Source organism: Mixophyes fleayi, chromosome 4 (assembly GCF_038048845.1).
Source record: "Mixophyes fleayi isolate aMixFle1 chromosome 4, aMixFle1.hap1, whole genome shotgun sequence".
Taxonomy (NCBI): Eukaryota; Metazoa; Chordata; class Amphibia; order Anura; family Limnodynastidae; genus Mixophyes; species Mixophyes fleayi.
The window spans coordinates 199,824,769-199,965,886 of record NC_134405.1 but is presented as its reverse complement, the minus strand read 5'-3'; the positions used below and the strand labels follow the sequence as shown (position 1 = coordinate 199,965,886).

The following is a 141,118-nucleotide window of genomic DNA, read 5'->3' as shown; positions in this document are numbered from 1 at the left end:
TGAGTTGAAGTGCGAAAATAAATAAGTAAATAATTATATATATTTATATATATATATATATATATATATATATATATATATATATATATTTATCCAAAACACAAAAACAAGTGCACATCCAAAAAGAAGCAAAGTTAAAGTTTTGGAGAGGACTAGTAAAAGTCCAGACCTTCACTCAGTAGAGATACTGTGGCAGGCCCTGAAACAAACAGTTAATTCTGGAAAACCTACCAGAGTTTCTGAATGAATGTGGTTCTGTAAGGGATAGTGAACTATATAAAGCATTTTGGTTGCAGGACTAAGGTTTAAATCATATTCCACACAGAGCCATTTGGATTAATTAAGCAAAATAAGTTAAAGTATTATTTGTTCACTCAGGTTCCCTTTAGCCAATATTAGATTTTGTCAAATGATCTAAAAACATCCATCGTAGCACATATGTAACAATATAGAAAATCAAGAAGGGGTTGCATACCATGGCACGCATATACATTAACTACTGTAGGTTTATCATGTAAACTATTTGCAAACATATGAAAGTTATTTAGTAAATACTGTCATAAACTTAGCTCCTGCTTTAGTTGTAGAATACCAATTGTTTTTTTTTTTTTAAATGTCCTTTTTTCGCACAGTAAATGATGTAGATTTCTGTTAACAAATAAGACATGAAACAACATAACTGATAGGGTACATAATTGCATATTTGACCAGCAAACCCTTAATTTTATTATGTGATAAACGGCCAAAAAACATCAGAATCATCACTTTGAGGCCAAATGATGTCCCAGACTATTAAATATACACTGTACAAGTGGCTAACATTTGAGTCATAAGAGGGGCAAGTGATGTTGGGCATTAAATGTCTTTATATGGGCGTTTGTAAATGTATCTGTCCAATTCTATCCTAACCAAACCCATGGCCCTCCGATTTGATTTTAAGTATAGGGTGGGAGTATATATTATATCCTAAAGTATGTATAGTATATTATCTGCAGTGGCTAATCCCCCCATTACCCCCATGCAGAGTTGCCTGTTTTGGGTCTCTCTCTCTGGGCCACTTATTAGCATAAAAATTGTCAGCACCAAAAGTGTTGTGCCATTGCTACAGTATAAGACTGCAGCTGAGCTTAACAGATTGCTGCCACATTTCCCAGCAATATAGTGTTGCACCGGTCTGGACTCAGTCCACCATACTTAATGTTTGTGCTCAAAGGTTGCTCGGATATGGAGAACAGTTCAATGATTAGTTAATACTCTGGTTCTTACATGTTCTGCACTATCCTTAAACCCCTTTCAATTATGTGAATTTGCTGTGGGCTGGAGGTTTATAATGTTTTCAGCAGAAATAGCACAAATTAATTCTCTAAATCTTTTTCAATGTGGATGTGTGTATTATATTTTAAATTTGACACTTTAATAAAACAGACAATGTCAATGCAAGGACAGGACTTGTCTGGTTTCCTCATGTGCTTTTGTGAATACAAACCTGCGTTTCCATATGATTCAATTATACATTTTTCTCAACACATCTTATTTTGTTGTGTGCGTCATTCATGGAAAAACACTACAGAAATCATTTGGGTGTAGAAAGTATATTTGAATTATTCTTAAAGGAGAACTTTTAGGTAGAAACTTTTTTTTTTTATATTTAGAACCTTCTCTTGGGTGGCAATCTGGTGGGGTTGCTACTCCTTTATGACTGCCTATTTCCTGCAGAGGCTGGATGAGAGGAGGCAACAGATAAAATTCTAAGCATTGGTAATAGGGAGTAAGTTCCTATCTCTAATTGGACAGGGGTCTTGGAGAGCCAATCAAGTGCCACTTTCATTACACTCTGTACATTAATCTCAATTTCAGTATTATTCAGTGGCTCCAGTAATAAACATATAGGGGCATATTCAATTCTTGGCGGAAACACCTAAAATCTAGCGGTTATTACGGTAATCGTGCATGGAAAAACAGTTAGTACGGTAATTTACTAGCTGGATTTCAGCTCGCAGCTCCCTGAGCCGCGAGCTGAAATCCAGCTACATATTACCGTATTAACTGTACTAGTTTTTCCGTGGTACGTTAAACTAACAATTGAATATGCCCCATAATGTGATGGTAGGAAAGAATCTACAAGTGCGCTTGCTTTTTTAGAGTGAAGTAGTTGTTTTGCTTTGGGTTTTTTTTGTGGGGGGGGGGGGTCAGTTTATTACATTTTCTATAAATTTTTATGTCTCCATCGCTTTTGGGGTTTAGAAAAGGGCTGCATCTCTGGTGGACATTTATTTTGGTACACTATGCTTCTAATCCAGCTACATTATGCTTTTTCCTTCTGTGGTCTACGGCAAATGTATAGCCACGAACCTGATTGGTGACACATACAGGTGTTAAGAAAACAGAAGACACAAAGAAAGTACAAGAAAGTATAATAATACAATACAATACATAGTCAGACAGACAGATGTTACATACAATGCTTTTTTTTTATAAGGAAAAACATTTGTAGGTGCAGTTACATTCCATTTTACAGAACATAATTAAAACATTAATTTTTTTTATGGCAGCATCTGAAGTGAGAAAACAGATTAGATTTAAATACTTTACACTCTTCCCAATAATACTGTAATTTATTTTACAGGTAATACAATTTGGGCTTATTTAGGCAAGTTTTCCAAAAAAATATATAGGGATCTTGTGATTACACTACCATAAAAATGACTCTGCAGTGCCAAGAATGCAAGGACATTATACCTGCATCATTTCCTTGCTATTACCTCCATGCCACCTGAAATCACTGCTGTCCATGATTCTTCCAATTACATTGTTTGAAAAACTCTATTCTATTATTACTCTATGAGCTCTTAAAAGAACCTTAAATACATTTTAGTTGTTTACAAACTATTCTTATCTGTAAAATCGGCAAATTTTGGCTTATAGCCAACATCACTATCCTTCAATAAATTTACAAACAGGAAGTCTACTGTAAAATCTTTCCTCACAACCATCTCTAAAGTTTCTGTGGCTCGTTAATGTCACCTGCTGATATACTGCTTACAATGTATTTTATTTCATTCATGGATACAGAGGCGGAACTAGTGAGTTTGTGGGCCCCGGAGCAGGTAGGCGGGCAGGAGAGAACCGGGGCCCCTGACTTAGCATCTGCCATGCAGCGGGCTCAATTATCTCCATAGGCCCTGCTGCACCAATGCATACCTCCCAACTGTCCTGATTCCAGCAGGACAGTCCTGTTTTCGGTGGGACTGTCCCGCTGGAGTCAGGGACATTTGGAAGGTATGCACTCCAAAACTGACTTACTGTGACGTCCCAATCCCCGTCCAGACCCCATACAGCACATGCGCAGAACACAAGCTAGAACTCTTTTAACGTGCTCGTTTTTCCGGTGGCCGGAGGAACAATTGAATACACCCCTAAATGTTGGGAAGTATGCCAATGGTAATGAATATGTTCAAGGATCCTATATTTTGTGTACTGTTCTATTATCTCACTTACAATAAAAAACATGTAATTACTAAATGAGAGAGGATTTGTCTATTATTTCCTTTTACTTTCCTCATGACAGTCTATCAGGCAGTGAGCCTCATGCAACAAACACCTGTGCCCTGAGGATTACAGCTAACTTAATCACAAAAGCAACCCTATCAATTTTGTCTTAATTAAATTAGGTAAACAAGAGAGATAGAGACAAACAAACACACACACAGGGAGATAAGCAGAAGCTGTGGTCTGTATGCAGCCTCATATTTCACTTCTCTTATCAGTAGTAGTTATAGTAGCTGTGGGTATACACAGGCACATATCCAGTGCACAGCCCACCTGCCACAGCCTGTATGCACGTGACACTCAGCATTCACACAGTGCTTATTGTCAAATACGTACCTGGTAAACGGACCACTTGGATAATCTTCATGGCAAGTGTACATGACAGTTTAATGCAACAGAAATCATTGAATTTGAAAATGCAAACAAAATGTTGTGCGTTCCACTTGTCTTCTAACTGTCATTTTTTATGCATTTTTGCTATAAAAAACATGTTGGCAGATAAGGACACACATTTTTGCTTTACAGGTTCAGCTAATAACACAGGTGAGAACAATATTTGAAATGTACTTAAAAACATAAGAACACAGAAGTCGATAACAGATTTAATAGTAAAGCGTAGTCAGACTTGGGGAATTTTTTTTTTTTTTTTTTTGACATCTGAGTGGTCGGCAGAGGCTGCAGCACACCATGGCTTGCTGTACTGTAAACAGGGGATCCAAGAAGCGTGGGGCGATTACTAAGTATGGGGTCCTGGGCCAATACGCTGGAGCTTTCTTTTTTTATGTAATCTTTGTTTATTTTTCACATGTCTTGTGATTTCATGATTTTCATGGGGTGGGTAGCAGTTGTGTATTTGTGAGCGGAGTGATTGAGGACTAAAGGGCTTATTTAATAATTAACAGGTTTTTGCTTTGTAGCAATTCAATATACAAATCATGTTGGGACAGCACATCTAACAGGAGGCGATTACTTTCTTTTAATGAAGACTTCAGTTTCTGTCGCGGAGTCTTTACTGCATTAAGGGTCAAGCTCTGAAAAGTTAAGCTTTTCGGAGCTTGAGAAAATTGCCCAGACCGCAACCCCCATTGAGGACTATGGGAACTGCGGTTTAATGCGGTAATTTGCTTAATGCAGTAACATTTTACTTAATATAATGCCCCCTAGTGGCGTTTTAGTAAACCCTGCACCCCAGTGAATACAGGACGGGTCACCTAGAGGGCAAGTTAGGTGTTTGTGAAAAGTGACACAAGCCAGTTGCTATGGTGATAACCCAGCCCAGTCTGCTAAAGACAGAGGGGCATATTTAACAAGCACCGCAGAAAATGAAAAATAGTTTTCAATTCTTACAGCAGTTCCAAAAAACACCTGGGCATGCGCACAGAGAACCCTACTGTGCAGTGTGAAGAGCAAACAGTTGTCATGTGACAGGGAAAGATCACATGATCCCTCTGCACATGCACTGTCCAGCTCTGTTCTCCGGAGCAGAGCTGGACAGAAATGAAAAGTGAAGAAAAGACCAATTACGAAGAAGTACACCAGCTTCATTAACATAAGTTTCCGAAAATTAATAATTTTCGGAACTTGTTAGATTGCGCTAGCTATGGAGTAGTTACTATACTAATTTATGGTGACTGCTCAGAAAAACGAAATAGAATGCAAAGCAGCAGATATCCACAATATCTGCTAGGATGCAACAATCATAAATTTGAATAATCCTCCAAATTGCGTCTGAATCATGGTAGGTGTCCTTTGGGTAAATTACACTAGATAAATAGGCCCCAGAGTGAGAGGAAGTAGGGGCTCTCAAGAGTCACAGACAGAGGAGACAGGGAGAGAAGGGATGTAGCTGGTGACCTGGGAGTTTCCTCCCAGGATCTCCCGGCATTGCCTGAGAGTGTGAGCCCGGGGACTGCGCAAGTGCAAGTACTGTGTGCCTGAATAAGGGGATGTGTGCTGCATAGGTGTTGGAGATAAGCTACACTGTGATTCTGGCTGAACTGAGTAGCTGTGGAACTACTGTGACCAGGAGAACCTGGTATGTACTGTGCTAAAATCAGCAGTGTGGCTACATATACAGAGAAGGTAAGAACCCTATATCACTAAAGAGAACCCAAAGAGAGAATGATGGGGACATTTTGCATGGAAGAGACCCTGGTAGAGAGGGTTGCTACAAGAGGCATGGTGGCTGAAGTGTCAGAGTGGCTCTGTGCTAATTTGGGGGTGCTACCCCGGCTACCTCCCCGGAGTGTCCCCTTTCCTGTGGAGAAAGGTTCTCACCTGATACCGAGGGCCCACTATGAAAGGTATCTTTCTCGGTCGTAGAAATTCCCTTCCGAGCTGCGGAGTGTACGTCCCCCTGTAGGCGAGAGAACGAAGAGTCACGTATCCCACAAAGGAGAAGGGAAGGGACTGTCCGGAGCGACTTCTAGGAACAGAGTACTCACTCAGCTCCGCTTGATGACACCCATTTTGCTCTGGCCGGGAGAGTTCGGGACAAAGAACGTTCTCGCCCGAACCCTCAACTCACTATTAGTGAGGGCCACCCAATAGTCGCTATCAGGGCCCACTTGCTGGCTGAGCGCCGCCGGGTCTAACGGTCCTCTCCCGGAACAGTCAGTACGCTGCCGGAACGCAGGGGAACTCCGCCTTACCCCTCGAGACACCGCCTGTCCTGGAACCACCAGGCGAACCTGTCGAAACCCAGAGCAGACACTCCAATGGAACCACGGACAACCTTAGCCGACCGCGGAGCTCAAAGGAGCTGTGCCACACTACCGGCAAAGAGCCCCGCCGCTAACTCGGGCCTACGAGAGGGGGGGGAGGAGGGATAACAAGGACTGACCGGGCGGAAAGAAACTGCCGCAAACTTCCTCCCTGCCGTGGCGTCTCGTCCGTTCTATTTGACCCTCCCAGGCCTAGCGTATGGTCAAAGAACAGGCCAAATACCACCTCCGGTTCCCCATGTTACACCGCCTTCCAGACCCTGTGGAGGAAACCCGGTACAACCCTGCAATATCCCCCTCCTGTGCTCTCCAAACAACAGACAGCATACAGTATGCAATGCACCCCTAAGCCAGTAACCAAGGGCGACAATTCAATACATGGTAAACCCCACAATATAACACCACAAACCAGAGGGCAAATCAATATATACACTCCTACCCTGATCTGGTGCCTGCCGTGTGTACAAAGAGGGTGAAAGGGCTAGTCCCGGTCCTAACTGGGGCCTAGTGCCCTGCCTGGGGTCAAGCCCCGTACCTGAGCGTGGGTCTTACGCCCCAAGCACTACGGAGTGCACAGTGCTCTTTTGTGTAGTCAAGCTCCCTGCCTGGCTAGGCCTAAAGCCTGCATCTACCTAAGGGCATTGTGCTCTTTCCTGAGGCAAAGCCTCTTACCTAGTACACGAGGGTACCTACAGTGAGCCCATCTTGCTGCGGCACAGGCCTAGTGCCTGGAGTGGGGCCGGGCTGCCGGTGGCGCTGTCCTCCTTGCGCGGTGCTGCTCCAGGTTCTCGCTGCATCAACTCCGCCATCGACTCTTGACATGGGCGCCGCCGCAGGCGTCATATATAGACAGGGGCTCCTGATGAAGTCAGCATGCCCGCGAGCTGGGATTGGCTCGCAGCCGCGCTGTTTGTATGTCCGAGTGGGGAGTGCCGAATGGCACCTCTCCGACTGCACATTTCCCCCCACGTTTTCTATTGCAGTCCATGCAATGATGGATTGGGACCAATCGAAGTGCGGATCAGCAAACCGTGGGCCCAGGACGCCTCGATTGCTCCTTTGGGACTGCAAAGGCGCTGGGGTGAATTCCAGTGTGGTAAGGTTTCCGGGGGTGGTGTGGGCGCCTCAGCTTGTCTCTATGCAAAACTTTTGTCTGCCCGGGTACTGTAGTGGACTCAATCTCATAGGCTGGGCTTACCGGATTCAGCCGGCAGACTACATTGGGGGCTGTCTCCCATCTTTCTTGTAGTTTGTCTGTTGGCTTGGGTACATGGGCGATAACCCGCTGTCCTTTGGTAAACGGTGGTAAAGGGTGGGGGCGTCTTTCGATCAGCGCCATCATGGACCTTGTCCAAGATGTTCTGCTTGGCCATGTTATAGGCGATTTTCAGCCGACGCTGTTGCTCCACGATCCATTCTGGACCTGTTCAGCCAATGTTTGCAACCCTGGCCAGAAGACCTGCTGTTTTAGCCATTGCGCTGTTTCAGGGACGCGCTGTACTGCAACAGCAGTGGAGCCACAACGCTCCTCCTCATCCCGCGCGACTGCCGTGGTTTGAGCTTGATGGAATGACATACCCGGCATAATTTCCACCCAGTCCCACAGGTGGTTCTGGAAATGTCATTTCGTAGTCCGTGGATAAATTGGCCCCACAGGAGTGGGTCGGGATCTCCCAATCCCTTGGCATCCCTTTTCTTCAAATCCGCTAGCACTTCCTGGAGGGCGATAGCAAATTTGGGAATGGTCTCATCTTCCATCTGGAATCACGTGAAGAACAGTCTGCGCAGCATCATGATGGAGGACTTATCTCCATACAAGTCACACAAGGTCTTCAGGATGTCCGCCAATGTCTTCCACTGCTCGGGATCACAGAAAAGCACGGCAAGGCGGGCATCTCCCTCCAGCGCATTAGCCGCCAACATATCTCTGGCACGCCGTATAGCCGGGCGGTCCCTCATAGTCGCTTCTCCCAGTCGGCTAGCATTAAATTCCTGCCGTCAAACTTGGGTACGTGGGAAAGGGCCTCTGCTATCGCAACGAATCCTGTTCAGCCCACCAACCCCCGACCCTGCTTTATGCCACGTGGGCCATCACTGGGAGGTACCGAATGGTTCCCCCCGATCGCTGGGTTTTCTTGAAGGACCGACTGGGCGGCGTTGTCGCCTGAGTCCTCCATAGCTGCCTGTCAGGATCCTGCCGAATACGCCAAAATGTGGGGGTGCTACCCCGGGTTACCTCCCCGGAGGGTCCCCTATCCTGTGGAGAAAGGTTCTGACCTGATCTCGTGGGCACACTATGGAGTCTTCCTCTGTCGTAGGAATTCCCCTCCGAGCTGCGGAGTGTACGCCCCCCTGTAGGCGAGAGAACGAAGAGTCACGTATCCCACAAAGGGGAAGGGAAGGGACTGTCCGGAGCGACTTCTAGGAACAGAGGACTCACTCAGCTCCGCTTGACGCCACCCATTTTGCTCTGGCCGGGACTACCAGAGTTCGGGACAAAGAACATTCTCGCCCGAACCCTCAACTCACTATTAGTGAGGGCCACCCAATAGTCGCTAGCAGGGCCCCCCTTGCCGGCAGAGCGCCGCGGGGTCTAACAGTCCACCCCCGGAAGTCAGTACACTGCCGGAACGCGGGGGAACTCCGCCTTACCCCTCGAGACACCGCCTGTCCTGGGACCAAAAGGCGAACCTGTCAAAACCCAGGACAGACACTCCAATGGAACCACAGACAACCTTAGCCACCCGCGGAGCTCAAAGGGGCTGTGTTGCACTGCCCAAATGGAACCGCGGAAAGCTGTGGCTTTCCCCGGAACCCAAAGGAGCTGTGCCACACTACCGTCAAAGAGTCTCACCGCTAACTCGGTCCTATGAGAGAGGGGTAACAAGGACTCACTGGGCGGAAAGGAACTGCCACAAACGTCCTCCCTGCCGTGGCGTCTCGTCCGTTCTTTTGGTCCCTTCCAGGCCTAGCGTATGGCCAGAGAACAGGCCAAATACCACCTCCGGATCCCCACGTTACACCGCCTTCTGGACCCTGTGGAGAAAACACGGGACAACCCTGCGACTCTCCTTCTCCCGTGCTCTCCCAACAACAAACAGCATACAATATGCAACGCACCCCTAAGACGGTAACCAAGGGTGACAATTCAATACACGGTAAACCCCACAATATAACAACACAAACCAGAGGGCAAAACAATATATACACTCCCTACCCTGAGCTGGTGCTTCCCGTGTGTACAAAGAGGGTGAAAGGGCTAGTCCCGGTCCTGACTTGGGCCTAGTGCCCTGCCTGGGGTCAAGCTCCATACCTGGCTAGGCCTACTAAGGGCCTTGTGCCCTTTCCTGAGGCGAAGACTCTTACCTAGTACACGAGGGTACCTACAGTGAGGCCACCTAGCTGCGGCACAGGCCTAGTGCCTGGAGTGGGGCTGGGGTCTTGTGCCCTCTTAAAGGGAGGAAGCTAGAGTGTGGACATGGGCCCGGGAGAGGTGGTCCCCACTGGGGTCTTACCTGTTCCAGGGACTCCTCTGGCCTCGTCCGCGTAGCTTCTCTTCAGCCCTTCCAGAGATGGGTGATGGAACTCACAACCTCCCTCCCACGTGCCACGTCTTCACCAGACAGGTTAGCTCGTAGCCCTGACAAGGGCTCTTTGTCTGGATTGCTGGTGGCGCGGTCCTCCTCGCGCACTGCTGCTCCAGGTCCTCGCTGCATCAACTCCTCCGTCGACTCTTGACACGGGCGCCGGCGCCTGATGACTTCAGCGTGCCCGTGAGCAGTCGCACCGTATGTATGTCTGGGAAGTAAGCGACGAGGAGGGGTGAGATGCAGTTGAGAGTTACACAGCGTGTCAGAACTGCACTGAGAAGCTGCCTGCCTGTTAGTGTCCATGTGAGTGCCCCTGCAGAGAAGGGTGAACTGCAGTGAAGTATGGAGTAATGGAGTGTAAGAGACATGTGAACTAGGTTATATAACATCTAGATAACATTAAAAACTGTGCAGGAGAAGTAAGGTGACGTACCTGTTACCATTGGACAGCACGGTGGCTAAGTGGTTAGCACTTCTGCCTTACAACGCTGGGGTCATGAGTTCAATTCCCGACCATGGCCTTATTTGGAGTTTGTATGTTCTCCCCGTGTTTGCGTGGGTTTCCTCCGGGTGCTCCGGTTTCCTCCCACACTCCAAAAACATACTAGTAGGTTAATTGGCTGCTATCAAAAATTGACCCTAGTCTGTATGTGTCTGTGTATGTTAGGGAATTTAGACTGTAAGCTCCAATGGGGCAGGGACTGATGTGAATGAGTTCTCTGCACAGCGCTGCGGAATCAGTGGCGCTATATAAATAAATGATGATGATATTCATATTGCTCATTAAGAACTGTGCTGGAGAGTATAAGGAGCGGTATATATTTCTTTATTGCTGTAACCATTATGATTATCGTGTTGGAGTGTAAATAAAGAGTCCAAAAAAGGAAGGGGAGCAGAGAAAGTTGTAGCTCAAAGAGCAAGGACACTCTGGTTTCCAAAATTTAAATAGTCAGTATATCATATGTAACAGGGCAGATGCCTTTATTATAACACATGTAAATACTTGGCGAAATATAGAGATAAAAACACATAGAAGGATAGAAAAATAGATTTAAAATAAGTTAACCCTTCAGTAACCACCGCTGAATAGGTTAGTAGTACATCAAGATGTGGTGGGTAATGGGCAAAAATAGAGTTTATGAACTGTAGCCTAGATTATAAATAAGCTATATGATCATAAAGTGAGATATATATATTATTCTCCAATTTGTTATACATATGGAGATGCTCTAAATCGGTGCAGATTAATAGTGAGCACCTGTCCTAGCGTCCCTGATAATGGTCTGGTATAGATTCGCAAGCTGAAAGGAGAATAATAAGAGATTTAGACATGTGATAATCTCTCAATCCTTTATCAAGACTGCATGGAGCTCTGCTGCACAGTATACAATGTGGCGATAGACTAATGTCTCAACAGGTTAATATTCATGTTGTGTCATAGAGATCTAAGCAGTAACAGTAGCAGTTCGATAGTTCACCTAATATGTGGTGTCTGTGCGCTACTGCGAATAGATTCATACAGGATTTATGCGTAACACACTATAGAATAATCATATATAACAGCCTTTCAGGAGTATTGTGCTCTGCATAAGAATCTTATTTAAGTGTATCTGTTCTCAGAGCGCACACTCAGTGGGTTGTAATATACCCCCTGCTAGCAACATGCGCTGGGTTCATATGCATGAGATCTATATGTCCGTGGTGGTGGTTACTTCCGGGTGTGACATCAGAGATGATGTCACCTTCCCGACGTACGTTTCGCCTGTAAGCTTTGACATATAGTCCATTTTGGGTTTCCTAGCTCTCCCTGCTTCTGATATTACCGTTCTCATGATAGCAACGCTGTATCTATATCTCTAATACAGGTTTTAACTCATTCATGTAAAGTAATAATTAAGAGAGATCTCATGCATATGAACCCAGCGCATCTTACTGGCAGGGGGTATATTACAACCCACTGAGTGTGCGCTCTGAGATCAGATATATTTAAATAAGATTCTTATGCAGAGCATAAGATACTCCTGAAAGGCTGTTATATATGATTATTCTATAGTGTGTTACGCATAAATCCTGTATGAATCTATTCGCAGTAGCGCACAGACATCACATATTAGGTGAACTATCGAACTGCTACTGTTACTGCTTAGATCTCTATGACACAACATGAATATTAACCTGTTGAGACATTAGTCTATCGCCACATTGTATACTGTGCAGCAGAGCTCCATGCAGTCTTGATAAAGGATTGAGAGATTATCACATGTCTAAATCTCTTATTACTCTCCTTTCAGCTTGCGAATCTATACCAGACCATTATCAGGGACGCTAGGACAGGTGCTCACTATTAATCTGCACCGATTTAGAGCATCTCCATATGTATAACAAATTGGAGAATAATATATATATATATCTCACTTTATGATCATATAGCTTATTTATAATCTAGGCTACAGTTCATAAGCTCTATTTTTGCCCATTACCCACCACATCTTGATGTACTACTAACCTATTCAGCGGTGGTTACTGAAGGGTTAACTTATTTTAAATCTATTTTTCTATCCTTCTATGTGTTTTTATCTCTATATTTCGCCAAGTATTTACATGTGTTATAATAAAGGCATCTGCCCTGTTACATATGATATACTGACTTTTTAAATTTTGGAAACCAGAGTGTCCTTGCTCTTTGAGCTACAACTTTCTCTGCTCCCCTTCCTTTTTTGGACTCATTACTTGAGTTGTTGGTGCACCCCTCCCTACTCGTGATACCATATAATTATCATTTGATATATTATGGAGGCAGGCTTCCTCCCTATTGCGAACATTACTCTGTTTTCTGTGTAAATAAAGAGTTCAGTTTGTCATAGAGATGGTCTGGCGCTCAAATTATTCAGACTTTCATTGCCCTGTACCAAAGTGGCATCACCTGTGTCCCACTGCTTACAAAGAAACACCTGCATGTGCAGGGACCCCCTGGTCATTTACACCATGCCCATCAGCTAGCCAGGGCTTGAGAAAGAGGTGCACTGTGTAACCTTTGTACCCCACGCTACACACAGTAACAGGTGGTTACATTAAAAATGCCTAAACCATGAGGAAAAAGCAGTTTTGACATGGTTTAGTGCGAGCAGTTGGTAAAGGTAGGTGCCTGCACTGGGACCTTTACTCCCTATTGAGTACTTTTATTATCTCCGAGTCAACTTGTCAGTGCGGACACCACAGACTGTGTTATAGGGTACTCCTGTATACAGCTAGCTAGCTTTGTATGCAGGGACATGGTTAGTATTGTAAGAAGGGTGTATGCACAAAGTCAATGGGGTTAGATGGAAATCCATACACTGTAAATGTGTATCAGCAATGTTTTTCCTTTGGGGTGGCCTAGCACTTTAAGCGTGATAGGCATGCCCCCAACACACTGTGGCAACACCTCCTTTGGCGGAACATAGGCACAAATCGGTGGGGCACAGTGCTATCAGACAACTATGGATGGGGACCCTAAGAAGATGCTGTACTGGACCCAAAATTCCTCTTGGCAGCCCTGACTGTAAATATGAGAAGGGAGACTCGATTTTTGCTGACTCTGAAATTCAACTGCATTTCAGAGATTTTGCCTGTATCAAATTAATTCACAAATGGTTCACAATTTGTCAAAAAATTTACTAATAAACAACACTTAGTGCAGAACCTATCACTGAAAACACAGCTACTCTACCATTATTTCCTATGTGGGCTGGTCCTCCAGTGACAACAGGAACAGTCACCACCTAAATCTCAGATGAGGGCCTGGCTTCAGACAAACCGCACAGTACATAAAATTGTAAAACGATTCCCATAAACAGTGTGCTTGAAGGTTTATTTTTAATTATTACAAATGTTTGAAGACCTCAGAAATGAGCCCCCAGAGGCGGCAGAGAATTCAGGGCATTGGGAGCAGAAGAGAAGGTTGCACCCTCTCCACCCTCTAGCTCATTTAAATTACCCTGCCCTCAAAAGAAAATCTTGTGTCTGCCCTTCAGAGCAAAACTATGTGTATTTATGCACATAATCAGCTCTAAGCAAGGAACGCCCTGCAATTGCTCAAGTAGGTGTGACACATCACAAAAGAGCATTTGGACTGTGGTAAACGACCCTTAGTATGTCCCCCTGGGCTTTATTGTATACTGACCTCTCTCCACTGCTTTACATGGGTGTGTGGTTGATATAAAATTGATTTTTAGGAGGAAAAAAAGTAAAGTAGAGACTGTATACTGAAGTAAAGTAATGTGTTGTCAAACTCTATACAAAGATTGTAAATTGATTTGATATGACTTCCAAGAGGGGGGACAGCCTTTAGACAAAAGAAAAAGTAAAAAAAATAAAAACAATCTTGAGTGTAAAATGTGCATTTATGTCAAAGTGAGCAGGTGAAGCAAGAAGCCACATTTTTACGGCAGCCCTATCACTGTATGCAACCAGGTCTAGTATACAGTAAAGCCAAATTTGTCTATTAAGGAAACAAGTACAAGTGCTAGTTCCAGCACAGTCATTGCAAAATTAAGAATAATAAAGTTAGTAGGATACTTACCTGCTGAAAATGACCATCCATTTAAGAAAGGTGAAACTAGGCAACACTGTTCTTTATGTCCGATGTCCCCTAACTCTCATGAATAATTTAAGCCAGTGGTTCCCAAACTTTTGCAGATCGCGGCACCCTTAGAGTCTCCATAATTTTTTCAAGGCACCCCTCCAAAGTAATTACTGAGTAGCCCCATTTTATAAGTAGCTGGGTCACAAAACGTAACAAGTATTTAGGTCAGGACAGAAATACTTATTTAGTTGTATGCAAAGAGTACACATAAATCCAAGGGAAAATATTTTTATATATTTTTTTCAATTATATTTCAGTCCAAGAATAATTTGCAGCTAACTTGCCCTGTGCCCCTGCATCATCTCCACACACACTGTGCCCCCTCTGCATCCCGCCATGGCCAGGAAGAGAGAAAAAAAAAAAAAAGCTTACTTTTTTTCCCCCCTCTTCCTGTCCACGTCACCCCTGTGACAGCACCGCGGCACCCCTAGGAGCCGCGGCGCACAGTTTGGGAACCTAGGATTTAAGCCATAAATGAAATTAAGGTTAAATGGAGTATAAAAGCTGAAAAGTTTTATTAAATAATAGGCTTTAATAGCTTAAGGTCAATGCCTAATTGTAACACCCTTGTGTATGCAGCCGTAAAATGCGGTTTGTTAAATTAATTGTATGCGTATTATATCAAACGGAGAAACAGCAACACCACCAGTCAAGGTGTATTTATTTAAATAAAACATGGCTATGAAACCATATATACAGATGGAATGGCTGTGTGATACACCAAAATGGTATATTTATCTACTAGAAGCACATCACTGGCAAGAGAAAAGGGATAACATTTGCCTGAAATCCCCCTTTAGATCAGACATACTGATTAAACTATGAAGAGACACTTGGCACTGCAATTAATAGCACACACAAGCATGTGTACCAACTCCTATTTGCAAAGCAGTGTGATCAAAATCCCCAGTGAGAGACAAGAGAGTATATTTACTAAAGCTGGGTACACACTACACAGTTTTCATCCAATAATCGGCTAAATCAGCCGACATAGGACTGCTCGTTCAAAAGTCAGGTCAGTGTGTGCAGTGACACGATGGTCGAAAGCCTGCGCAAAACAAATGGCCGATTGTCGCCTCATTTGGTTGGTCGTACTGTTTAATATTTTCGTTCCAATCTCATTTCCTTTGTGTATAAACTTCCGACCGATCCACAACAGTGAGTATGAAATTACAGTAATTGCTCACAACATGGCTGTAAAAAGTCGCTAAAGGGACATCTGCTCTTCCCTTTATCGTCCTAAACAAGGCTAGTGTGTATGCAGGCCGTGGACCGAGCGATCGGAACATCGATCGAATGTAAAATCGCTCGGCATAAAAAGTTGGTTGAAATTTCTGTAGTGTGTACCCAGCTTAAGCTGCGGGTTTGGAAAAAGTGAAGAAGTTGCTTATAGCAATCAGATTCTAGCTGTCATTTTGTTGAATGTACTAAATAAATGAAATCTGATTGGTTTTGATAGGCAACATCTCCATTCTTTTCAAATGCGCAGTTTAATAAATATACCCCAAGGCGCCGAAAGTGCAACTCTTAACCCACACCGGACACAACTGTGGAAGCTTCTTACCTGTGTACCCCAGTCAATCTCTGTTGTATTTAGAACCATAGGTGCTCAAACCCAGTCGTTAAGAGATATCAACAGGTCATGTTTTCAGTATTTCCAACTCTGATTACTAACTGAGAAAAGTAGATTAACTTACCCGTGCATTACTAAAGAAATCCTGAAAACATGAACTGTTGGTAGCTTTTGAGGACTGAGCACCGCTGATTTACACACTGGGCATCAGGATACGATGTACAGGAGCGTCTTCTGGTAAATCAGCTTGATGGCTGCTGCAGAGAGAGATGCCGGGACCTGCCACCATACTGCAGATCCCAAAGATCTACCATCATCCAGGACCTGCCCATCCCGACATATTGGTCAATAATGCCGGTGCTCACCTCAAAGCCATTGTTAAACCTGGTCATCATCATCATCAAGGATTAACCCCACCTGCTTTCCCCTCACGGAGCACTGCCCTTCAGTCGACCCTCCCGATTATGGTAGGTCCATAAAACGCCTTCCATCTTCCCAGCAAATCGCTAGCTGTAAGTTTTAAACAAATTGGCAACCCTTTCAAATGACAAACAACTCCCTGAAGCTGCAGAGATCCCATACACTGATCACATAGTTGTCCAGCTCCCTTCCAGAAAGAAAATAGAATATAGAGATCACCAAATTCTCTCACATATTCTCTCACTAGGCTGTGTATTCAAGCCTTTGCTGCCACCTTGTGGATATTTATAATAGTGCAGCTGTGTAATCTGTTCAGCCCAAGGGTTACCCAACATAGCTTCTATATATTTGTACAGTCTCTTCTCTTGGAATTTGTCTTAAACTTGACAGGAGAAAAAAAACAAACCACTTAGACAGCCAAATCGTCACTGATTTCAATCTTAAGTTAAAATTTCATAAACCCCACAACTTGCAAGAAGAGATTTAATTCTTATAAAAACTTTCACACTAGCCACCTACTAGATCCTTAACCGCCTGGCGAGCACAAAGGAATAACATCTGTGGGCCTGCCTGACTCATATCTAAAGCCTCCATGAAATAACCATCTATTCTGCTGTGGGATGGCATCTTCCAACTTCCAACTCTGCAACGCTCAACTGTTATGATCTAGAACTCTAAGAGTAGTACATCTGTTTCTACTTTTTTAAAATGAGGACAGAAAGGGGTCAACTGAGAAAGTTTAAAAGGTATGCCCATTCGTATCATTGCATTACTGCAGTGAAATGCATCATGGGCCCGATTCAGATTGAGACATAGATCCATTTGTGTAGCGTATCTTTGCATTTATATACACTGCACATGCACAGAAAGTGAACACACACTAACTATTCAGACCTGTGACGGGAGAGGAACGCAGTGTTCTAACTGAGGCAATGTAAAGCAAGGACGTGTTCGAGCAAGTGCGGTTGAGATTCAGACTGGGACATAGTTGCAGCGGAAAAAGAGGGTTTTTGGGGGTGGTTAGAGATCGGTTAAGTAGCGGATAATGAAGATGATGACAGACTATCGAAACGGCTTGTAAACAGAGAAATGCAAATAATTTGTGGATGCTTATTAAGACTTTAATAGCTGTTCACCCATAGATTAGGATTTATACAAGATAAATGTTTGCTTCTTAGGTGTACTGGGAAGGGGGAAGGGGGCTGTTTTGTCAAGCAAACGCATCTACCAAACCAAAAAAATAAAATAAAAAAGTTTATTTGTTTTTTCACCATGTAATAAAATTATTACAGTGACGTTAATGTCTACTGAACATAAAATACATCTTTACAGTTGCTTCTGATTGCAAACACACGTTCTAGCATGCACACAAGACCATCATCACTAGTACTCAGGGCTTACACTAGCCCTGTAGCTGGAAAAAGAGGTAACTTTGGGACACCCAAAGCTTGATTCGAATGTGGCTGTGTGCGTTCGAGCTTTCCATGCCCTTACTGTAAATTGACTACAGCCGAACGCCCCTTTCCCTCTCTGTTCACTCCCAGAATTCGTAGGCTGTAGTCTCCTTTGCGTAAGTAAATGCAGTTAACATTGGTGTGTCTATTGGTGTATGTGCCAGTTCTGGGCATACGACGAGTGATTTAGAGTATGATATGCCCAACATCGGTGGATACATGCTTTGATTATTCAGGCCCAAAAGACTTTAAGGAGGCATTAATTTTTGGTGGCTGCAAATACACCATCAGAAATTATTTCAAAGTTTTAGATACAGTGCTTATTATTTTCTAACATCCAAAGGTAATTAACATATATATTAATAAACCGCATGGTAAGTAAGTTACCTTGTACTGAAAGCTTTTACACTGAAAACCTCATTTTTTAATTTAAGTGCCATTTGTTCAAAAGTTTTTAACAAGATTATAGTTAGTAAGTTTAACAAAAGACTCAGGCCCAAATTCTAATTGTGTTGATCGTGGTGAAAGTGAAAAAGAAAAAAAGACCCCCCCAGAGAAGCGTTCCATTCTTGTGGCTAAAGGTGGGCACAGGGCATCACTAAATATAGTTTATCCCTCTTTTGTAGGTCATGGAGAAACACATCTCTCAGTACTTAATATCCAGGTGGGTTGTAGTACATGTTTTTGCAGTGAATTATTATGCCATACACAGCCCAGTGGTCCTGTCACAAGACATGGGGAAGGGAAGAAGGGAGTGGACTTGAAAAGACACAGGGGATAATGGAACCCTGCACGAAGTGCCGCCAGAAACCCCACAAAGAGACTCTGTGGTGATGTCTAGTCTGAATAATGACCAGACTCCTCTATTGGTAGTGTACGCAGCTGAACATTGCAGTGATCTGACAGCACTGTGAGCTGAATTAGGTCCCCCACCCCCACACAGTTTTAAAAAAAAAAAAGAATAGTAGTAAGGGTTATTTAACTATTGTTGCACATGTTTGTCAGGTATTGTCCTCCAGTAGCTACTGTTTAATGCAGTGGAGTTAATTATAGTGGGTACCAAGGAATGGAAACAGGAGGGACTTTTCCCCTTAACATTCCCCTCAAGAGAAGCCAGACCAATAGCATGCCTCTCCTTGGCAACCAAGTACCTCTATCCAGAGATCTTGACTATGACAACACCAAGGGGTTTATGAATACTTTGCTAGGAGAGAGGGTGTTTTGGCCTCTGGTAATGGTGGGAGAGTATTGAACTGACACACTTAGGAAGGAATCATGTTAACATATATCCAAATAAGGCACAGCAATGCGCATAGCAACTTTTAGTTGCTGATGGGGGCGTGTTGAAAACAGGGATGACATGACTGAACAGCTGCAATATCATGGCAGGAGGACTTACAGACCAGCGTTAAAGTAAGAGGGAATAAAAGTTGTTATCTCAGTGTCTGGTTAAGGCTCTCTATATATGTGTATCCTTGTATGTAAACCAACTGAGGTCAATATGGTTGTTATCTTGTCTATTTGTAACATAGTTTGATTAGAAAATTACACCAATTTTTTTCTGTAAAATTCTCAGCCCAATCACCATTACAGTGAAGAAACCCTTTCGATCCTGGTAGAAAAAGTGATGAAAAAAGTGCTTAGTCTTAACATATGCATATTTTCAGGACAATAACTTGCAAAACTCTCTTCACAAGCCAAACCTAGCTATCTTCATATTTATGTACATATTTTAAGGTTTCCTTAGTTCATATTCAACATGGTATTGTAGGAAACGTTGCTGTATGTATCTCCATCTGGCCTACAATGGATCACTGCATACAGGGGTATTTTACCCGCCACACTGTGCACACCAGCCAAGAACTATGGCAATAAATGTGGTGCTCTTTGCATCACCACACTGAAATTTCTTTTAGTAAATATGGATCCCCAAGTCGCTCTTCTCTCAAGCTTCAGACTGCGACAGGCAAATATTGTTGCACTCTGGAATTAGTGGACTGTTCGACTAAGAAAGATATGAGCCATCTGAAAGAGAAGTGCGGTTGAAGGAAAAGCACTGATTGGCTACCATGCTGCTTCCCAGCAGAAGATCTCATCAACAGCCATTAGTCTTGGTATTTCCTAGAAATTGGCTTGCTGTTAAACCTCTACTCCACCGCCATTAAAAGTAGTCTTCTTTCCTGTCCATGCAAGAATAAATGCTGTGTGCTCGCCTGGGGGACGTTGCATAAGAGACTCAGAAACTCCTATTCCACTGAAGATCAAGGACCTGCTGAATAAAAAACAGATACAGAGGACGTGTTAGGAGTGAGCTCCTGCTCCAACATACAGGGGGGCGTGGCTTGGCGGCTATTCGAGCTGGACGTGTTAGGAGTGAGCTCCTGCTCCAACATACAATTTACCCCCTGATATCTTGCGTTGGGGTGCGCTCATCAACTACATTCGGGCAGAACCACATCACGGAACACCTAAGCTGCATTTTGAGCCCTCAAACACCCGTGGCCCTGTTGTATACCCGAGAGTCGGGAGTGCGGCCTAGATATCCTTGTGGCCACTACGGACCTGCCGCCTCATCCCCATCCCAAGACTGAACACCACCAGTGGGTCTACACATATACCGGTCTGGGACTTACCTGTCTGGCGGGCATCTAACTGCTCAGATCTACCAGGGTGCCGGGTGGTGTCCCCCCCGTCGGGATAGTCCAGCGGGCGTGACAGCCTGCCATCTACAAGCGGACAGAGGGGCCCCTTCTGTGTGCAGGCCTGTGTCTGGAGACACGGAGGAGAGGCTGTGGGTAGGTGCGATGGCGCCGCCAGGAGCTCCAGCGTCTGTCAGCGGTCTGGATCCAACGGGACAGCACCAGGCTCCTGCATGCTGGCACTCAATCGCCTGTTGCAGCATAAAACAGACCCCGCAGCTGCTGTCACTTTGGCCTCGCTGACGCCGTGAGGTGCCAAATAAGGTATAAGTTGTCTATAGGTCTGGGATGCCTGGCCGAGGGAAGTTGGTCCCCTACAGATAGCAGGGCTGTAACACAGACCTCTTACAGAAAGAAATAATTACCTGCTAAATAACAGGCCTCATCCAGTGGAAGTATTTCTATTCAGACTTAACATGCAACAGATCTGGATTGAGTCTTCCTGGTGTAGCAACACTGACATCTGGTGGCAGACTCTCGTTACTACATTATCCAACCTAAGTTTACAAAGTCCACAAATATATAAATTCTTCAAGTTTGCCCTAGGGAAGCTGGCTCTCTGGCCAGATAGGGCCGCACTGGACACATTGTAATATTCCTTTAAACCAGGGTTGTCCAACCCGCAGCCCAGCACACCTGTAAATGTGGCCCAGAAGGAGTTTTGGTTGTGGCAAGGGGGCAGCACTGTTAATGGGGAAAAAAAAATCCTGCAAAAAAAAAAAAAGAAAAGAAACTACTTACCTTGCGGTCACGTCAGCTGGTACTCCGGCTCCCTCAGTTGTCTCCTCCTCCGTGCGGCGCTCGCAGTGAATGTCGGGCGTGATGTCATGATATAATAAATGTTTTATCAGGCAATTCCTGCGCAACTCTGTTTGTTGTCGTGATGTCATCACACCTAACATCCATTGTGGAGCGCAGCACAGAGGAGACACCCGCTCGAGAAGAACAATCAGCACAAGACTGGAGAAAAGAAGAGGAGAGGACGTGAGAACAAGCCGATTAAAAGGTAAGTTAAGGGGGATTTTTTTTTATTATTTCAAGGGACGCTGACAAGGGAATAAAAGTCACCTGGTCCTGGAGCATCATGGACCTCATCTCCCTGGTACATACTTCTACTTGTATTACTAATGGGGCATTATATATTATTCTCTTTGGCCCATTATAAGTTGTTATCCCTTAACTAACATAGTGGTGTAATTATCAAAACAGGTCCCAATTTGGGGTCACAGTGATGTATATGTCAGGTACCGCAGGCCTGGTCAGGGCACCCTGATATACAATGCCTGGCTTAAATGATATTACATCGAAACAATACAAAAAGTGATTATAGTATAATAACTAAAAAAGTGATTATATATATATATATGTTAACTATGTTTTTTATGATTTTTTGGATGATCAGCTATCGTTATTGTTAGTGTATCTTATGTGCGGCCCAAACCAACTCGTCATCTGCCAATGTGGCCCAGGGAAGCTAAAAGGTTGGACACCCCTGCTTTAAACAGACCACGGGCCGCATTCTGCGGGATGGCTGCCTAGACCAATCATGAGGAGGGGTGAATAGCGGCAGTCTTACCTCAACATCATGTACTACCTGCAATGAATATTATACCTTGAACAAGTTGCTGAACACACTTAGGATCGTCTTGATAGGCAAAGACCGTAAAAGCTCAGCTAAGAAAAATCTAAGAAAACCCCAAGAGACCCCTCAACGTTCTGATCTTCGCTCATATTTAAAAACCCCTGTGGCCACGGAAGAACCAGAAATGGCATCTCCCTCCGTTGCTTCTGGATCAACATCGCCTGACCCATGGCAGGATGAAACACGTCACCAGAAGGGGACTGGGATAACAGAGCAACCCGACTTGTCACAAGTCTTACGAATGCTTAAGTCTCTCCCAACTAAGCAAGAGCTATCCTCCAAAAAAGATTTTGAAGCGCTAGAAGCAAAATTGCAAGAGATTGTCCACCAAGAAGTGGTCACACTGCAAGCAGATATCGCCCACCTTGGCCATCGATTGGTAGCCCTTGAGGAACACAAAGAAAAAGGTGATGAACGTGTTACAGCCCCAGAAAAGACGGTGGCGGAACAGGCGAAGGTCTTGCAGGGATTCCAGCAAAAGATGGATGATCTAGATAATCGGGGTCGCCGTAACAATCTGCGGATACGGGGTTTGCCGGAAGATGTCCCCCCACAGGGCCTGATCGATGCTTTGACAAAGGTGTTTAATGAGGTCCTAGAATTACCATCAGACAATATAATCGTATTTGACAGGGCGCATAGAGCATTACGCCCAAGGGGGGCCCCAACGGAAAAGCCTAGAGATGTTATATGCTGTCTCCATTATTACACGCAGAAAGATGAAATCGTCCGCAAGCTAAGGGGTCTCCAAGGATTGGAGTTCAACGGTCAGGAAATCCACATATTCCAAGACCTATCCTGGCAAACCCTACAATTTCAGAGGTTGCTTAAACCCCTTACGGAGGAACTCCGGAAAAAAATCGATTAAGTACAGATGGGGCTTCCCGCTCCAACTGCAAGTTACACATGAGGGGAAATCGGCAGTTCTCAGGATTCCGCCAGACTTCTGTACCACTTTGAATATTCCTCTAATCACTCTAGCTGAATGGCAGGAGTCCCATCAACGTTTGTATCCGGTAATGGAGGCTCAACACGATGATAGGTTCCAATTTCCAAGTAGATCCAAACGGTCACCCCAAAAGCGTCTGAATCAGCAGGCACAAGGGAACACTTAAATACGCACAACTGGGTGCGAGCATCCACTCTTTGGAGGAGAACCTCTCATAAGACCCAATCAGGGACTTGCTACCGTGAACAGCCTTCCTTGGGCGAGAATATTCTTATCTTACCTTTGCTTACTTTATCTCCTTCATCTCTGATGTGCTATCTACAACCGCTAGTGTCCATTATGGACTTGTTTAGCCCATCACTATTTTTCTAAAGTTTTCTATAGATTTCTAAGGTTATAGTGTCAATGTTTTCTAATATTATAATGTTCAAGTATTTTCGATTAAGCTGTGTGTTCATGCAGTTGTTTGTTGTTCTTTTTACAAAAATTTAATATGTTAGTACATATATGTAACAGAGGTCCTGCGCCTCTCCTGAGGATAGGGGCCTGGGCGGAGATTACCCCGGGACTCTGATGAAGGCGAGGTGCGGATCATCTACCTATGGTTGTTTGATTGTCGCTGTTTATTGCCCTTCTCGGGGCTCCAAGACTGAGTGCTATATTCCGGACCATGTCTGGACCACGGTCCTATATGGTTTGCCGGAACGGTCTTATAAAATTGGCAATGATTCGTAGCTCTTTATTGATACTGATACTTCAGTTTAAGCATTTGTGGCTCCCTGACCATCTTCCCTTCCCCCTCATCCCTAATTTCTTCAATTCTCCCCAACTACAATCCATTTATGGGTTCATACACCTTTTCCCCCTGTGGTGGTACACATGTAAATACTTAGAACTGCTTGGTAATGGTGGGTAGACTCAAATGCGTTACCCTTAATGTTAAGGGTCTAAATGTCCCGGAAAAGCGGTCCCGTTTATTGCGCGACCTTATGGGCAAAAAAATTGACGTAGCCTTCCTACAGGAAACTCATTTCAAACAAGGTTTTGCTCCTAGGTTGAAGAGCCACCAATTTCCACATGTCTTTACGAGTAATAATGCGGAAAATAAGTCCTTGGGAGTGGCAATTCTTATGTCCAATCATTTGCCTGTTCAGGATATAGACACATATACATTACAGGAAGGCAGAGGTTTGGCAGTGACTTGTATGATATCCACCCAAATGTATACCTTTGTTAATATTTATGGTCCGAACTCTAATCAACCTGTATTTCTAGAAAAGCTTCTGGACAAAGTGGAATCGATAAAGAAGGGCTTCACCATAATGGGCGGAGATTTCAACTGGGTTCTGCATCCCCCGACGGACTCTTCTTCGGGATCCGCTAGACTGGCCGGTAAGCTGTATCGAAGGGTGAGACGTACTATGCACGAACACCAGCTGGTTGACGCGTGGCGTCTCAAACACCCCACAGACCTTGACTATACTTTCTTCTCGCACCCACATAATACATATTCGAGACTGGACTATTTCTTTCTTACTCATAACCATTTGCCCCTGATCTCAGAGGTAGCTATAGGCCAGATCACATGGTCAGATCACGCGCCGGTGTACCTGACGCTCTCTATTTCTAAGACAGTTAATAGACCTTTCACCTGGAGACTAAACGAGCTTCTAATTCAAGAAGCGTATAACAAGACAGTGATAGAAGAGGCCATCACGGACTATGTCCAGACCAACGACACCCCCGACATTTCGAAGATATCTCTATGGGAAGCTCATAAATGCATTATACGGGGCAAGCTTATTCAAATGGGTGCGAAAGTGTTAGAAAGCGAGAAAAAATAGGGACTCGCTCCTAGAAAAAATAAAGACACTTGAAACGCGACACAAATCAGCTCTGGATTCCTCTGTTATGACAGAATTGACAGAAACTAGGAAGGCCTTAAATCAACTAATGTCAGATAAAATTAAATATGACCTCCGTAGATGTCAGAACCAGTTCTATCAGTGGGGAGACAAGCCAGGGAAGCTTCTGGCCCGTGCTCTGCGCAAGCAGACAGCACAACTATATGTTCCTCAGATTAAGACAGACGCAGGGTCCACACTAGTTCATACTCCTGATATCGCTGGGGCGTTCCGGGATTATTACACCAAGCTCTATAATCTGTTTGACACACCTAACACAGCTAGCCACCCGACCAAGCAGGCCCGCATAGCAGAATACCTTGAGCGCATAGATTTTCCCACGCTAGATGAGGATTCTGTACAACTGTTAGAAGAACCCTTTACGATTGAGGAACTGGAAGAGACGATCAAGACGACGCCATCAGGGAAAAGCCCGGGGCCGGACGGTTTTACCACTCTTTACTACAAAACCTTCAAAACACAGTTAGCCCCTCTCTTGCCACAGGCCTTTAACTCTGTCTCTGCCCAGAAACACTTTCCCCCTCAAACACTAGCTGCCCAGATTACTGTATTGCCAAAAGAAGGGAAAGATCCAGCTTCATGTGCTAGCTATAGGTCCATCTCTCTACTTAATGGGGACATTAAGCTTTACGCTAAACTGATTGCAAATAGATTAAAACCATATTTGACCCAAATCATTCACTCCGATCAGGTGGGGTTTGTTCCAGGGAGGGAGGCAAGGGACAATACCACTAAGATAATCAATTTGGTACAATATGCACACACCGCCAATATTCCTACGGTTTTACTATCCAGATGCCGAAAAGGCATTTGATAGAGTGGATTGGGAATTTATGAGGGGGGTCCTCAGTCATCTGGGTTTAGGCCCATTGAGTTTGGCCAGAATTGATGCCTTGTATACAAAGCCAACGGCAAGAGTCAGGGTTAACGGGGAACTATCAGAACCCATTGTAATATCCGACGGCACCAGACAGGGATGCCCCCTGTCTCCATTGATCTTTATCTTGTGCATGGAAGCATTGGCTCGATCCATCCAGGCAAACCCTGATATCTCTGGTCTACGGTTGGAAGACAAAAGCTTTAAATTGGCACTTTTCGCAGATGACCTCCTTGGCAATCCTCACTAATCCTGTGGTTTCGATTCCTAATTTAGTGTCAGAATGCCAGCAATTTGGCGAGCTGTCTGGCTTTAAAATTAACTACTCAAAATCGGTAGCATTCAACATCTCGAGGCAGTGGTTGGAGGCCTGAAGCCAGCATTCTCATTCACGTGGCATCCCTCTCGACTTAAATATCTGGGGGTGTTTATCAACATGGACAACACAGATTTTTGAGGACAATTTTATTCCCATCACCAATACAATTTGTAGGGATCTGAGAAACTGGTGCCCAAAGGGCTTTTCCCTGATAGGCAGAGTCAATGTGGTCAAGATGAATGTATTACCACGGATCCTCTACTTCAGGGGTAGGCAACATGCGGCTCTCCAGGTGTTGTAAAACTACAAATCCCAGCATGCCTTGCTACCTATCTGCTGGTTATCTACTGGCAAAGAATGGTGGGACTTGTAGTTTCACAACACCTGGAGAGCCGCAGGTTGCCTACCCCTGCTCTACTTGCTCCAAACACTCCCCATACACCTTCCCACTTCTTGGTTCAAGATGCTACATAAAGCAGTTAGGAACTTTGTATGGAAGGGGAGGCGCCCCCGTTTTAAACATGACATTCTATATATGCGGAAACACGCTGGGGAATTACAACTCCCCAACTTTGCATTATATTACGATGCGGCCATACTAAATAGGGTGGTGGACTGGACAAGGCAGAGACTGGACAAGCAGTGGGTCTGGATAGAGAGTTACGTTGTAGGCAAGGCACTTAAGTTCTCACCATGGCTACACTCACTCCCTAAAGTCATTCACCCGACCGTTTCACTAACCCTGGCTAGATGGGCCAAATTACGCGCGACTCCTCACATTTCCTCACGACATTCGACTTTGACCCCGATATTTGACAATCCAGAGTTTCCCCCAGGACTTACTAGACAGACGTTCAGATGTTGGATTGGGGCAGGGCTGGCCAGCTGGTCGACGCGTCTGGGGTCTTACCCTTCACCATTCTCCAAGCTAAATGGGAACTACCAAATGCGGAGATTTGGCGATATATACGCCATTTGCTGGGATCTTTGGAGGTTCGGGAGTCGGTGGGGCGGCCACTTACTCAGTTTGAATCTTTATGTACGACTGCATTATACCCTAGCCATACTTTGGCTCTTATTTACAGTATCCTCATTAAACATGCTTATAATAAACAACCCACCTTCATTCGAGAATGGGAGAGGGAGCTGGCTTGCTCGATACCTGAGCAAGACTGAAAAAATATCCTCTTACGCACTCAGTCAAGCTCGGTCAGTGTATGGGTGGTGGAGACACAATATAAGATTTTGACTAGGTGGTATCGATGCCCCAACCTGCTGGCTAAGATGGTTCCTGGGGTGTCAAACTTGTGTTGGCGATGTATGTCGGCGCCAGGTACTCCGTTGCATATATGGTGGGAGTGCATAGCTCTTAGAACTTTTTGGGATGCAGTCCTTTCAATTTCTAAAGAAATAATGGGCGTTGAACCACCTAATTGCCACAAATAATGGTTATTGAATCATAATAAATTGACCATCTCTAAATATAAAAAAAAATCAACAATTAAAAACCTTAGCAACGCGGCAAAGGCCGTGATCCCGGTGCATTGGAGATCACATAATATTCCTACCATCAAAGAGTGGTTTGCCCATTTAGAATCCTATAGAATGATGGACGACATACTCTATTCATCAAGGGACAAATATAGGGAGTATTACTATATATGGTTCAAGTGGCTTGAATTTAAGGATTCACCATTATATTCTCAATGGAATAGGTGAACCCCCTCCCCTCTTTCTCCCCTCTGATCTATCCCTCCTTCCCTGTCTTTATCCGTCTTTCCCCCATCCCTACATGATGTATTATGGTATACTAAATGGTACTTTGTTTTCTATACTGGTGCACTGTCACATCTTATTCGTGTAATTGTATCTTTATAGGCAATATTTATAAATGTCTTTAATGCATCGTTCAATGCAAAACAGATGTTTGTAAAAGCTGTTTAATTTTTTTCAATAAAAAAAAAAAAACTTGAATTTTTAAAAAAAACAAACAAACAGATACAGGATGTCGGTCTGCTATTGCAAATCCTGGTTGCCACTTTTAGAAGTTGTGGTGGTGAAAAGATATCTCCAAGTGGGTTATTACTTTAAACAAACACATTGTTTTTACTGGTTGCTGCTCCTGCATTTACTGTTTTTTTTTTTTATCCTGTGGGCCACTGCCATGTCTACTGTAAGTCAGCAGAGATAAGATTCTATTTTATGCTTAACATATACTTTATGACTACTGTACCTGCTTTAAAGGTACTGCAATGAGCTAGTACAGACATTGGTCACAATCAAGATCAAGGTGCAGGGGGTGAATATACTTCTTAAAAGAGTGCCCAATAATCTCTGCTCAGCTGGTTTAGGATATCAATTATTCAGTTAGGACTTGGATGAAGACTTGATTTGGTCAGCTGATGTATATTATTCTATTGCAAAACTCAAGGAAAACTGTGCCTCCCCAGGAACAGGGAATATAGAAGCTCAAGCTCCAAATAAAATGGGATAGAAATGCACAACACTTCTTCATCCTCCTCTTTTGATCTTGATGATTTAGAGCCAATAATCAAGTCCATGAGGAGAACCTTTTCTTCTGAACAGAAAAAAATCCAGTCACTACAGTAATTTTTAGAGTGTTTGAGGAAGTACCTAAAGGAAATTTAAACTTTCCATGTTCACCAGAGAATGAAAAAGCCATGCGTGAGGAGTGAATATCACCAGAATGGCAAAAATATACCATATTATTACAGCAAAAAACTAAATTAGGAGACCCAGCCACCAAAACATTTAGCTATTATAAGGGTATCCAGCAAGACATCCCCTGCCTCTGCTTTTCCCCCCAAGCATCACTGGCCTTTCAACAGTCATGCAATATTGCCTGAAAAAATATGGAGGATGCCCTTCAAACATTCTCCTAACGTTCCCTCCAGAAAACCCACTAAATCAATGCCTTCATTTCACTCAAACTATCTGTATGTAGGATTTCAGTGGCAGCAAGGAGAACCTCAGGTCATGGCAGGCAGATCTACATTCCAAATATAGTTTGTGCCAAGTATGCTTTGAGGGCTAATTGCTATTTGAACCCAACACGAAAGTAATCATAAAACACACAGCAAAATGCTTTCTTCCTGAGGCAATAGTATGCTACAGGTCTTCCAGACTACCAGAAGAGAGATCAAACAAATGTAGCCAACACGGGAACAGCTTTTACAAGAGTAGAGCAATGGTGCCAATATTATGCATATGAAACATTACATGTTTAGAGCATATTCAGACAAATTGCTCTAAAAATTGTGAAGGCAGTTGAATCATTCTACTACTGTTCAAGTAGCAGATGAGTTATAATTGGAGTAGTTTTGTCACAACACATTCCAACACAGCAAGAGTAAAGTTTAACTCTGCACTCACTGAACATTTGTCTGAATGAGTCTTTAACTTTAGGTCTAAACGGCATTAATTTGAGTATGAGCAATGAACCCTTTGACCACCTGTTAATGGTGTTTTCCTGTGTTTATTTACATGGAGTCAAACCACATGGAAAACACATGGCAACAAAGATGTGTTTGGTATATATCCGAGCTGCATTCTGGAGCTACAGAAAGCTGTAACAGAACACATGTAAGAGTTAGAGTGAAGTGAGCAATTACAAACTGGCACAGGATTTGAAATTGTGTTCAAACAGCTGAATGAGAATATTGATAATGACATTTTCATAAAGACATTTTAGAGTAAATAATTAATTGAATTTTAGCTAAGATTAGCTTTAGAGTAAAAGATTGTTGGACTTTCGTTTGTAGAGCCATCAAATTAACACACACACACACACAATTGTCCCAAAGACTGAATAGTCTTCATCACAATGAAAAAAAAATTGAAAGCGCCGCTATGCAATATTAATGGAAAATTTTAATTAAGTAAAATACATTTAAAACAAACCAGACCCCAATGTGTCCCGACACCCAAATTATGGATCAGTTAGTAATCACAAAAATAACATATCACTCGATACCCACAATCTGTAAATATTCAAAAGAATTAATCAGTAAACAATATGAGAGCCTTAAGGGGAGTTAGAATAAGCATAACTGCACTACTTGTTAGAAAGAATGTGGACGGTCAGGGCTCTCAACAAGGGGGACGAGAGCCCTGACCAGTTATTGTTCGCTTGAGAAGAGACCTTGATCTGTGTGTACACAAGAGTGAGATTTTGGCACAGTATGAACTGTGGGTTAGGTACAAAGTTTCCCTCCATGTAGTCATAAACCACTGTAATAAGAGACAGATAATCATAAGGGGAGAATTGAAGCTCCCCCATACAAAGTAGATTTAGAGTTTTTAAGCCCTGTACTTGCCAGATAAAACTAGTTGCAAGCTGGTTACACCAGAACTGCTTGAAGACACACTCGTGAATAATGGTCCTGGCCCAGACTCTAATGTGTGTAGGGGACCAGTGCACTTTAATAGTGTATTACACAACGCTAAAAACCATGTGAGTGGCTCACTAACAATAATCCATATATATTTCTCATAAATAAGGGTATTATTGTTAGAGAAATACACATCAATCCATTGAATTATTCTCTTGCCTGTATTTTATTACAAACATTTAAGTTTATATGTGATCACTAAAATAGATACAGAAAAACATAATAAAACAGTGCACTACATAATTTAACACAGGTTTTTTTTTCTTCTTTTAGAAATGTGGGGAAAAAAAACCAACTTTTAATGATTTACTGTTTAACAGTATTTAGTATACTAATACCACTGTAGTTTGATGCAAAACAGGGAAATGAAAGTGAGGTTGTAACACAATATTCACATCAGTCATTAAGTTTTTGCGCATGATTTCTTATAAAACCAATCATTTAACCATTCATTTTCACAATGTCCCAATTGAAAAACAAAACATATCTCAGTCAGTAGCTGAAGACTGCTTGGACAGTGTCTGGAAGAAATTACAATTGAAATTCCATAATATGTTGTAGAGTGTGTCTGTGTGTTAGCACCTTAGGAGTTAGAATGGCACTTGTAGGCCTCAAGAAATCGCTTGTAAGAAGACTTTTACAAAACAAATTGCAATCACAACAAAAAAAGGTTAAAAAAAACCCCCAGTTTCTTCTGATCAATTCAGTAACTGACCCTTATCCATAATCAGGCAAAACAATTGGAGGTCTTTTCCCACCACGCAAATGCATGCCCCACACTATTTTGCGTATTGATTTCATTTATAGTACATTTAATTAAAATGATTTCACAGTGACCGTGGTACAAATGAATGTATAATATGCTCCTCAAAAAGTGGCAGTTCCCATGGTTGTATTGTAAAATAATTAAAAAGCCGCAAGAGTTTCATGTCCAAAGTATAATATTTGGTTTAGAAGTAAATCAAATTTAACACTACAGCTTCATCAGCCTTGCAATTTGATCCCTTCTCTTACGATCTCCTGCCCAGGATTTGCTCTTTGTGCGGCATTTCAGCAGTTCTTCCCGATAATCCTGGTGATGCATTGGGCAGTAGCTCTGAGGCTCACATAACATCTGTAAGAAGGGGCACACAGATAGAAATATCAGATGCGTGACTTGCTGAAACTTCATATGTGATCGGATTCCATTCAAATATGATATAGTGTATAAATGTTAAGGGTTTGACTTTTTAGCAGCATTTCCATAGTGAAAAGAGGATTTTGATAGTTTTAAAATTGTATGAAGCCTCAGGATCTGTTTCCTACAGTTATGACAAATTTTGTCTCAAGTCACAAACGGCTGTGAAAGTCATGAGGGTTCAAAAACGGGTAAAACACAAAACATAATCCCCCATCCTCAACATTATTGCCTTTTCTGGATTTCACAGAGTCGGCATGGTTTAAAGTACAAAGAGTATTTTTGCACTCACCCTAAAATCCCTTTCTCTTAAGCCATTTGGGGGACACTGCTGACCATGGGGTATAGAAGGCGCTGTGCTAGGGGTAAGTCACTAAATTCTAACAACCCGAATGGCCTGCTCCCTCCCCTCTATGTCCGATGGAGGAAGGAAAATCAGTTTATTTAATGAACAAAGACCTAAGGATAGGACTAAAGACACATTCATACAGAATATTCTACCAAAAACTGTCAGAACAAAAAGGGTGGTAGTGCAGTGTCCCCAAATGGGTTAAGAGAAACGTATTTTATGGTAAATACAAAAGTCCCCTTTTCTCTTGCACAGCCATTTGCGGGACACTGCTGACCATGAGGACATTTCAAAGCTGCCCCCTACTTGGTGGGCATGCTCAGAGGGTGCTACATGCAAAACTTTTTGGACAAAGCTAGCGTCTTTGGAGACAAAGATGTTGAAGCGAGAGAATCTGGTAACGTGTGGACAGAAGACCAGGCAGCTGCCCGACACACTTGCTCAACCGATGCTCAATTTTGTGCCGCCCAGGAGGCGCTGACTGACATAGTGGAGTGAGCCGTAATCTCCTCTGGAACTGGAGAACCCTTCCAGAGATAAGCCTGACGAATGGTTGCCTTAATCCTTCTGCCAACTGTGTTTCGTTGCTGGCCATCCTCGCTTATGAGCGTCGTATAACACCAGGAAGCTATCAGTTTTAGGCACAGGTGTGTGCCACATAGATATGCAAAGTTCGAACTTCATCCGACAGAAGAAGTGAATCCTGAGAACCGGACTGCAAATTCCAGGGTAACGCAGGTATAACAATGTCTTGGTTGATGTGAAATTTGGGCACCACTTTAGGTTGGAAAGAGGCCTTGTTGCGTAACAGCTCTGTCCTTGTAAAAAATGAGAAAGGGCAACCTGCAAGACAGTGCTGCCAACTCAGATCTGTCTCGCAGATAATTTGGCAAGTAAAAAAATAGACCTTCAAGGTCAGAATTTTTAAGTTAACAGATTCCAAAGGTTCAAACAGCAACTTTTGCAATGCTGAAAGAACCAAATTCAGGTCCTACGGTGCCAACAGTGGCAAAAGCTGGATGGCAGTGAAGGATCCCCTAAAGAAAGGAGTCATCTTTGGAAAAAGGCAGATAAGACTGAGACCTGAACCTTAAGACAAGCCAAATAAAAGCCCTTATCAAGGCGACCCATGGAGGAAAGACCAGAATAAAGCCAGACAGAAAAGAGGTGGGTGCACCTAATGTTTCACACCATCCTATGCAGGACATTCAGATCTGGTGAATAAGGACTTTCAGATCCTTCTTCTAATTCTTAGAAGAAGCCAGTTTTCTGGCCTTAATCATCATCTGGATGACCCAGTCAGAGAAACCTTTTCTGATCAGAATCAGAGCTTCAGCCGCCAAAGCCAGCCGTACCAAGTCCTGATAAAAGAACGGACACTAGCACAGAAAATCCTCCCCGACAGAAAGTCTCCAGGGTGGTTCTACCACCATGCCAAGAAGAAGATCAGCAGATCAGGATGTTCTAGGCCAGTCAGGTGTCAACAGAATGACCTGCACCCCCTCCATCTTGGTCTTATTTAGTACCCAAGGTAACATAGGAATCTGCCTGCATATCCTTGGTACTGGCACAATAATGGCCTAGCTTGTGGTTCAGCAGAGAGGCCATCATGTCGACCTCCAGCTGACCCCACCTGTCCATAATCTGGGCAAACAACTCCAGGTGGTGGGACCATTTCCCTGGAAGAATGGCATGGCAACTTAATCAGCTTAGTCAGCTTCCCAATTGTCCACCCCTGGGATAAAGATCGCCGATATGGCCAGGACATGATGTCCCACCCAGCTCATGATCCTGGTCACCCCGTTCATGACAAGTAAACTTCTGTTCCCCAACCTGGTGGTTGATATACGCCACTGCTGTGGCATTGTCGGACTGGACTCAAATGGGTCTGTTCCTCAGAAAGAACTGTACCAGAGTGTTGAGAACTGCACATAGCTCAAGAACATTGATGGGCAGCCTTGCCTCCTCCCGGAACCAAAGCCCCTAAAGAAGAAGGTTCAGGGTCACTGTACCCCAAGCTGTGTAGGCTGGCATCTGTGGTCCAGTCCCACACCAAGAAGGGATGTCCCTGACAGACTGCTCGTCTTCAGTCACCACAAGAGAGACTGACGGGTAAGTGGCAACAGACAAAAGAACTATGTTGCAAATTGAGGATTGGAGACCTCGACCACCTTGCTAGTATTTTGTTTTGGTAGGGCCATGAATGGAAGCAAGCAAAGTGTACCGCTTGGAAACAAGACACCATCAGTCCCATAAGTTTCATGAAAAATGGAAACATGCTTGAGGGATAACAAGGTTTTGAGCTGTTTTTGAACTGCCAGAATCATTTCGTAGGGCAAAAACACCCTTTGAAACATGGTGTTGAGACAGCAGACCCAGGAAAACCCATGCGCTGGGTCAGGACCAGGATGGACTTTTTGAAATTTATGACCCCGCCAGTGTGACTACAGCGTTTCTGCTGTCAAGCGCAAGTGGGACAAAACAGCAGATAAAGCTTTGGTCAGGAGATCGTCACGGTACGGTAGAACAGTCACCAGTTTCTGACCTAGGAGCGCTGCCCTGACTGCCATCACCTTTTTAAATATCCTCACTGCTGTTGCCAGACCTAAAGGGTATGGCTCGGAAACTGGTAATGGGTCGTGCCCTCTGCAAATGGAGAAGGTTGTGGTGGCCTTACCATATTGGGATGTGAATGTATGCATCCTTAATATTTAAGGATGCAAGAAACTTGTTCCACCCCATGGAATTCATCACAGGGTGAACCAACTGCATCCTCAAGCTGGCTACCCTCAAGCATAAGTTGAGGTTCACAATGGAGCAGAAGGACAAATCCGGCTTTTGTACAAGAAAAGGTTTGAGTAATAACCCAAACATCTTTGCTCTCTCAGAACTGACAAGCACTCCTGAGACAACAGGGATTAAATGGGCCTCTGAATGCCCCTTCACTTGGTGGCACCTCATGGTAAAGGAATTTCTGCAGAGGCATCCCCAATAGATGCAGAACGTAACCTCTAGTCACGATGCCCTTTACCCAGATGCCCGAGGGGAAGAACCGAGCAAGAGATGAGTCCCCACCACCGAACTTCCGGACAGGGGACGTCATGTAAGCTGTGTCTGCCGGCTTTGGTCTAGGACATCTTCCTGTCCAAGCCTGCCTACCCCTCTGAGGCACCCTCCGTGGGACAGCAGACTGGCCTTTCGCAGCAGCTCCACTGGATCTACTGACGAAGCGAAAGGACATAAATCTTCTGCCCCTAGTCTTCGAGGCATTGACTGGAAGGAGAGAACTCTTCCTGCCAGTGGCCTGAGAAATAATCTTGTCCAATTCTGGAAGAAAGAGAACCCTTCCATCATGGGGCAATGCCTCTGAGGCTCTCTTAAATTCTGCATTTGCTACCAAGATCTGAGCCAGAGAGTACATCTGGCCGCAACTCCCAGGGAAGAGGTCCTGGAAAGTGTTGCCAAAGTACTCGGACACTTCCTAAATGTGCTCAGCTAAAGGTGTTAATTCAGATCTAAGCATCAGAGGCTGTGAGCCATCACCAAGCATGCTTGCCCCCTTTCCTACAGCTTTGACTACCCAGACAGCTGCCACAATGGGCTGAAGCAAAGAACCAGAGGCTAAATAAATGGGATTTCAAAATATATTCACACTTACTATCTGTGCTGTCTTTTAAGGCAGCAGCAGTAGGAATAGGAATAGCAGTGGACCATCGCATGGTGTGCAATGGGGGCACTCACATTCGGCTGCGTCTCCCATGATGCAATGTATACGTCTGGGAAGGGGGTATGAAAACAGGAACCATCTCGGAACCTGAAATCTGCCATCAGGTTCTAGCCCCACCACACCATTCCCCCCCACATTTCGAATAGCTGTGGGGAAGAAGAAATACCAATGGTAAGTTTCTTCTGTTTAAAACTGGAAAACCTCTGGAGCAATTGGTTCCACCTCAGGAATATTCAGGGCCTGTCGGACAGCTAAAGTAAGGTCCTCCAGCCACTGTTTACAGGAGGAATCATCTTCCCAGGTTGTCAGGTCCTCATAGTCAGAGAGAGTAGGTGGGAGAGTCTTCAGGACTACAGAGTCGCCTACTCCTGCAGGGACTGTTCTGAATTGGACTCTGCTAACCCCTGTACCTGGGAATGAGCCTGATGCTTGCACAGTTTGTTAGAAGACACAGTCTCGAACATCTTCTCTAGGTAGAAATACACCCTATCCAGGCCCTGAACAGATCTTTCTAGGTTTTGCTTCCAGAGGGGTTCTTGCGATACCGCCAAGACGTCAGAGCCCAACGAGACACCTCTCCCAGAGAAAGGCTATCAACAGACGGAACCCATAAGAAAGGAGTAGGAAGAGCATAGTCACCTACTGTCCCTGGACACGCATATTCCCGTCTGAGCTCAGCAAAAAATCCAGCCCATGTCCGCTCCACCACGTCGGGTGCGTCCCCTCCAGATGAACACAGACATCTTCGGAGTCACAAGCTGGGCATCCGGTTCCGACCACTCAGTTGGCAACTGCACTTGACACCTAGAACAGGTGAAGTACACCACCACAGATCTGGCCCCAGTAGCCCCATCTCTAGCGTGCTTGGTGGAGACTGGGGCTGCAGCTCCCAGGCGTGGTCCGTCGCTGGAACTATGGGAACTAAATTAAAATGTGCCCAACTCTGTAAATAAAAACTGATTCTCCTCAGTCCAGGAGGCATAGAGAGGAGGGAGCAGGCTAGTCAGGTTGTAAGAATTTAGTGCCTTATTCTCAGCACAGCGCCCTCTATACCCCACAGTCAGCAGTGTCCCCCAAATTGCTGTACAAGAGAAAATATTTAGAAGGCTTAAACATTTAATAGGACCCATTCAACAAAGAAGCACATTTGCAGACGTACTCATCTCGTGTAATAAAAAGCAGTTCGTATGACCGGCGCACCAAGCAAAAATAAAAATAAATGTGCAATAAATATGTAAATATATCTTCTTTCTTAATATACAGTATTGTAGGTTGAAAGGGGAAAGATTGGAGATAATAAAAAAACAAACAAACATTTGGACTATAATATTTCCAGAAATAATTTTTTAAATGGATACATTTAATAAAGTGGTAAACAATGGTTTTTAGTCTTATTTAATCAGAGTTTATTTTAAAATATTTTGCGTATTTTTTTTTTATTTTGTTTTTTGCACTCTTGGTATAACAGGCAGAGGTCTTATGGTCCTCTGTCAATTGGACCACTGGGGTCCAATCTTGTTAATTACCCTTGCTCTTAAAGCTCTCACATGCTGGGAAGAGTTCCAGGGCCTTTCAGCAAAGTGCTGGTAGAATCTGGGGGTAAAAAAAAAAAAAACAGCCCTGCACTGGATTTCTTGTGTTTCCCCTCTTATAATGGAAACCAACCCCACATAGGAAATCATGGCAGAGCAGCTAGGTTTTAGCAATAGATTATTGGTAGTCACTGCTGCTTTGTAAATGGGGACAGGTATGCCAGAATTGCTAGTGAATGCTATTTATTTACAGAATTGGGACAGTTTAAAAATTAAATTTCAGAATCGACCAACTACACTACAGTGACAAAATGCAAATATATGTGCAGATTCTTATAATCCCTCATTTTATAACACAATCTTGTCAGTGTTTTGTCCCAAGTTCTGCAACCCCTTAGACAATGTATTTTGACACTTATATTTTAGTATTATTCACTGGGCAGAGTGTATGGGAGCCAACCCCATAACAAACGTACAAAGTACTATTATATCATAACAACTGTGTTCCTTCCATACTATATTTGATGTTTTTTTCCTAGCAATGCGTTAAATGTATTCACAAAGAAGACTGCACAAAACTGCACAAATTCATTTTCATAAAAGGAAATCGGCATCAAATAAACGCAAAATGTCTGCATTCTTACTTTGTATTCTGGAAAAAACTCTTTGTATCCCCCTTTGAGTAGATAAACCTCTGGGTAATAAAGACTTGGATATTCATTCCTGGCTCGATCTTCCTCCCTCAAACAACGACACCTTCAATGCAAAATATTTAAAAGAATTACTGCTGGCAAAGAAAGCACAATCGATTAAGCTAGACATAAATTAGATTTGTTGTATGCGATTTTGACATGCGACATGAGAAGTCACAAGCAAGTGCATGCAATTTTTCACATGCAACTATTTTTCTGGCCTTGTTCTCTCTTCAAGTATGTTTCTGTTGTGTGACAAAACATACCTCCAATCCATGAGAATGAGTGTGATAGGACAAAGTTACAGCAATTGTTATTGGACAAGTGTAGCTTGTCCAATAACAGACCATGCACGTTATGAAATTTCTTCCATGTGTCTTGTCACGTGACAAAAAGTGTAACCCAATCCTTAAAAAGGGTACACACAAAGTCAGCTAGTATGTTGTGTTCTAAACAAATAGGTCTCGGTATTATTAAGATCAAACCACAATAGACACCATGTTAAGGCAGCACAATACAGGGTTTGCTTTTTATTTATCAATTAATAAATACTGTAGCCTGTGCTGCGCTCACCCCAACAAAAAAGGAAATAGGGACATGTTTTCTTATTCTACATGTGATAATTTAAGCACAGATAACAATAAGAAACGGTCTGTAAAAAAAGAACAGTGAGGTTAGTTATCGAAAGTGGCCGATCAACCCAAGTCCCACATATTTCTCTTAGGTGTCCAAACATCCCATGGAACCTATAAAGCAAGCTTTTACTTACATTTTTGGTCCTCTTTCAGAGGAGAACTCGCAATGAAACACCAATATAATACGCTTTTGCACAACTGATGGAACCAAAGGACTCTTAAGAAAATAATCCAACACCTCTTCTGGTCGATGAAGGTTTAATGCACCCTGTACAAAGTATTATACCGAAGATTGCTAGTTATTCTGTATGTAATGGATGTTGCAGTTATACTAAAACAATAAATATGTAGAAAAAATATTTTTTTAAATGCATAAGAGTGTTAATAGATCTGGTGACTGCATATTAAATTGCAAATTTTAATTAAGAACTATTGCAATTACTTTTCCATAAACTTCCAAAAAGCCACTGTGGATGAGATTTATCATTGTTTTTAAACAACCAGAATATGTGTTGAAGGTCTACTGTTTCTCCTTTGCACAGAACAACAACTGGTATTAGGTAAGCAAAGGAGCTACTAGACAGACCATCAAATATATTGCAAAAACAAGAACACATTTCTGGAACAAAACAGCCTTCATTATTACTTTACTCAGACAATTATTCAAATGTGAATAATACCATCCCAAGTTTGTCTGTCTTGTTAAAAGGTAAAATTACCTAACCATTACCCTTTTTACTTACTTCCAAACCTCCATCATTGCATTTTCTTTTCTTTAAGCATATGCAACAATGTCCACCCATTTAGATAAACATCAGAATGGTGACAAAAGTTCGGACTGAAGAATCTAAAATCTCACTTTCACATATGAAGAGATGCCTTGTACATAGAGTTTTAAAATTGGCCCCCCAAACAGCAAACAGTTATTTTATCAGGTAAGAAATTATTATATCCGCCTTGATCTGGTAATTATATGAACTCATTCAACCAATGGCCCTTTTTCGAAATGGAAATAATCGCAACTTTCTTTCTTAAATAAATTGATTGTTCTAACACTATAGGATATAATGCAAATAAATAGTGACTATTACTGTTCTATCAACAACATGATTAAATTCACAGATTAAATAAAACTCCAGCTAATGATTACTGAACACACTGGTCAAAGGTCATATTGGACATTTTCATCACTGCCTGAAGACAACTATACATGATCTGATTTTAAGACATGATTAGCTAGAAATAATTATTCCTATAACTTGCAATACAGTAAGATATTTAGAAAATAACGTTGACAATCTTGAATGAAATTTCTAAAAACTGCAGGACCTCACCTTGATGTGGCCTCCTTCATACTCATAGGGATAGCGGCAGTCAATAATGTAAAATTTCTCCACGAGACTGTTGAACTCACCATGAATTAAGGCTGCCAGCTAAAGTCAAAATACTTCATGTTAAATGAAGATTGCACAAGCAACTGTGCATACAGCAGTCACAGCTTCTAAAGATTGGTAGCTTCGACTTTGGTCTGTATATGCATGCACCCGTTGCCATAAGACACATACAATAAAATATATACCCAGTCTTCTAACCCACATCGCCTCTGCCACCTTCAACCCACTTGTCTGCCCACCTGCACCTCCTCCTACTTCCTCCCTTACAGCCCATGATTTTGCCATCTACGTCAAAGCCAAAAGCAACACCATTCCACAAAATATTTCCTCATGACAAATTCCACACAGACTTCAGCCACCGTCACTCCCCAATCCATCCTTAATTCATTCGCTCTGGTAACCAAAGACGAAGTCTGTACACTCATCTCATCATCTAGCCATACGACCTGTCCCTTCGACCCTATTCCCTCCCAACTTCTTTGCTCCCTCTCCTCCACTACATGTCCATCTCTTCAATCTATGAGTTCTCTGTACAGCGCTGCAGAATTAGCGGCGCTATATAAATAAATGATTATGAATCTCTCTCTTTCCACTTACACATTTCCATCCTCCTTTAAACATGCGCTTCTCAACAATTCTAAAGAATCCATCTCTTGATCCAGCCTCTCTCTTCCGCTTTGCCTCCAAACTACTTGATCAAATAGTGTACAAACACCTGTCTCACTTTCGCCTCTCACTCCGTTCTCGAACCTCTGCAATGATGTTTCTGTCCAATATTTTACTGAAACTGCTCTTACAAAAGTGATCGATGGTATACTTACTGCAAAGTCTAAGGGTCATTTCTCCATACTCATTCACATTAACATCTCTGCTGCTTTTGACACTGTTTATCACCCATTTCTACAAACCCTTCAATCCATTGGCCTTCGTGACACCGTTCTTTCCTGATCACTACCTACCTATCAAAACACTCCTATAGTGTTTCTACCTCTGGCACATCCTCCCCTCCACTCTCTATATTCTGTTGGTGACCCAAAAAGCTTTGTTCTTGGCCCTTTACTTTTTCATTGTACAACTCTTCACTTGGGGCACTAATTTGCTTTTTTTGGCCCCCAGTATCACCATCTTAACACTGATGACACCCAAATCTACTGTACATCTCTTCCCCTGACCTCTCCCCTTCTGTCCTATCGTGTAAACAACTGTCTTTCAAGCTAGCTCCACATTGATATCCCAATATTACCTAAAGCTCAACATGTCCAAAAACTGAGCGTATTATCTTCTCTCCTGCCAGAATCACCATCTCCCCTCAAATCTCCCTCACTGTCAATAACGCCACAATTTCCTCATTTTCCCAAGCCCGCTGTCTTGGTCACACTTGACTCAGCCTTCTGCCTCATATGCCAGACTCTCTCCAAGACCTGTAAACTCCACCTCAAAAACATTGCCAGAATACGCCCTTTTCTTACTCAACAAGCTACCAAGCTATTATCCATTCTCTCATCTCCCATCTTGACTATTGCAACCTCCTATTTGGCGTTCCCGACACCATATATCCACACTGCAATCCATCCTAAATGCTGCTGCAAGACTGATCTTCTCTCACTGCTCTATCTGCTGCACCACTTTGCAAATCCCTACACTGGTCCCTTGTCTCCTTCAGAATTAAATTCAAAATTACAGACCTTTACATACAAAGCCCTCAATACAACCCCTTCATACATCTCAAATATCATATCAAAATACCCCACCCTCTTAGACCTACCTCTGTCTCTGGTAATAACCTTTTGCTCCTGCCTACAAGACTTCTCCCGTGCTGCTTCCCCCTTTTGGAATTCCCTACCACGCTCAATCATGCTTCCCTACAGCCTTAAAATCTTTAGACTCTCTGAAAACGCACCTCTTTTTTAGAGCTTACCTTTTCCCCAATAATACTATTCACACTAATGCACCCTCACAACCTTCACCAATCATGACAGTGAATATCACATGACTTGGGGCTTATCAGTGTAAGACAGGCAACTTTTGCTCAGTATGTGAAGCCTCATTGAAAAATGAGCAAGACTTTATCTGCTCATACACAACTAATTTTCTGTGAAACTTATACTTACAGTCTCAGCTGTGATGTAGCGGAGATCTTGATGACGTCCAGTCACAGTAGGCAAAGCGTAAATCTGCAGGAGATAGAGTTTCACAGAAACACCAAATTTAAACTGTAATCGGCTTTAATTACTAGTAATGTTCTGAAATGTGTCAGGAATATGTAATTAAAAACAAAACACAGAAAAAACCAGCTTGGAGACACTTAATGTTTTGGTGCTATTCATAAGGACATATGAGATCCATCTGTGCTATGCTTTTGTTTCTGCTTGACAAAGGAGGGAACGCTAAGGCGCAAGAGGAGATGCATACATACTATGGATCCCTGTAAGCAAACGCTTTTACATTTACTATAAAAAAAACAAAAAAACAAAACAAAACGAAACTACAGAAATAGCAAACAGCATCCATTTTGTATTATGGCACGTGTCACTAACTTTTAAATAATTCTGGTATGCAAGATAAATGAAAATTTCTCTACAAATACAGAAATACTATTAGTGTACATAATATCACCTTTGAAAAGTCTCCAATTAGCTGTCTGTGACTATAATCCGCATCCAAAGCTTTAGTTATATCCACATCACATAAGGAGAGTGTCTTCTTCAGAGTGGTACACTAAAAGCAGGCAGTAATAGTGTGTGTAATATAATATTTGATATAATAGCAACAATATTGGATATATCTGTGAAATAGGGACATCAAAAGCAATGAATGTAACAAAATATTGAGGTCTTGTTTCAGAGCTGGATGTGTAAATCCAGTGGCAAGCAGCAAAAATCTGCATTGCCACTATGCGCATGCATGGTATAATGCAGATAGATTTAGTTTAGAATTAAGCATAACTTGCACATGTAGCCTTCTATGCCAGAAAGGCGGCTCATGGCCCACAAACACAAGTAGACTTGGTGCATGTACACATAAGTGTAGCAATCCCAAAGGACATGTGGTCAAGTCCACCTAGGCCACATCTCCTGATATGCCTCCTTGCACACCCCCCCTCCAAGGGCTTGGTGCAAAGAATTGACATGGCTCCTCCCCAAAATAAGTGAACACCAGTACTATAGCCTGGGTTTGTTACTGCTAAAGCAAGAGGACTACAAGTATTGAATACCCCTGCAAAACCTGAAGCCAGAACCAGGGGATGCCAGACTAGGCTCATCTAGAACATGACATCTCACCCTGTGCTGGGGCTGGTTTCTGGTTTCATATTATGAGAGAAGGACGCCATTGCTGCTGGTCTCCCAGTTATAGAGTGACCAGCCCAATCTGGCATAGTTTTGTGCTGCATATGCAGGGAGACCCCATAGTGGTTATTCCGATTTAGTGGTATCAACTTGAAAGTGTTATACTCTGTTCTGGTTGACTGCCATATTTTTATTCCGGCTGCATTAAGAAACGCTCAGAGTCCAACCCAGAGGCTACTGAGCTCAAGTGTGGTAGTGGTTTTATAATGCTTGATTTATATTTTAATAAAAACACTGTATTCAGTTTATCAAACAAATCTAATTCATTGTTTTTATAAGTTGATGTTTACAGCATAGCTCATGAGTGCAGTTATATTTTTATTTCTTTGGGGTTTGCAGGATCCCCATAACGAGCAGCTGAGCATTTTCTCACCCGTCTTCTTGGCTGACTGTTCTCTTCTGCATCTGGCTGGAAGGGACTAGCTGTACTGCGCTTTCTTTTCACCTTAACAGGAGTGTCATCATTTTGAGGTCTCACTTGTCTCTTTAACATAGGACGGTCTAGTTTCTCTGGCATAGATGGTGATCGGTAAAGGCGACTTCGGTTTATAGATACCTACACAATGGAAAACATAGAAATTCCTTTTGCTTATATTCTATTAAACTACAACAATGGTATGGAAGAAACCAATGCTCAGAAAGAAGAAATTTTAGGAAGGGACACTACACATAAAACCTTTGCAGGTGTCAGGTGTCCACAGTTAGAGTCTTACAGTACACGCATAGCTTGAGCTTATGATCACTTTGCCATCACACCAATCCTTAAATTGCTAGAAATCCAATAGAGAAATTGTGTTGAAAATTTTGAGGCCATTGTAATAACCGGATACATTTTTTTTAATGAAAATTCTATAAAACCATGTTTTGGTACTGGAGTGATAGTGAGTGGAAAATGAGGAGTGGGGAATTCTTACCAGTTTAAATCTCTCACTGGAATCAAATCCTTTTGATTTGCCAGGATTGGAATCTCTACTCTTGTTCCCGTAACTCAACCCTCTGTGGTGAAAACTAACCACCTGCCGTGGAAGAAATGCATGCGGCTGTCACCACGTGAGACCTCAAGTTGATTACCGGCCTGTCATGCCGGTTTAAAAAAACAAAAAACTTGGGCCCCTAGGTTTGAAGCATGAACAGGGGGAAAACCCACAGTGGCCAGGGAAATAACTCTGTCCAGTCCAAGACCAAACACAAACTTCTCCAGACAAGGACTCCAGATTCCTTTATCCACCTCCAAAGAACTAAACAAGAGGGCACAGCATGCCAAGACTATGGAGGCTGAATCCAAGCCCAAATTAACCCTGCAACGATGGCAGCTTCTCCCAGATATTTAAAAGCCTTCCAGAAATGCTACATTAAAGTGAGTAAAACCCTCTGCCAATTGCAACAACCATCTTTCCACATTCTAATAAGCCCAAGTCACAGCGAAGATGGGTCTAAAGTAGGCCCTTGTTGCCGTATAAACCAATTTTAAAGAGGTACCTCTATCTTTCTATCCATGCTATCCCTACTAAAGCATCTACCTAAGGCGGAGCTTCCCATCTCACTGTAGCTTCACCAAAGAGAATAAAATAGAGAATGCAACCTGTGGAAAACCTGAACCCACAATTAAGGCTTGATCCATGCTTCGTATAAAAATTCTTCCTCTCATGAAGCAGACAGCATTTACTTTCTTCTATTCAGAATTCTGGACGTGAAAGAGTACAACACTAGCATCTACTTCAATGCCCTAGCTTAAAATAGGAGCTCAGCTAGGAACCAAAACTGTACAGATGATTAATGATGTGTGTAAATTAAGAAACATTCTGTTTAATTTAGAATATATTATGCATGCTTGTATTTCAGCTGCCATAATAAAAAAATAAATAAAAATAATAAATAAATCTGTAGAACTTTGCAAGACTGCTCAAAAGTGTCAAACAGTTTTTCAGAAGACCAAACATAAGTTACTTTCCCTGGCAACACTATGGGCAATGCATTCAATTACAATATATACTATTAAAAGATATGTCATATACAAATATGTAACGAAGCAACATAGAAATAATAAATTGTGTAGGATAAAATTCTAGCTTTACTTACATTTCCAACATCAACATCCTGATTCAGGAAAGGTCCAGATAGTAAGACAGCCATAGAAGAGGATAAATTAGCAGCCGCAGTGGATGAATTCTAGACAGCAAATATATTAATTTGTTAATAGTAGATGAAAATGCAATACATTTTAAAGTATATCTGAAAACAAAAATGTACATTTTTCATAGAAAAAGCATGACAATAAAATGCTCGTTTCACTATGCCCTCCAAGGCAGCTTATTTAAAAAGTAAAAAATGTGTATAACTTTCTTCACTGTTCAGCAAAAAACAGTCACACAACACGTATACAAGTCAACAGTTTTTTATTCCTTGTTTTAGAAGATTTTCTCATATCCTAGCAACTTGGTTAAAGGAACTAATAATGATTTAACATAGGAGTGAAAATGTTCTCAAATCAAAATATAAACCATATTAAGATTTATAGTGAGAATAAATATATAGTGCATTAGTGTGAATAGTGTTATCAAGGATAAGATATATATATATATATATATATATATATATATATATATATATATATATATATATATATATATATATATATATATATATATATAACACAAGAAAATAAAGATATATCTGGCGCTGATCACCACAGTGTGACCACTTCAGATTGGTAAAATAGAACAAATATGTATAAATATACAATGTATAATATATAACTTCAGTCCCACATCCACAGTACATAAACAATCACTTAACTCTTATAAGAGTGGCAGCCTCGGTAGCCTGAAATCAGGTGGGTAGTCCGGATGAAATGGAATGCTGTAACAAAAGAACAAGCAGGGCGCCTCGGAGTGTAATATCAAATATACAACGTGGAATAGAGCAATAGCATGCGTACCGTGAGGTAGACAGCGATGGGTCTTTAGGAGATAGTGGAGTAGTCTTTACTGTGCTTGTAGTCCTCCAGATCTCCACCGATCAGTACAATAATGCAGAAAAAAAAACAGACATAGTATAACACTAATATTCTTAAGGGCAATATCACCAAATTCCCCACAGTCCTATGGGGTGTGTGGGATTGATGTCCCAAATTACTGATTTACAGGACCCCCATATGAGTACAGAAAAAACGTCAGAATCTGCGTACCAGATATCATGAAGTGTCCCACTTCTGAAGGATATTAAAACGTGTGCAACACCAATGACTCCCAGGTATAGGGGTTTACATCTACAGCCAGCCTTTGCTAGATGTAAACCCCTATACCTGGGAGTCATTGGTGTTGCACACGTTTTAATATCCTTCAGAAGTGGGACACTTCATGATATCTGGTACGCAGATTCTGACGTTTTTCTGTACTCATATGGGTGTCCTGTAAATCAGTAATTTGGGACATCAATCCCACACACCCCATAGGACTGTGGGGAATTTGGTGATATTGCCCTTATTAAGAATATTAGTGTTATACTATGTCTGTTTTTTTTTCTGCATTATTGTACTGATCGGTGGAGATCTGGAGGACTACAAGCACAGTAAAGACTACTCCACTATCTCCTAAAGACCCATCGCTGTCTACCTCACGGTACGCATGCTATTGCTCTATTCCACGTTGTATATTTGATATTACACTTAGAGGCGCCCTGCTTGTTCTTTTGTTAGAGCGCGCGCGCGTGTATATATGTATGTATATATATATATATATATATATATATATATATATATATATATATATATATATATTTTTTTTTATTTAATTTTTTTTTTTAAGAGGTGACCTTATCCTCAATAACACTATTCACACTAATGCACCCTCAAAACTATCCTAATCTCCACTTAAACACATTTACTCCTCTTGCTTCAGCTGTGCCCTCTTCCACTTAGAATGTAAGCTCTCTAATGAGCAGAGTCCTTCAAACCCTTTGTTTTCATGTCTGTATTTATTTTGTCTACTTTGTATGTCCCATTTTATGTATGTACTGTTTTCCCTACTGTACGGCACTGCGAAGCACTGTGGCGCCTTACAAATTTAGAAGAATATTAAACAAATATAAAAAACATACTGTGACCATCTTGGTCAGATCGGTGATACCAGTAACACCTAAAGTACCCTCTCTAATACCTTCAGGTGTACTACAGAAGCATTACTACCGGAGGGAACAGATAAATCAGATGGAAGTCCTAGTGTATCGACATGGCATGTACTAGCAATGCCTGTGAATTCCCTGTCCAGGAGTGCTTGCAATCCATGTGGCTCAACCAGCATGCCATGGTCCCAAGGAGAAGGTCCAGTCCTTTTACTCTTTCAGGATGGGAACCACTACTCCTGTTCCCATTACCCAGGCTTCTGTTGAACTTCCAGCCCCAGAAGAAATGTAGACTGCTACCACCACCAGAGATCCAGAGTTGGTAACCATGCTGACTGTTTGGCTGTAGCTTGGGAACTAGACGTCTAACTGTCAAAGACTGATATCCTCGAGCAGTGGATGTTTGCTCAATAGAGGTCTAATTCCTCACCATCTCAAGGAGAAAAAAAAAAAGAAGTAACAGACACTAGGTCGGAGAGCATAAAGAGAGAGAAAGGAATGCGCTTTCCTCCTGTGGCCAGGAAAATAACCCTATCCAGTTCAAAAATGAACAAAAACCTCTCCAGAGGAGAACAAGTCCTTAAGGACTCTATGTCCGTTTCCCAAGCCCTAAACAAGAGGACACAGCAGGCTAAGACTGCTGAGGCTGAATCTGAGCCCAAATGACCAAGCAACGATGGAGGCTTCTCCCAGACATTCAGAAGCCCCCCAAGCATGTTGCAGTGCAGTGAGCAAGTCCACTCAGGATCTGCTAGAATGCAGACCCTCTGCCAAGTGCAACAACCATTTCTCCACAGTCTAACTGACCAAAGCTAACAGTGAGTCTAAGGTAGGCCCCTGCTTCAGAGTAAACAGACTTAAGGGTGACCTCTAACTTTTTAGCCATGCTATCCCCCGTAAGGTAGCAAATCAAAATGGGGTTGGTCTTAGAGAAAAAAGCTCGGGAAGCATTCACCTAGGCAGTGCTTCTCATCTCACTGTATCTTTGCTAGGGAGAGAATAAAAAAAAGGGACTGCATATCAGTCAACCTATCAGATATAGTCGCTCGACCCCGTCCCTCAACATGGCATCTAAATGACTATCCTCCACAATCTGCAATCCACACTAAAACATGGACTACCCTTGAAGAGTATTTTCATTTGAACGATCTTCCAGACATGCCCCCTGCGATCCTCTGGGAAGCCCATAAGGCGGTGGTGTGGGGCCGCCTTATAAGCATGGCCTCATGTCTTAATTATCCACCTTTAAACATATGTCACTAGCTATCCAAATCCTAAAGCGACAACATCAACTGTCGCCTATATTTTCGCCACCTTGACCAAACCTCACAGGGCGCTATCTGACCTGAATCTCCTTCTCTCGGAATACACTGCTAAGGCCCTGAAACGGCTGAAGCAGATGTTTTACAAGAAGGGAGACAAGGTGAATAGGATTTTGGCTGCTAGGCTGAAGAGCAAAGGCTCCCGAAATAACATCATAGCATTGAGATCTGCCTATGGTTCCCCCATTTATAGCCCTGACCTGATCAGTCGCAGGTTCCAGAGGTTCTACTCCAAACTGTACAATTCAGACAGTCTGAACACCGGAGGTGTACCGCCTGCATACACCATGGCAGACTTACTGAAACGTGCAAAACTCCCCAAGCTCCCTTATTGAACAAGAAATATCATTGGAGGAAATAGAGAATTAACGCAAGTACATACTCTTCTCTCTGAATCCATCTGGGGACACTGCTACAATGGGGTTGTATGAGGGCGCAGAGGAGTTGGCACTTAAATAGTTAAACTAAACTTGCTGCCGACTCCTTCCCTCTGCAACCCCTACTATCCTCAGTGTAAAACAAAAGCCCCAAGGAAGAGAGCAACCAACCAAGACCACATAGCAGAAGAGCAAAAGAGAGGGAAAGCAGTGTCCCCAGATGGATTCAGAGAAAGATTCAACGTAAGTACATAAATCCTCGTGGGATATACCAAAGCAGCTCTCTAAGGGAGGGAACTCTCAGATAGTCCGGTCCGCAAAACATTGTGGTCAAACCCTGCGTCAGCCAACGCACACACAAACTGATAGAACTTTGTGAAGGTATGCACAGAGGACCAGGTGGTCGCCAGACAATTGATTTGCTGAAGCTCCATGGCGCGCGGCCCAAGACACCCCCACAGAATAAGCATGCCTGATCACGGACTTGATCCAAGGCACAATGGTCTGCTAGGAGGCCGGTCAACCCCTCTTTTGGGAATCATATAGAACAAAGAGGGAATCAGTCTTTTTAGAAGACTATGTGGCCGAACCAACCTTCGGAATAAAGGAAAGGAGACTTCTTAATACTGCTCTGTCCTCGTGAAAAACCAAATATGGTTCTCGACAAGACAGAGCTCCTAACTAAAACTCTGCGTGCAGATGCAATCGCTAAAAGAAAGACGACTTTCCAGGTCAGAGACCTTAAATCTGCCGCAAGTAATGGTTCAAAAGGGGGATCTGTAAGCATCTCAAGTACCAGGTTAAGATCCCATGGTGCTGTAGGCAGAACGTAGGGAGGCTGAATATGTAAGACTCCCTGAAGAAAAGTCTTGATGTCTGTCAAATCTGCTAACTCCAGGTGAAAGAAAACTGAAGGCGTCGATACCTGAACCCTTAAGGAGCCTAAACGGAGACCCGCTTCCAGACCATCCTGAAGAAATGCCAATAATCGAGGGAAACGAAAAGAGGATGCGAGACAAGACTTCTTTTCACACCATCTGATATAGGCTCGCCAAATACGATAAATGCGAGCTGAAACAGGCTTCCGAGCTCGCAGCAGAGTGTTCACTACACTGGGGGGAAAAAAACCCACCTAGCCCTCCAGAGCCTGGCTTCAACAGCCATGCCGTTAAATTCAGCCGAGGTAAATCCTGGTGACAAAAAGGACCTTGCAGAAGACCGTCTCGCGACGGAAGACGATGTTCTTGCCCTACCGCCATGGAGATTATGTCCACGTACCACACTCGACGTGACCATGCATGTGCTATCAAAATTACTGGCAGACTGCTCTGCTTCATCCGTCTGAGTACTCGAGGAAGAATGGGAATGGGAAACAGATATCCCAACCTGAAATCCCATCTGCATCCACTGCTACTGTTAAGGAGTCTCTTGCCCTTGCGCAAAACCTGGGAACCTTTCTGTTGTGTCTGGAGGCCATGAGATCTATATCCGGAAGACCCCACACCTCTGAACTAGAGACTGAAAGACTTCCAGATGAAGGGGCCACTCCCCTGGCATCATCGCATTGCGACCGAGATAAATCGGCCTCCCAGTTTTTTATTCCTGGAATGAACACTGCCGAGATTGCTGGAACACATTGTTCCACCCAAGCAAATATCTGAGCTGATACCAGCACTGCTGTTCCTTGTCTGTTGACATATGCCACAGCAGTGGCATTGTCAGACTGAACATTGACTGGATGTCCCTGAAGAAGGGTTTGGGCCCCCCGAAGAGCCAGAAGAATTGCTTTCAACTCTAACGTGTTGATGGATAGGGTGGACTCCTGAACTGACCAAAGCCCCTGGAGCCGGAGATGAAGGGCTACAGCCCCCCAACCTTTCAGGCTGGCCTCTGTGTTGACTATGATCCATGACCATGGAGCAAAGGACCTGCCCACCGACATGTGATCCTGAATCAGCCACCACTGAAGCGAATTTCTTGCATCCGGGGACAGAGATCTTCTGGCGATCCAAATGTAGGTGGGATCCTGACCATTTTGTCAAGAGGTTCCACTGGAAGCACTGGGAATAAGCACGATCGAAGGGGATCATCTCGAAGGAGGCCACAGTCTTCCCTAGAAGACGCATGCACAAGTGGATTGAAGGACTGGGAGAGGACAAGACCTGAGATGTTATCCTCTGAACCAATCTGATTTTCTCTTCTGGCAGAAACATCTTTTGTTGTTTGGTGTCCATGATGAGTCCCAAAAAGATCATGCGTTGGCACGGAACCACCTGGGATTTCTTTAAGCTTATTAACCACCCATGGCTCTCGAGGAAAGCTATGGTGAGGGATAAGTGCTGTTGTAAGCAAATCTCTGAAGTGGATTTGATGAGCAGATCATCTAAGTAGGGCACCACCTGAACTCCCTTTAAGTGAAAACAAGCTGCCATTACCGACATGATCTTCGTGAAAACCCTTGGAGCCGTGGAGAGGCCGAAGGGTAGAGCCCGAAACTGATAGTGGGAGGCCCCCACCGAGAATCTCAGGAGAGACGGATGACGGCTCCAAATAGGAACGTGGAGGTATGAGACCTTTATGTCTATGGCAGCCATAAACTGACTCCTTTCCAAGCCGTTTATTACTGACCTTAGTGACTCCATACGAAATTTGTCCACTCGTAAGTGCACATTGAGGTTCTTTAGGTTTAAGATGGGTCGAAAGGAACCGTCCGGCTTCCTGACAAGAAAAAGATTTGAATAAAAACCTTTCCCTTTCTGGGACCCTGCAAATAACTCTTGCCGAAAGAAGAGAGGCGACGCAACTCTGTATCGCCTGTCTTCTCTGTGGATCTCGGGGTAGCGGGGTTACAAAGAAACGATGTGGAACAGGATCCAGCAAGTCTATCATGTACCCCCTTGATATAATGCCCTGAATCAAAGGATCCTGAGAGGACGCTGTCCACTGTTCTGGAAAAAGAGACAGACGTCCCCCCACTGTTGCCACCTCCTGGTGAGTAGAGTGGCAGTCAGGACACAGGCTTCTCCTGAGCCTTGGAGGCCTGACATCTAGCTGTGAAACAGGACCTACCTCTGACTGAGAAACCTCTATAATTCGGTTGTCTGCCCCTGGATGACTGGCACCTAGGAAAGGAGGTCCCCCGAAAGGACTGCCTAAATGAGCCAAAACGTGGGGGTCCAGGCTCTGCCCATGTTCACTGGCAAAAAGGTGCTTTTGCCACTCGTTGCCTGAGAAATCATACTGTCTAACTCTGGGCAGAACAAACTTGATGCTGAAAAGGGAATGGTTTCTAGGGATTTTCTAGATTTCTAAGCCGCCTCCCAGGATTTCATCCATAAGGTTCTACTTGCTGAAATTGCCGCAGCCCGACTAGAGGAAGACACAGACGCTGTGTTCTGAGCTGCCTCAAAGATACCCAGATGCCTCTTTCAAATGTAAAGCTAGGGGAAGTAATTCCGAGTTCTGCAAGGCCTCTTCCAGCTGCTCCGCCCATGCTTCCATGGCTCTAGCATATTATCATCTATGAAATTAGGCTAATATTGGAAATCACATCCTTCTAATATCCAGAAAATTATCTATGAAAGTGGGTTAATATTGGAAATCACATCCTTCTAAGTTTCAGTGGTGATAATAGCTTAACGTGGTGCATTATATATATATATATATATATATATATATATATATATATATATATATATATAACAGTATTATGCTATGTCCGTTTTTTTCTGCAATTTGACGGTACGCATATATATACACCTTTGGTCTTCTATTACCCTGGAATTACACTATGAGGCGCTCTGCATGTGCTTTGTTTCAGTGACTAATTTCTTCTGGATTGACCATCTGGATACAGGCTTCTGTGTGGCTGCCACTCATACATGAGTTAAGTGATTTTGGACATTATTGGGACTATTATTATTTTGACCAATGCAGACACTATTAAGTGTATGATTATTTTTGTCATATTTACCGATGTGGTATATAGCGCCACTATATATCTATTGTTGTGATTATATATATATATATATTTTTATATAAAATGGAAGAGTAATAACCTCACAAATACTGAGGTCTCCTTCAGCGGTTCTGACCCCGTTGCCCCCTCCTATTTTTGAAGGGGATCTTGGTCATGTCCCCTTCTTGCGCCTTTTAGTCTCCTCAGCCACAGTTTCCTCCGAATCCAAGATGGCCACCGGTGATCCGATAACTGGCGCTCTATGGCCGCAGTGGCAGCGCCGGTTATCAGGGAGGCTGAGAGTGACAGCGGTCTGGAGAGACACCCAGGACTGTGCCAGTGAGAGCCCTCGGCTCTCATCTGACAGAGCCGTGTCTGCGCTGCGGTTATGGGAGTGTGTTCTCTATGGTAGAACACACTGCCAGGTCTGCCTTCAAAATAAAAGTCCCTGTAAAGTAAAAATATTAAAAAAGTTAGAAAAAAATAAATTAAAAAAATGAAATATAAATTAACACTAGCACTTAATATAGCAGCCCAACTCCTTGGGCACCTAGAAAAAAAAAACTGGGAGGTGACAGAGGGATTGTAGAGGGGAGGGGTCTGTCAGCAGTTGCCAACGTTAACTAGCTAGGTGCCAACTCCCGAGCTCCCCTCCACAACCCATGGTAGCAGTGACCCCCAGACTGGATGAAAGAGAAATAAAAGTACTTGTCTTGTCCCTGGCTAATGCCCAAAAGCAGTAAAAGAATTAGGGGTCGCTATATGAAATAGTGATGTCTGACTATTTGCTTAGAGATTTCTATGATAAAACTAAGTGTCCAACAGAAAACAACAATTTCCTATATGAAGCATATGAGAAAAGTTATAATATCAAAAACCCCCACAGGGGGGCTGAAGGATGATCAATTGCAGAGATAGGGAGTCAGACAGACCCAAAAAAATTGCCAACGGAGTGTCTATAGTCTCTGACAGGACTTCACTGTGCACTGCTGAGTACCGGCGTGAAAATTCCTGCTCTGGAAAGCACCAAGTGTGGAGGGAGCCTCTAGAAAAACTCCTCCACACACAGACAAATAGTAATCTTCTTCCAGGTCTCTATCGTTGGAGGACCTCTGCGCCTGCACGAGTTATCGTCCTCTCTCCCTCCTCAACGTGGATGTCAACCTATATGGCAAGATCCTGGCCACCTGGAACTGATCCACTACAACCAGGTAGGGTTCATCCCAGGGATAAAACACCCGCAGGGCGATACATCCAGTTCAGATCATTAATCCGAGACGTTTCCTGGCCATGCTGCTCTCTTTAGATGACGAGAAGGCATTTGATTGGATCTCATGGGACTTTATGCTTCATGCTCTGAAGGCATATGGCTTCTCGGCTGAATTCTTGACTGGTGTATCTGCATTATATAACTTCCTATCAGCCAGGTTCTTGGTTAATGGTTTAATATCTTACCCAATCTCTCTCTCCAACAGGACGTGACAAGGCTGCCCCCTGTCACCCTTAGTTTTCACTTTAGTTATTGAATCCTTGGCATTGATGATTCAGCAGAACTCTACCATTAAGGTTGTGGAGGAGGGCCTCCGAAAAGTCAAAATCCCACACTTTACCGATGATATCCTCCTCTTCCTCACAAACACCCAGGACTCCCTACCCTCGTACCAGGTTATGGATGAATATAGCTCCCTATTGGGCTATAAAATCAACTTATCTACATCTGAGGCCATGCTCCTCCATAACCCCCCTCCAAGCTAATTTTACCCTACACTGGCAGACACGCAAGATTAAATATCTTGTTATTTCCATCAGCTCTTCATATAACATGCTATAACAAGAAAACTTCCCCCACCTCCTAGCCAGAATCAAACGCGATCTTGGGGTGTGGCAGGGATATGTCCTGACTGGGGAGGATCATCGCCGTTAAGATGATTCTGATCCCCAAACTGCTATATCTGTTCCAGACCATTCCGGTGAAAGTACCCGACTGTGTTTTGGGACTTGCATACCTCTTTTCTGAAGTTCATCTGGTGGGGTAAGCCCCACTAGAACCTTTGTGACGGTACTCAAGAAACAAAGGGCTCAAGGGGGCAGGGGCTTCCCAGATATCAAGTTATATTTGGCTTCCCTCCTGAGCCTGGTGGCAGTAAGTTATGTAAAAACATCTCACGGGTGTCCACTCCCTAGCTGGACTCTGGAACCTGCCCAGTGCAGACTGGCCACCCGCAGCCTCCTCCCTTCAATCTTTCAAATTTTGCCCGTCTTTGGGACACATGCCGGGCCAGATACAAGATCACCACCCTTGTCTCCCCCTTAACTCCACTCTGGAACAACACACTTTGCCCCTTGGAATTCATCCCCACAAATTAACCAATTGATTTGAGCTGGGATACGAAGGTTCTCGGACCAGGTTGTTAATGGAACCAGGGCTTCCCTCTCAGATCTCTAGCAAAAGTATGAAACTTTGACCTGGAAAAATTCAAAGAAGAGCAGGCAGAGACATTTCACTATGTCTCTTCCCTCTCTTGATGTCCAGCGGGCTCTTACTTTATTTGAGCAGCTATGTCTCCACTCCCCACTTACTCAAGGGATGAAATCTACAATTTATAACTGGCTGATAAAGAACACCTTTGATTCGCATGGGCGCTACGAACGAGAATGGGAGAAAGACCTGGGACAACCCACCCCAGATGAGACCTGCTGGGAGGAGATTAGGGAGGAGGATCGTCAGAAGCTCCAGCTATACGCAAATCAAGGAAACAGCCTACTAGCTGTACTACAGGTGGTACTATACGCCTGATAAGCTTTCCAAAATGTTACCTTCATCCACTCTGAGCTGCTGGAAGAACTGTGGTGATAGAGTGGTACAATACTCCACATATGGTGGACTTGCCTGCGCCTAGCTCCCTTTTGGAACATGGTCAGAAACGGAATTAACGACCGAGAGGACCAACATGTGACCAAGGAACCCTGGATGTTCCTTCTCTCTTGCCCCCTACCTGATGAGAGCACTCCCTTTAACAATCTAATCTCCCACATCCTAGCAGCTGTTAAATCCGTGATGGCTAACCATTGAAAGGGCCCAACCTTCCCTCTATGCAGGTCCTTCGGAACCCTGTCTGGCATATCGCAAGCATGGAGTGTATCACCTACTACCTACACAATAAATCACATAAGTTTGACCAGCTACGGGTGCCATAGTATCTCCGGAAAAGTAGGAGCGGTGTGTCCACCCCTGCTTCACCTCCTGCCCCGTGAGCAGTGGACCACCAGGTGATTTAGCCCTTGAGCCGCCACCGAATTCTCCAGGCTGGGTGCAATGCACCTTGGGTAAGCGCTGTGTTCATGTTGGTGTGTCTCAAATAGCAGGTGACTGTGTCCTCTCTTTGACTTCATAGTTTGACCCCATTGAAAGCTGTACCTGTGCCCTCAGTTGTATACATACATACATACACACACACACACACACACTAAGATTACATTTTCATGCATGCCTATAAATATTGGAAAAAGCCTAGCTATTCAGCATTGCAGTTTGGACTGGTACAGATAGTAGAACGCATCTTGGAAATCCAGGACTTCCCAATAACCTTCTAAAACTTGCCTTACTTCAAATTATTTTATTATAAACTGATTTTGTATCTCATAGCATAAAGTTCAAATTTCTTCATTCTTACCATAGCCTCCTCTACTTCATTCATAGCCAAAAATTCAGAGAACCCATCAAGGTTTTCCATTTTGTCCTCATCTACACAAGCTGGAAAAGTATTTATAGGTGAAGCCAGAACATGCAGCTCAGAGTCCTCCTCTGTAGAGAGGTCATCCTGCAGACACAAAGAGATCAGCTTGCTCAGCATTCACTGTGACAGGATTAAACATTTCAGCAAAACCTCACGTTATTTGTCTTATTGGACCCACAAGTGGCTGTGCTCTTGTTTGTTTTGACGGTTTAGAAGCATGATATATAGGCTTGAGAAGATGCAAAGATTTCCCTGGCACAGCGGCACCACGTTCCCTGGCAAAGTAGAGCTCTATAGGAAGTGGTCAGCTCTACTGTGACAAGAACCTGGCATTTACAGCGACATTACATGCAGAAGGAAAAAGTAAATAAATGGCAGGTTCCTGTGACTGAAGCAAAAATAATGTATTTAAACACTGTAGTTAACTAATTATCTATATACATTCCCGATTCCTACGACACTCTGCATTTCTCAAAGTGAAAAACACAGCATTTTTTTTTTTCTTCAGCTTGTGTGAAATTACCCATAGGTTATTGTTAATATTAAGATATCCCCCCTCCCCGCAACAATTTTAAAACCACTAAAAGCATTTGTTTTCTATTGATGTGTTCAAGAGCATGGGAAGTAAGACAATCTTAATTTTCTACATGTGCACCTCACATGTTTTATGGAACTATGCTTGTAGGGCAGTTTTCTCTCTGTCTATACTACAAATGTTTAAGTTTTGAATCACAAGACTTTGATTGCTAATACAATATAGTGAAAACTCAGCAGCTCGTGTTACAAGAAAGAACAGTGAAAGTAGTGAAATAGACAGTTGACATTTTTCAGACAAAGGAATAAGCAGTTCAGATGTAATTACTCTAAAATATCAAACCCCATTTGTGTTATATGGAGCAGACTGTCCAAATATGGTTTCAAGGGGTAGATTACTAAGGATATTAACTAGCTCTATTGCTCTCTCGGTCAGAGTGGTCAGTGGCTTTCACGCAAATCATTTTAAAATAACCAATGGTACTAAGTGGGGCTGATCCTTATCTCCACTAAGGGAAACCATCTAGTTTTCAACTATAACTCCCCAAACATCAGGGAAGGGTTGCTCTTCTGAATTTATATCCATCAAAGTCGCAAATTTGGAATAAATTAAGCACTTGTTTTTATCTACCCATCATAAAACCATAGTGGACACCTTCTCACAATTTGCTACATTTATATATTGGTTCCCCTTAGAACACCATCCCCATTAAAGGCTTGTAACCTTCATCAACATACATTCTCAGAGTATGGAATGCCACGGACAATCTATATAGTCACATTCCCCACCACCATATGGACAATCTCTTTAGCTTTCTTTGCTCATTAGATACAAAAGTAATGTATAGCAATTGGGAGGAGGTAACATAGATCTTTTCCAAGGTTCCGAAAGGATTGCTTTAGTTGTTTCCAAGCTATAAAGAATCAGCCATAGGACAAAGCTGGAGGTTCCAAAACATTCCTACAATATGTACAATAACAGGAGGATAAAAATACACAACACCCCCCCCCCACTCCCCAAAAAGTAAAAAGTAAACATCAATAAGAATTACTAGATTGAGACTGCATACTCTATATGCTTGCTCTTTTCAATTAAACAGAGAGACAAATGGAAGAAATTGAACACTTTCCCATCTAGAAACTCGCAATGATTGATACATAATGTATAAAACCGCTAGGTTATGCTGCATCACTGGCAAGCCAGGAGATGGGTTTAATCTGGGTAATGCATTCAGCAAAGACCCTCTATATAAACCACACAATGTCATATAAAGATTTGAACTATGCTCTGTAATCATATCTCTACAATGTAAAGAGTGCCATTGCACTACCCTGTCACTCAGTGACCCTACTATGTGTATTCCCCCCCTCTTCCTTTCTGTACTGCAACCTTTAACCCAAAAAAAAAATGCAGTAAAAGGTTTATTAAAACATAAAAAAATATCATGGACTCCAGGTGTGGAACTAATTCTATTATATTCATTCCTAAAAATGTATTCCATAATGAAAAACAAAACACATTTTAATTCACACTGACCTTGACTCCAAATGTTGGAGATAATTGTATATCGGTTGCTTCCTGGAGAAGCAGCATAGAGCAGGGGGCACCTGGATTCTTAAGCTGCCCACTTTCCTAAGAAAAAAGAAAAAGCAGAGAAAGGGACGATGGGCGACAGATTTAAAGAAAAGAAAAATTCTGAAATGCACCTGTTACCAAACTTCTTACAAGTTTTGTACAAGCCCTTTTCTTTGCCTCTTAAATCATAATCGCATCTGAAAACATCTCCAATATCTTACACCAGGTTGTCAAGTTGTACGAATGCCATGTAATTTACGGATGGTTTAAAAAAAAAAAAAATAATATACTCACATTCTCCTTATTGCTAGTATTTTTGTAGCCTCCAGAACACTTCTTAAAACTTGGGGTGCTGCATAGAAGCCGTGGCTAATTGTGAAGAGATAGGAAAGAAAAAGGACTGAATTTCAACTAAGAACACAGTTCTGGAAATTGCCTGGAGAAAACAGTACCCAAACTAAATTATTCACTTGCATGTAAAAGTGATTAGTTGCCTAGAGGTATATAAAAATAGGACTATGCTAGTTAATCAGAGTTTTGTTCCATGTTTCAAACAGAACAAATAGTAACAGCACTGTAACATCTTTTAAAGTATTAAAATAAAGGCACACTCACCAGTACAGGATTTAAGTTCTCTTTATGGCATGTTCTGTTAAAGAAAAGGAAATTCAGTATTGTAATGTAAAAGAATTTTAGATTATAACTTGGTATGGTGAGCTCATACAAAGTCATTTTGGTTAAATCCAATATCAACAATTGTTGGCAGCTTAGTCCAAAGCAAGGACAGGTTGCCAATTAGGAATGAACAATATATTTAGGAAGACACTATGTAACAGTTTAGAGAAGTTGCAGAAGGGTTTGAAGCTTTTAATAGGGTAGTAAAAAAGGGACACATTATTGGAGAATAACATACAAGTAATGGATGAGCAATGTATTTTGCCTATGCCCATCATGCTTTTCCATGGACGCATCTACCCTAAATGTAGAGTTTCACACATAGGGGGGGGGGGGGTGTTCAATTGACCACAATTTTTTTTTTCTCCCACCGCGTTAAAAAAACAAAACAAAAAAAAACTCCCGTGAGTTCTTAACTGCTATAGTGACTGTTTTAGTTAACGCAGCGTGAAAACTCGTGCAATTCAATTGAAAAAGAGGGAATCATTGTGTTTACAGGTTTTTGGGGAGTGAAGGGAAGTTAAACGCGGTCATGTATAACAGAAAAAAAAAATTAAAGGATTGCAATACATTTTCACACATTTTATTGCATTACACAACCATTCTAAGTGGGGTATTCAATTGTTCGGCTTGACGGCCGAAAAACTCGCGCTCTAAAACTATTACCGTTCATACGGTAATTGCGAGCTGAAATTCGGTAATAGTAATAGTTTTAGAGCGCGAGTTTTTCGGCCGTCAAACCGAACAATTGAATACCCCCCCCCCCTAATTGATAATATCTACATTACAGTGCTTTATTTAAATATTTTTTTTACTATAGAATGATCTATACCATGTCAAAACACATTAGTACATACATATTTGTACCAAAAACCATACATAAATATTTTTAATTATTGATTTTTATTATTTTTTTCACAAGAAAATCAACTTTTACATGTTAGGCATTACTGATAAACATAGTTTCTTTTTTTTTTTTTTTTTTTCTTTCATTATTACATGATTTCAAATTGTTTTCTTAGGTTTTTTATTTTTATCACACCCCAATAGAGGTGCGAGATAAAACAGCATATTGGCCTGTTAAACGCGCCGCATTAAAAAAACAATTGAATAGATTTTAATGCGGCTGCCTCTCTACTTTCCCTATACTTTCAATAGACCTTTTACTGGAGCACGAGAGGACCGTTTCATGAAAAAAAAACGGAGTGTTAAAAATGGAACTGAATCGCGGGTATTGTTAATCCACTTGAAAATGATAAAAAAAACAAAACAAAAAAACAAAACCATCTTTAAAATGACTTAACGCAGTCGTAAAAAAAATAAAATAAATCTGAATATTCCCCATAATGGCAACAGGCCATGATAAGATAAGATATGCATAGAAACAAAGATGTTTTAACCTAGAAACAGTTGTCTTACTGTGGAATACTCCCTACAAACATTGGAAAAAAATATTAAAAGACATTTTCTATACAAAAATAAAACAAGGTATACCACCTAGAATATGTCCTACTAACCTTTATAATGTTATATGAAGCCACAATAATAAAGTGTCAATTAAATTACAAAATTACATAAGTGAAAAAAAAAACCCAAAAAAAAAAAAAAACCATGCGTTTCACTTTTTCACTTGCAGTTAATAAAATGTTCCTATTCATGTGTTACTTAGTTATCTAATAATAATGCATTAAATACTACATCTCAGTTATTGGGATAAATACACATCATTGATGTCTATAAGAATGTGTATATTATGTAGAATACTCAAAGTAATACAATTGGTAGGCCGTGTGTATGTGTATGTATATATATATATATATATATATATATATATATATATATATATATCTATATCACACACCGTATTTAATGCTCAAAGTGGAACATCATATGTATGGGGTAAATCAAGATTTAATGAGTGATAAAGTTTATTTTTTTAATGAATTGTGCCCCCTGCAGCCAGCATTCATAGTACCTCAGACAAGCCCAGCCGTTGAATGGGGAGTAATGCGCATGAGCACTGCTGTTCCCGCTGTCTACTAGGAAACGCCACCTACTACAAACTCCTCTCCAATCAGCGCGGCGATAACACAGCCAGCAACAGCACTCACTCCTTGCTTGCAACCTTCCTTCCTCCTCTATACGATCTCCACCTTCTTGGGCGGGACCCGCTTCTCCACGCTGCCACCATGGAATTGTAAGTTTCCTGCCTGGACCCGCTCTCCTTCCATGCAGCCTTTGCTTTCTGATCTGGCTGCAGGCTTCCCCACAGCATCATTAAGTTCCCCAACGTGCACTCTTTTTTGCAGTATTCGCTCCATAAGACGCACACACTTTTCCCCCCACTTTTTTGGGGGGAAAAAGTGCGTCTTATGTAGCGAAAAATACGGTATATAATAATATATACACACATACATATACACACACTTGTCCTACCAATTGTCTAATCTCCATATATTAAAATATGGATGTCCATTTCAATTAATGAATTAGGGGACCATTTGCAATGATTTATTTCAAGATGACCTTAAGATTTTGAATGGTTAAATGTTGAGTTTTGCATACCTATTTAAAGCTACTAGCTAATTGATAAATCCATTTTTTAAGGAAATATTACTTTCAATTTCACCAGTGATGTGTGTATTGTCTTGTGCTATTAGTATATAATAATTATCGGGCCCGATGCAGACTTTAACTTTCACCAATTTGTGTAGTGTAAAATTAGGTTTTTGTACTTGGCATAAAATCTGTTTCTCTTAACACAGTTGGGGGACACTGCTCACCAAGGGGTATAGAGGGCGCTGTGTGGAGTAAGGCACTAAAAACTTGGATTGTCTGCTTCTCTCCCCTCTATGCCCTCTCCAGCTGGACAGATCAGTTATTTAACTTACCAAGCCACAAGAGAGGGCCAAATACAAAACAGAACAGACAACTGAACAGTCAGAACCAATTAAGGGTGGGAGCGCAGTGTCCCCCAACTGTGTGAAGAGAAAAATTTTACAGCCAGCACAAAAATTCTTATTTTTATTTTGCATACAGTTGGTGGACACGGCTCATCATGTGGATGTTCCAAAACGGCCCCTATGGGTGGGTGGTATGCGAAGACTGAGCTGCGTGTAAATCTTTATAGCCAAAACTGGCGATTTTTGAGGCAAAAACGTGAAACTGATGTACGTGTGAACAGAAGACCAGGTAGCTGCCTTACACAACTGTTCGACCGAGGACCCATGCCACGCCACCCAGGAAGCACTGACCGACCTGGTGTATTGAGCTGTAAAGAAGTCAGGAACCAGAGATCATCCATTTTCTGGCTGGACAGCCACGCTTATGAGCAGCATACAAACACCAGAAGATAGGTCTTTCATCCTAACGAAAGCAGTGCGAGCCACATAAATCCACAAGACTAACCAATTGTCCACTTTCGGTATGAAGACTGCCGATATGGTCGAAACCTGTTGTTCTGCCCTCTTCATGACAATGGCAAACATCTTCATGGCAAGGAAACTTCTGGTTCCTCCTTGGTGGTTGATGTAGGTCATAGCCGTTTTCTGACTGGATCCAGGACAGGTATATGCCGCAGTCAGGACTGAGCTTGGACCAGCGCATTGAAGACTGCCCACAGAGAGTAACCGCACCCCAGCCCAAAATGCTGGCGTCTGTAGTCACCACAGTCCAGTCCTACACAGAAAAGGGATGCCCCTGACAGATTTCCTGCCAGCAGCCACCACAACGGCGACATACGCATCACAGGCAGAGAAACGATTTCCAAATGGGGGGTCCGATCTTGACCATTTTGCAAGGATCTCTTGCTGGAAGGTCTGAGTGAAATTCAGCAAATTCATCTGCCTCAAAACAAGACACCAGGTGTCCCATCAGCTTCATGCACTGATGGATGGACACGCGCTCGACACACAATGTCTCTTACTGGTGCCGAATTGTTCGAATCTTGCCAGAAGGTTTTCTTGCCTCCAGACACCTGGTGTCTAACAAAAGGCCCAGGAACACCATGCGCTGGATAGGAACAAGACTGAACTTCTTGAAGTTGATGACCCAGCCATGTGATTGCAGTGAGTCTGTTGTCAGGTGCAAATGGGACTGAAGAGAGGCATACTGCTTTTTTCCCCAGGAGGTCATAGAGGTATAAATCTTTACCCCCTGCATACTCAACTGCACCACCATGACTGTCATCACCTTCATGAACCTTCGCTGTAGCCACACCAAAAGGGAAGAGCCATGAACTGGAAGTGGGTGTGATCCACCGTAAACCTTAGGAGACTGGTGACCCGCCCAGATGGGTTTACGAAGTTAAGAATTATGATCAAACAAATGGATTTCCTCCGAAAACCGGGTACACTCACGTGGGTGTTGAGGGTCTTTAGTTTCAGTAAAGGCCAGAAGGACGAATCTGGTTTCTTTATGAGGAAGAGGTGCGAGTAATAATCAAGACCCTGTTGCTCTTGAAGAACAATCACTCCTGACACCACCAGGGACTGGATGGCACCCTGAAGGCCACTTTCCTGATTCAATCTCTGGGAAGGTGAGTGGACATGAAACACGGTGGATAAGTCCCCACAAGGTCTAGGAATTACCCCCTGGTCACCAGATCCCTTACCCAAGCATCTGTAGTAGAACGGACAAACTGACTCCTGAAAAAGCAGTTGGCAAGGGCCCACCACCGAAGTTTCTGGTGGAGGAAGCAGAGTCATGCAGATTGCTTTGCGATTGGCTTGGGCGCAGGATGTCGTTCTGTCCAAGCCTGTCTCCTTCACTGGGCCTCTCGAGGAGGAAACCCCGGATCTTCCAACAAAGCGAAAGGGGAGAAAATGTTTGCCCTTTGCTTTGGGAGCAGTCACAGAAAGATAAGAACTTATACTGCCAGTAGCCTGAGAAATTAACTTTTCCAAAGCCTGACCAAACACTAAGCCATAGTAAGACAGGGCCCTCCAGGGCTCTTTTGGATTCTGCATCCACCTCCCAAGACTGGAGCCAGAGCGTGCGTCTGGCCGCCACTGCCAAGAATGAACTCCAGGACACACCATAACCTGCGTCTTGAACAGCATCTCCCAGGTAATCAGCAGCATCTTTACTATGTTCCGCCAGAGGGAACTGATCAGTTCTAGCCAAACCTTACTGGATGCCATCACTCAGGGTGAGAGCCCATATTTCCACCCCCTTGATAACCCATGTTGCCGCCATTATGGGGTGCAGAAAAGTACCAGATGCTAAATAGCTTTCGCAATCCCTTTTCATTTCCTGTTCTTGCCGTCTCTTAAGGTAGCAGCACTTGGAAGGAGGGCAGCGAACTTAACCAAATTCGTTATGGGAGCATCTACACTCAGTTGAGTGCCCCATGACACAACCTTCGTATCTGGTAAAGGATAAAGACGATACCTTCTTGGCATCTGAAAACAGTTATTTGGCTTCCTCCCAAATTTCTAAAAATTGGGGAAAGGACAGATAAAACAGGGACACTTGGGGAGCCACCTGTTCAACTTCCATATTAAGGGCCCATCTGATCGCCAAGGTCAGGTCTTCTACTCCCTGCCTACAGGAGGAGTCACCCTCCCAGGCTGACAGATCCTCATTATCTGACTCTCCCTGTACTTCCCCCATCCTCCTGTATGGACAGTTCCGCATCAGAGTCCACCAGGTCCTGGGGCAGGGTGTGACTTTCACTGTCTACCAGTAGATGAGATCTGTAACATTCTCTCTAGGGAAGCAGATACTCTCACCTATCCCTGGACTGACCGAAAGATTCAGCATCCAGGAAGGTTCTCAGGATACCCCTGATAGATCAGGAAGCAACGGAGAGGCCTGTCCTGAAGGAAGTGCATCTGAGGACTGTATACCCAGAGAAGGGTTAATAAAGGTATTCGTACCTACCGTCCCCAAATGTTTAGTGTCTCACTGGACTGTACAAGTTCTCTAGTCCAGACTGGCTCCACCACATCAGCTGCACCCCCTGAGGAACGTAGGCTCAGTTCCTCAGACTCACAAGCTGTGCACAGGCCATCTGGGTCTGACTGTTCATCTGACAATTTTGTCACTGAGCAACCTGCTGCAGCTTTGGACATGGAAACGGTCCCTCTTTCTGACATAATGCAAAAGAGAATAGCAAGGAAAATGAGACACTGTAGAACACTCAGAGTAGTCTAACAGTATATACACAACCAGTGATAAATGTATGTAAGTGTGTGATGGAACCACTATACAGATATACAGTCATGGCCAAAAGTTTTGAAAATGACACAAATATTGGTTTTCACAAAGTTTGCTGCTTCAGTGTTTATAGACCTTTTTGTCAGATGGTATATATGCTATGGTATACTGAAGTAAAATTAAAAGCATTTCATAAGTGTCAAACGCTTTTATTGACAATTACATTTAGTTTATGGAAACAGTCAATATTTGCAGTGTTGGCCCTTCTTTTTGAAGACCTCTGCAATTCGCTCTGGCATGCTGTCAATCAACTTCTGGGCCACATACTGACTGATGGCCACCCATTCTTGCCTAATCAATGCTTGGAGTTTGCCAGAATTTGTGGGTTTTTGTTTGTCCATCTGCCTCTTGAAGATTGACCACAAGTTCTCAATGGGATTAAGGTCTGGGGAGTTTCCTAGCCATGGACCCAAAATTTTGATATTTTGATCCCTGAGCCACTTCGTTAGCACTTTTGCCTTATGGCAACGTGCTCCATCATGCTGGAAAAGGCATTGTTCGTCACCAAACTGTTCTTGGATGGTTGGGAGAAGTTTCTCTTTGAGGATGTTTTGGTACCACTCCCTTGGCTGAGAAATAACACCACACATGAATGGTCTCAGGATGCTTTACAGTTGGCATGACAGAGGACTGATGATAGCACTCGCCTTTCCTACTCCGGACAAGCGTTTTTCCAGATGCCCCAAACAATCTGAAAAAGGAATAGGATTCATTAGAGAAAATGACTTTAGCCCAGTCCTCAGTAGTCCAATCCCTGTACCTTTTGCAGAATATCAGTCTGTCCCTGATATTTTTCCTGGAGAAGTGGCTTCTCTGCTGGCCTTCATGACACCAGGCCATCCTCCAAAAGTCTTCGCCTTACTGTGCATGCAGATACACTCAGACCTGCCTGCTGCCATTCCTGAGCAAGCTCTGCACTGGTGGTGCCCCGATCCCACAACTAAATCAATTTTAGGAGTCTGTCCTGGTGCTTACTGGATTTTCTTGTGCGCCCTGAAGCCTTCTTCACAACGATAGAACCTCTCTCCTTGAGGTACTTGAGGATCCGATAAATGGTTGATTTAGGTACAATCTGTGAAGCCCTTTTTGTGCAACGCAATGATGACTGCACGTGTTTCCTTGCACATAACTATGGTTAACAGAGGAAGAACAATGATTTCAAGCACGACCCTCCTTTTAAAGCTTCCAGTCTGTTATTCTAACTTAATGAGCATGACAGAGTGGTCTCCAGTCTTGTCCTCGTCAACAGTCTCACCTGTGTTAACGAGAGAAGTGACCTGATGCCAGCTTGTCCTTTTGTGGCAGGGCTGAAATGCAGTGGAAATATTTTTGGGATAAAGTTCATTGTCATGACAATGAAGTACTTAATTGCAATTCATCTGATCACTCTTCCTGACATTCTGGAGTCATGCAAATTGGCATCATAAAAACTGAGGCAGCAGACTTTGTGAAAAATAATATTGATGCCATTCTCAAAACCTTTAGCCATGACTGTATATGTATATGATAGTGTACAAGCCCTATGGTAGGAACCAGAGCAGACACTGCTATAAAATAGGAGAGTACAGAATAGAAGTGAAAGGCAACACAATCACACTGTTCAAAATACATTTACAGCAGAAAAATAAATCTCATATGAAATTCTACTTTCATTCATACGAGAGGAGTGTTATAGCTGTTGAATTATAGCAGACGCATTTCTATCAAAACACATTAACAAACTTTTATTGTGCTTATGACTTGGTTGTATGTGTGTGTGTGTGTGTGTGTGTGTGTGGTAAACCTGGTGTATATGCTGCAGGTGTAGATTTGGACACATCTTGAGATGCCTACAACTCAGCGTATTGGTGTAAATACGCTATTTTTATGGGCAGTAATTTATGCCCAACATGCATCCAGCTCAGCATCAGGTCATGTTTATGTATAAAAAGATTGTGACTTTTCTAAGGATGAGACTTATAGGCTTATACACCTATTACCCTTGTCAGCACCCACCTCTAAAACATTGTACTGTAGAGGCTTATGACGTTTTCTACCAATGTATTGGCTTAATATATTTGTGTGCTGCAATTTCACAGATTGGGTACGCTTTAACGATGACGATAAATCCGAGGAGGCCTACAAAAAAAATCTGATTGCAATATACACAGACTTATCTGAAAACCGAACCTGCAGATTTCTGATCGCACCAGGATGCTGTCAGTAACTCTGTTCAAATAGACAGCTCTTCGGCAGTAGACATTGACGTCAGTGCAACCTCCATCAATGTTAATTTAAAGCAGCAATGTTGGGATCCCGCAGGTCAAGCATTTAAACAGTTAACGGGCGGAGTTCCGAAATTGCAGCTTTAAATTAACATTGATGGAGGTCGCACCGACGTCAAAGTCTACTGCCGGAGAGCGGTCTATTTGGACTGAGTTGCTGTCAGTATCCTGCTGTGTATATTGCAATCGTTTTTTTGTCAAATCAGATTTTTTTTTTGCATGCCTCCTCTTTGTCGGATTTATTGTCATCGTTAAAACGATGACCACTGAATTTAACTATATTAAACAGTGAATGAAACAAACATCAAAAGGGCAGAAAGTGTACATTTTTAACTATAACCTTTAGCCAAGGGGACGAGATCACAACCAGGAAATTATAGACCTGTAAGCCTGACATCAATAGTGGGGAAACTACTGGAAGATATTTTAAGGGATAGTATTCAGGATTACTTGGTGCACAACAAGATTATTAGTGGGAATCAACATAGATTTGTGAGGGATAGGTCATGTCAAACTAATCTAATTAGTTTCTACGAGGAAGTTAGTGGAAACGTAGTCCAGGGCAGCACAGTAGATGTGGTCTACTTAGATTTTGCAAAGGCCTTTGATACAGTGCCACACAAGAGGTTGGTTTACAAAATTAGGGAACTGGGTCTAGGAATCAACATTTGTACTTGGATCGAAAACTGGTTAGAGAATAGGGAACAGAGTTGTGATAAATGGAACATTTTCTAATTGGTCAAAGGTCTTAAGTGGAGTACCTCAAGGTTCCGTGCTGGAGCCACTCCTTTTTAATATATTCATTAATGACCTTGATGATGGTTTAGAGAGTAAAGTTTCTATTTTTGCAGATGACACTAAACTCTAAAGTAATAAAATCAGAGCAAGATGTAGCTTCTCTACAGAGGGACTTAAATAAACTGGAGGATTGGGCGGCCAAATGGAATATGAGGTTTAACAGATAAAGGTAAGGTTATGCATTCAGGGGTCAAAAACAAGAACGCAATCTATAAATTAAATGGAATTAATTTATGAGAATCTATAATGGAAAAGGATTTGGGAGTGCTCGTAGACAGTAGACTTCGCAATAGTGCTCAATGTTAAGCAGCAGCTGCAAGGGCAAACAAAGTATTGGCATGCATTAAAAGGGGCATAGATTCAAGGGAAGACAGTGTAATTTTGCCACTGTATAAATCGTTGGTAAGACCTCATCTTGAATATGCAGTACAGTTCTGGGCACCACTCTATAAAAAAAGATAATTTGGAACTGGAAAGGCGACAAAATTGATAAAGGGTATGGAGTCATTAAGTTATGAGGAAAGGTTAGCCAGTTTAGGCATGTTTACTTTAGAAAAGAGGAGTCTAAGGGGAGATATGATTACTATGTACAACTACATTAGGGGTCAATACAGAGCTTTCATGGGAACTTTTTACCCCAAGGACTATACACAGGACACGTGGTCACCCCCTAAGGTTAGAGGAGAGGAAATTTCACAACCAGCAAAGGAAGGAGTTCTTTACAGTAAGGGCAGTCAAGATATGGAATTCATTGCCAGGGAAGCAGGGCCATCTTAACAACATTATGGGCCCCCGGGCAAAGCAGTGGATATAGATATATAGATGTATACAGATACAGATATAGATATATGGAGATAGAGATAGATAGATGTACTTGCTCAGTGACCCTTGAAGGTTTTTTTTGCAGGATTATTTATTCTCATTAAGAGCCGTGCCTATGGGGCCCCCTTGCCCGTGGGGCCCCTGCCCATCGTGCCCAATGGAAAAGATGGCCCTGCAGGTAAGTTTGTGATGGCAGATTCAATAGATATGTTTAAGAAAGGGTTAGACAAATTTTTAGAGGAAAGGTGTATCCAGGGATACGACCATTAATTAAAATGGAGGGTAGTAGTGGATATAGGGTAAAAATAGGAATGCAATATTGAGTCTGGGGGGAATTTCACAAATGAAACAGATTAGCGGTTGCTTACTCTGGATCAATTTCAAATATAAGTGCAGGATCGCAGGAGATCCAAAATAGGTTGAACTTGATGGAATGGTGTCTTTTTTCAACCTCATCAACTATGTTACTAACCAAATATTTTTATTTTTTTTTCTAATAAGTGAATACCAAGAAAAGTAACACATGAACAGTAGAAAACAAAACAATACTTACTTTGTTATCTTTTCAGGTTCTGGTGTAAAACTGCTAAACAATGACAAATAATTAGAAAATTGTTTCAGTAAAATGTTTTAATATTACAGCTTGTTAATAAACAAAGTAAAATTTTTTATATATATATATACTTCATCTCTGTTATACTGTATTTGTCTTTAAACTTCTCTATGCAGGTCTAAAATTGTTTCACCAATTGAATACTTAAGATGTGTGAAACCTTCACCAGTATGTAAGTGTACATCTACATAATCACACCATCCATCTACATGTGCCACAGCAATTTATATTCAGAAACAAAAAAACAAACAGAAAAACACTTCACAATTCAGGCAATATTAATTTAGTTAAAATCTACAGTATTGTGAAAAAATAGCTCTACCACAATACAAACAAAAAGTTTGTAATATAGTCTCTGAGCCATCATTCAAGAGGTTCTCCATATTGTTCAACATTGTTTTGTTTTCTATTAGAGATCAATGGTCTTAGATGCTTCACATGACTTTAAAAACACAAGCAGATCATTTATTGAACACGCAACACACCACTGGAAGCGGGTCATTAGAAAGCCTTTAACATGATTTAGGCATGTTTCAATATTATACACAGAAAGTCTGTATCTGGCACAGAGGTAAGTATAGTTTAAGACAGGAGAAAGTTGTGCGACTACTTACAAGTCATCAAGCTGGACGCACTGTGGCTTTGGAGAGTCTCCCTTACCTGCAGCACACACACACACACACACACACGAGAAAAAAAATAAATAAATATGTTTAAAAAACTATTTTAGTAGGAAGTATATGAATTAGTGAGTGAAAAACACTTGACAATTCCAGGAATTTTTACACAAATCGTTCCAAAATACCTTAATATGGTTATGAAAGAAAAAAAGAAAAAAGAAACCAATAGCACTTCCACTTTTGGATAACCCCTGCTGCTTAGAGAAAACCCTACTTATGTACCCCTGTAATGATCGAACTCTAGGAGGTATATTTACTATGCAGCATTTACATAGAACTACCAATTCCTGACGCTTTGACATAATTTTCATCAAATGGCAATTGTATTAAATACAAAACCTGATGGGCTTTGCCTTTTATAAAATTGATGTACTTAAAAAAAGGACTTCAAATGTGACGGGAATCGGCAGTTCTATAGAAAAGCTATAGTAAATACACCCCTAGGACTGTTACCAGACAGCAGTTGTGCATAGCTTATAATCTTACAGCAAAATTGTAATGCCAAGCTTAACAGTTTTATTATTAATGGACTGGTGATCAACTTCTATGTCCCTCCCTAGGAGTTCTGGTGTAGTTTGACACAGAACCAGTAACATGGCAATTGTAGATGCATTAATCAGCATTTTGCAAAATTTGTACAAGGTCTGAAACAAAATGCAAAGAATATGCCAAAAAAGTAGACAATCTGCAGATATTCCTAGACTACCACTTCAACAACTATATACCACTCTACTCTTAAATTCATTTTCACACACACACAAGTCTAAGCAGTCAAGCAAACAATCCGTGTTCTTTATGAAACAGATTACAGAATTGTTTTGGTTTTTTTTTAAAAACCATTAACAGTAAAGTGCCAGTCTAGAACTCTAAACTATACCACTTCTCCTCAGTCATCATTTAATAAGTGTTGTTCCTTTTTAGGACCTGCAAATCAATAGCCCTCTTTAGCATGGTATTCTCTGTTTTATTTGTGTTGCTGGCAGTGTAACACAATAGGCTATCTTTCACTACTAATAAACACTAAATGGCAATACATCATAAAAGTCAAGTTTACTATTGAGATAAAAAACTGAAGATGCACCACTGTACTCCAGAAAGCTAGCATGCAGTAACAGCATAAGAAACACTATTACAGGACAGACAGCAGAATTGGCAGGCAGCTACAGTAAGGAACAAGCTGCCCATCTCAATCAGTTAGCTGTGCAGAAAGGCTATCCTGTTTTTTTTGAATTTTTGAAGCAATTAAAATAGTTTTGATTTACTATTGTAGTTTCAGTAAAATAATTTACCTGCCATAGTTTTAACTGGAGACACAAAAGTTTGCAATCCAGCGTCATCCCCACTCAAATTTGACAGATCCAAGCAACGTTTAGGGGTCTCACTGCATTAAAAAATAAGAAAGGAAAGGATGACACAAAACAAGCATTAATATTCAGAAAGGGAGTGCAAAGCAGAACACGACTTTGAAAGTTTCCAGGCATGCATATCCAACAGGGTTGAATAAGAAATGACGACAGTCATAATACAAAAACCCTCATATGTGATGCAACACTCCTGTGCAAATAACCTCTTACCTGCAGTAGTCATATATAACATGGGGTCCCTGGATTTTTTATAGATGAAGACCCTGGTTCTAGGTGAGCAATAAAGAGGGTGAATGAGGGTTGTATACGTTTTTTTTATTTCAATAGACATAATTTTAACACTTGTGTGTGTTTTATTCAAATTTTCCTAGGTGCACTACAGGTCCGAGCATACCCTGGCAGCCATGGGTACGCTGGTACTTGTGGTAAGCAATTTTTTTTTTTTTTTTGCAGATCCGATCTCCCTAGGGAATCCAGCCCTATACTGAACAGCCTAGGGGTGGTTTGACATTATGGCAGAGAGACCCCACACTGCGGATTTCCCTGCTATAGTGCCTCTAGCCTAGGCTGGCAGCACTAGGGTTGGTTAAGCTGTTGGGGGTGGGAGGGGGGAGAGTTTGGGGAACACAAAAAAAAAATAAAAAAAATGTATTGCCGTTTTCATTTGTTTATTTACGTCGACATTTCTGGCTACATCCCATGCTACAAAAGAAATGGGTTACCTTAGTAATACAAGTGAGGACAGTAAACAAAAAAAAAAAACAACAAAACAATGACTACCACATTGTATATTTAAAAATAAATACATACACACTGCAAAGTTTCACAATCTAGCCAACACAGCATAAAACGGAGATAAAAACTGTGAAAAACTGTGTTCATGACCTAAGAATACCACGAGCGCCAGACTTCATGGATGCAAGTCTACTGCAGACAAGATGTGAAGCTGCTGACAAATATAAACAGTGCCTCACCATGAAATTATTGCTGTGGAAAACCTAGGGGAAGGGGGAGGATCTTTAACAATGTAGTCACATAGTCAAAGTATGGCATATTTAAATGTGCTAAAAGGACTTAGTTTTTTTAATTCACAGTTGCTTTAAAATAAAATCAATAGATCCAGATCACACTACAAGGAAGAAAGCTAGGAGTATAAATATTTTGGCACTCTACTCTTAAACACTGCATTATAAAATATCGGGATCAACTTTAAAATAAAATATGCATTTTATACCTACAGGAAAAAAAAAATGTATCTAAAACTTGTTTACTCCTGTTGTCATATATGCAGGACCAGCAGAACATTCACATACACAACACTTGCGTAATATTTACCCATTGAAGGTGCACAAGTTACTGAAGCCCATAGCGAGATCAGTGATCGGCGTTAAAGGTTGCTCTGGAGAAAATGTAACAGATGCATCTCTGTCCCTCAGCAGGTTTAGTACCATTCGACAATTTGTGCGGAAATTAAGACTAGACGAGGACTTTGATGGGCCATCTGATGACATGGAATGATTCTCTGCCATGACTTCACTTGTCTTCAACACTTTTAAGTGACTTGGGGGGGCTAGTGAGGACATAAATATATGAACATTTATAAAAACCACTGTTGTCAAAATAAACACATTGAGACTATACTGCAAACACTGATGCCAACCATACACTCTGTAGAAGACTGGTAGTAGGTTTACTGCTGGTATCATTTTATGGTAATTTGTATAGATTTGCTCTTATCCGTTTCCTTAAAGTTAGATACAGGTAGGGAATATTTCATCTGGAAAACCCATTTGGGGCAGGACACAGAAGCAGACAGAAAGAAAAGTAAGTAATTGCTGCTGCTTGTGACTATGCCATACACATGGACATGATCAGTGAGTGCTTCATCCCACAGAAACTGTGAGAAGCATTGCTACACAAGGTAATAAGGAGGAAAATGTAGTGTAGGGACAGATGTAGGTCTTAAATTATTTTTGAAGACTGTTTATTGAATGAATAAAAAAAAAAAAAAAAAAAATCATAATAGAAGGCATGGTCAAGAAGTTGTTATAAAATTATATAAGTAGACACAACAAACTGAGATAAGTTTAACAAAACAGTTTATGATTGGATGATAATGAGCAGATGCAGAAAGTGTGGAAGGGGTGGGCGAGGGAGTAAAGAAGGATGAGAGAGAATGGCAGAGAAGTAGAGACTGAACGAAGAGGAGGGGGGATGATTAATTTGGATTTAAGAGGTGGATGGGATGAAAAAAGGGAAACCCTCTCATATAGATGCACCCCAAAAGTGCACCAGGGTTGAGGATGTCCAGCACTCTCATAATGGCCTCAGGGTATTAGAAAGTCAGAGTGGGTAGATTATGATGTTGCACACATACTATCCAAATGTTAAAGAAAGAGGATTAAGAGTCCCTGAGAATATGTCTACTATTTTGTATGTAAACCAGATGATTTTAATGGCCACAGAAAGGGAATGGAGCACAAGTTCCTACAAAGCACAGCTATTTGTCAGGCGGCCAGTCTCAAAATGAGTTTGGTGTGATTTTGGGGCTTGTATGAGTTGCATTGGACAAACAGCTGCGCAAGACAACCCTAAAACGTCCACCTTGGGGGGGGGGGGGGGGCGGGGGGAGAAAAGGGAGCGCCTTAGGAAAATATCTTCATAGGTGGTAGTGCAACTTTATTGCACAGTCAAATATACTTATCAATATTATAACGACGAAAATTGACTTTACATGGTAGTATACAGTACAGTTTGTTTCATAAAATTTGGTCAGACAGATTACTATAGTAAAGAATTGACACCTATACATACAACACAAACCTAATCAATATCTGTATGCACAGATTACATTTCATTGTTCACTCCTTAAGCCTTAAATAAATAACTTTGTACCCATGTTCTTTAGATATTATAAATATTATAGTACTTTACATAACTTATGGCACATTCATGTCTGAACACTAAATCACTGAGGTATATCATTAGACCGAAAATTTAAAACTATTATTTCTCAATACATACAAGACAACTATAAAGTACATTTGTATTAAAATCTTGTTCACTGCTAACATGGGGCTGCCATTTTTAGCAGAAAGAAATCCTACTATTGTCTCTATGTCTCCACAATAGAATGCATTGAGAAAAACGGGTTTGGATATGTTAGAACAGGAGTTTGTTTGCTTTTTTTGTCTTACACCTGAGCCAGTAACACTTACCAGTCCACAATCTGACTACAAACATTATGCTCATGATCCAAACACATGAAAATAGGGATTTTAAAGGAGAGTACAAAAATCTTATAGTCTCTTAAGTCCTATTGGGGGACACTGCAAAACATGGGGGACGTACCAAAGCTGCCCCTAAGGGAGAGATTGCTCTGACACGGCTGCACTCAAGACCTTACGGCCAAAGCTAGCATCCCGAGACGCAAAACCCTGTGGTCTGTAAAATTTTACAAAAGTGTGGACAGAAGACCACGCAACTGCCCTGCACAGCTGTTCAGCTGAAGCTCCATGAGGCGCATACCAAGAGGCACCTACCGCCCTGGTTGAGTGAGCAGACAAAAAGTCTGGCACCGGCCTACCTGCCTTCATATAAGCCAACTTGATGGTGTAAATGATCCAACGGGCTAAAGACACCTTGGAGGTAGGCCAACCACGTCATACAATACAATAAGATCTGTGGTTTTGTGCAAACCCACAGAGCGGGCTACGGAACACTTAAGGGCCCTAACCACGTCTAACAATAGTAAAGGACTGATCTAAAGACCTAGACTACGGAGCGAAAGCAGGAACTATTGTTTCTTGATTCATGTGAAATTGAGAAAACTAAGAACAAAAGGAGGGCTTGGTACAAAGCACCACCCAGTCCTCATGGAAAACAAGGAAGGGGGGGGGGGGGGGCGACACAAAGTATCCAGCTCAGATACTTGCTGTGCCGAAGACACTGCCAGCAGAAATGCCACTTTCCAAGTGAGATACCGAAGACCCGTTGAATATAAAAGTTCAAATGGTTGTTGGACCAATGCCTGAAGAACCAGGTTCAGATTCCATGGTTCCACCAGGTGTACAAATGGGGGAAGAATGTGAAGCGCTCCCTGTAGGAGAGTGTGAACTTCTGGTAAAAGCCATCTTGCGCTGGAAGTAAATAGACAGGGTGGAAACTTGCAACATCAAGGAGGCTAAATGCAATCCCTTGACTAAACCTGCCTGAAGGAAGGCTAGTAACCTAGAAAGTTTAAGCCGCGACGAGTGAAATTGGTGCGTTTCACACCAAAGAACAAAGTCTTCGAGATTCTGTAATAATTTTTCGCAGGAGATGGCTTTCTGACTTTGATCATGGTTTTCACAACCACTGTAGAAAACCCTTTAACTGTCAAAATCATGGTTTCAATAGCCACACTGTCAAAGCCAACTGACCTAATGAGTAGCATTGAAGAGGACCTTGAGTGAGTAGGTCTGGAAGAAGAGGCGATCGAAATCAGGGTTGTATTACCATTCCCAGAAGGTTCGAGTACCAAGCTAGGCGCAGCCAGTCTGGGGCCACAGTATTCATGTATATGTTAGGGAATTTAGACCGTAAGCTCCAATGGGGCAGGGACTGATGTGAATGAGTTCTCTGTACAGTGCTGCGGAATTAGTGGCGCTATATAAATAACTGATGATGATCTGTCGCTGAACAACCCCACCGTTGAAATAGGAGATCAAACTCTTCCTAATGTAGAGACTATTCTCCTGGGTAAACCTTGATGCGGCTGATAAAATCTGCTTCCCAGTATTCCACACCAGGAATGTAGATTGCTGAAATGACAGGAATGTGTCGCTCCGTCCACAGCATTACCCTGTTGAATTCTTTCATGGCCCTGCACTGCGAGTGCCGCCATGATAGTGTATGTAGGCGACTTCTGTCCTATTGTCCGATTGCACTCCGACTGTTTTTTCCTGCAGAAAAACCTGTGCCTGCACTAGCACATTGTAGATGGCCCTTCGCTCCAGAACACTGATTGGGAGAGACATCTCCAGAGGGTCCCACGAACCCTGAAATCTCTGAGTTAAGATGAACCCTCCCCATCCCAACAGACTTGCATCTGTGGTGACAACTGTCCACCGCCATATTTGGAAGGATCGACCTCTGGAGAGGCTAGACCTGTTCAGCCACCAGGCAAGGGACTGTCTTACAGGAGAAAGACTGATCATCTGTCTGTCCAGGTGCAAATGAGACTTTGACCATTTTCGCAGTAGTTCCCACTGAAAAACTCTCGAGTGGAACTGAGCATAGATTACGGCTTTGAATACTGAAACCATTGTGCCCAGCAGTTTCATAGAGCTACGGAGAGAGACTTTTCTTTTCAAGAGTTCCCTAATTTTTTTCTGCAGTGAGTGAATCTTGTCCTGCAGTAGAAATAGCTTCTGACACCTGGTATCGAAATTCAGGCCTAGAAAGCACATTGTTTGCACTGGTATTAGGGAGAACTTCGGGCGATTATCCAACTATGAGCCTCCAAGAAGGATATGGTTGTTTGAAGATCCTGGGATAGAATTTTGTAAGACGGAGGCTTTGACAAGAAGATAGTCCAAGTAAAGTATTACTGCGATACCCTGAGAGCGGACACTGGACGCCATGACTGCCATCACCTTGGTAAAAACCCTTTATGCGGTAGCTAGACCAGAGGGTAACGCCCTGAACTGGCAATGGTCGTCTGGTATTGCAAATCTTGTAAACGTTGATGTCCCTGCCATATAGGAACACGAAGATACAAGTCCTTTATGTCCAGGGAAGCCAAGAATTCTCCCTGTTCCATGCTCGCAATGATCGACCTGAGGGACTCCATTTTAAACTTTAGTACTCTGACCTGAAGATTGAGGACCTGAGTCATTAAGGAGAGTAAGACAAAAAAAAAAAAAAGGAGTAAATGTTCTCCGGGACAAACCATGTTACAATGCAAGAGGTGCAAATGAGTTTATTATTTTGCACATAAGTTAAATGCTGGCTGTTTTTTCATGTAGCACACATACTTGATAGCTATATTTTTAGACTGAAATTTAAAGTTGATCTAGGACATGCCCTACCCCAACTATAAATCTGTCCCCACATTTTAAATTTACCTCCCCTTCCCCTCCAAAGCAACATGGTTTTGCCAGGCAAAAAGTTACTCCTTTATGCTTTGCTCTCCTTAATGACTCAGGGCCTGAGATTTTAAATTTAGGATTGGTTTGAAAGAGCCATCCAGCTTTGGGACAAGGAAGAGGTTGGAGTAAAACCCCAAACCTTTTTCTACTGGTGAAACTTGAATAATCACCTCTGACTCCAACAGGTTGTGGATCACTACTTGCAGAGCCCTGCATCGGAGTCCACAGTTTGGAGGCCAAAGGTGAAATATCAGTTGCGAGGAAAATGGGTCAGGGCTATGATATATCCCTATATATTGCTTCAGATATGAGCTGGTAAAAGCTATCTCCAAATAGGGATACTCCATCAAATGGGACTGCATCCAGTGTGCATTTACAATCTGTGTCCGCGGACCAAGATCGCAGCCACAAGGAGCATCTAGCAGCTATAATGTTTGCCGAAAGCTTTGCGGTAATAGAGCTAACATCCAGAGAAACCTGACCCATGAAGTCAGAAGCCTCTCTGATATGGTCTGTCAAATTAATAATTCATCTGCAGGAGAACCATCTCAGATTCCTTTAGCTAGCTGCTCTGCCCAAGATTGAATGGACTTATTTACACAGGTTACAGACATACCAGGTCTAAAAATTGCTCTGTTCGGCATATGAAGCCGCTGGTACTAACAAATCACATTTCTTGTCTGTGGTATCTTTAAGTGAAACTCTCTCCTTCACTGGCAAGGTAGTGGTTCAGGTCAACCTAGCTATGGGGGGGGCGGGGGGGGGGGGGGGGGTGGGGTGTCTACTTTTGGGAGAGTGTCCCACTTTTAAGAGTCTTTTACCGGTAGAGGATTCTAAATTTTCCCGGCATGTGAAAACGGCTTTTGGGTTTGTTCCATGTCGCCGCAATCATATCCATTAATTGAGGAGAAGGAGGAAGGGCAATAAGCAGTTTCATCTGTCTTTTAAAAAGTGAGAAACCAGCACCATGTGAAACCTCTGGGTTGGCAAAACCTAAAGTTTGTCTAACTCACAGTACCAAATCCTTAATTCCTATAACCGTGGATGTGTCATCCAGAATAACCGATTCCTCTTCACCAGAATCTGTATCAAACTCTCCTTCCTCATCCAATGAGATATCTGAAATAGAGTCTGCTACTCTAATCTCATGTGATATTTGACGCTTATGAGATGGTTTTCTAGCACCACTCAAAAGGTGTTCCAATGAGGAAGTGGCTTTAACCAAACCCTGGGCCGAATCCGCTAGTTTGGGCCAAAGAACATCTCTGTAGAGGCCTGTCCAGATTGTGAACCTGACTGATGCAGAATTAGAAGCTGAAGATTGACCCACCTCACAGTGTGATATTACCCTTCTGAGGTCTGCTAAGGTCAATGTCAACGGATGCAGCCAAGCAGGTTCCTCTGCGGGCGCAGACACAGACTGAATCTGTCTGTGCTCCCAAATCTCTGCATCACAAGCCGAAGACTGACCACAAGATAGTTTTGAGCTACATTTTTTACAATCATAATGCGTAACAGACCTTGCAGCAGTTGCCTTCTTAAAGGTCCCTTTGTCAGTCATGATGAAATACACACACACATATATATATATATATATATATCCTGGAAAGCATGCCCAACTCCTGAGGCCACTAAAACGAAACTGAGTACTCCTCCTGTGGGAGGGGCATAGCAGGGGTGGAGGTACACTCACAGATTTAACTGTTTAAGTGCCTGACTCCCAGGACCACCAGCAATACCCCTATGTTTTGCTGTGTCACCCCAATAAGAGAAAACTAGATCTAAAGAAACAGAAGAAAAAAAAGTAATCAAAAGCCACATAACGCACTGCAGTTTTTTTTAATGGGAGTGAACATGCATTTAAGAGGGACCTGCTTGCAAGTTTACAATCTATTAGACAAAATGTTTTCACATAAAGTTAAATGCTAAAGATTATTAGCCCAGCCAGACTGCAATGGCAAAAAGGTGTTGGTTTGTTATCAGATGATTGTTTGAATATGGAAGGAATAAAACAGAATAGCCTAAGGAGGTTAAGGTGGCGATTTGAGAATTTGATCAGTTTTCGGGGAACACTTGAACGTTTACAGATTGGTACCAAATCATGATGGACAAGGGAGGGAATTCCACACAATGAGTACAGCATGAAAACACCCTGTAACCCCGAATGAGAACAAATAATAAGTATAAGAGGTACTGCTTGATTTGGGAAATATTGTGAGACAAGGAAAAAGATGTTTTGTGTTCAAAACAGAATCCTGTTTAAGGAAAAGACCAATAAGAAGGGAATTGCAATAGTCATCACAGGAGGTTATGGGGGGGCGCTTTATAGTTGGACGCAAGTGGAATTTTGCATCTTAAATTTTGCATGTCAAGTAAAATTTGTCACACTATGATGAAAACGAGGATAGGACAAAGTCTGGAAGACCTAAGGAATGTAACTTTTGGTTAAGAAGCGAGTGGTCGATTGTCAAATACAGTAGTTGGGTCCGGGAGAATATGAAGAGTAGTGGCCTTTAGATTTAGCAGCGATGAAATAATTGTCTGTCTCAGTCGGTGTAGCCTCAGTGGAGTTTTGGGAATGGAAGCCTGGCTGGAGAGGGTCCAATAGGAAATGTGGTAATGGAAGCATATGCGGAGTGTGTATATAAGCCCCTCAAGAAGCTTCAATTGGCATGGTAGTTGATAAGAGGAACAGTAATCTGAAAGAAAACAGAGCTCTGTAGTATGTTACTGTTAGGTGGGAGTTTTTGTTTTTAAGAATATGGATAACTACAGATATATTAGTAAATAATGGGATGAACACAGGAAGCTGATTTACAAGGGGACAGGCGGTAGAGTTTGATGAAAAGACACGTCATCTTCATTTGTGTAATCAAACAAGCAATGCAGGACAGTTTCTGATAGCAGTGGTTGATGCAGAGAAGAATGGCTGGAGCCACTCTATCAAAGCTTGTTGCTAGGGTTGTGGAACTGTCGGATCAGGACGGGAGATTGTACAAGTTATGGGCAGAAGATGTTGCAGAGAGGTGGAAAGTTATTGAAAACGAATATAAGATTTCTGCAATATCATGTTTATACAGGTTCCATGCAAAAAGCTAAATTAAAACAGCTGGTGGACAACATGAATTTTGCATTACTTTTATGTAATAACGTATAAATTGTTATCCTTTACCTGTAAACACTTCTAACTGTGTGTTTGCAATAGTCAGCTGTTTTAGAAGTTCCAAAATTGATCACTAGATGGGGTATGATTTCAATGCTTGCAAAATAAAGGATTAAATGTATGTTGGCAATTGTACTAAAAACATAATTTTAAAATATGTTTAAGCAGAAACCAAAAACTTACATAGAAGATAAAAGGCTAGCAGATTGTTATCCAGTTTTCGGTAACTTCAAGCGTGTTTTTGCTTTGGCTCTGAAGAATCATATTTATTGCCAGAATGTCAGGCACCAACACAGATTATCTGCAAAAAATAAAATATACTTACAATCAAATGCAAAGAATCATATAGATTAATAAAAAAAAAGTATGTATTATGTAATGCATTAAATGTTATTTGTGACTATTTTGTGTATATTAGCTTTGAATCAAAGTAACATAGAATATATAAAACTAGTCTCAAGCATTGGCAACACTTTACATATAGCCGTCAAAGACATGAAGCAATGTTTACAAGGATCTTCATCCTATGCTACTGTTCAACATTAATGAATTGTAAACAACACCCTACACTTAAATCACTATTACAATACAAACATTTCAGACTAAAGGCAAAGCATTTAATAATGTCCAAAATACTCTGCTCACAGTATTGGCTGTCGTTGCACATTTACATATGAATTAACTAATAAATATTTTTTTGCCCACTTGGATTGTTTAAGATACCGCAAGTAGTAGTTCAGCAAGTAGGTTAGTAAATTCGTATGCTCACATCTATACTCAAGTAACAAGCCTCACTATGGAACATACTATCACAGACTTCTACTGTGGGTAATACAACTGTATGCAAGTAAACCATTAATAAATAATATAGTATCGTCCTCACATGTGGGCTGAGCCACCCCCTAGCCCAGGAAGGTGACCCTCCTTAGGAATCAAGCAGCCACAAATCAGCACATAGCGAGGTACGCAATGGCCTATGTTGGGAACGCTGCCTCAGCTCCTTACTAAAGACGTGAAGCCGGAAGACACTCGAGAAATTGAAATCCTCCGCCTTAGCCGCTAGCCAATCACAGGACAATATCCGGGTCAGAACGCTGTCGTAGACCAATTAGGAGATAGCCCGAGGAAAAGGTTGCTCGAGATAGGCTAAGGAGTTGCCCGTTTTTAAACGACCTCTCCGTTACCATTGTGGTTGTTATCGAATCCGCCGCCTGTGATTGGTTGCTGTTGTTCCAGTATTTAGCATGGCTCCAGCTATAGCCACACTCCCTTATTACATTCTAATACATTCAGGCCACGCCTTGGGTCCCGCCGGCAGAGCTTTTAAAGAGCAGGGAGGGGGAGTGGTTTAATGATCAGCTGTTTCTTGAGTCATGCAGCGGTAAAGGGGATGGAGATTAGGGGGTTTATTTATTCTAGTACTAGGTGTGAACGTTAAAGAGCTAAAGATTTTGCTTTATTTAAACATATATGCTTGTTAAATAGAATAGTCTATGACATGCAGTATGGCACTAAGAATTCAGTTTAGATATAAGCATATCAACATATTATTATACTTGTTTAATATATTTCACGAGTAAAGTCAGAACTTTACTTGAAGAATATAGAAATTTGACATTATTTAGGGAAACTGTCTGCCTGGCCCATGCCAAATAGATTTTTTTAAGATAGATTCAGGATTTTAAGTTGAAAAAATGCATACTTAAAGTCTGCACCTCTGGGTCCTCGCTCTACTATTGATTGTTATGCACTGTTTGCCTGGTAGCTTTCTCAGCTCTCTAGCAGGGACTAGAGGGTGGGGATTTTCTGTTCTCCAAAAAACTATGCTTCTTTTGGGCCTCATTACCCAAACTTCTCTGGCATATCCAAACCATGGTGAGCGTTGGAGGCTAGGAACAGAAATGAGTATCCTTTCCCTAGCTTGCATAAGTGGCCTATATCAATTTCAGGCTCTACCCAAGCACCTTCCCCTATTATAAAGACTTTTACTACCCTGTCCAAGTTGAGTGGGAAGTTGCAGAAAGCTCAATTATTCTTATTCATGGTGTGCAGTTTTTGTATTTTTATTTTGGGGGGGGGGGATGGAAGTTTCTTTCCTTTTCTTCCCCAGAGTCTGGAGTTAATTTGAACTTGACTTCTGGTGGATGTTCAGGTCTCCATATTGTCAAACAGGAATCTCTCTAAGATTTGATGCACTTTAAGCATCCCACAGACAGACTGGTTAGCCTTTTAAAAGCTGTATTGTCCACATGCATATCCTTGCAACTCTCCTTTGTGGTGGCCTGTGTAGCTAAGACCATAGAGGTGCGCTCCAGAGTTATTAGCAAGTTTACAGTACCGCTGAACTCCCAATTTTTAACTAGTGGGTTACCTCAAGAAGAGGACTTTCAACCACAGCGGTGTGGCACTTTATACATACAAGCTTTTAGCCAGGATCTCAGCCAAGTGCATAGGGTTTTCTGGCTTAATGCCTGGACAAACCTGCTCAAAGAAATCGTTATTGTTTCTCACTGAAAAAATAAACATTCATCCCTCAATCTGGTAAAGCTATTTCCAGCCATTATCAAAATCCTTTATGCCAATTCTTTGTGGGCTAATAAAAAAAAAGAAAAACCTTTGGCACAAAGGGCAGACTCAACCAACATAGTTGCTATCAATCACCCCTCCCCATACTCACTATTTCTTGTAATTCTTTCTTCGTGCATAGCTCCTTGAGGTCAAGGAACCCTCATTATTGTATCCTTATCCAGACTCCCAAGAATCCTCCACAATAACTCCATGCTTCCATCCATTCACCAGGCCTTGCTCCTGGAGGTGCAGGTCATATGACTGATGCTGCTTTTACCATATTGCTGCTTTAGTTTCTTTTAAAAATTGATTCCTCTAACACAAGAAATCCTCATTTCCTTCTTAAGGCTTACAATGTTTGAGGTGTGTATAGGGTTTTTTTCTCTTGTGTCAGTCATCCACGTGATGCAGTTGGACATCAAGTAGTGATTAGTTCTCAATGTTCCACTGAGAGGGGCTCCAGCGGTTGTTGCAGTTTGCTGGTGGGAAGGAGTTTCTTGGGTCTACCCTTATGCCTAAGGCCTGCACCCAAGATATTCAGATATGCTGGCTGCTTTGTGATGGCTGCAAGGGATTATCATAACTCATGTCTAGATGTTCTTAATCATAAGAACCTTTCCCAGGAGACCACAAGAGATCACCACTGTGCTCAGGAATTGTGGGTGGATAGTAAATGACTTTACCCATACATATTCTACTGTTCCTGTAACATTTTTTTCTCCACCAGGAGATAATTCAAGGGCGCCAAACTCTGGTATGGAGAACACTGTCCCATTGTGAGCGTATCGGTTTTTGCACTTAGCTAGTCAGTAATTGGTTAATGTACCTAATGCTAAACAAATTGCAGCCTCCATGCTTGCTATGGGGACTAAACTAGCATGGTGGATGGATGCATTCTGCTTATTCCAAGTCATGGGAGTTACTGGGCTTGGATGATGACTTCAAGGGCTGGGGAATACTCTGGCAGAACTGCAGGCAACCTGGAGAATTGCATCTAATTTCTTCAAAACTGCAGAGGAAAAGTAGCTTGCTGGTTACAGGCAGATGGGGAGTAGAGTGAAGCTATTCCTAGCAATGTACAGAATACAGTTTGGTTTTTTGGTTTTTTTTTTATGCAAGTGTCTCTTGCTGTGTGGAGGAGCACTCTGCGAAAGGGCTCCATTTTTGCATCTTAACTGACAGATTGAGTCTTGACCTATAATTCTAATGGAACCTGCTTTCTAAGCAAACTTTGAGTGTTGTAATAAAGCTTTAAAAACGTATCACCTGTAATAGACTGTCTACTCATTTATGGCTTATATTAACCACACAATGGAAACTGAAAGTGGTATAAAGTTTCACATTGATGTGACTCGCTTGCATGTTATGGGGACAGTTTCAGAGAATTAAGAGTAGGCACAGGGGAGGTGAAATAGTCCCCCATTTTACTTGGAAGAAAAAACCCTGTGCTGTTTAAAAAACCAGAAAAAAAAATCATAACATTATAGCCTTAAACTCTTTTAGATGGAAAATAAAGATGTGAAATACTTTAAGCCACTGCACTGAGAATATTCTCCCTACTTTTGAGATATGTTTGCCTTCTTAATGGAAAAACACCTGCCTAATATAAGTGCACTCTGTGGGTTTAGCTTGCTTGAGTTTGGAAAGTGTTTTGTGCTTGCCACCGAACTTGTAAGTTTTAATTTTAGTGGTTTTATTGTCCACTGGTACTGTATGTGTGATCATAGGAAAAAGGGGTAGGATTTCAATGTGGCTTTGCCTTTTGTATGTTTTATAGGCTAGATCCTCAGGTGAAAGCATGCATGCCATCTGTTACCCATCATGACCCAAAACTGCGTGTGCTGGCAAATTCTCTACCTGAACCCTGGATGTTGATAAATAACAGCACGGCCATGGATGACTTATTTGGGTAAGTAATTAAAACAAACAAAAAAACCTTAATCTTCTATGTTACCCAACTGTATGGGTTAACGGTTAGATAATTATTTTTTTTTTGTTTTCCAGTGCAACTACTTTTATTGCTGGATGTTACATGGCTAAATATAGGGACATAGGCGAAACAAGTTGGATGTATAAACTTTGTTTTATATAGAGGTACATTTGACACCACAATCTTTGTTTCAGTTTTACCATGAGCCTCAAATTAATGTTTACAAGGAATGGGAGACTAGGAATTACAAGTACTGTTGCATACAATCGAACAGTGGTGATGTGCAGTCATCTTCCAACTGCATTCACAAACATGGCTGATGACCCCATTTCATTTGTTACCAGGCATTGCGCACACACATTTATTCATACTTGCCAACCTATGGCAAGTATGATCCGGGAGGTGCAGAGGGAAGGTGGGCATGCAGGGGGCGTGGCTCCGAAAATGGCGTAATTTTGGCCCTGCCCCCTGATGTAATGACGCAAATCGTGTCATTTTACAGCGGGGGCGGAGCCAAATGCCGCGATTCCCGGTGAATCGCGGCGGCTTGTACCTGATTCTGCCCACTTCACTAGAAAGTGGGCAGATCAGGGAGATTGCCACACTCTCCCGGGAATCTGTGAGACTCACGCGAAATGCGGGAGTCGCCCGGACATTCCGGGAGAGTTGGCAAGTATGCATTTATTATATTGGCTGCAAAATTTCTACTTGTGTGGCCTGCATTTAACACTTAGACTACATAACTGTAAATAAAGGTTTCCTTTCCATCCACAAAATTTATTCTGTGGGTTATTCTTCTCTTTATGGAAGATTTTCTAAAACATTTAAGAGTTTTCCATTTTAACCTTAGAGTTTTCTTCTCAACTGACTGCACTTGGGCAGCACTACATACTTCCATGTTTTGCTACAATGTAGACATGAGAGCACCCAGAGAAATGTTTTTTATCAGTCATTTGGGGTCTGTTTTGTGTGGGAATTTAGCTTTCTAGATCCCAGTTGTGTGAGATTTGCAAATATAGGCCACTTCCTGAGAGACTGGATAGATTTCCAAAACAAAGACAGTTGTCAGCGCTTATCCTTTACACTGCATATTTGTGTGTAGCTAGCAAAATGAAAACATGAGGTATTCGTTTATATTTTGATCATATAAGCCTGCATCCCAGCGTCAAGGGCTCCTCATTATATGCAGGTCCTAAACTGACCTATATGCTTTAAACACCATTAAAATGCAGTTAAAATCAGATGCACTCACCTCCCAGGCATAGGGGTTTACATCTAGCAAGGGCTGGCTTGTGAGCCACACCCAAATGTGCCTTCCATAGGCTTGATGGACAGCTGCTATGACAATAAGGCAATATTTTGAAACAAAACCAGAGAAACAACAAACCAGCGCTCAGTATATCCCATATTATATATGGTACCAGCTGCGAGGCAATATGGGATATACCGAGCGCGGGCTTGTTTTTTTCTCTGGATATATTTCCAGTTTGATAACTCTTGGTGCTGGTCAAATTGGATGAGGTTCTAACCATGTGGTCCTCATGTCAAGCATCTGGGTAGCTTCAAGAATACATTTTGATCTGTTAGTATGGTTGTAAGATGACTGCATGTAAAGTGGTCATCTTGCAACAACTGCATGGACAGGCTTGTTTTGGGGAGGGGATAGTGAACTTTGTTTATGGTATTTACACACTGCAATATTGGGCCTATTGACCGATATTGCAGATAGTGGCCACTTGCAGACTTCAGTGTACAACAGGATATTTTAAAGGGTATAACATAATCCCAAATTGTAATGCTGTTGAATAGTTAAAACTCAATTCTTGCAAAATAAGCTATATAACCTTGTGACAGGATGAACCTCCTATGCCACCCTGTCTTTTGTGTTGCTGAGGACCAGTTGGGCTTGCCTTGCCACTGTCCCCTTTTCTTTATCCCAAATTGCTGCCACAACTAGGCTCCTACACCGGTGCCTAGAACTGGTTCTTTCTGGGTAACTATTGCTGCTAGTATACCCCCTTGCTGGGCACCTGGACTGGTACCCCTTACTTCTTCCTTTAGATCAGGATTGCTGTGGAGGGTTCCCCATGGCCTATCACACTGGCCAGAGCTGCAAGGTAACGGACAGTGTTGGTACTAGAATGTTGGGTCCCGACCTTAGAACTGCCAGATAACTTATTAGTTTGGTCTAATCTTTGTCACAGGAATCGCTGCAGGTAAGTAGGCATCAGAACAGGATCTTGAACCAGTGATGTTTTATAAGCTCAGGTAGTCTTAATAAGGACTGTCCACTAATTTAAGGTACTGGGGAGCTCCAGAAGTACAGATGTATAATGATACATTATATTGTCAAACAGTGCTTCTTTTGTTTTTTGTTTTTTATACAGTTTTGGACACAGCCTGGCAGGGGCTAACACCGCCCCTGATTCTAGATGGCTCTGCAACGTTTGAAATATTACATTTCTGAGCGCTAGCAGCAGTGAGAAGACCATTGTGGCTGAACTGATAAGTTGTTTGTGTACATTATGTAACTAAAATACTTACTTTTTGGATGTATATGACTAACAAATTAGTCTGATCCATATTGTGTTTTTGCTTTCCTAACAGTGTGCATTACAAATTGCTGTATACTTCTGAGTTTTATACTGTGTGAGTGTTAGCCAGAGTTTGCTTTGTGCCCTCAGTGGCTAGACATCAGTGATCTCTGTTCACTGGAGGATATCAGATACACTGAACCTATAATTTATTCTGTAAATTCTAGTGTTCTAAAGCACCCACCTATTATTATTATTATTATTATTATTATTATTATTATTATTATTAATTTATAAGGCGCCACTAGGTATCCGTAGCGCCGTACAGGGACATACAGAAACACGATACAGGGTGAGGCAGCACGGTACAGTTAACAAAAAGCACAGTAACTCAGAAGCTCAAAGTACAGCTAGATGAAAGGTGAGAGCCCCCAGCGGTGAAGCTAGAGGGGCAGAAGGGCAGGAGGACCTCGCGGAGGAGACAAGGAGCTGGAGAGCAGAGTTAAGGTGGTGGAGAACAGGAGGAGAGGAGGCCCTGCTCAAAGGAGCGTACAATCTAAGGGGAGGGTAGGACGGACAGACACAAGGGTAGGAGGAGGAAAGGGGGAGAACGCAGAGAGGGAGAGGGGGGAGAGGAGAATGACGAGGAGGGAGGCAGGAGGAGGGCAGGATAGGGAGGGCGGTAGGTGGGAGGCTGGAAGGAGGTCGGTTAGGTGGGGGACTGGAAGGCTTTGAGGAAGAGGTGGGTTTTTAAGGCCCGTTTGAAGCTGGACAAGTTGGGGGATGTTCTGATGGAGCGGGGGAGCTGGTTCCAGTAGAGGGGGACAGCGCGGGAGAAGTCTTGGATGCGAGCATGGTAGGAGGTAACCAGGGGGGAGGTGAGGCGACGGTCATTAGCCGAACGCAGAGGGCGGGATGGAGCGTGGATGGAAAAAAGGTTGGAGATGTAGGGAGCAGTGGAGTTGGAGAGGGCCTTGAAAGTAAGTGTGAGGAGCTTGAACACTATTCTGTAGGGGAAGGGAAGCCAGTGAAGGGATTGGTATAGGGGGGAGACAGAAGAGGAGCGGCGAGAAAGGAAAATGAGCCGAGCGGCTGCATTGAGTACAGAGCGAAGGGGAGCGAGATGAGTGCGGGGGAGGCCGGTAAGGAGGAGGTTGCAGTAGTCCAAGCGGGAGATGATAAGAGTGTGGACAAGAGCCTTAGTGGCATCTTGGGAGAGGAAGGGCCGAATGCGTGCGATATTCCGCAGCTGAAAGCGGCAGGATTTGGCGAGAGAGAGAATGTGAGGAGCAAAGGAGAGAGAGGAGTCAAGGATGACACCGAGGCAGCGAAGTTGAGGGACAGGGGAAATAGAGGAGTTGACCTTATTGACCTTATTGATAATCTGATATAGTAGGAATTTTTTCCTGTAACTTCATTTGGCACCCAACAAATCATGGACTGGACAAACTGTTTTGCATATGTCCCAGTTTCATGTTTTAAATACATGAGAACCCTGCTGTGTTATTTTTGGTTTTGTTTCAGATAAGCATAATATAATCGGGAGATGATATTTAGGAGAATGTCCAGAATAACATGAGATTTAAGACTTGGAATAAGGAATAGGGGCAGCAGAAGTTGATTAAAACTGTACAAATGTTATATAGGATGGGCTCTACTTGCTGCAGAGGTAAGGGCATGTCCTTAGGGATTAGGAGTGGTGCCTTGCAAACACTTTTAAATGTTTTAGTTCTGTTGTTGGAAACTGAAAAAGGGGTAACTTTACTACTCGCTCACTCTAGGTTCTAATTGGTTAATTGCAAAGACCATTGGTGGTAACTTTTTAAATTGTTAGTGCCCCATAAACCCGTCGTCGACCTAATTGGAAAATGTATTGGTTGTCTGGTATGCTATTAAATTGTATAATGTGTATTTTAAATTCTTTATAAAAAGGCTTTGAGGCAATAAATATAAGTATATAATTTTATAAATTGCAGAAACCTTTTAGATGGTTCTTTCAAATGCTAGGTTTATTATAGTACAAAAAAGTTTGATTCCACGCTAGGGGCTAGATTTACTAAGCTGCGGGTTTGAAAAAGTGGGGATGTTGCCTATAGTAACCAATCAGATTCTAGCTTTTATTTAGTGCTTTCTACAAAATGACAGCTAGAATCTGATTGGTTGCTATAGGCAACATTCCCACTTTTTCAAACCCGCAGCTTAGTAAATCTAGTCCTAGGTGTGGAACTTTCCTCTTTGCTTAAATCTCATAGTTTACTACTAAAAGGTAGTTGAAGGGGTGCTCTTCCAACTAGCCAAATTACCTATAGACCAGAGTTGGAAAAAGACATGGGAAGTCATGCTGGTCCGCTAAGTCATAATTCTTCTTATTAAAAGATCCAATGAAATGTCTTCTATTTAAAATAATTGACAAATTATGATTATACACAATGTGTTTTTTTTTTAAGATTATGGTTCTTCTATACCCAGTAGTTGGATCTCCCTCACTCCATTGGGGGTATCTGATAGCACAAACTTTAACAGTGGATCAATTATGAAATGTATATAATTTGAGTGCAATACATGTATTTTCGATAATTTAACTTATGCAACACTAATCACTTAATTTTATAAATATTGAAATCACAAAGGTTTAAAATATTATGACTGAGTAGGATTAATACACAAATAGACACTAATGACAGATGTATCAATCTATGATAATAAATAATGGATCATACATTAAAATATGGCTTGTCTCAGCATAGACAGCAGTGAAATTATAAAGAGAGATTTTAATAAATGTAATATAGTTAGCAATACACAAGATTAACACAACATACTCAGATGTATCCATAATTTGATAACAAATAGGAGTTAATAAATATATTAAACCAAAATTTACCCATAGTGTGAAAAAAAAAATATGAATTCAACGAAAGTCCTAATATATGGAATCAATCAAAGAAAAGTAAAATAATTGACTGAAGTTTCTCTAAATGAATGGAGCGATTATTTATTTTTCCTCTGTCTCCCCTTCTCACAACCCTGATTCCAACGCAGGCAAAAATACTCTAATGCTCCTGAGGCATTTTGTTGTACTTCAATTTTAATTTTTTTTTCTCAGTTTTCCTAACATTTCTGTATGAATATTGAAGCTAGATGTAGAGGCTTGGTAAGTGGTTGAGGATTGATATCCTTTTTATACTTGGATACTAGGTTTCTTATTGGGCACAATGACCAACAATATCACTGCCCTCAGAACTAGAAGACAAAGCCCTAACCTTAACTTAAAGGACAAGTACATAGTTGTGCTAGCCCACTCAACAAAGTGCTCACATGAATTTTTGCAGTTCTAGAACTCTTGTGAATATAGTACGATGTGGCTTTGTAATTCACGTACTTGGTGTGTTAAACTTCTCACCAGGGGGCTTAACTAGAGTATATGGCTTCCTACCCCTTTCCATACTTTATAAACAAATATCCCTTTTATTACCAGCCTATAAAAAGTCATTGTACACACACCTTTGTGGTGCATATGGATTGGCGGTTTTGATAGCAGCCAGGAGAGGTTTTAAAGATGGGGTGGTGGTCAGCATATTTGTGAAGAACTGGTTATGTGTGTCATGGTTTGGGCTACTATATTTGCCCTGGGTGTAAATAACACCGTATTATGCAAATTAAAATAGGACCAATATAGTGTTGAGTTTAGCAGAAATAGTTTTAACGTAAGCATTGTTGGTTGTGGTATCTCCGCATGATACTTTTGAAATATTGATTAGTGGTCTACTTCAATTGACTAATATTTCTCCCAGAGTACCATCAAGATCCCGTTTCCTTAGTGCGCCTGGATTGCTACTGCAGGAAGATGTCTATCAACATTCAAATATGTCAGAAACAAAAAGGTATGTTATGTGAACAGGGAGCCTAAGCTTTGTTGGTATTGCACCTGTTTCTGCTCTGTGTAGGCAACATGTCCATTAATAGCTATATTTATTTGGTAGCCTATGATTGTTTCTGTCTGTGCTACTGACTTATACAAAAAACTCAAAAACTGTTAAATCTTACAGGCTCATGTTCTCTGACTGTAACTCTGTTCATGAGCAGAGCTGTGGCGTGACTGGGGTCAGTGTTGGTGTTGATACAGATTTGGATTTGGTAGAACTGGATCAGTCTAGCTTCAGGTTTGTATCCCCAGAGAATTGCACTTACATTTACCTTCAAAGAGTAAAGCTGCGTACACTACAGAAAATTACTGCAGATGCAATTTCTGCAATTATTTTACAAACTAATAAAAGATTAATGTGCATGCAGATTTATATTTACACACCTACACGATTTATCTTCATATCTATGCTCTTCATTTTTCATAATCATTGCTGAAAATATCATGGCTCTGCACATTCTATAGAGATCTACCTATACTGCTGGTCGTGAGTGCATACACACTTCCACATTTGCCCGACATCCTTCCATCATTGATCATGGTTTTTAGAAAGTTTATTAAATCAAATCAATCAGTACTATCTGCTTTGGTACGATAAAACATGATTGTGGGAGCGTGCACACTAATGCGATATCTTACCAAACGGTCGTTTTTCGTGTGATTGGCACAATAATTAGATGAGAAACCTGTAGTGTGTACCCAGCTTTAGGTTTAAGCGCAGTTTATTGTACAGGAAACGTGTTTTTTTTTGCCCTCTTATTGTTGTACAATGTCAGTTTATGGGGTTGTGTTTGAGAAATCTGACAATACTAGCAAAATGAACTTCCCCTATGTACAACAAATGTTCCCTTCATATTCAAGGATAATCCCATTTATCTGAACCTCTAATGGTAACATTTCCCTTACTACTGGACTTGAGAGAGTTTGTGACTTACTACTTTACAGACGTGTCAATAGAGCATGATGGGACTGCTTCTGCAGAGGTCAGCCAGGGAAAAGTTACCACTTGCAGGCCTAAACAGGGGAGAGTGGTTTGAACCAAGATATCATTGGGATACTCTTCTACTAAAGAGGATTGGGGCAATATATTTGTGGATTGATTTGTGTTCCTCATTTAAATGTTTGATCTGTTTAAGGATAGTCTCATGGTGAGAAGAGTACAATTTTGTGTAAATAAAGTATTGAATGTTTGTAACCTGTAGTTCCAAAACAATGTGAACAGTTCTTCTTGTAAACAGTTTCTCAAGAAGTCCCTGCACATCGCCACACTCTAGTAAGCTTGAGACTGACAAAGCCATTCTGCAGAGGAGACAAAAGCAAATAGACTATGGCAAGAACACTGTTGGTTATCGGTGCTATCGTCAGCAGGTTCCCAAGTAAGCATCTTATAACTTTTAGCTTGCTGGTCTTTTTAAACTCAAAAGGTTATTTCTTTATTGAGCTTATTGTGTTGCCTTGTACATTTGTTCCATGTTCCTCTTGCATACTTAAGGGGGACACTAGAACGTTGGGCTAAAGAGGCTCAGCTGGAGGTTGGGCACTCAAAATTGCTCTCAAGGTCTAATGCGTCTCCCCTCCATACCCCCTTGCTGAGACTGTTTTGTTTTTAAAATGCCTAGCAGAAGCTGGCTGCTTTTTTCCAATCCCAGCAAGATTTTGTTTTTGGTTTTTTTGTTTTTTTTTACCTGGTCACCTTCAGTAACAATATATTTCTTCTAGTTGAAGCCTCCCCCCCGAAAAAAGAGAAAAAAGTTGATTGATATCCATATATACCTTCTTGGAGTTAGAGTTCCTTACTTGGAATATAACCTTTTGCAGCTATCTTCACATTTAGGAGAAATTAGGGGTTGGGGTTCTGTTTTTTAGGTCTTCTTTATGTCATCTTTCATGAAGACAGGGCTATTAGACTGGACCTTTCAGTCCAAGATTCATCCTAAATCAGGACATTGTGATTCAGGCTTTAAGTGGGCTCTTCACTTTGTAGATATTGTCAAGGCTTTGAGGCCCTATGTTCATAGGTCGAGTGATGTGCTTAGTATGGATGGCCTGTTGGTCCTCCGAGGTAGGCTGGCTTCCAAGCAGATCTTTGCTAGGTGGGTTGCTTCTGTAATTTGCCAGGCTTACACTGGTGCAGGACAGTATTTCCTGAAAATATGACTGCATATTCTACCAGATTGGTGAGGACTTCCTAGCTGGCTTACACAGGTCTTTGGCTGAGCAGCTGTGATTTTCAGTCTACATGTTCAAGCTTTACAAATTCAACTTTTATATGTCCAAAAATGCCGGTTTTGGATGGAATGTGCTGCGCACTACTACTACTTGGCATACTCTCCTGTAGGGGAAGCTTGGGGATATCCACAGTGTTTCCCATAAGGATGAAGGGTTGAATACAGCGGCTTTAGTACTTCATGTAATCTTTTCTCTGTGTACCTTGGGTTACACTGGATACCCACCATTGACATTTCTGTGTTCTTATTCTCCTTGTTACAAAAATTTCCAAAGTTTGGTTTCTCCTTTTGTTTTGTGCTGTGGAACAATTACTGAGTAGCCTAGCAAGCTGTAGGGGTATAAAAGGAGATGAGTTCAGACATTAAGCAAATTTCTCTCTAATCTCCAGTTGAGTGTTCATACCCAAGTGTCCCTGAATGAACACTGACAAGGATTTAATATAACCTTGAAAGTTCTGTTTAGTTACATTACATTTTTATAGCTTAAGGGGCTGTTTTTTTTTTGGGGGGGTGTTTTTTCTGACCATGACCAACCACTTATTCTAAATGGAGGCAGTATCTGTATACATGTGACTGCGGCCTATTTGTTCATTGGGAAACCCCTGACCTCACTGGTTTCTATTGACTGTATAGGCTGCCTGCATTCCATAACTATTGGTTCATCAACAAAATGGCTTCCTTTTGTCTAGGCAACATTTGCTCTTTAATATTTAAATGGTGGGTGAGTATCTTCAGGCTTAAAAATGCAATGTGCTTTAGTCTCGCACAACTATTTCACCTATTTAATAATGCTTCTAAAAGCCCTTCCCATACCCTTATTTTTTTCTATTTAATTAGGATCTGTAATTGGTACACCTAAATGATTGACAGCAGTCTTAAGTTGTACTCATCTGGTTCAAGAAAAAGATTCCTGACACTAATATTACATTTTTTTTTTTTTTTTTTTTAGGCTCCATAGTGCAATAGTACAATCCTAATCGTGTTAAGTTTTGCCTAATTATCAGTTGATGTGAGTAGGAGAGCAGGTTCATGTCCACTTAGACAAAATTCACTCATCTCTACACAGATCTGAAAGGGAACCAGGAATTCACCCTCGTAGCCCCAACAAGTATAAGAAATACAGCAGACGGTCCTGGGACATGCAGATCAAACTCTGGAGGCGTGCTCTCCATGCGTGGGATCCACCTGTAGAGCTCTCACTTGAGTAAGGTTTGCAGTTTGTACTGTCCTCCCTCCCCTTTAGAGCCAGTGTCCAGCTTTTGTAGTATATTTTGCCTGATGTAAGCACTCAGATTTGTGTGTTTGTGGTATTTTATTTATTTTGGTTTTTATGCCTCCAGCTCCTAATAAGCACTTCACATTTGTTACATAAGAATACTGCTTGATCGTACAGAAATTGTTTAAATTTCATGACTTGCTACTAATAGATTCATGGCATGACTGCCCCCAGCAGACTAGTTATTTGGGCTGGAACACACTCGTTCCGGAGAATAAGAGTACTTGGGTCCGGCAGCAAGTAGATTTTGTTTTTGTTTCTTTATGTGCACAGGTGTGACAATTCCAACACAACTGGGTCAAAAGGCAATAACATTGTGGTGTTGAATCCTGGTATGCTGCCACATGTCTTATCACTAGCTTGGATGGTTAAAAACATCACACCAGGGAGTATATCTACTAAACTGGGGGGTTTTAAAAAGTGGAGATGTTGCGAACAGCAACCAGATTCTAGCTGCCATTTTTTAGAATGTACTAAATAAATGACTAGAGATGTTCACTGACCCCCGTGTTTTGGATCTGGATTAACTTTGTGATTTTGGTTTTGGCAAAACTGCCCTCGCGTGTTTTGGTTTTGAATCCTTTTTTTTTTTTTTTTTTTAAATCCCTATATTAGTATTAACCTCAATAACATTAATTTCCAGTCAATTTTTGTCAAGTGACAAGAACACTGCTACCTGTCCTGTTTCTGTATGAGCAATGGCGCTGAATATCCTGGGGAGAGAGGTACTTATGGAATCCAAAACCCGCAAGAAAGGACAACGCAACAATGACGTTTTGCCTCGATTCAGATCCGAGGACGTGCGAAAGTAACGAGACAACTTGTGAGCCTACTCAGATCCCCTAAGTTTGGGTGGGCTCAGTTTTCAGAAAACCGAGCCTGAGCATTTCTATAAATGACAGCTAGAATCTGATTGGTTGCTATATGCAAAATCTCCACTTTTTAAAACCTGCAATTTACTAAATATACCCCCAGATCTCCAAGATGCTGGCATCAGAAAAGCTGCTGTCACGTGAGAATACTGCTGCTCTGCACAATATCTCTTTTGAACTCTGCACAATGTATCCAGAACACATCCCCAACATACTGAAGGACAACCCCCCAGATAAGCCCTAGTTAAGGGTATTTTTAATACATCAACATGCAACTTTTATTTAGCATATATTTCTTTTACCAGTCTGAATCTGGGCAAGGGATGAAAAGCTGCAAATCCCATTGTGTGTGGAGAGCAGGGGCAGTGGGGCATCTGCCCCCATGGGCCAGTTCCATAGTGGACTACCTTTGGCTGGGTCACTGGATCACCTGTTTCTTTTTTTTTTCCTTTTAAAATAGGCTGCTGAGTCAAGTCTTGCTCCACGGGCTAAAGTTTACCAGCCCTCACCTGGTGGAGAGTGTGCTAATCCCTTACCAAAATGCTTTATAGGACTTTTCTGTGTATCTAAGAAAGGAGAGGTTTCTCAACCATCTGAACACATTAAATTGGTAATTTCTTGGATGGCTCAATGAATGCAGGTTCTCAGATGAATGAATATCCAGAGAATGCAAGGTCTGGTCTGTCTACTTGTGGATCATTCTATGGTGGATTTGGATCAGGAGACGTTAAAGAAGAACCCAGATTATTTAATCTGGATGTGGTTAATATAATCCCTAAACATATTAATAGATCCATGGCTATAGACCATACATCAGATCCTGCTTCTCTTCAGGATGCTCTTTTTCAAGATCAGACTAAGAACAGTTCTCTTATAAGTTCTAAATAATAGCACTATTGATGAACACGCTACACACACGTTAAAGAAAAAATTAGACTATCTACAGAAGTGTGGAAGGTATGCAGAAAAGTATTGATTTCATTTGTGGGATCTCTTGACTATTTATTTTTATTTATTTTTTTTTATTTTTTTTACCTTGAAATGATTTCAGCAGTAGTGGCAAGAAGGGATCTTTGGCTGCATCAATGGGCTTTAGATTTGCAATCAAAATATTGCTTGGCCATGCATCCAATTGAAGAGACTTTCCTTTTTGGATATAAACTGGATTTGATGGTTGAAAAGCTCATTGGTTTAATAGTTTGCCTGAGGCAGAATAACAAGGCGTCTTTCTTATTCCTCTAGATACTGCAAGGTAGCTTGTAGTTTATATGCCAGGGAAACTATATTTTGACAACTTTTTAGACAGTCCTTTTAGGACTAAAATAGGGAGCCCAGAACAGCAAACAATTTTGCTCTTTTCCAGACCCAACCTATATTACTACTTGAACCCACGGATACTGGGTTGGGAGATTGGTTCTTGACAGATTGTGCCCTTGGTGCACCTGATGAACTGTGTTGTTGCATTTGAATACAGAGGCCTGGAAGGTAAGTTTCCAGACCTCTGTAGTCAGCAAAGGCTAAATAAACATTTATTTATATAGCACCAGCAAATTTTGTCGCGCTTTACAGCAGTTCTTAAACTTTAAAACTTTTTCAAGTCCCAATTCCCAACTCTGGAGCTGCAATCATTGGGTGATTGTTCCTGTTCCTTTAAACCAGGCACTGGTTTCTATTCAAGGTTTTTCCAAACTGTTGGTACAAAAATTGTCTGTAGGTATAGGAACTATCATAGTCTTACATATACAAATTGATTTCTATGTATGACCTTTCCAAATGGAGTGGGTGGACTCCATTCTAAACTAGTTAAGAGAGGCAGATTTTCTCACTTCAATAAACTTGCAGGATGCCTATTTCCACATTCCTATTACAGTACATCTTCGATTCCTCAAATACTTTATCCAGGGATATCGCTTCCAGTTCGCCTGCCTTCCATTTGGCCTCTCCACATCACCAAGGACCTTCATCGAAGTATTGGTGGTCCTTATGGCTTTCATCAAAATACAGCCACAGGGTTATACCATGTTTTCTGACAAACTTGTTCATAGGAAAGTCAAAACACCTTGCCAATAGTACAACAGAGGTGATTTTGTTCCTGCAACATGGCTGGATTGTCAACCTAACTAAGTAATCTTCTGCACTCTCGTCAAGCGCAGTTCTTGGTTGTTCACAATATTTGGCACAACAAAATCAGTCTCTGAGGCTGATTTTAATAACAACTTGTCTATTTCTTAGGAATGTTCTCTTCTGCCATCACCATTCTTCCTTGGGAGAGCTGGCATATGTGAGACCTTCAACTGGATCTACTCATGTAGTGGGTTCACCTGTCAGATTGTCTAGACCTAGTGCTCAGACTTTCAAATCCCACCAAAGAATCACTTGAATGAAGGTGGTGGCATCCAAGGTTTAGACCAAAATGTATGATTCTTTCAGAACCAGAATGAACAGTGCTCACGACATTCACGATTCAAGCTCCACAGGTCAGAGATCATCTGTAATACATGGCACATGGTCAAAGAATGGAAGGCATCTGCCAGCAAATGTTTTGGAAATTAGAGCAATGCAATTCAGCTTCTTTCAATCTTTCCTACAACACAAACCTCCCAAGACATCAAGAATGAAACAGTAGTCTCGCTTATAAACTAGCAGCGAGGCATCAATAAGTCACACAATGACATCAAAAGTGACATAATTGATGTCAGGCCGAAAGCAATGCAAAGTTCCTTTCTGTATGCCATGTAGGAGAGTGTCTTACATGAAGTGTTTCAACTGCTCATGCAGAGATAGCCTTCCTGACATTGATCTGATGCCAAACTGAATAGCAAGGTTGTTCACTTTTTTTCCCATCACAGGGACAACAAGCTACTCTAGGGTATGTGTTCCCCTCCTCTTTTCATCATTGTCTATACGAAGAAGCAAACCCCGAGTAATAGCAATCCTTCCATTTCATCATCATCATCATAAACATTTATTTATATAGCGCCAGCAAATTCCGTAGCGCTTTACAATTGGGAACAAACATTAATAAGACAATACTGGGTAATACATACAGACAGAGAGGTAAGAGAACCCTGCTCGAAAGCTTACAATCTATAGGACAATGGGAGTTAGAAACACAAGGGCTTCATCACTTGTACTTTTAAAGTCTCTTGGAGAATTATTTCCGGAGCAACCTTGGCCTCCATCAATCCGGTCAAGTATTCAAAACAGGAATTCTTTCTTCACCAGAATCCAGGCTCCCTCTCTGATGTGGTGATTGAGCAGTCACTATCAAGATGCATTGGTGTTTCTGATGGTTATTAGTTGAAACAAAAAAGCGAATTCATTTAGTATAGAATCTGGAAATGTTCAATTTTGGAATTTAAGATGGTTTTGATCAAGGTCTAGCTCTCTACTCTGAAAGTTCTTGTATCTGCACTCCATATTTTTCTTGACACAGTGATAAAAAGATTATGGTGCAGGCTCAAACCTTTTGGGCTATCTTGGGTTCTCAATATTTTGGATGCCTTACTTTTGGATTCCTTTGAACCTCTGCAAGATATTCCCCTGACATAGCTCATACTTAAAGTATGTTTCTAGTAGCAATTACAGCTGCTTGTTGGTGGGAGAAATATATGCAATGGGGTGTTAAGATCCTCTTCTAAACATCTATGTGGGCAAACAGTACAGCATTGGTTAACCATGTGAGAGTTGAATTACATAACTAAAATAGCTGTCCTATTTAGTTAAATCCGTACCAGAGTATTTTCTGAGCTTGCCAGTTAGTTCTTTGAGTTGTTGAGTGTTTGGAGGGACGTTGAGGGCTAGGATTTCTGTCTTATCGAAGCTTATCTTGGTTAGATAGTTAGCCATAGAGTTTGACTTCTTTCTAGACCGTGGGCAGAGATATGGTGTTTTAGTAATTGTCATCAGAATATAGACTGTGTAAAATATAGTCTGGTATTATCCATTTCTTGGCACCTGTGAATAATTCCCTACTGGTCAGGGTGGATTAGTGTTTATAACAGAAGCCAGTCTGTTTGACAAAAGCTTGGGAAATAGTTTAAGATCTACTTTCAGCAAAGAGATTGGCCTATAACTTGAGCACAAGTTGGGATTTCTCCCATCGGCTACTTTATTTCTTAAGAGTTCTTTTAAAGAAGGTTTGAGCTTTATTTTTGTTTCTTTATTAAATTGGGCGTAATACTTTTCTGTCCTGACTTGTATAAGTAATTTATATTTTCGTAACTTGTAACAAGTACAAAACTTTTGAAAAACTGAAGAACTCATGTTAACAGAAATTTAGAAATTTTAAAAAATCCCCTTTATGTGCATTACTGTACACTATGTACATTTGTTAATGGCCAGCTTATCATTCTATTGACAAGCACTGAAGGCTAACCCTAGAAAGTTTGGTATACACCAAAAAGGTGAACGGTCCTCTTACGTGAATGTGGATTCTGGTCCCCGGGAGCTATGAGTAGAGTATTGTGATTATTTTAATTTTATGAGACGTCTATTGATGTTTACAAATATTGTATATTGTTATCGATATTTTAATGTTTAATGCATTTTATTAAATTTGGTGGATACAGCGCCCCTTTATTTGTTTGTGGTTGTTTTTTTCTAATAATTGACAGATCCAGATATCTGTTTTAAGGGAGCTGCGGTTCATCACCATACATTATTAATTCATGATTCTTAGCGCCTAAGATTTTTTGTATTTTGTTTGTATCTATGAAGCCTGCCTCCTCCCAACTGTGATTTGCAGAGTTGAAACGTGGTAGTGTGCCTTTAGCTCCTGCTTTTATGGATTGCCCCCCCCCCCTAGTTTCCAAGTGATGCATACTAAATTAGGCATGGCCATTAATACAGTGGGGGGGGTGAGGTGGAAATGAGGTTCAGTGAAATAGAGGAAAGAGAAGGGGAAAGGTTACTGTTTTCCAAGGTTTATAGAGATGTGAAATGAGAGGTACTGACTCATATGGAGGAGGCATCGAAATTAGAATACCAGAGGTGGGAGGGGGAGCTGTGATACTTAGTCCATAGGCTCCAAACATAGGTGAAAAGAGTAGAAGTGTAGCATAATATGCACATAATGTGTTCCATATGATAAACCTGCCATCCCCGGTTAATAATGGATGAAAGGGGTGGTGTCTCTGGGTTTTTCCTAAACAATGCTTGACATCTTGCTGCACTGAGTGTGCGTGATGAGCTTTTGTTTGTGGTTAGGAACGTCGGGAAAAGGACGAGGCAGTAGAGGACAGAGAAGCGGGAAGAGTGATAGAAAAGCGTATAGAGTCCCAAAAAGGAAGCCATTTTGGACAGTGTCACCCACTTGTTTTCGCAAATTTTAACATAGATCAAGGTTTTAGCTATTTTGAAGGCAAATTTGACCCATTCTTCTGGTGTTTCCCACATGTCCTCCTCCAATTTGAGTTCATGTGTTTCCATAAGGGAGCATTTATGCTGTAAGATTAGGCGATAGAAAGTGGATATCTCCTTGTGCTCCTCCTCGAGGATTCCTGAAATATCAGGATTAAGCCTGATTTTATGAGCGAGTGGCCCTCAGTCATAAGGGCAAATACAAGAGGGGAGAGAGGACAGCCCTGACAAGTGCCAGTCATGAAGGGGGAGGATTGGAAGCTATTTGCCAGAACAGATGCAGTGAAGTTGTGCTACAGGGATGCTATGGTGTGAAGGAAGGGACCCCCTATGCCCATGGTCACCAGTCTGCCACATATATGGCCATTTCACATTATCAAATGCCTTCTCCGGATCTAGGGCTAGGAGCAGAGTGGGGGTGCTACGTCTGTTGGAGCCATGGGTCAGATCAATAGCCCGCCGTTATCCGAAGTCTGATGTCCGGGAACAAAACCTACTTGGTCCGGATGGACCAAAGAGGTGATCACACAGTTCAGGCGATTGGTGAGTATTTTAGCAAACCGTTTAAGGTCTATGTTTAAAAGTGATATAGGTCTTTAGTTACTGCAGAGTTGGGGGTCCAGGCCGAGCTTTGGAATCACAACAATATCTGCACAGGTAGTGGCTGGGTCAAATTTGGAACCCAGAAGTTTGGAATTGAAAAGTTCTAGAAGCATGGGCATAAGGGGTACCATGAAAGTTTTAGAGATGCCGTCAATTCATCAGGGCTGGGAGCTGAAGCATTTTTCAGTTCTTTGATGATCTGGCCAATTTCCGTGGTGATGAGGTTAAGGAAATCAGATTGTGCTGTCTTGGGTTTTGGTAGGTGGAGAGATGACAGAAATTCTGAGATCTTTGAAGGGCGTCCAGGATGGCAATGCGGGGTGAAAGATTGCAAAACTCTGAATAAATATCTTTGTGTCAGCTATATTTTTAGGATCATAGGAGATGTCACCAGAAGAAGTCTTGATAGAGGATATGATTGCACGTGCGCTTCTCTCAATTTTTGTGCTAGAATGCTAACTGCCCGATCACCCCGTTCATAGTGTTTTTGATGTACCCATTGTAGGAGGTTTTTTTTGCAGCCCTTTTTTTAGAAAGAAGTTGAAGGAGTTGATCGTGTAGGGAGGTTAGTTTACTTTAAGCCGAGTTTTGCATTTTGGGAACCTGTGGTGCATAGCTGTGAGTGATGCGAGTTGAGTTTCCAAATCATCAATGTGCGCCAATTCGGCCTGACATCTGGCAGCTGATAAGCCAATGTGCAGTGGGCTTCCCAGACAAGAGCGGGGGAGATGTCAGGAGTGGAGTTTAAAGAAAGTCCTTGATTGTGTTTGTGATTGAGGACATATGATCAGGCCTCAGTAGGAGGGAGGACAGCCTTTTTTCTTTTTTTTTTTTTTTTGTGATGTAGGTAAACTATCACATGCTTAGCCAATGCTGCACTGTCTGTCCTCTTATGAATGAAAAATTAATGGATAGAGTTACTTATGACAACTGTCTTTATGGATCCTTCAGTCTTACAAACAAACAAGTCCACCCCCCTTATTAAAGAAAGTTTGCAAGTTGTGATTGTGGGAGAGAGGAAGAACCACTCAGTTGTGTAGTACACAGCAAGTGCACAAGTGTCATTTGCACTGGGGCACTGTATTGGTGTGGGGGTGATACATTATGCCTCAGAAATAAACAAAAAACGTTTTTCTCAGTTTTGCTTTAGACATTTTGATGTACAGCACAGTTCATCCACAGTGATCCTCTCCAGATACCAGAGGAGCAGTAGATTGTGATCCACTATAAACCCTTAAAATTTTAATGACTTTCAAAACAAAGCAGTTACCTGTTGTAATATGACTGACATACAGGAGTATATATTGGCCTACGGATATATAGGGGATAATTGTATTTTTAAAATACTTGAAGTAGCCAGAAAACTCAGCTTTATTTCCTCCATATAACACTCTTACAAAAAATTACTAGGACAGAGGAAGGTGTGTGTGTGTGTGTAAATGTATGTATGTATGTATTACATTTTTCACACTCTACAAGAGAGATTTTAATCAGGCTTGTTCTATAAAGTATAAAGAGAGAAATGGCTGCACTCAGATATTGGCTACAAATACAGAAATGAACTGTGCTTACTCCGTAAGACCTAATATATCAATAGTAGTTCAAGGTAAATGAACAGACAAGCAACATCATATAAAAAGTGAAAAATTTAATCGCAAAAGAGGAGAAATACATTTCTTGCCCAACGATCGTTTCCGTTCCAATTGTTTTCATCATGGGCAATGGTTCACCACTAATAACAATTTATACCATTCTCTGGTGTCAAATCAGCTGTCTTTGCTACTAACATAGCAATTTAATATCATGCTACACAAAACAGTCTAAATAAATGCTAGCAACTCTCTATGAAAATTAATGTTACAACTAACATATATAGTAAAAAATATGAAAAATACAGCCAGTTGGCTAAATATCAGCCCCTCATTACTGTGCCCATCACACTATCCCCCTGCATGACGCTGTCCCCCACATCTAACATATGTACCATTTGTTGCATGACCAGTGTCCTATCCAAGCCTGTCTGAAAGGGGAGGTTGCAAACAGCTTTAAGTTTCCCACTCTTTAATGTATTGTCATAAAAGTATCTGTTTTAAGAATAGGACACTGGGTAGATGCCATCTCCTTCCTCCTGCAGTCCTCCTGTTAATGAGTTGCTCTTTATTGTTCAAGTAATATACGCTTATTTTGCTAATCGCCTTCCACAGTTACACTAAATATCTGCCTTTTTGTATTCACACAGTTGTGTAAGTGATATGTTGCTGAATCTTGTCCTGTGTTCTGACATCACAACACAATGATGAAAGTTCTAGATGTATTGTTTAGTATGTATCATACACCCTATTGAATAGGTAATTCTAGAAGTGACTGATGATGGAAATTGCTCTGAAAATTGCCTACAGCCATTAATGTGGAAAGTACAGTTTATATATTTTCTAATTCTATTTTATTGCATCTTTAAGTGTTTATATTACCCTTCAGGAACGAAATGACCTATGAGGCAACACGCAGTTTGCTTGAATCCTGGTTTGATGACGAGTCCCTTCAAGATTTGAAGGCTGATCTGTTTGACCTACAGGTATACCCCACCCTGTAACTGAACTTATATTTTTTAAAAATAAAGTGGTTATGGGTATCCAAAATCTTAGATTCTTCTGAGCCAGTAATCTGTTTTGTTTTTTTTTGTTTTTTTTCTTCCCATTTTCTAAGAACTGAAAATATTGGCAGGAACACTATGGTGGTTACTCTGTCGGGGCTATAGTGGCATATACTTGTGTATATGTTAGGGAATTTAGACTGTAAGCTCCAATGGGGCAGGGACTGATGTGAGTTCCCTGTACAGCACTGCGGAATTGGTGGCGATATATAAATTGTTTTATTAAATGGGTGCACTATGTAACAATTACAGGAATCTGACCTATAGTATTGTTTTTTTTGTTTTGTTTTTTATTTCCTGCAGGATCCAGATATGAATAATATGGGCTGCTCTCCTGAAGACCCATCTCAGAGTTACTACAACTGGTTGCAGTACGGAGGCCATATAGATGCTTATAGTTATCCATATTGGGTGGGGCAATAGACTTATCCTTTGCTCAAGAGGAAACTAACCTTTTTGAGGGCACCTTTATTCTACACAAGACTGTTTAGTCACAGATTAATTTGGTCACTTTGTGCGCACAAAACATACAATACATTGTGTTGTACGACATACTTTGAAACTTGTTTTACAAGAACTAGTTACATTTTTGTGTAGAAAAAAAAATGTATTCAAGTTTGCATCTGTAAACCAAATTGACCTAAGTCACATTCACTTGTTTCAATGTTGTTTTCCAAGACAGAATAAGTGTTTTGAGTGGTGGCATGACATACTGGCACTGCTGTTGTAAATTGTTAATTAAATGTCCTCTTCTAGGAGTGGCAGAGTTTGATTATTTATTATTTTAATGTGACTGTCATAGCTGACTGTATATAGCATAGGCAACTGTTTGCGTTGTATGCAGAGAGTGAGTACCAAGTTTACTAGCAAAACGCCGGTAACTAATGTTGAATCTAAGTAGAATTTCTTTCAATTTATATACACAACGGGAATTGTACCCCATGCTGCACTAAAATTTTCTGTTAATGTTGACTACATAATTTGGAGCCAGCTATTTTGTTAGCTGAACCATCATTTATGATCCGCATAATTTGCAAGGAAGTGGTGACTTCAAGAAACATTTTTGAGAGGCTTTATTGTCTATAAAACAAAGTGCTGTACATTTTTCATTGCTACTTGTGCAGGAAAGCATATTGCAAATTAGCTTTAATTTTCAGACAGACATACAAAGCTTTGGAGCTTACACCTGAAAATTAATCAATATTGAAATTGAAATTCCTCGCCACCACCTTAGACTGAACTAACTGCTAAAATACAGACCCCTGATGAAACCAAGGTGCTGACCCATCCTGTTTAGCGTTTGTATGGTTTCAGAAGCCATCTCAGTCCATCCAAATGGGTCTGAAAGCTATAAATGCCCTGCAAATTGTCTGACAGTGACTTTCTGGCAACGACTGCTCTCCTTTCTATTTTCTCGGCTTATGGTGTCTCCTACATGGTGGCACTCCTGAACTATTCCTGCATCAGGTCTCCCATGTTGATATTGGTGTGGACCCCTGCCACCGGACCATACTAAGAATTCTCAGCAAGTTACTGTCACGTCCTGGTACATCTACGGAGTTGCCAATGCTCTAACTCCCATTGCTGCCTGGCACGGGAAGCCAATCAAAGAATTTGGGCACTTGTTCACCCAGCGGACCAAATATAACTCATAAGAAAGATCAGCATTACCAGACCTCTTGTTACCCAGACAACAGCTTCCTCAGTTCAGTCTGACGTTCTACAACGTCTGTAAAATTGATCCATATACAGGCCCAAGAGGTCACACTACAGGCTGAAAGCTTGCTTGACTTAATTTAGTGAAGTGTGGCTGTTAAGACTCACTGGGCCTTTGCCTGATGACCCGGGCTGCCAAGAGGAATTCAGGGCCTGGGTATAACAAATTCATGGGGCCCCCCCTCATAGTCGAGTAAGCCCCCAAAAAAATTTGCGCCGCCCCGCGGCGGCGCAATTTTTTTTGCTGTGTAGTAATACATTCAGGGACATGGCAATGCGCCGTTGGGGTGTGGCTAGCCTAACAGCGGTGCAATTTTTTGGGGAGGTGTGGTCATGCATTTGGGGGCGTGGCAAATGCGCCATTGGGGCGAGGCTAGCATCAAAATCACTAGACTCTCACTTTGCCGGAGCGTCACATATGTTCAAGCACTCCTGACTTTCAGGACATCTACCACCACAGTGTAGTATACAAACAATGCAGTGTGTACACAAACAGTTCAGTCTTGGCCTACACCTTACATTGGGCACAACATTCACCAAAAATTGCCATTGTCCCTACTAGAATCACAACATTTCACACACTGTGCTGCTCTCTCCTACCTGTTCTCACTTTCTCCACCTATGGCTGCTGGTTTCTTTAGTTGTGGCTTGTCCGGATCCAGGAATGTTGAAGGACCTATTTTGAAAAAAAATGGCAACATTTAGAAAATTACAGCCAGCCCCGGCGTTGAATCAATAGCACTCACGATTAATAATTAGGCCTTCCTCCAGCCCCAACATTAAAATACTATTCACATTTAATAAATAAACCTATTTCCCTTCCTGCAAACAGCCCCAGCAGTACCTATTTCTTGCAACCATCACTGCCATTAAATAATTCATAGTCACATTTAATAAATAGACCTCATTCTCCCTAAACTCACCCCAACATTCAATAGCCCCCTCTCCTTTTTTTCCTCCTCTGTTCCTCTTTCCCACTTTTTTTTCCTCCTCTGTTCCTCTTTCCCACTTTTTTTTCCTCCTTTGTTCCTCTTTCCCACTTTTTTTTCCTCCTTTGTTCCTCTTTCCCACTTTTTTTTCCTCCTCTGTTCCTCTTTCCCACTTTTTTTTCCTCCTCTGTTCCTCTTTCCCACTTTTTTTTCCTCCTTTGTTCCTCTTTCCCACTTTTTTTTCCTCCTTTGTTCCTCTTTCCCACTTTTTTTTCCTCCTTTGTTCCTCTTTCCCACTTTTTTTTCCTCCTCTGTTCCTCTTTCCCACTTTTTTTTCCTCCTCTGTTCCTCTTTCCCACTTTTTTTTCCTCCTCTGTTCCTCTTTCCCACTTTTTTTTCCTCCTCTGTTCCTCTTTCCCACTTTTCTTTGTCCTACCACTGGGGGACACTGTGTTACCTTGGGGTATAGTAGGTGGGACTGGAGTTAGGCACTTATAAACTTGTTTGTTCCCCTGACTCCTCCCCAACTATGCCCCTCCTCTGTAGCTGACTTCAGTTGTTGTAAGTGCCTTCTGGAGAAAGGTCACTTCTGTATAGGCTCCTGCCTATACTTAGTTTAGCAGTAGGTTTTCCTGTTTTTATTTTTATTCCTTTTTCAGGTGCAGCGCTGGACTGAAAAGACCCAGAGGAGTGAAAGTCCCCGGGATTTCTTCACTCTGAGTTCCAGCGCAGGTAAGCAGCACGCTTCCCTTGCACCTCTGCCGGCAGTCTACCCCTATAAAAAAAAAACAAGCAAAAGGGCCATTGTTTATTTTAAAGTATGCCTTTAAAGGCAGCTTATGTGGGGCAGACATGTTTATTAATGGCCTTATAGACGGCACGTTTAATCAGGCGGGAGTCAGGGTGTCTCTGCCTCTCCTCCCTGCCCGCAGACTTGCCGGCAGCCTCCCCCCCTTCTCCGCCCCTAGACAACGAGCAGCAGCGGGGGAGAAGGACAAGCATCGCGCTCTGTAGAGGCGCTGAAGTCAATGAGACCGCACGCACCCTGGGCGTGGCAGAGCGGCGGTTCTCACTTCCAGCAGCTGCAGCCATAATATATATATATATATATATATATATATATATATATATATATATATATATATATATATATATATATATATATATATATATATATATATATATATAGGCTGAGCGGCGGTGAGCAGAGGCGGACATGTTAGGAGAGGGGAGTGCACCTCCCCCTCTCCCTAATGGCGCGAACGGCGGCCATCTTGGATCCGGAGCGCACACACATGAAGTGCATGCTGTTCCAGACTTTTGCCTCTCATCACTGGGTAATGTAGTATCGTTTTTTTAATTCTGTTTTTAAACGATTGTCAGCCTGTTTGCCACACAGTCAGGACCTTTATTTCAGGACCCTATGACTGCTGTATATATTATAGGATTACCTATTAGACAATATGGTAGTTTCCTATTCTCCTGTGACATATTTGGCTTGTTGGGCAGATGTACATTAATATGGGAATACATATCTGTATAATATTCCATATGGTGACTGTGGATGGACTTTTTCCATAAGTCTGGTAAAGGGAGTTCCGTGTATATACACAATCCCTTTTGCTACGTATAGCCTGTATTCCCAAGTATTGTGGTTAACTTTTATACAGTTTTCCAAATATGCGTTATGTCTGAGGAATTACCTGAGGGGTAATAAACACGCTGTTTTATATTCTCTGCATTATTTATGTAGCACAAAAATAATATACAGTGTTATCCCGTAGTAGGCGGGTTGGTCTGTATTGCATTGTGTATATGTGTGCGTAAACCCTAATAGCACACATATATATTACCTGTTTAAAAGATAGAACAGATTTATTCTGTGTCTTTTTTCTTGCTGTTGTATCAGGTTACAATAGGTGAGTCTTCCAGGAGTAGAATACTCGCTGGTTGGCATACTGAAAAAATGTATGTATGTATATATATTTATATGTATATGTGTCTTCAATTTAATTGTTAGACAATGTTATAACCTGTTACTTTGCCTACCATTTCCTTATGTTTTCTAATGGATCAACTGGGAAATAGGAGTGACATTATATATGTGCGAAATGTAATTTTTAAATTATCTTTTCCACAGCTTAGCCCGAATGCCTCGGCACAGACTGCGGGGCTAGGGTCTACAAACAGGGTGCTCCCATTTCAGTGTCAGCTGTTTTGCAGAAACAGGTCTGGTCTAAATCACTGTTGCTTCTGGTGGCCGAACACATTAAGGTGATTTTTAAGTTTGAAATGGTACGTGAGTATACCCTTTTTCATGATTCTACACACGTTTACACTGTGCTGGTTAAGCACCCACACAGCTTATATCTGTCCGCTAACACAGAAGCGGCATTACGCTGTTCAGGTATAAAACCATCTGCACAGAGATGCTGTTGTTCACCATCTTCCACAGATGGAGAGGATTTTATCTTAGACTTTTGCCACAGTCAGAATAAGGAGGTTATTCATTCTTCACCAGAGGATGTCTATTTCCATCTTGTTTTACTATCAAGAGGAATGTTCTTGATGATTACACTTACGAGGTGGATAATCCCAGCTTAAACTGTACAGTTTTCGCATTTGCAAGACTTAGTCTATCCTTGGTTTTCAATTTTCAACCTAAGCCTTAGTGACACCCTAGTTGGGAAAAATGTTTTTCCTCATATCTTAGACTTGGTGTCTGTCTTTTGTCAAAGACCAGGTAGACAGTATTAGACTGGCTATGTTTTTCACCTCCCATAACTCTCCAGAGTCAATACAAGGGAGATCCCTGTTGGTGACAATCCTGTGGCTCCTCTGTTCTCTTGTTCTGCTGTCCCAAGCGGGAGCAGACAAGTCCTCCTACGCAGAGCAGGAGCTGGTAACGGGTTTTATCTAGCGGCTCTCGGACAGAAGTGCTCTAGCCTTTATTCTCATTAAGGGTTAATGGGGTGGTTTGTATTCAGCCAACAGCATCATAGCTGGTAGGCATACAGCTATTCAGCTATGATATGATTAGTTAGCCACATGCTTACAGCACTTTGTTCCAATATCGGAACTCTCAATTTGTACTATTACAAATGAGTATCCAAAGGCTTCTGGCGGTAGGTGTGCTTTCTTTGTTTTATGTCAGCGACACCAGGCCATGATGTTTACGTGTTCCATCTGTTGATCCTCTCTGTTGATTTGAGGTCAGGGTGCCACATTCCGAGTCAGGCTTAGCCTTACAGGGGTGGTTATAGTTTATGTGCTGTGGAAATCAGGTAAACATCCTTTGATTTGTGGACATTCCCCGAAGGTGGAAGTTATTTATTACATCCAACGCTTCACTTTCAGCTAGACTTTTTCAGCCAGAACATTATACTTGCAGCCTCTCAGCAAGAAGCAGGGTTGCAATATTGGGTTCACAGGTGATCACTTTGAGCCTACCCAGCTCTTCGTTTATTCTACCACGTTATAAGCGTTGGCTTATGCCTTATCTTCTAGTTCGGGGTTTTCATTAGCTTACTACCGAAGAACACGCTCCTCTCTTTTCTACACAGTTCCAAATTGGTCCTGGCAGAATTTCCTTTCAGTATCAGGAGTTTCTGTTTTGCAAAATAGGATACGAAGTTTCTACTTGTATCTTTGGCTCTCCTTGTTCGTAACATCTCCCATGTCTCAACAGGGAGATTCTTATCAAGGAAGGCTGATTTTAGGGCTTTGGACGTGCATAGCACCCCTTTGCCTTAATTCACTAATTTACCTTTCGGGTGGTGCTTAGTCACATTGTTTTTATTAGTGAGTCAGTTGTTCTTCTTTTACAGAGGGTCAGAAAACCTGTAGAGATTCGGTCTCAAAATGCAGTTCTGTTGCATATTTGTAGCACTCATGCAATTCCCGTATCCTAATGCAGGATAGGGGTCGACCTGTGTATGGTCGGAGGGCTGTTCCTTGTGCCATCCTATGGGCCAAGCTAGACCAACTTATTAATGTTATTGTTATTGAGGGCCGAATGCCTCAGCAATCAATCCTTTAACAGGTAGAGTGGGTCACCTCAGGGTAATACCTTTGTTCTCTCCTGGTTAGGTCATAGGGCTCTCTAAGAGGGAGCCCAGCTTCTTTTCAAATGTTAACCTGTTTTCTCGGCTCTCAATCTAATGACCCTCAGGTGGATTTGTCCATAGCCAAGTCGGGTCTCCCTATAACTTAGGAGGTGATTAACAGCTCCTATTTACTCGTGGGAGTTCAAGAGTTTCTAGGAGGGGGCGCATCCCAGCTAGTCTGGTGGTCCGCCGTGTGTCTCGCAAAGCAGTGTTCTACTGTTTTAGGGGACTTGTGTTGTCGTCCCTCTTTTCCCGTTTTCAGAGCGGCCTCATCTCGTAGTTCGGCTCTTTTTGTTTTCATCATCTGGTTTGACGCTGTGGTGTCGGATGGCTAACCATTTCGGCTAGAGAATCCTTACAAGGATATGGTTGCTACCTTCAATTCAGCGGTAGAGATTCTTTCTCAGCTGTTTTCTTTGGGCTAGAAATTATATTCGATGGTGTAAATTTCTAGAATTTCACACGTCCCACTCAGGAATCTTTTAAAGAGTTTTCTTTACCAGCTGGCTTCTATGGGGTCTACGCCTTTGTTCTTTCAGCGTGCAGCTTCTGTGGCTCTCTGTCTAGCTCAGCGGAAGGTTGTTTTGCTTAAGTGGTTTCTTTATGCTCAGCCCACCCTTGGTTGGTTGTGGATTTCCAGGGAGTCTAGTTCTCGTCATCAGGAGGCTTGCTTTGGCCTCTGGTGACTCTCTGAATTAGTTAAACTGTTAGCTCATGGTATGAGTGCTTCCTGGTATATATGTCGGGCTTACGTTGTTAGCTCTCTATATGAGTGCTCCCTCAGATATCGCTGAGTTAGTTAAGCTGTTTGCTCATGAAATGAGTGCTCCCTTGTTTATCTCTGAATGGTTTAAGCTGTTGCATCAGTGTATATGGTGATCCTTTGTATATCATTGAGTGGATTGAGTTGTTAGCTCAATGCAGGCTGTTCTCTTGGATGTCACATCTCGTAGGGGATCTGAGGCGAGAGTGTGTATGGCTCGTCCTCATTTTCTTTATCAGAAACTTAGTGGCGGTTCGAGACATAATTGGTTATGACCATTAGTGCCTGCATTCCACTGACACAGAGATTGTAGTTCATCATTCTTGTGCCTCTTCTATTTAACGTTTCTCCGACGGTAGATAGTTTGTGCTCTTGTTCGCACAGTTCCTGTTTAGGAATTTAATGCCCATTTAGCCTCTCTAACGCTAAAGAGCGTAGGGAGGACAGGGTCTAGGTGGTCTGTGGAGGGACAGAAGATGTCAGAGCCGGTGCCCGTGAAGAGGGCGAAGATATCCGGCAGCGCTGTGCCCCTGGAGGGGCTGAAGAGGTCCCCGATGGTGCCCAGCTACAGGAAAGAAGAGAAGAAGAACTTACCCGTCCATCGATCCAGCGGCGGTGAGTATAACTTCTTTCTTGCAGGTCCTGTGCGCGGGGGAAGGATGAGCCAATCAGGGCTCATCTTTCCCCGCTGGCCAATCAGCGGCCGGATGCGCGAGCCAATCGCGGCTCACGCCCGGCCATTCAAAAGATTGGCGCCGACGCGAGCCAATCAGCGCTCGCGCCGGCGGATGACGTCACGCCGGCGACTATATAAGTCGCCGGGTGGCGCCATTTTGCCAGAAGTCCGTCGGCGGGGAAGAGAGAGGACGTCTCGCCCAGACGTCCAGCAACTGAGGCAGCAGCAGCGGCGGCAGGGGGCCCTTGTAAGGGCCGTGAGCTACCCTGCCGCCAGAAGACTTCAATCAAGCCGCCGGAGCGGAGATCGTCGGCGGGGAGCCCTTGTCAGGGCTGAGAGCGCCCCCGCCCCAGCTGCAACTGGAGACCCAGCGCCGAAGCGGAGAAGAGGCGCCGCCGGCTGGAGGGTCTGGAAGACCCGGAGAAGAAAGGAAGAAGACAGCGTGTCAAGTTGAGTATCCTGCGCAGAGCAGGTAAGTAGACTCAACAATAAGTTCGGGCACTAGGCCCGTGGGCACATTCGGGCACAAGGCCCGTGGCACTGTAAAGTAGGGGCACAAGGCCCAGGGACCTGGGCACTAGGCCCCAACGTGTTAGTGGGCCAGTAGGCCATTAGTATATATATATACAGGGGACAAGCCCCTATTAGACAGACAGGGGCGTGAGAGCCCAGGTACAAGGGCACAAGGCCCTTAGGTAGTTAGGGGCCTAGAGGCCAGAGGGCCTGGTTAGAGGCTGGTAGCCTGTAGGTTATTAAGGGCACAAGGCCCTCGGTTAGTTAGGAAGGCCACAGGCCTCAGGCAGGGGCTAGGACCCCTAGGTAGTAGGGCACAAGGCCCTAGTAGTGGGCTCAGAGCCCTGAGTTAGAGAGGGGGCTGAGGCCCATTAGTCAGAGCAGAAGACTCTGTGTGTAGCTGGGCAGAGACCCATGGTGTGTAGGGCATAAGGCCCTGGTGGTGTGAGGTAGAGGCGTGGGAGCCTCGTGAGAGTAGGCGCGGTCCTGTGTGAGGTGAGCACACGTGGTTAGGAGGTACGGTCGAGCGTAGGCTCCTGTGGTGCTGTAGCAACCTGCTGGTTGGCTAGCAGCGGTGTGTTCGGGTAAGTAGCGGGCAAGGTACTGTATACTGTATCTATTTATTCTGTCTGTGGCGAGTGTAGTTTACATTACAGTATTTTGGTGTGCTATCTAACTGTGTCCAGGGGCAAGACGTCAGGCCCCCATTAAAGGTAGGCTCTTGTTTCCTGTGGTTTTCCTGTGCTAACCCGTGCTGTGTGGGGCCAAGTGTAAGTACCAGCATACACATAGTCAGGGGAGAACACATGTAGTTTCCCTGTCCCTTAGGTCCCCGGGGTCACACTGGTACCCAGAGGGGGTGGCTGAGTGAGTTGGTGGCAGTACAGCACACCTTGAGGCAGTTCCAGGGGCGGCCGTGGTTCTGATCAAGGGTCCTCAAGGCCGGTTCCGTGCAGGTGGACCTGTGGTTCCGGACGTAGGGACACGTGTGAGATACCCGAGTACAGGCAGTCGGGCGGTTCAGTTCGATCGGCTGTTCCGTGCGGCAGTCGGCCCGCGGGTTAGTGTGCTGTTTTACTGAGCCTCAGCCGGGCTTAAAGAACCCGTACTTAGGGCCTGTGTGTGACTCCATAGCAAGAAGGCAGCTTCTTGGTAAGACCTGGGTGAGGGGGTTAGGAACCGCCCTCCGGTTTAGGCTGTGAACACCGGCTGGTGTTCCCCGTAGCGTGTAACTAGTAGTTCCGTTAGTGCACCACATTTAGTTAGTCCTAGTGTTTGACTTAGTTGCGTTGCCGACCATTAGAACGTTGTTAGGGTCGGGTCGCCGTTGTAGTTAGTCCAGTTTTGTGGGTGCCATCTTAGTTCACGGAGAGCGTAGAGGGAGGCTGTGTGTTCTTGTCATCCGCAGGAGTCGGGAAGGTGCAGGAGAACCGGATCGGAAGTGGGAGTGTCCCGGTGAGTATCACGCTCGATTCCTCCTTTCGGTTAGGCCCTCACCGGCAGGTGTGTGAGGCACTTGAGGCGGGATTAGTCCTCGGATTAGTCTTGGCCTTCAGTGCCTGTAGTCCCCCGCGTCTTGGCAAGAACAAAGTGAGGAGGCGGCAAGGAGCTTGGACTGACCGTGTCCTTGTCCTTTGCCGTAATCTCGGACAGACCTTACCTGGTAGGCACGGCCGTAATCTCTGCCTCTATCTTAGAGGGACGTGATTGGAGGTGACTGCGGCTGCGGATCTGCTGGGATTGGATCGCAGCTGGGAAATCGGAAGCGGACTGGAGGTGACCATCGTTTACAAGGTGAGTTCTTTTCTGTTGCGTCTGTCCCTGTCTTTCCCCGCAGGGGGCGTTACATTTTGGCGTAGTCGGCAGGATCAACGATGGCTCATCGGGGGATCATTCCGCTGTACGAGGGATACAGCTGTGTCATCTCTCGTGACGAAGTGGCAGCGTTCACGAAGCAAATCCTGGAACGTTGTGAGACAAGGAAGAAGAAGAACAAAGGTACTAAACGGCAACCGGTGGAAGAAATGCTGTGCTGGAAGTGTGGGTTGCCTGGACACTTCGCATACCAGTGCCCAGTTGCCGAGGAGCTCTTTGATGAATGGGAGGACGAAGAAGTCTCCGATGAATGGGAAGACGTAGAAGTCTTCGAGTGGAAGGACGAGGAAGCCTTTCATCCATGGTCTCAAGAGAAGTCGGAATCTGGAGGGAAGGATCGGCAGAGCCTGCTGACTGTTGGATCGCAGGAGATCGTCTCGTCCAAGCAAGATTCGCGACAGGAATACCCGCGTCAGCCGGATGCTGGAGCCGGGGTATTGGAGACGTCGGATACGTCAGACGACTTGTCCGTGGCTGTGGAAGAGTTGGTCCCTGAAGACGAAGGGAGAACTGAGCAGACCCTCCACGGGGCAACGCTGTGTCCGGAGACATGTGAAGATGTCTGCCCGGTGGTACCTGAGAGGATGGAAGCCATCAGTACCCCGGAAGAGAGAGCTGCTGAAGAAGTACTGCCTGAAGAAGACTGTACTTTAGAGAGCGCAGCTGGAGAGTGGTGGATGTTGTCACCTTCTGAAGAAGCTTCCCGCACAACCGAGGAGGTATCGGACGGATGGGAGGTTCCGGCAGGTGCCGAGGAAGAGACTCCCTGGATACCGACTTCGGGCGAGGAAGTTGCCAGGATGGTGTGGATCCTGCGCGAGAGGGCTTTACCGCGAAGGACCCGGTGGACGCAAGTCAGGGATGCCGGTAAGCGACCCTTGGAGGTGGACGTAGAGGAGAAGACGTTGATTGTGGGGACCACAATGGAAAAAGGCGGCGGAAATGTGGAGGGACAGAAGATGTCAGAGCCGGTGCCCGTGAAGAGGGCGAAGATATCCGGCAGCGCTGTGCCCCTGGAGGGGCTGAAGAGGTCCCCGATGGTGCCCAGCTACAGGAAAGAAGAGAAGAAGAACTTACCCGTCCATCGATCCAGCGGCAGGGAGTATAACTTCTTTCTTGCAGGTCCTGTGCGCGGGGGAAGGATGAGCCAATCAGGGCTCATCTTTCCCCGCTGGCCAATCAGCGGCCGGATGCGCGAGCCAATCGCGGCTCGCGCCCGGCCATTCAAAAGATTGGCGCCGACGCGAGCCAATCAGCGCTCGCGCCGGCGGATGACGTCACGCCGGCGACTATATAAGTCGCCGGGTGGCGCCATTTTGCCAGAAGTCCGTCGGCGGGGAAGAGAGAGGACGTCTCGCCCAGACGTCCAGCAACTGAGGCAGCAGCAGCGGCGGCAGGGGGCCCTTGTAAGGGCCGTGAGCTACCCTGCCGCCAGAAGACTTCAATCAAGCCGCCGGAGCGGAGATCGTCGGCGGGGAGCCCTTGTCAGGGCTGAGAGCGCCCCCGCCCCAGCTGCAACTGGAGACCCAGCGCCGAAGCGGAGAAGAGGCGCCGCCGGCTGGAGGGTCTGGAAGACCCGGAGAAGAAAGGAAGAAGACAGCGTGTCAAGTTGAGTATCCTGCGCAGAGCAGGTAAGTAGACTCAACAATAAGTTCGGACACTAGGCCCGTGGGCACATTCGGGCACAAGGCCCGTGGCACTGTAAAGTAGGGGCACAAGGCCCAGGGACCTGGGCACTAGGCCCCAACGTGTTAGTGGGCCAGTAGGCCATTAGTATATATATATATACAGGGGACAAGCCCCTATTAGACAGACAGGGGCGTGAGAGCCCAGGTACAAGGGCACAAGGCCCTTAGGTAGTTAGGGGCCTAGAGGCCAGAGGGCCTGGTTAGAGGCTGGTAGCCTGTAGGTTATTAAGGGCACAAGGCCCTCGGTTAGTTAGGAAGGCCACAGGCCTCAGGCAGGGGCTAGGACCCCTAGGTAGTAGGGCACAAGGCTCTAGTAGTGGGCTCAGAGCCCTGAGTTAGAGAGGGGGCTGAGGCCCATTAGTCAGAGCAGAAGGCTCTGTGTGTAGCTGGGCAGAGACCCATGGTGTGTAGGGCATAAGGCCCTGGTGGTGTGAGGTAGAGGCGTGGGAGCCTCGTGAGAGTAGGCGCGGTCCTGTGTGAGGTGAGCACACGTGGTTAGGAGGTACGGTCGAGCGTAGGCTCCTGTGGTGCTGTAGCAACCTGCTGGTTGGCTAGCAGCGGTGTGTTCGGGTAAGTAGCGGGCAAGGTACTGTATACTGTATCTATTTATTCTGTCTGTGTGGCGAGTGTAGTTTACATTACAGTATTTTGGTGTGCTATCTAACTGTGTCCAGGGGCAAGACGTCAGGCCCCCATTAAAGGTAGGCTCTTGTTTCCTGTGGTTTTCCTGTGCTAACCCGTGCTGTGTGGGGCCAAGTGTAAGTACCAGCATACACATAGTCAGGGGAGAACACATGTAGTTTCCCTGTCCCTTAGGTCCCCGGGGTCACACTGGTACCCAGAGGGGGTGGCTGAGTGAGTTGGTGGCAGTACAGCACACCTTGAGGCAGTTCCAGGGGCGGCCGTGGTTCTGATCAAGGGTCCTCAAGGCCGGTTCCGTGCAGGTGGACCTGTGGTTCCGGACGTAGGGACACGTGTGAGATACCCGAGTACAGGCAGTCGGGCGGTTCAGTTCGATCGGCTGTTCCGTGCGGCAGTCGGCCCGCGGGTTAGTGTGCTGTTTTACTGAGCCTCAGCCGGGCTTAAAGAACCCGTACTTAGGGCCTGTGTGTGACTCCATAGCAAGAAGGCAGCTTCTTGGTAAGACCTGGGTGAGGGGGTTAGGAACCGCCCTCCGGTTTAGGCTGTGAACACCGGCTGGTGTTCCCCGTAGCGTGTAACTAGTAGTTCCGTTAGTGCACCACATTTAGTTAGTCCTAGTGTTTGACTTAGTTGCGTTGCCGACCATTAGAACGTTGTTAGGGTCGGGTCGCCGTTGTAGTTAGTCCAGTTTTGTGGGTGCCATCTTAGTTCACGGAGAGCGTAGAGGGAGGCTGTGTGTTCTTGTCATCCGCAGGAGTCGGGAAGGTGCAGGAGATCCGGATCGGAAGTGGGAGTGTCCCGGTGAGTATCACGCTCGATTCCTCCTTTCGGTTAGGCCCTCACCGGCAGGTGTGTGAGGCACTTGAGGCGGGATTAGTCCTCGGATTAGTCTTGGCCTTCAGTGCCTGTAGTCCCCCGCGTCTTGGCAAGAACAAAGTGAGGAGGCGGCAAGGAGCTTGGACTGACCGTGTCCTTGTCCTTTGCCGTAATCTCGGACAGCCCTTACCTGGTAGGCACGGCCGTAATCTCTGCCTCTATCTTAGAGGGACGTGATTGGAGGTGACTGCGGCTGCGGATCTGCTGGGATTGGATCGCAGCTGGGAAATCGGAAGCGGACTGGAGGTGACCATCGTTTACAAGGTGAGTTCTTTTCTGTTGCGTCTGTCCCTGTCTTTCCCCGCAGGGGGCGTTACATTTTGGCGTAGTCGGCAGGATCAACGATGGCTCATCGGGGGATCATTCCGCTGTACGAGGGATACAGCTGTGTCATCTCTCGTGACGAAGTGGCAGCGTTCACGAAGCAAATCCTGGAACGTTGTGAGACAAGGAAGAAGAAGAACAAAGGTACTAAACGGCAACCGGTGGAAGAAATGCTGTGCTGGAAGTGTGGGTTGCCTGGACACTTCGCATACCAGTGCCCAGTTGCCGAGGAGCTCTTTGATGAATGGGAGGACGAAGAAGTCTCCGATGAATGGGAAGACGTAGAAGTCTTCGAGTGGAAGGACGAGGAAGCCTTTCATCCATGGTCTCAAGAGAAGTCGGAATCTGGAGGGAAGGATCGGCAGAGCCTGCTGACTGTTGGATCGCAGGAGATCGTCTCGTCCAAGCAAGATTCGCGACAGGAATACCCGCGTCAGCCGGATGCTGGAGCCGGGGTATTGGAGACGTCGGATACGTCAGACGACTTGTCCGTGGCTGTGGAAGAGTTGGTCCCTGAAGACGAAGGGAGAACTGAGCAGACCCTCCACGGGGCAACGCTGTGTCCGGAGACATGTGAAGATGTCTGCCCGGTGGTACCTGAGAGGATGGAAGCCATCAGTACCCCGGAAGAGAGAGCTGCTGAAGAAGTACTGCCTGAAGAAGACTGTACTTTAGAGAGCGCAGCTGGAGAGTGGTGGATGTTGTCACCTTCTGAAGAAGCTTCCCGCACAACCGAGGAGGTATCGGACGGATGGGAGGTTCCGGCAGGTGCCGAGGAAGAGACTCCCTGGATACCGACTTCGGGCGAGGAAGTTGCCAGGATGGTGTGGATCCTGCGCGAGAGGGCTTTACCGCGAAGGACCCGGTGGACGCAAGTCAGGGATGCCGGTAAGCGACCCTTGGAGGTGGACGTAGAGGAGAAGACGTTGATTGTGGGGACCACAATGGAAAAAGGCGGCGGAAATGTGGAGGGACAGAAGATGTCAGAGCCGGTGCCCGTGAAGAGGGCGAAGATATCCGGCAGCGCTGTGCCCCTGGAGGGGCTGAAGAGGTCCCCGATGGTGCCCAGCTACAGGAAAGAAGAGAAGAAGAACTTACCCGTCCATCGATCCAGCGGCAGGGAGTATAACTTCTTTCTTGCAGGTCCTGTGCGCGGGGGAAGGATGAGCCAATCAGGGCTCATCTTTCCCCGCTGGCCAATCAGCGGCCGGATGCGCGAGCCAATCGCGGCTCGCGCCCGGCCATTCAAAAGATTGGCGCCGACGCGAGCCAATCAGCGCTCGCGCCGGCGGATGACGTCACGCCGGCGACTATATAAGTCGCCGGGTGGCGCCATTTTGCCAGAAGTCCGTCGGCGGGGAAGAGAGAGGACGTCTCGCCCAGACGTCCAGCAACTGAGGCAGCAGCAGCGGCGGCAGGGGGCCCTTGTAAGGGCCGTGAGCTACCCTGCCGCCAGAAGACTTCAATCAAGCCGCCGGAGCGGAGATCGTCGGCGGGGAGCCCTTGTCAGGGCTGAGAGCGCCCCCGCCCCAGCTGCAACTGGAGACCCAGCGCCGAAGCGGAGAAGAGGCGCCGCCGGCTGGAGGGTCTGGAAGACCCAGGGAAGAAAGGAAGAAGACAGCGTGTCAAGTTGAGTATCCTGCGCAGAGCAGGTAAGTAGACTCAACAATAAGTTCGGACACTAGGCCCGTGGGCACATTCGGGCACAAGGCCCGTGGCACTGTAAAGTAGGGGCACAAGGCCCAGGGACCTGGGCACTAGGCCCCAACGTGTTAGTGGGCCAGTAGGCCATTAGTATATATATATACAGGGGACAAGCCCCTATTAGACAGACAGGGGCGTGAGAGCCCAGGTACAAGGGCACAAGGCCCTTAGGTAGTTAGGGGCCTAGAGGCCAGAGGGCCTGGTTAGAGGCTGGTAGCCTGTAGGTTATTAAGGGCACAAGGCCCTCGGTTAGTTAGGAAGGCCACAGGCCTCAGGCAGGGGCTAGGACCCCTAGGTAGTAGGGCACAAGGCCCTAGTAGTGGGCTCAGAGCCCTGAGTTAGAGAGGGGGCTGAGGCCCATTAGTCAGAGCAGAAGGCTCTGTGTGTAGCTGGGCAGAGACCCATGGTGTGTAGGGCATAAGGCCCTGGTGGTGTGAGGTAGAGGCGTGGGAGCCTCGTGAGAGTAGGCGCGGTCCTGTGTGAGGTGAGCACACGTGGTTAGGAGGTACGGTCGAGCGTAGGCTCCTGTGGTGCTGTAGCAACCTGCTGGTTGGCTAGCAGCGGTGTGTTCGGGTAAGTAGCGGGCAAGGTACTGTATACTGTATCTATTTATTCTGTCTGTGTGGCGAGTGTAGTTTACATTACAGTATTTTGGTGTGCTATCTAACTGTGTCCAGGGGCAAGACGTCAGGCCCCCATTAAAGGTAGGCTCTTGTTTCCTGTGGTTTTCCTGTGCTAACCCGTGCTGTGTGGGGCCAAGTGTAAGTACCAGCATACACATAGTCAGGGGAGAACACATGTAGTTTCCCTGTCCCTTAGGTCCCCGGGGTCACACTGGTACCCAGAGGGGGTGGCTGAGTGAGTTGGTGGCAGTACAGCACACCTTGAGGCAGTTCCAGGGGCGGCCGTGGTTCTGATCAAGGGTCCTCAAGGCCGGTTCCGTGCAGGTGGACCTGTGGTTCCGGACGTAGGGACACGTGTGAGATACCCGAGTACAGGCAGTCGGGCGGTTCAGTTCGATCGGCTGTTCCGTGCGGCAGTCGGCCCGCGGGTTAGTGTGCTGTTTTACTGAGCCTCAGCCGGGCTTAAAGAACCCGTACTTAGGGCCTGTGTGTGACTCCATAGCAAGAAGGCAGCTTCTTGGTAAGACCTGGGTGAGGGGGTTAGGAACCGCCCTCCGGTTTAGGCTGTGAACACCGGCTGGTGTTCCCCGTAGCGTGTAACTAGTAGTTCCGTTAGTGCACCACATTTAGTTAGTCCTAGTGTTTGACTTAGTTGCGTTGCCGACCATTAGAACGTTGTTAGGGTCGGGTCGCCGTTGTAGTTAGTCCAGTTTTGTGGGTGCCATCTTAGTTCACGGAGAGCGTAGAGGGAGGCTGTGTGTTCTTGTCATCCGCAGGAGTCGGGAAGGTGCAGGAGAACCGGATCGGAAGTGGGAGTGTCCCGGTGAGTATCACGCTCGATTCCTCCTTTCGGTTAGGCCCTCACCGGCAGGTGTGTGAGGCACTTGAGGCGGAATTAGTCCTCGGATTAGTCTTGGCCTTCAGTGCCTGTAGTCCCCCGCGTCTTGGCAAGAACAAAGTGAGGAGGCGGCAAGGAGCTTGGACTGACCGTGTCCTTGTCCTTTGCCGTAATCTCGGACAGCCCTTACCTGGTAGGCACGGCCGTAATCTCTGCCTCTATCTTAGAGGGACGTGATTGGAGGTGACTGCGGCTGCGGATCTGCTGGGATTGGATCGCAGCTGGGAAATCGGAAGCGGACTGGAGGTGACCATCGTTTACAAGGTGAGTTCTTTTCTGTTGCGTCTGTCCCTGTCTTTCCCCGCAGGGGGCGTTACAGGTCTCTTGCCACTGCATCACGACCAACATTCTGTCTGTACCCCTCTGCAGGTTCCAGTGACTTTTACAGTGCACTTTCCAGGAGGGTTGCAGCTTTTTGTACGCCACAGAAGCGTCATTCAATGGCGCAGTTGTACAGAGTGGCAGCGTCTGTTTCTGCTGCATATTGTTTCTTTGTTGCATGCCTTTGCATTCACAAATGCAGGGTTTTGAACACAAAACATTGCGCACAGCCGTTCCAGAGCATTCCCGCCCTTGGACACAGCTTTGGTAGCTCCCCAAGGTAACGCAGTGTCCCCCAGTGGTAGGACAGAGAAAAGAGGATTTTTACTCGCCGTAAAATCAGTTTCTCTTACTACCCTGGGGGACACTGTGCTCCCTCCCTTGCTCTGAAAGTAGTGCTATCTTTGGTGTTGCTTTCTAAATTGCTTCTTCTCTCTTCCTGACTTGGTTATACAAAACTGAAGTCAGCTACAGAGGAGGGGCATAGTGGGGGAGGAGTCAGGGGAACAAACAAGTTTATAAGTGCCTAACTCCAGTCCCACCTACTATACCCCAAGGTAACGCAGTTTTCCCCAGTGTAGTAAGAGAAACTGATTTTACGGTGAGTAAAAATCCTCTTTTCTCTGTCCTACAACTGGGGGACACTGCGTTACCCCTCTGTTCCTCTTTCCCACTTTTTTTTTCACCCTCTGTTCCTCTTTCCCACTTTTTTTTTTCCTCCTCTGTTCCTCTTTCCCACTATTTTTTTCCTCCACTGTTCCTCTTTCCCACTTTTTTTTTTTTATTCCTCTGTGGCTCTCTGCTTTTTTTCCTCCTCTGTTTCTCTCTGTTTTCCTCCCCTTGCCTCTCCGTTTCTTTACTTACCTTTTGTCAACTTCTTTCTTTTCTTTTCTTTTCTTCTCTTCTGTCTCCTCTTCTATCTTTCTTCATGCTGGCTGCGGCGCTGCTCACTGACTGACGTCATGCCCGGCAGTCAGTGTGAATGGAGGAGAGGAGGGACACGGCGCCGCGCGATCACGTGAGTATCGTTTTTTTTTGTTTTGTTTTTTTTTATTCCAGCTCCCCCCACCAACGAATACACCTCAGCCCCTGGTTTCTCCAGTGGGAGCTAAGTTGCACAAAATAAAAAAATAAGCTGCCCATCCAGCGATCTCCTCAATCTTCACAAGAAAGAGGACCTCTCATGCTTCTGTTTCTGCATGGTTTTTCCCTCAAAACGAACTCTGATACAGCAGAATCAACAACCCCTAAAGCAACATGCTCTTCCCCTGAACGGATGAATCTGAACCAAATTACAGTTCAATCTGAGATGTTATACAAGACCTCAAAGGGTAACTCGCTGGATTCTCACACAGACACCCCCACAGTAGAAAGTAGACATACTCTGCATTCAGGAGTTGGTGGAACAGGAGTTTCCAGAGGTGCATTGAGCTTGAGAGCATGAAAGGAAGATGTTAAAAATCTATTGTGGATCCTGAAGTCAGATAGTTGTGCCCTCCCAAAATATCTAGAGGGCTTATTTCAGCAATTTCTTCTTGACACTATGCCCTTTCTAACAAACTCTGTGACCAGAGACCAAAGCCCTCTTTTGACCAGCCACCAAGAGATTTAGTGGTGCAGTTCCAGTACTTTTGAGTAAAAGAACAGCTCCTTTTATTGCTACAGTGGTCCTTTACTCATGAGACCTATTTCCCGCGTTCTCCACCCAGTTGTTTTTACTTGCCATCCGGCTTTTGTAGCAGAGTCCTATTATAGAATAAACCATTGTTTCTCCTATTAGAACAGGTGCTATATGAGCAATACAGCAAGCAGTGTGTGTTAGACCACTGACCACCAATCTGACCAGTCCTAACAGGTGTGGGCAATAACATTCAGCATTTTTCAATATTATTGCAAAGTATTTCCTACAGAATCAAAACACCCATAGAAGGACTCAATGTTCAAACATCAAGATTCCTCTGTTTCCTCCATTACCTGCATCAACATTAGTTTCCCCTACCAGGAAGCCCATTTGCCAGGCTGGTCTAAAGCCTGAGCCCACAAATGGATAAGCCTGCAGCTAATTGAATAGGATAACTGGTTTTTTTTTTTGTTTTTTGTTGTATTCGTTCATCTCCTTATAGGTTTAGAAAGAAGTCTGATGCTCTTACAGCACCCAGGACTGAAATATTAAGCTACTTTCCTCAGACCCATCTATATTTACGCACTTTGATATTTAATGTTTGTGGTTCCCTTCTACATGTCCCCCCTCTCCACTTGACATATGTTTATATTCTTCACTTTATCTAGTCTAGGAGTGGGTTGGTGGAGGGACAGATCATCACTTTATTGTTCGATGGATGACTCTAACTGCTCTGTCCTCTATAGTCATCCTTTTAACAATGGTTTGTGTGACAGACATGGGCCTTATAGTGGGAATATCGTACCAACCCGGTCTGTCCTCAGGGTGCCAATTGAACACCCGTGGCCCACTCTGTTATTAAATGCTGCCCGGTGACCATATCTGTTATTGCTGTGGTGTTCGGAGAGGGAGGGGGGGAGGCAGCTCACAGGAAGTGTGAATCAACTGTGGACCCTGTGACATCAAAAAAGAGTGGAAGGGGTTAAAAAGAGGATCAGGACCTTATCTAAAATCAGGAGGGGGTCTCTCCCTGTTTGCTAGCTATTGTTCTAGCAACTCTGCAAAACAGTCTGAATGGCACCATCACTGCAGGTGGGAGACCACTGATGTCATACTTCCACCCCTGTTACCACCCAAACTCTTCACACCACCAATCGCAAGAGGACAATGAGTAGGGGGTTGACCCAGGGAGGTAGTAAGGATCGGGTGTCTTGTGAGAAGGGACAAAAAGGAGCTGTCTGGGGGAGGAGGGGTGTTGGAATCTGGAGACAGCAAGGACTTGGACTGTTGGAGAGTAACTGTATTCTCGCAAGGCCAGAAAGGAATGCTTAAAGCAGGAGCTTCTTGACACAGATCGGGGAGTGTACCTCTAGGACTGATTCTGTTACTCCATCGGTGAGACACTCGCAGATTCTGGGGAATTGGCGAGCCTACATCAGTAGGGAGACTAATATCCAGAGTCCCACCAAGCTGGTGGAGAGTTGGCCAAGCGACTGGGAACAGCAAGATACTGACCCACCTTACAGATCAGAAACCCTGGCCCACTTGGATTGTCATATGTGGATTTTATTACCAGGAGTTTGAGCCTGCTAGGACTCTGTGCTTGGAGGTAACCTGCTGGGGACTTTGGGGAGTTTTTACTTGCACTGGTGATTTTCTGACACTTGATATATTTGGTGGGGGAACAAGTTTCTCCTTGGGGAGCACTGTTGTATTTTACTACGTGTGTGCACTTTGTTTAATAAGAAGGATTATTATTTCTTTCTTGTCTCCTGTGTGACGTGTGAACCTAGAGGACCAAGTATCTAGTGAGCTTTGGTTCCAACCCCGGTGTCCTCGGTTTGTGTCCGGTATTCCCTGTTATCTCCAATGCTAGTGGTTTGGCTCCAAATACTTATACCTGATGCTTCTTTGTGATGAATAGAGGTATTGATCTCACATCAACAAGAAATCACCTTATTTCTCTGTGTGGACTATTAAAAATATAGTTTTCTAGCCCTCTGGTTCCCCATATTGCTCAGTTATATTTTTTAAATTGCATATTTTCTAAACTTGTGTGTGTGTATATATACTGTATTTTCAAGTTGTAATATGTCTGGTAGCATGGCTTGTTAGCTTGTGTGCACATGCAGATTAGTCAATTGTCTCAACCTAGGCTAAAAGATTATTGTCCACCAAATCCCTGTATGAATGTACATCACACCACGGGTCTCATGTCATTTGTATAGCTGTGCATGTTAACATGTAATGTCTCTGGATTGTGATGTCTCCTGTTTCAACAAATTATGCCGTATAGCCAGGGCCGTCGAAAAGGAGGGGGGACGGCGGGTGCTATTTACCCAGACCTGGCCATGCCAGGGAGCCCGGCCCGTGCCTTCACTGCTGAATTTTTAAAAGTTTGGGGAGGGGGGGGGGTTGCGGGAGGGTTTTTTTGAAATTTTTTTTTAATATACTCGCGTGATCACGGCGCTGACGTCCCTCCTCCCTCTCTGCTCTGTTTGCACTGAATGTCGGGCATGACGTCATCAAGTCACGCCTGACATTCAGTGAGGAGCAGCGCAGGGAGGACCAAGAAAGAAGCAAGAAGAGAGGACAGAAGAGAAGAAAGAAAGAAGCTAATACAAAGTAAATAGTAGTAATAGATAGTAAATAAATAAAAAATGGAGGAAAGCAGCATGAGACTAAATGGGGAGAGGCACAGCTTGAGAACAAAAGAGGGGGGAGAGGCACAGCTTGAGAACAAAAGAGGGGGGAGAGGCACAGCTTGAAAACAAAAGGAGGGGGAGAGGCACAGCTTTAGAATAAAAGGGGGGGGGGAGAGGCACATCTTGAGAACAAAAGGGGGGGCACAGTATGAGGAAAGGTGGAGAGGCACAATAGTGGGGACTATTTAAGATGGGGTGGTTTGGGGGCTACTGAATGTGGGGGTGAGTTTGGAGAGAATGAGTTCTCTATTAAATGTGCCTATGAATTATTTAATGGCAGGGATGGTTGCGGGGAATAGGTATATTTCTGAAATGTAAATACTATTTATTGCTGGGGCTGTTTGTAGGGAGAGAAATGGGTTTATTTATTAAATGTGAATACTATTATTTTTATGTTTGGGCTGGAGGAAGGCTTAATTATTAATCGTGGTTGCTCTTGATTTAACGCTGGGGCTGGCTGTAATTTTCTAAATGTAGCCATTTTTTTTCCAAATAGGGCCCCCAGGATCCAGACAAGCCACACCTAAAAAAACCTGCAGCCACAGGTGGTGAAAGTGACAAGAACAGGTAGGAGAGCAGCAGCAGAGTCTGTGAAATGTTGTGAATCTAGTGGGACAATCTCAATTTTTGGTGAGTGTTCTGCCCAATGTAAGGGGCAGGCCAAGACACTGAACTGTTTATGTACACACTGCATTCTTTCTATACTACACTATGGTGCTAGATGTCCTGAAAGTCAGGAGTGCTGGGACATATGTCAGGCTCCGGCAAGCGGGCACTCTTGTGTCAATGGTGTACACAACAATGCAGGTTATTTTTGTGTAGGTGGGTTGCCTAGCACTTTTCACCTGCTAGCCAATGATACATAGCCACGTCCCAATAGTATGACCACACCCACGGCGGCACAATTTTTAGCATGCTCAACTATAAGGGGGCCCTGAATTCCTCTTGGCAGCCCTGTGTATAGCCACAGAACCATACCTGCCCCTAATTCTCTTAAGAATAAATGATTTTGCCATCCCTTTGTCTGCACAGAAAAGGACCAATCAGGCAGGTTTTGCACCTCCTCAGAAGGCCGTTTCTGCCTTTTTAAAAGACAGCTCCCTAAAACAGCAAATTGGCATTCGCTACCCACCCAGTGAATGTCAGGCTGGAATTGAGATTTCGGTCTATGCCAGGTGATGGGAAAGGGACAATCAGTCCCTGGAGTAGTGCCTTTGACCTGATTTCTCTCCAGGTCTTGGAGCGGTCTGCCAAAAGCGGAGTGATGGTCACCCAGGACCACTGCTTTGCTGATAGCCTCAAAGGAGAGAACATCTGCATCCCTAGAGAAGTTTGAATGGACAGCACCCCCTGAGTGACTAGGATACTGGTGAGGTGTGTTCATTATGCCCTGTATGTTGTGTGGGCCAGACTGTAGTGTTAGCTGCTAGATATTATTTAAATGTTTATTCTGTTTGGTGCTACCATTTTTGTTAAATAAACCTATTTTATTTTAGATATTTGGCTGGCTGATACCAGTTAAGCCAGCTGTGCGGCCCAGTATTGTCACACTTCTCTTCAAGACTGCACATCTGCATCTAGCAAAATGAAAACAAGACCATAAGAGTTGATAATAGTCTTATTGTTTTGTATACATATATTGGCGTTTATATTGCCATGCAGCTGGTACCATATACAATATGGGATATACAGACATGTCATCTTATGTGAAAAGGGAGGAATTGCAATTAGTTATAAGGATTAACACCTAGCATAACTGATGAGTAAAACATATAAAGGGACTGCATTGTAAATGCTGTGTATCAAAGGAACCCGTTTAGTAAGCTAGAGGCGAATGCAAATGACTTTAAAGCAAAGCCTGCTCTCAGAGTTAATGACCTAACTTGATGTGTAAAATGTCAGGCCAGAAGTACTGTCCTGTGTTTATTTTTTGGCTCTGCAGAAGCAAGAGTTATAAGATAACATTGACACTTTTTTAGGGATAAATGAACAGCTTCTGAGACCTCATGTGGTGAGCTATGTCCTTGTACTGGAGTGGTTTTTGGCACCTGAACAGACTTTACAGAATCAACTTAGCAGCAGGTCTTACACAGACATGGGCTTTGTGACCATGATGGCTTGCTATATTTTATATAGGCAAATAGAATTATATTTCCAAAATGCCACTTACAATCAATATAATTAGTGATCACCACATATTCATAAATAGTATGATGAAGGGAAGCCCATACGTCAAAGCGGTCTGTCATGCAGGGAAATAAATAAGTATCGGCTCATCTAATACACTTGTCTGGTTGGTATCTGGAAACTTGTAAATTTGTATTGAATTCATTAATGATTCAATTGGGTCTGTGTGACACTTCCCAGAAAAGAGGCTACGTTTTAACAATTGGTATTAAACATGGTATTTGTAAATTTGGTTGTATAACTGTGACGCGTGCCTCCCCTGGAGACCAACCCTTGTAGAAGGGGAAAGGAGTGTATAAAGAAGAAAAAATAAAAATAAACCACTTATAAGATACTGTCAGACTTCTGGAAAATCAATCAACATTGATAAGCTGTCCATCTTCCAAGCCAGTTTCCCTTGATGCAGATTATACAACTCATATGTAAATTTATTTATTTTTTTTTTTAGTTTGTTCTGCCATATATTGTCTTTTTTATATCATTATTATAACCTGTAAGCATTGTCCTGTTTTGGGTATTAAATCTTAAAATTCAAAGTGCTCTTCTTATTGCTCTAAATGAATACACTGCCTGTTTAGAAGAGGTTGACTGCTTGACTGTGTTAGCACTTCCCACAATTAACTATCTTCACGATCAGATCGCAGACTGTGTGCAATTGGTAATTAAGTCATGGGTGTTCTACCGGCCTTTTATGTAGATGCTGGCAGTTGGGGAGTGGAAGTGTGTGCCTGTGTTGGGGAAGGAACTAGTTAAATCTGTAATCTAAGGGATAGGTGAGTGCAAGACTTAGGGTGGAATCCTGGGTGTCCGTTACACTAAACTTCAGAGTCAGGAGTGCGGTTTGTGACTGGTAAAGGTAGTTGGGAGCAGTTTACTGAAGTAATAGAGGTGATATACTGTTTGATTATCTGATAGGTTATAGTTTCAGTAAGTTGGCTAACCCTGATACTATGACTCTCCAAAATAACTTCCCTTAATGGATTTTGTTCATCCCACCTTAGACTAACTAACAGACACTACCTTGACACTTATATTGCAACCTCAGATTGGAAAACTAAGGGCACAGCCCCTACACTGTACACTTGCCAATGCTGGATGACCAGGGTAGATGTGTAATTCTGATGGGGACAGTACACCAAACACACATTAACCTCACTCCAATGTTTGCCCCCAACATGGGGCATGAATGAATTCATATAAACTGGCACTGATTTCTAAAGGACAAATTATAATAGGGAGCAATTTTTAATACAGTTCTTGACCTGAAACAAGGTCGCACTCCTTCTCTAAATCCAGCACTAACATTCCCACAAAGTCATGAAAACACTCAGCCTTATTAAAACTGCATAACCCTCTTGATTAATGGTAGATCCTCTACACTTCAGTGAAGACCTACACATTTCTCTGGTCCTTGCCATGCTGTTAGTAGACTGAATCCCTATGCAAATGCTCCATACTGTAGATGTTCATCTGTCTCTTGGTCTGACAACTCAACAATGGCACTGAAGGCAGACAATACAAGATAAGGTGTTAGATCTGATTGATTGCATCCAGTGAGCCAACAATTTCTGCTGTTGCTGGCACTTGACTTTGAGAAAGCCTTCAACCTAGTCACTTGAGCATTTGTTTGCCACACTCTATGGAAGACGGGCTTCTCCGGACCCTTTCACAACCCAACAGCTGCATTCCTAACAAACTGCTGCTGCTATCTTCCATTCTAAATCAAAAACTGAACTGTGCAGTGTATCCTCCTGGCTTGCCCTGACTATTGAGCCGCTTGCAGCTTGACTGTAACACCAACATCACGTGAATCAAAGCCGTCGCCCCCCCCCCCCCCCCCCCCACGGTCACAAAATAGCTCTTTATACTGGTAACCTATTGCTCCCAAAAGCAAACCCACACACATCACCTATCCTTTGAAAAGAAATTGGGATTATGGACAGGTTTCAAAAGTCAAAATTAATCCTGATAAGACAAGCCCAACCCCTCAACATCCCCCAGATCTTACAGCTCCTTGAAGCGAACTTCAAATTTAAATGGAAACCTCACAAGTCAAAGTAGACATTGAACTAGTCTATATGAGCTGTTACTGGACAATTGCCCACTGCTATTTGAATCGCTCAAAGATTTGCATTCATAAGACTCTCGAAGTATGTCCTGGATAGGTAGAGTGGCAGCGGTAAAGGCTCTTCTACATGTTCCAAACCCTCAGTCAGGATCCCATTCAACTTTGTCAGAGACCACTAGAGAATTGTCACGCAATTTGTTGAGTTAAGCAGAAGGCCTAGAATTTGATGAACAGTACTTTGTTAGGGCCACCAGTGCGTCATAAACTTGTAGAACTAGCGGAAGAGGCCTTCGCCTATAGCAGCCGTCTTTCCCCTGGAGACTGGTTATGCTCACAGGTACACGGATGCCCCCAGGTCTTATATTCAGTGTAGTACATGTTTAGGGTCACACAGCAGCACTCAGGACTGGAGGTAATACACGGAGTAGGGACAGACCAGAGGTCTGCAGACTGGAACAGAGGTGATAATGTCTGACTGGCCTAACAGAGCAAAGGCGGAGACGTCCGATTCAAGCCGAGTCAGGGCCACTGGCAATGATGCTAATCTGGTAACAGACGGAAGGTCAGGGTAACTAGCAATAGTTCAGATTCCAGGTAACAGGCAGAGGTCATACACAGAAAGCAATCCAAATGTTTTCACCAGCACAGAAGCAGGTAGCAAACTGGAACATAACGCTATAACCGGCAGTGAGGCTCAGTCCTTACTGCCTTAAATAGTACTGGGGCCAATAAAAACATAGGTTGCCCAGCTTCCCCAATCAGTCAGGTGGCTATTGCTTACAATGTCCCAATCGGCCTATGGAAGGCTGAGTTCATACAGCTCTGTGTGCGCCCGCTGTTTGACAGCTGGGCAGGGAGCAGCAAGCGTCCCGGTTGTTGCCTAGTCAACCGGGAACCAGAAGTGACGTCCCGTTCTTCATGGTGAAGGCTGGGACGCCCGCAGAGGAAAGAGGCAAGTCGCGGTGGCCGGTACTGGAGCTGCAGCTCATGACCCTTTACAGACACCTGAAGGAGCAAGGCCCAAGCCTCCCCTGCATTTGCATTCAAAAATGCTACCTAGCCACTAGCCTAGCATCCCTGCGATGTAGTTACCAGGGTAATGAGGAATATTGGAACCCCTGGCATGACAACTTTGCCACCTCCAGTGGTCCAGTATGTTATGAGCTCAATAAGAACCCTGCACATTATACAAATATAGTCTAAAAAAAAAGTAAATGGAACACTGACGCATTTGTAAAAATAAGTTTTTTTTTAAATAAAACACTCCCAAATTACCCTTGTTTACCAATTTATTATAGGAAAAAACATTTCTGCTACTGCAGCCCAATGGATTTCTTGCAATTTTTAATCCAAAGGGAAATCTAAGCCAAATCTTCTTTAATTCAATGGGAACAGGTCATAATCAAAAGAGAAATCCAAGTGAGATTATTTAATAATCCATTGGATGAAAAAATAAAGTCCATTAAAATGATTAACTGCCCTGCTAAGAGCCCGCCACAGATTGATAAGAATCTGTTGACCAGGCGTCCTTTTAGCCATTCACATTGCAGCTAGTGTGGGAAAACAGCTTGTGATTGGCTTCTTGGCTAACAGTGAAGTTTAAATTTGAATCTTATTTCAGAGGAGCAGGGGAAATTACTAGTGCTGTGCAGCTTCATTCATGTCTGACCCATTCATTTTAATACATGTAATGCACAACTACATTGAAATTTAATGAGCAACTGGTATGAATGAGATCAAGCAATTTTTATTTCTTAAAGAACAAGTAAATATGCACTTAGAGGTTGAAGGCCATATAATTCACATGTGCGTACTAAGTTGCTCCTCACCATCAGTATCTGATTCGGACCAGCCAACTCTATATACGTATTTTAAGAATATCTCTTCAACAGGTCATAATACTATGCATAAAGGAGGTCCCAAATATATAGAGGTTACAATAATTAATTAGGTGAATAAGGTGCATGTATAATAAAATACAATTTACTTTTCCTACTCCATGGCTGCCCTGAGTGTAGACAAGAAGAAATTCAACCCATCTGGAGGGTATATAAGGTGACTCCACCTCCATATTGGTCTTTTTGTTTTGTCTTTTTTTTTTTTTCTGTCTCCGCTAAGTAAGGCGTCTTGACATGGCTGATTCTACCCCTCATCTGCTTCTATCGTCTTGGTGGAGGGCTTCCAAAGTTGAAGGTGCAAATGGGAAAACTGGAGCTGTTGCTGGGTGACCGCTCCTATGCAGTTGCATACATATTGCGCGCCACTTGGGGAGGTGCGCTCCCGATGAAAAAAAGAAGGTAAACCTGTTTATACAGCGGAGCCCTAGACTGGTATTTTTCCGAGGGTATATTGTAAGTGGTGTCGTGACAACAGGTGGCTCTCTGCAGCTGGGGACACAGATGATGTCACTTCAGGCAGACGTAAGGAACAGCTGACACCTACAGGATGTGGCTCATTTTTCTGCTCCATGCCACAAGACTCCAGCATACACATAATCTTGGGATACCTGCACAGATGGACCAGGAACCCAACCCAAAAAAACAGACACCCCAAGGGTAAGCCCTTAGTAAGGGTGTTTTACAAGAAACAAGAATGCACTGCAGAGTAAACAACAAATCCCTATTATTATGCAAATATACAAGCCTTATGATAAATTATGATGGGAGGTGCACCCACACATTATTATTGCATTAACCGAAAAGGAAGGAAAAAAATTGTGTATATTTTGGGCACTTAATTGTTTGATGAACTAAAATGAAAATCTTTTTATTTGATATCTATTAAAAATGGAGTTATAGTGAAATATTTAAAATGTTGATGAAAATTGACTGGGTGTAGGTTACAGTTAAAAAGTTAGTGATACTACCTAGCTGCGTTGCTGTTTATTAAATGTTATAAATATTTCCTATCGAACAACAATGAGCACAGTGTCCGCAGATGCATGTTTCGCTATTGACTGTAATGAGGCAAAAATCAAATAGCGAAATACGTGTCTGATGTTGCGGCTGACTGTTATACTCTTACAATATAACCTTATCCAGCCCATTATTACTGTTTAGATATTTTGTTCTTTTCTTCTTAACAAGTTGGTCAGAGTTTTTCAGTTAGTTAACTTTTTTGTGCAAGGAAAGAGGTCCAGCAAGGCTAATAATTGTTTCTGTGGAGCATGTGACAGCCTGTTACCCAAAGACTATGTAGGAGTTCTGTGTTTTATGTGCCCCCAAAAAGTGGAAGATCCTCAACCTCCAGATCAGTTTAAGCAGTTTTTCTCCTGGATAAGGAAAACAATGCAAGAATCTTTAACCCGGGAGCAGGATATGGAGGATGGGAGACCCGGTCCATCTACTGAATTAATTAACTCTTTCTGGAAGTTAGGTTCTGTGTCTGATAGTGATATGGAGATTAAGCAAGATCCTAGGATGTTTAATTTGGACACTGTTAATGTTATCCTTAAGAATATCAATAAGTCTTTGGGTATAGATGACCCACCTGCCTCTGTTATACTGCAAGATGCGCTCTTTTCAGACCACCAGGTGAAAGCCATTGTTCTTCCTACACATAAGGTGCTGGAGGAGCTAGTTTATAAAAAGCGTTGAAGCTTTGATAAAAACCAGCCCAACATAAAAAGGATAAATCGTATTTATCCCTTTCGGGGTGAAGATGTGTCCAAGTGAAGGCTATAGCAGGCTGTCATCAAGAACTAATATCCCTCTAGGTAATGGTGGCCCACTGAGAGCCTATGGACAGAAGGATGGAGAATTGCTTCAAAAAGTTGTATTTTTCCTCTGGTATTACACTTAAATCAGGTTTAGCAGTAGCTTCAGTTTCCAGAGCTATTCAATGTCTGCACGCAAAATACAAGCTCATAATTTTAGAGTGGATCGTTAAACTATATATGCCAACGTGTAGAAATTATGCAAAAGAGCATCAATTTTATATGTAAAGCCTCGCTGAATATGAATATTTTCTTCCTTCCAGAAGCATGTTATGTCTGTATTGTCACTGCCAAAAAATATTGTCTGATGTGATGTGGTTCCAAAGCACAAGAGATTTAATAGCAAAATATAACAACGCAATAATACAAAGTACAACTGATACATAAGCTGCGCAGCCCTGGATCCAGGAGCATATTAAAGAAATTATAGAAACTATTGAAACTCTTTCACTCAAACTCCACAAAGCAATGAAATTTCGACGATTAGGCAGAAGACTTAATGGACGTGTTCTTTGAGCAATACAGACATGGTATGGCATCACATCCTGTGGTTAGCTGCAGATTCAGCACTATCATGTAGTGAGATTGCTGTCACTCACAAAATGGTGGATCTGCTAATTCACAGATTTGTGTGTTCACTGGAATACACACATACAGTACTATTACATTTTCTTAGTTTAGCTTTATCGTAGTTTAGGGCCTGGGTGTCTTAGAAAGAGACAATAAAGCAACTTCATAAAAAAATTAGAACTACAAAATCCCTACAGAGCATTTCTCCTTCCAAGACTGTGCCTGCTTATTAAAGATACCTGCAGAACATAGCTCATCACCAAACAGTATCTGCTCCCGAAAGAATCCTGTAGAGCATTCTTCCACCCACACTTTCTGCAGATGACAGACCCCTGCAGAACATCCTTACACTCAACATACTACCCCCTCCTGACAGATCCCTGCAGAGCATTCCTCCCACCAACACTTTACCTGCTCTCAGCAGAAGCCTACAGAATATCCCTCCTCCTCCTGAAACACAATACTTGCTCCTGACATACCCCTGCAGAGCATTTCTCCCTCCAAGACTTTGCCTGCTCCTAAAAGATACCTGCAGAACATAGCTCATCACCAAACAGTATCTGCTCCCGAAAGATCCCTGCAGAGCATTTCTTCACTTATCCATATACAACACAAGGAGCCATCCTCTGACCCTGCGCAACACAGAGAGCCATCCTCTGACCCTGCGCGACACAGAGAGCCATCCTCTGACCCTGCGCGACACAGAGAGCCATCCTCTGACCCTGCGCGACACAGAGAGCCATCCTCTGACCCTGCGCGACACAGAGAGCCATCCTCTCACCCTGCGCGACACAGAGAGCCATCCTCTGACCCTGCGCGACACAGAGAGCCATCCTCTGACCCTGCGCGACACAGAGAGCCATCCTCTGACCCTGCGCGACACAGAGAGCCATCCTCTGACCCTGCGCGACACAGAGAGCCATCCTCTGACCCTGCGCGACACAGAGAGCCATCCTCTGACCCTGCGCGACACAGAGAGCCATCCTCTGACCCTGCGCGACACAGAGAGCCATCCTCTGACCCTGCGCCACACAGAGAGCCATCCTCTGACCCTGCGCCACACAGAGAGCCATCCTCTGACCCTGCGCCACACAGAGAGCCATCCTCCGACCCTGCGCGACACAGAGAGCCATCCTCCGACCCTGCGCGACACAGAGAGCCATCCTCTGACCCTGCGCGACACAGAGAGCCATCCTCCGACCCTGCGCGACACAGAGAGCCATCCTCTGACCCTGCGCGACACAGAGAGCCATCCTCCGACCCTGCGCGACACAGAGAGCCATCCTCCGACCCTGCGCGACACAGAGAGCCATCCTCCGACCCTGCGCGACACAGAGAGCCATCCTCCGACCCTGCGCGACACAGAGAGCCATCCTCCGACCCTGCGCGACACAGAGAGCCATCCTCCGACCCTGCGCGACACAGAGAGCCATTCTCTGACCCTGCGCAACACAGAGAGCCATCCTCTGACCCTGCGCAACACAGAGAGCCACCCTCTGACCCCTGAGCAACACACAGAGCCACCCTCTGACCCCTGCACAATACATAGAGCCACCCTCTGACCCCTGCACAATACATAGTCATCCTCTGACCCCTGCACAGCACATAGGGCCATCCTCTCACCCCTGTACAATACATAGGGCCATCCTCTGACCCCTCCACATTACATAGAGCCTTCATCTGACCCCTGCACAAAACAGAGCCATCCTCTGACCCCTGCACAATACATAAAGCCTTCTTCTGAAACCTGCACAGCACAGACAGCCATCCTCTGACCCCTGCGCAACACAGAGAGCCATCCTCTGACCCCTGCGCAACACATAGAGCCATCCTCTAAACCCTTGCGCAATACAGAGCCTTCCTCTGACTCCTGCACAATACATAGAGCCTTCCTCTGATCCTTACACAACACAGAGAGCCATCCTCTGACCCCTGAGCAATACACAGAGCCACCCTCTGACCCCTGCACAATATATAGAGCCATCCTCTGACCCTGCATAATACATAGAGCCATCCTCTGACCCTGCACAATACATAGAGCCATCCTCTGACCCCTGCACAGCACATAGGGCCATCCTCTCACCCCTGCACAATACATAGAGCCATACTCTGACCCCTCCACATTACATAGAGCCTTCATCTGACCCCTGCACAATACATAAAGCCTTCTTCTGAAACCTGCACAGCACAGACAGCCATCCTCTGACCCCTGCACAACACAGAGAGCCATCCTCTGACCACTGCGCAATACATAGAGCCACCCTCTAAACCCTTGCGCAATACAGAGCCATCCTCTGACTCCTGCACAATACATAGAGCCTTCCTCTGATCCTTACACAACACAGAGAGCCATCCTCTGACCCCTGCACAATATATAGAGCCATCCTCTGACCACTGTGCAATACATAGAGCCATCCTCTGACCCCTGCGCAATATATAAAGCCATCCTCTGACCCTTGCACAATACATAGACCCATCCTCTGACCCCTGCACAATACATAGAGCCATACTCTGACCCTCCACATTACATAGAGCCTTCCTCTGACCCCTACACAACACAGAGACATCCTTTGACCCCTGCACAATACATAAAGCCTTCCTCTGACCCCTACACAACACAGAGACATCCTTTGACCCCTGCACAATACATAAAGCCTTCCTCTGACCCCTACACAACACAGGGAGCCATCCTCTGGTCCCTGCACAATACAGAGTGATGTGTTTTGATACTATAATTTTCACTAAAACATTCCTGGGCTTAAATGTATCAAGCTACGTGTGAGTTTCTGGCAGGTTTGAAAAGTGGAGATGTTGCCTATAGCAACTTATCAGATTCTAGCTGTCATTTATTTAGAACATTCTACAAAATCATGGCTATAATCTTATTGGTTGCTCTAGGCAACATCTCTACTTTTCAAACACGCCGGAAACTCACAGCTTGATACATATACCCCCTGGGGGGTATAAAAATATTCTTGTTTTATAATGGTGTTACTAAGTCTTCTTGCAATGCTTACCATTCCAGTTATATTTTATTTCTTTTGTCTGTAATTTCTCTATCTCCTCCACTTGCCCTCCACTCCATCTACCTGAAGTCTAATACTCTCACAATACAACTCTTTGTAGGGGTAAATGTATCAAGGTCCGATTTTGCCAGCGTGTTAAAATTGCGGCAAATCGCGGGTGTTAATCCACGATTTTACTCCCAAACTAATCCCTTTAAAAAAATAAAGTAAAAAATAGATAAAAGTTTTTTTTAAAAAAGTGTGTGGTCCCCCCTCTATTTAGTATTAACCCTAGTGCTGCCAGCCTACTGCTGGTTCCGTGAAAATCGGGAAAAATTTGCCTGGGGTTCCCCCCGATTTTCACGGAACCAGCACTAGGCAAATCAGCCGGGGTTGGAGGCACTATAGCAGTGGGACACGCAGTAGGGGTCCCCCTGCCATAATGACTAACCAACCCCAGGCTGTTCAGCGCTGGGCTGGATTCCCTAGGGAGTGGGTCCGCTGAAGCAAACGAGCGGGCCCCCCCCTAGGGACACCCAGCCCAGTGCTGATAGCACTAGGGCTCTTCCTACACCCCTGGGTGGTGGGTGTAGGGTAATAACGGCGCATATATGGTTAAAAAAACAAACAGACGCCATTTTGTTTTGTGGAACTACAAGTCCCAGCCAGCCAGGTTACCCTAAATAGTGTGGCCATGCTGCTGCTTGTATAACTACAAGCACCAGCATACCCACGGCAGTCAGGGCATGTTGATACTTTGAGAACCACAAGTGCCAACATGCCCTGACACCCAGGGCTGGCTGGGACCTGTAGTTCCACAAAACAAAATGATAAATAAACCACCACTCCCTTGTTAACACCACTAACATTTATTAAAAATAATAAACTCACAATAAACACAGTAAACACCATCATTTACACCATAGTTTTTATTAAAATAATAAATTCCCATAATACTCACCAATGAAGTGTTCTCCTTTTGTCCGCAGCTTTCAATACAAAAATGTCTATAAATCAAGTACAAAATAAATTTGTATCCAAAGTCCTGTCTTGCCCCATTCCCAAAGTTTTTTATACTTCCAAATGTCCTGGCTTGACAAAGTCCAAAAATAATTTGTAGATCCAAAAGTCCTGGCTTGCCCCAGTCCCAAAGTTATTTATACTTCCAAATGTCCTGGCTTGTAGTTTGTTCAATTCTTCGCCCAGGGGGAGCCCATTGTTGATTGAAGTCGTCAGTTCTTCTCCCAGGGGGGGCCCATATTTGTACATCCCACGAATCTTCTGTCTTGATTGCAGAAAAATTAAAAAATGGAGGAGCCGCCGCAAACACCTCCTACCTGGTAGGAGTATAGTATTAGCGTATCAGACCTCATTGTGTATCAGACCTCCTACCACGCTAATACATATCAGTTGAGCCACAACTCCTGATGTTAGTCTATGGGCAAATACTAGAAATAGACCTAAGATCTCATGTAGAGTCGGACGCAGATTGCGTCCCGGACGCAAACGGCGACCCGGGAAGGAGTGATCAAAAAAGAAAAAAGGAGTATCCAAAAGAAGGGAATCATGTGTTATAGAAATGCACTTAAACTGGACAAAGCCCCCTCTCTCCCACTCACTGCAGTCTTTCCTTTCACTGCGTCTCTCCAGCAGACAATGTGAAATGTTCAGTTTAGTCA

At 43.3% G+C, this 141,118-nt stretch overlaps 2 protein-coding genes across 5 annotated transcripts; one reads left to right on the top strand and one right to left on the bottom strand.

Annotated features, from left to right (window-relative positions):
- Positions 1 to 30,197: 30,197 nt before the first annotated feature.
- Positions 30,198 to 83,219, bottom strand: CDC25C (cell division cycle 25C). Of its 2 annotated transcripts, XM_075209101.1 has the most exons (18): positions 82,848 to 83,219; positions 82,148 to 82,265; positions 74,006 to 74,240; positions 72,596 to 72,687; positions 71,241 to 71,286; positions 70,567 to 70,599; positions 59,851 to 59,884; positions 59,530 to 59,604; positions 59,197 to 59,292; positions 57,063 to 57,209; positions 45,689 to 45,778; positions 43,983 to 44,165; positions 42,879 to 42,980; positions 42,374 to 42,436; positions 40,203 to 40,301; positions 39,003 to 39,136; positions 38,186 to 38,297; positions 30,199 to 31,870 (listed from the first exon to the last, which is right to left on the bottom strand). In XM_075209101.1, exons 3-18 carry the CDS (start codon positions 74,197 to 74,199, stop codon positions 31,730 to 31,732), a joined length of 1,641 nt encoding a protein of 546 aa, XP_075065202.1. In that variant the 5' UTR covers positions 74,200 to 74,240; positions 82,148 to 82,265; positions 82,848 to 83,219; the 3' UTR covers positions 30,199 to 31,729. The 2 variants fall into 2 exon arrangements, with proteins under 2 accessions (XP_075065203.1, XP_075065202.1); XM_075209102.1 differs by lacking the exons at positions 82,148 to 82,265; positions 82,848 to 83,219 and having other exon boundaries at positions 30,198 to 31,870; positions 74,006 to 74,238.
- Positions 83,151 to 106,675, top strand: LOC142152448 (oocyte-specific histone RNA stem-loop-binding protein 2-like). Of its 3 annotated transcripts, none has more exons than XM_075209104.1 (8): positions 83,151 to 83,345; positions 86,310 to 86,441; positions 92,791 to 92,880; positions 93,046 to 93,159; positions 94,160 to 94,297; positions 96,216 to 96,353; positions 105,740 to 105,836; positions 106,218 to 106,675. In XM_075209104.1, the coding sequence occupies exons 1-8, from the start codon at positions 83,338 to 83,340 to the stop codon at positions 106,335 to 106,337; spliced, it is 837 nt and encodes a 278-aa protein (XP_075065205.1). In that variant the 5' UTR covers positions 83,151 to 83,337; the 3' UTR covers positions 106,338 to 106,675. The 3 variants fall into 3 exon arrangements, with proteins under 3 accessions (XP_075065205.1, XP_075065204.1, XP_075065206.1); XM_075209103.1 differs by lacking the exon at positions 83,151 to 83,345 and adding an exon at positions 83,352 to 83,389; XM_075209105.1 differs by lacking the exons at positions 83,151 to 83,345; positions 94,160 to 94,297 and adding an exon at positions 83,352 to 83,389.
- Positions 106,676 to 141,118: the final 34,443 nt, after the last annotated feature.

Bases quoted from the DNA above. Each gene is read 5' to 3' on its own strand.
- CDC25C (XM_075209101.1), bottom strand. From the start codon at position 74,199: ATGGCAGAGAATCATTCCATGTCATCAGATGGCCCATCAAAGTCCTCG. The intron at 72,688-74,005 runs GTAAATATTACG...TTTTTAATGCAG, and splicing joins AACTTGTGCACCTTCAATGG to TGAGACCCCTAAACGTTGCT. The intron at 42,981-43,982 runs GTGAGAAAATGC...GCCTGCTTTTAG, and splicing joins ACAGTCAGCCAAGAAGACGG to TGTACCACTCTGAAGAAGAC.
- LOC142152448 (XM_075209103.1), top strand. From the start codon at position 83,355: ATGGAGATTAGGGGGTTTATTTATTCTAGTACTAG. The intron at 83,390-86,309 runs GTGTGAACGTTA...TATGTTTTATAG, and splicing joins TTTATTTATTCTAGTACTAG to GCTAGATCCTCAGGTGAAAG. The intron at 94,298-96,215 runs GTAAGCATCTTA...ATCTCTACACAG, and splicing joins TATCGTCAGCAGGTTCCCAA to ATCTGAAAGGGAACCAGGAA.